The sequence below is a fragment of the Symphodus melops genome, assembly GCF_947650265.1.
Source record: "Symphodus melops genome assembly, chromosome: 19".
In the NCBI taxonomy this organism is placed as follows: domain Eukaryota; kingdom Metazoa; phylum Chordata; class Actinopteri; order Labriformes; family Labridae; genus Symphodus; species Symphodus melops.
Window position 1 is genome coordinate 16,868,577 of NC_136709.1, and position 142,589 is coordinate 17,011,165.

The following is a 142,589-nucleotide window of genomic DNA, read 5'->3' on the forward strand; positions in this document are numbered from 1 at the left end:
GCACCAGAAGCAGTCCATTCTCTCCGCCGGTGCACGAGCAGACTGCAACAGTGTCATTTGTTTCTCAGCGCCGATGAAGTTTGGGGGCAGCAGAGGTGAAGCTTTTTGCTGCTGTTTCCTACATACCCACCCCAAACCACTGCAGTACATTACACATGGTATTACACAAGATCTGTGGTCCTCGCCTACCACCCCCCCCCCCCCCCCCCCAAATGGTAGTTGTTGTGAGTTGAACCATATAAGTGAGTATGATGGACAGACATGTAAATTGCACTGCATAGGACGTGCAACTGGCACATTCTATAGCTAACTAACAGCATGGTTCTGCTTAAATGGGTTCTCAAAGCACCCATGTGTGACTTTGAGTCTAAATGGGTCATGCCATACAGGTACAATTCAATCACATATGAAATGAGTTTGCTGCAAGTAAACTTTGAAAATGATTTTCTTTGTCAAGTCAAATGTATGGTTCAGTGTGTGTGTGTGTGTGTGTGTGTGTGTGTGTGTGGGTCTTTGAAAATTGCATAGGCAGTGTGAGAGGGGCGCTAATTTAAGAGGCTTAATAATGACCTCCTACTATTCTTTGCAGGAGCTGCCTTCAGACGCCCATCACATCTCATGCGTGGCATGACATGGAAACAGGAGATGCATGTCATTTTTGACACGGCGTGGCACTTAGTGGCTGCAGGGGAAACTTCTACATGAACGTCTGGCTGCAGTACCTGCCGCTTTCTTGGGGCGAGCGAAGAATGAGTGAGAAGTGATTCCTTTTTTCATCTTTCAAAGCTCGAGTGGAAACAACACGCTCTTACTTTTTGTCTTTCATTAACCGAAGACAGACTACTGAACATTCACAGCAGCAAAGATGTACGACGCAACTTGTTTATTGGTGATGTGAAAAAAAGAAGAAAAAAAAACAATTGGCTGAAATGCCTGATTAAATTTGTAAGATTAAGGCACATCACTGTTTCGCTGACATGTAAAACATTTATCGAGGCATTGCTTTGTAGCAAAGAGTTTGAGATTTATAGTAAATGGTACACATCTCTTAAAAAACGACAGGGGGATTATTTTTTTTTTTTTAATTGACAGGCTTTTGTCTATAGCACTCACAGCACCAACTGATGAGGACTATAAATAGACAAAATGGGCTCGCTGGCCACATGGGTGTGTGCATGGACAATTTAAATCTTCCATGCTGTTCAGACTCAATAGATTAATTGATCCTATCTATGGTTGACAAATCAGCTTCAGAGCAGTTATAGGGGATGAAAGGTGAGCTGAGAGGGCAAGGCACACACCATGTTTGAGGTAAATATCCTGGGATTTCAAGAGCTCGGAAATCCAATTTGGTGACCTTTTTGGGGGATTTTTTTTTCTGGCTAACAAGAAGGCATCGTTACCATAAAAAGGCGTCTTTGAGCTTCCAGGGAGCACAGAGTGTGTGTTTCAACATAGTGAAAGAGTCAGTCATGCCAGACAGCATGAATGAACTGCCCATGGAGATATAATGACATTGACAGGCAGTAAAATGGTGAAGTGCATGACATAAACATCAGCTTCTGCTGATAATCATGTTTTTCGTATAGCACAGAACTCCAAGACTAACGCTTTATATATGATAAGATTTCAAAAAATGTTTCTGTTACAAATACTTTTTTTTTTTTTTTTTTTTTTAAATGGCCCAGATTGAGCTTGTACCAATATGCAAAAACTAGAGCAACATTTATGCATGGCAATTTGATATTTGATTCCATAACATGAGGTAGCAGCTCTCTATTGAATCTGGTTGGTTTCTTCTTTTAAAGAAGACTAAAAACCCCAGGGAGCTTTGCAAGAAAAGGGGCCCCTATGCGTTACCCCTTGATGCAACAGTCACCATAATGCAAGTGGCACCGTGTGTCCGCTGTTCGACTATTCCCCTGAGAATCTCTCCCTCTTTCTTCCCTCCGCTTATCTCTCCTCTATAGTCTTCCTGTCTTCAACCCATGTAGAATCTGGCTTCCCATTTGGGCCTCCATGCGTCCAGCCATTTACATTTTAGCACATTCAAACCCTCCCAAATAGGATCTGAAAGCGTGTCATCACAGTGACTGTCAGGAGAAGCAGGTCCCGTAATTTCATTTAAATGTTCGTGTTTTTTTCGGGGGCGTTTCACTTCAGTGGGGGGCTTTTCTCAGTGCTGACTGTTGTGAATGATTGTGGGATCCAAGTGTAAATGTGAATCATAGCCGTCTGATAACAGCTTACAGTTTGAATAAAACCCAAAGGAATATTCTGCACAGTTTTAGTAAGGGGCTCTAAAAATCACTTCCTTTATGGAACAGAAATGTATAACTGCTGAGTTGTAACCAATAGCCTTCATAGTTGGCAAAGCAAAAAGGACCCACAGCGGCTATTCCAGGTGGATTTTTCACTTTTTATCATGAAACAAGCCGACTGTCTCATTTATAGCTCAGAAGGTTCACTCAGGCAAAATCACTGCGAGCACTAACACCGTTCCAAAAAAAACAGTCAGACCTGCAGAATCTGCCTGGACTCATCTGGTTATTGTCTGATTCTCTTCATTCTCATCCATGTGTATTTTACATTCACACACGATGGGGAACTGGAAACTTTTGACAGTTCGAAAACATTATGTAACATTTGTCTGGCTCTCAGGTAAAAATAATCAATCAGGGAAAAGTAGACAATGTCATGTGTTTTCCAACGGGAGTGTTTACATATCCATGCATGTCATTCAAAGGTCGCATTACGTATTCCCAGCTCCTCTTCACTCTTTTGTTGATATTGTTGTTCCGTCACACGACGACCCTGATATAAAGGCAATTATTCGACTAATAGCACCATATACTCTGTTGCTTTGCCAAACACTTCCACTTCCCTCTTCTTACGTCACGCATATAGTCTACTGCTGTGGTATGCATATATGAACATCCAGCTCAGATGATACATTTTTTCGGTAGTCTACATACTGGGAACTTTTTGTCCGGTCTTTTCACATCCCAAATTTCAAGGAATGCATTTCTTTTAGCTAAAAAAAAAACAGTCACAGTCAAAAGGTCCCTCGCCAAAACACCCACATGCCACACACACACACACACAGGCCAAGCTCATTTCCCCTTTGATGATATTCTGAAATTAGCCTACTTTAATCAAATGCACCAGTGTTCATGTGTTGAAAAGTGCTTTTTCTTCTCCAATCTTCCTGAGCTTGTTGTTGTTGGAAAATAATTCTGTGGATTACACTTTCAAGCAGACCCTGAACCTTTCTAACTCTGTAATCCAAAAAGGAAGCATGGCTCTATTATTTATTTATTTTTTTAATCAGGAAGCTCAATAGATAAACAACAATAATACAATTCAGCTAATAAAAACAGACCACAGTGTATGCAGAGCTCGCTGGTGCCTGATGCCTCAGCCTCGCCGCCATTTGTTTGGAGCGGTTTGTTTTTTAACTGCCTGCTATTGTTACTGTTTTTAATCCGAGAAATACATTTATTTGAATTCTCTATGGATTAAAGAAACTGTGATTTACCACTTCAAACACATGCAGAGAGTTAGGTGATAAAACGACTGCAGCTAAGAACCACAGCTACATTGTCCTTTTCCCTCCTGCGCCAGACGCTGTTTATTTAAAGTGCAGCCTCTCTTTTCTTTTGGTTTCAAACTGTCTCTGTGTTTCGGTATGAATGTCTTTTTTTTTTTTTCTATTTGGAGGTATTGTTTACCTCCTGAGTCAAAAGCTGGTTTGAGTAATCCCAGAGCCCACCTGCACAACAAACCTCACCAGAAACAAAAACAAAAAAAAGGCATGATCGGTATTCGCAAGTGTGTGCAAGAATGTGTGCTTTTGTGAACTACTAAACACAGCTCTAATTGCAGAGCAGGAGGACAATAGGCCCATGTGCAGCAGCTGGACGCAGTCTTTATTTGCATCTGATTGATCACTTATCTCTACGATGCCGGTCTTCCCTAATTCCAATTAGACTCTCGCCTATGCTTGTGGTTTCAGAAGTGTGATCAGAAGGCAATGTTTAAGGCCAACTTTGTCCCACAGGAGAACGCAAGGTGTGAAATGGAAAGGAGGAAGTGTGTGTGTTTGAATGAGGGAGAGAGGGCGCATAAAGAAAGGAAGAAGGAGAGACCGATGTAGAGAAACGGCGATTGGAAGCGTGAGAAAGTTAAAGAGAGTTTCAGGGAGTTTGGTGGGACGGATAAAAAAAGAAAGCTGATTTCCAAAGCTATAATACTTTAACAGAATAAATCAGAAGAAGAAAAAAACTGCAGGTGAATATTTACGAGGCAGCTATGTGAAGAGACACTCACACAAGAAGTTTTGTTGGAGAGGAATTACAGCCACTATTACAACTTTGGACATTTGTATAACTTACTAAAATCTAGTCAGCTGATTATATTGATGCTTCTTTGTGAGCTGCCAAAGCAAAGACAGCGCAACAGCGACAACACTGATCCTTTCTTTACCGTTATTGGTAGTGCCTTTAACTACTGCCGCCAGGTAGGTGTCAGGTGAAGGACTACAGCATGCAGATTCAGAATGAGATTGGAAACGATTCTAAATGTGCAACTTATATTAGGCAGTGAAGTTTTGGTTCAAATTTAAAGAAGTTAGACGTATCTGTTATTCAAAGTAATTGCTGTTTTGCAAAGTTAGTCTGAAAACATTAAAGGGATACTTCACCCATTCGCATGAAGCTGTGTATCATTGAAAGTTTTCTTCATGCGATGCAAAAAGCGTCATATTGCATCACATGAAGAAAACTTCCAGGCAAAGAAAAACTCAGGGACTTGTCTCAGAGCAAAATGAGGGCTGGATTCACGACCATTCAACACTACTACCGTGTTTCTAATGATACACAGCTTCATGCAAATGGGTGAAGTATCCCTTTAAACTGGACTAAAATCATAAAAGGCATATATATACATATATATATATATATATATATATATATATATATACACACACACACACACACATATGCCAATGATAAAGCTATTTTGTTTCTAATCCTGCTGGGCAGTGCAGGCCAGTGAGATCTGTTTGAATAAGTATTCCTGTGCATGTTCATTATTTTGTGAGTTCGCTAATTAATGTTTCTAAAAAAACTGCGGGATTCTAACAGTGAAGTCCATCTCTCCCTTCCCACCGACACCACTGCCCCCCTCCTTGGCTGGGGGGCATTTTAATTGGCCTACTTCCGAACTGTAATTTTTTTTAATTGCTTGGAGACACTCTGCTCTCTTTAAAAAAAATCAATGCAGATGTAATAATATCTGTAATTGTCTGCCACGCTCCAGTGACACCACAAAAGCCTCGGATCAATGGAGGAAAGCGGGGAAGCTGGTAGGGGTTAATTTTTCCTTTTCTGTAGGTAATGACAGGGAGGCAACGCTTGGCTCCTGGCATCAAGGCACAACTTGTGCTGTTCCTATTGTCTCTACAGCGCCTAATTGGGCCAAATGCAGTTAGTTCCCCCTGGCAGAGGCTGTCGAGGTGGTGATTAATGAAGCCTCCAGTCACGTAACCTGATAAAAAAAGAAAAGAAAAGCCTAGGAGAGGGGAAAAACATCTACCTGCTTTGTGTTCTTCATCCTTTTTTCCTTTCTTGTGCTTTCTCTCTGCCTTTGTCAATTCTCTACAAGTAAACAGGTGAAGTAGTTTTCAGTTTGCCAAGGTTTATTTTTCTTCAGGGGAAGGAAAGAGGGAAGGCCCATTACTGCATCGTGGGACTAATTAGATACAAAAAAAAGAGAGAGAGGGGAAATTAGGAGTTGCTCAGCTTGAATCCAAAGTCTAATTTCTAGATGTGTGATATCACACGTTCTTGGTTGAATAAAATATCGGCTGGAGTGTCTAGCTTCGGATTTCGCAGCGGCCTTCCCTGTACAGTCTCCAGAGAAAGTGCCAAGAATCCAGGATCAAGAGGTCACAGGTATTAGCCTCCTAGGATGGTCATGTCCTTTGACTAATTACCTCATTAAGCTGCAAGTCCAATACTTTCCATGTTCACTGAGGCTCAGCCTTGTTGCTGGGTGTGAGGAGGACAGCGTGGACGCAGGACTCATCCTCAGCGACCCGGGTGAACTGACCGCAGCTTGTTGCTGCCTGGTGGGTGGGGACGTAGGAGGGAAATCAATCCTCTGTAAATATATTAGATGCAATTACATCCTGCTGGACTTTGCCTAACACGTTTATAGAAGCATTAGGCAAAGTCTTCCTTTATCAAGCCTCCCCCTCAGGCCATTAGGCCAATGACATGTAATTTTCACATGTAGGTGATGTTGGGAAGGTATTGGAAAAAGGGCACAGGGGAGGAGTAGTATGTCTACATTTTTATTGCATTCAGAACTTAGTGCTTTTATTGGTTTTATTAGGTTGGTGTCAAGTCGGGATTTGTTTTTGCCCTAATAAGAAAGCTTAGTGCAACTTTGCCACCATGCTCATGAAGAACTTTAAAGTGTTATCTTATAGAATCACTCAATGTTAGAGATGTAATTAACCCGTCTAATTCCAGTTTTTGGAAACAGAAAGGTAGCCATTCCTTTGAAAACACACACACACACACATTTATCAACAGTTTCATTGAATGACTTACTCATTTCACTGCATCATTGTTTATCATTCTTCTGAAGACAAGAGTGACATCCTCATTTGAAACGTTTCATGTCGTTACATTGTTGCGTGATCACGTGTCGTAGCCTTCTTTCAGGGACTTGATTAATGTTTGTATTTGCGCGTGCTCATTTTGTCTGGAATTACACGGACACCTTAATTCCTCAAAAAAAAAAAAAAAAAAAAAAAGCCCAATTAACATAAAATGTATGAATGATAATTGTGGAACAATGTAATGTCAACAGCCTTGTGATTAATCCCTCTGAACACTGGCAAACGGCTGGCACAGTGACTCCAGCAGTGATAAGAAATTTCATTTGTTCTTAATTACTAAGAGGCCCATTTTGCCACCGTCATGATGAGATTTTCTAAACCTCCTTAACCAGCCGAGGCTTACACATGTGTAAAAGCAGTTTTTACTCTCTCCACTTTTGGAAGGTTTTCAAGTCTAATTATTCACAAGAGGACGTGTGTGCTTAACTGTAACACACGCAGTGCTTGACAACAAAGTTGATAACCAACAGCCGGGACTCTTGAGTGGGTTCAGATACTTTTTTTTTTTTTTTTAGATAGAAGTATTTGCCCTCATGGTGTGTGTTCCATTCAAGTATGACTACACACACAACCGCCATAAATCGTGTGTGTTTTGTGTATATTAAAAAGATTTCTTCCATTCAGTGCCCATAAAGCTGGGCTGTTTGCGCCTTTCCACAAAATAGCCTTGATCCTAAATGCCATAGGTTCTTCAAACTGTTCCCACCTTTTCCTTTCTTTAACTTTTCCGACTGGGGAGGAGGTCTCAAAACGCAGCGTCACACATTTTTACCTCAGGGCTTCCTCGCTGTCACCCAACAGCACCCTCAACACCACTGTTCCCCTTCTTATCCCAGACCTGAATTCTTCATTTGGTCACACTGCTTGCTCCTGAATAGTCACCTCTGAGGAGATTAACCCTTTCATTAAAAATGCCTGACCGGGGTCAATCTACTGCCTGGCTCTGCAGTCCCTGCTCCATGCTTTGATCTATCAGCTATGGAGAAATGATCGGCAAACTCTAAGCCGTGCCATGTGATTTGTTTTTGTAAATTTGTAGAAATGATTCATAATCCTATTATGTGACCAAGAGGCAAACCTGCATAAAAAATATCAGGCCTTTGTTATCAAGGGAAAGAAAGAAGGAAGAAGTTTAAACGTGGGTGCAGTGGAGTTATGGGAAAGCAGAAGGGTGAAGGATCTGTCCTAATCTTTTCGATAAGGCCCTTTGATAAATAAGTGCCTCTGTTACCAATGATTCGACTGATCTAAAAGGGGAAAAAAAGTAATGCCCGTATTCCCACCTCTATTAGATCCGCCCCTTTTGTTGCAGACGAGAAATAATTGTGACGTTACAAACCTCGGTCCCATCAGCCTTCATTATCAGGAGGGTAATGTATTGCGCATAACCAAGGGGAAGAGGAGAAATCACAATTTTTACACCTCCCATCTCCCTTTCAGAGGCCAATACTTTGCAGAACAAAAGTCAATGTCTCAGCCCAAATCTCGTCTGACAACGCGTAGCAGCCCTTGCTATTTTGGGCTCTTTGTGGTGCCAATCTCCTATCTCTCCCGTGACATTTTTTTCCAAAGAAAGAGTAGATTTCCTAGAGACTCTGCCCTTTGCAACTACCACAGTGTATTCTTGCACATAGAGCAAGGACCCTCCTCCTCACTCTAATGCCGTCGCTCTCCGCAGCGACCGGAGAAAGGGGAAAATTAAGACAGCGTATCAGGCTAAGAGCGCTGGCTTTAGTTGGTGGAGTGAAAGGACGTTATACAGATGCTTAATTCCCAGTTACACTTTAGGAATAAAAAGTGCAGAACCTGGGAAAATTCTGTCCGGGACTTGGGCTGTAAACAAAAGCTAAAAACATACCAATCATCACAAAGCATTTCTAAGGAATATTTAGCTAATTTACCCCCAAAAAAAAAAAATCTAACGTCACCATTTCCAACTTGGTTTGATTTGTAATAGTATCTGCAGTAATTCTCAAACCTCCATGCTTTAAGCACCCTGTTGTCTGTTGAGCAATAAGTTACAGCTTATGCAAAAACTCCCACTCATGCTTTTAATGTCCCCAGTTTTAGATGGACTGGCCTTCTGGCAGAGCACCGACTTCACATTAATTTGCTGCAGTGTACAGGTCTTATCTGGGTTCTGCTTTTATTCGGGGTGAAGAGCTGAGTCGTTCTAAATAACGCGGGTCTAATTGGCTGTGTTTCGCAGTTAATTTCCATAAAAAGCCTCGGAGACTGTCACCTCGGTTTGGGAGGACGAGGTGCTGGAGCTGGAGCCATGTTCCTCAGCCAGCCGTTAATCAGGAAACACACTTTCGCCTGCTTCGCAAAAGGCCAGAGGTCAAGGAGGAGGGGCCGACACCATATCTGCACCCAAAGGCTTTAATTGTAGGAGTGTAAATTGCTGTAGAAAAATGCCCCGTCTCTAAAATTCAGCAAAAAACGCATGCTGAGGCTCTATCTTAAGGATATGATGAAGGACCAAGAGTCTCTTTGTGTAAGCAGAAGAGTAAATCTTATTTCACATGGTTTAATGTAAACGAAGCAGATTGAAATCATGCAAATATTGAATACGTTCCTGTCTTATTAATTCTACAAAGAAATATCAGATGACTGCTCCAAGTGTCTCCAGGCCCACTGTTAGCCTGCTAAAGCTGTGTCAGAGAGAGCAGCATGCATACCTAGCAGCATATAGATGATCACCTGGTCTTGGTGTTATAATAGTGCTGTACTGTACTCTTCTTTTGAGGCCAGACTTCGCTTCACTAATGTGGCATGCTTTATCCCACAGCTGTGATTTTCCGGCTGCCACTTAGCATCCCACAGGCTCCAGGGTCTGTGAATAGAGGTGGTCTCAACCGAGTCAGGAGGACCCCTCGGTGTACGGTACTGCAGACCTCTGCGTCAACACAGTACCAGAAAAGGAGAGAACTCCAGTTGGACAACTTGACAGAAACAATCAGGGAGATATGCTCATGTTATGAGTAATATACTGAAAGTAGAGTGTAAATCAAAGAACCTAATCTGCTTTAAATCCTTGATTGTTAGGAGGTCCGAACCGTTCCTGGAGGAAACGATCGTACTTTTATAATTAAAGGAGATGGATGAAGACAAGAATAAAACATTTATAACCATTGCTTGGATTCACATCTCGAGAGCTGTTTCCTCAACATGGCTTCAGTCTAACATAACTGGCTTTATTTATTCAGATTAAAGCGACCATATTGGGTCCATGTTACATACTAACCCCCAGCGGTACACTTAAGAGGCTCACAAAGCGATTCAGAGGGTGGTGCTGCCAAGTGCAGCTTTATGAGGACAATTTAACATAATGGTCAAATAAATACTGTTGTAAAAAAATAAATAAAATAAACACCTGTGAACAGTGGCGGCAGGCCCATTACTATATTTTTTGTGTGACAGTTCAATGGCGTACGACAGATTTCGTTCGGTTCTTGCAAAAGTAGCAGGTTGTAACGCTGCTGGGAGAAATACAGTGCGACCTACAGCTCAGTGAAGGTACGAAATGTGGCAATAATCGGGGAAATCATTAGACAGTCTCGTCGTCGTTCCTCATTATACTCTCTAATTATTCTCAAAGTCATTACTCTCTGGAGGAGTATCTATTAACACTTGATGATATCCAAGCTAAGTTCCAATTTAAGAACCAACTAAGAAAGAACAACACAGTGCTGGGACTGCTTTATAATAGAAGAAATCATACTGTAGATTTTATTTGATCTCTTATATTTAAACCCATTTTGACGTTGTTTTCTCCATGCTGTATAAAATGTATCGTCAGTCTGTCATTAAAAAATGCTTCTTGGCATGTCTTTGTAGGGTGAATAATTGTGTTTTTCCAGTTCCTCTGTTGACATCAGCAAAGAGATGTAAGTTGATGAGAAAAAGTAGCAACACATTGACGGATAGGTCCATTCTGTTTAGCGCACGTAAACAACGGTCAGTGGCACATGCTCTGATTACTCGCCCTCTGTCAGCTTTTTGGCACTCAGTTTAGTCTCAGGAGGGTCAGAGTGATGACTGGTATCTACAGGCTGTCAAATCAGGAGAGAAGTATCAACTGAAAGCTCCGGTCAATACCACAAAATCAAAAGAGCAATAATGACTGTCATTAGAAGAAACCAGTTCTCAATTTTGTGTTCTACTTCTATCAATCAAAACCATATACCATCTATAAAGAGTTTTTATAGAAGAGCAATGAGCCATAATTAAATGAATCAATGTGTTTTTACTCAAATGTGTATATTTCAGAGAATGAAGACCATAGACTCTTGAACATGGACATCACCCATTGGTTTCTGAAGTGGAATTTGACGCTCTAGATTAAAAGCGCTGTCTCAAAAGAACTCTTGGTCGACCTAAATGGCAGTCAGTCCAGTCCAACGAGTTGGAGAAAGATTTAAATAGTTTACATTGTTTGCAAGCTTTTGAATGAATATATGCTTCAACATTACAGAACGTAATGGCTTTCTGGGAAAATCAGTTCACATGCTATGCTATGTTCATTCATGCTACTGAATGCCTTGAATTTCCCTCGGGATCAATAAAGTATCCATCCATCTATCTATCTATCTATCTGCTGCTACAAAACATGCCTGAATGTTTCCATTACACCTATAATACTATCTTACATAAACCCGACCTTTCACCTTTGAGCCTATTTCAGTATAATCAAGATGCCACGGAAACTTAGCCTGATATTATTTCCTTCTCGTCTCTCTCTCTTTCACCCCTACAGCTCGTCATACTTCTCTTCACTATGCATCAGCGAGGTGACCCGTGCCTCACCCCCCCCCCCCCCCCTCCCCCGCCGGGTGTGAGCCGGGTGTCCCAGTCGGACCTGTCCTGCTGAATGCCTTATGACAGGTTGTTTGTGAAACTCTTGTGTTCTGTTTGTTCCCTCTCCCCTCCCTTGTCCTTGCTGACAGTGTCCCCATTGTGAATGTCAAGGGCCCGTCTTTGTTTGGCCCGCCTCATTGGAGCCAGTGTTGGTGCAGAGAGGGAGCGCATACACACCTTTGCTCGCTCTGTGGGAGCTTCTGTTGACTTACCTGCCTGTGATTGAACTTTTTTCTGGCTGTTAATTCAGTTTTCTGGAAGTTTCTGTGCTCTTTAAGGGGAGATTTTTATTATTTAGATTCTATTTTAGTGCTAATATTGATATCTCATTTATTAAAGCAAGTTGTTTCATTTTAAATTAATATTAATAATCCAGCAAAATATAATGGACGTAACCAATAGACACAAGCTACGACTACAGACCTGTAGCTAGAGTTAGCATGCCTCGAGAGCCGTGGCATGCTAACGCGAAGATGCTACGTCTAACAGTTTGTCAGCAAAGCGGCGCACAGAAAGAGGGAAACATGACAATCGTTTCGCTGACATCGCCGACAGTCAGGGTGACCCCACAGACGCCTTGTGTGTAAACTCAGGGGGCGAACTTGAAGCATCTTGCCAACAAACCTGCCTATTTGTTTCAAAGAAATTCAAAGAGCAACAGGTTTTTTGAGCGAATGTGAAAAACAGAATGACATGCCCCGATACGTACATGCAGTGCACCACTATAGTGTGCAGGTTACTAATCCTGGGATTCAGCTTTTATAATCACAAAGAGCCAGACTTTAAGTTACAGTGTAGGCTATCAAACCAAATTATTAATCTACTGAAACTAAAATTGGCTTAATTTATATACATATATATATATATATACCTTCCACCCGACAAGGAACGCAAGCAGATGACATCGTCATCTGCAACCAACCAATTGAGGTAGAGCTGTGACCGAAAGCAACACAAAGTATGAGAGAGACCCAAAAGATGCAAAAAAGACTAAACAGGGCGGTAGATGTTCTTACTTTGAACAATAATAATGTTAAGACACTGACAGTTCCTCAACGATCGGTTACAGACTCATACAAATAATTTATCTTATTTTGCAGATTTAATATCGAAAATTTAAAAAAAGAAAACAGTGACTCATTCGACTTCACTTTATTAAATTGCAACATTTTGTTCAGGGCTCTGTTTTATACGATGTAAAAGCAGTGATCTGGGAGGGCAGGGGACAAAAAAAAATTCATCAAATCCAGCCTCATGTCTCCATCCAGTCATCTACCTAAATCCAACCCCCCCCCCCCCCAACTCCCAGTCTCCTGCTCCTAACATCAGCAGGGAGCGTGGCTAATTTACGAGCGTGGGCAATGCCAACATACTCTCAGAGGAGGGCCCGTTTTAACACCTCCAAATGCTGTAATGCTTCCCAGCTGACCTTAATTATAAAAGCATGTGCCTCCCCTGTGCCCCCCCCCCACCCCCCTCCCTCCCTCTATATACAATTCACAAGGCCGGGGGTGTGAGCCAGCAGTCTTACCTGCAGAGAACGACACAGCATCAGCCACCACTGCAGCTCAATGTTAATAGTTGCATCCTGAGAGGAAATCAATAAAGCTATAAAGGGTGATATCACAGTGTGTCTGGGCCACCGCGCACACATTCTCCCCCTTTACCTCCCCTCCCTCCCTCCCTCCATTGAGTGGGACCTGTTTATGAGAGGTTTGGTGCTTGGTGTGAGCAACTGAAAGGTCAGTGCGACGAGGTTTTTGATCCAGGGATGAGACGCCCTCCTTGGGAGTGCGTGCTTAAACAGTGCAGTGGGACCCCTGACTCATTTGAAGAAGAAGAAGGGAATCTTTTAAGGGGCTTACAGCTGCTATGTGTTGTCAAGGCAGCAAAGCGTTAGTGCCTGCAAAGGCCCAATCGACGCCGCCTGGTTACGATCAGAGGAGAATCCCAGGAGGTGAGACGGGGCCTTTTGCGAAAACTGCTGATGAACCAGGGCGGGGGGGAAATATTAAAAGACAGACACTCCCTCTTCTTCTGTCTGTATTGCAGATTTCTGCCCATAATATTGATATACGCACAGCACGGGGCTCCAGCATCATTGGGCTGATAAACTGCTCACACAATAGATAATCTTTTATGTACCTCCCGTGCACAGCACAAATATTATGACTATTAGTACATTAATTAACTCGCTGGCCTGGGGGTCTTCTGCCCAGCCAAGGTTAAGAGCTTCTTTAATTAAAGATCAATACAGTTTGCAGTATATTTCTACAGCACCAGAGGAGACATGGAGCTCTTTACTGTCTACGAGTCACAATGATATACAAGTTCACAAGATATGTACAGACAGAGATCCAAGGAGTAAAATGAGTCCATTTACAAGTATAAAGCAGAGAGCTGATATATGTCAAACTGCTGAAGTGATGGGGAAAGACATGCTGATACTTTATTTATGGATAGTTGTATGGGGGTTTTGGGGGTTTTTTTAACAGTAAAGCAAGTTAACCTTCCTGCAGGTGCAAGCACAACCAACACAAACCCCTAAAGAAGAGAGCTCGTCAGTGCTCAGTAGCAACGTCCGACCAATCGTACAGCCCGTGTTGACATGTGACTGTCTAACATCCCGTACTGACACACCTGTGCAGTGTGCAAAGGAGGTCAGCGGCGATGCTGATGGACGTGATCAAAGGAAAAAGCCTTCTCTCTACAGCCACCTCAGGATTGAGTCCTTGTTTGCCAAAGTAAAGATGGCAGGGCCCTTAGAGCACACCTTAGTGCTCAAGGCTCCAAAGTTCCCCCCCTCAGATCATCATAATCCGTATGGATTGTGTTTGACAGGACAGGGATCTTCATACGTCCCTGGCTGTTCAGGAGTACAGCCCTCAAAGGGTGGCTACTGCAAAAACCCAAAACAAGCGACAAGGTGCCGCTTTGAGTACAGCACGACCAACACACATACATCTGTGTTCTGAACCCTCATATTACACACTTCATGTGTTCATTAAACCAACACTTTTAGGGGGAGGGGTCAACTGTATTTGGGTTTTTTGGCCTTTTTTTTTTTTTTTTGCAGTGGTGGTTGAGCATACCTGTTTAATTGAGGGTGAAGGAGAAAAGTGCCCATTCATTTCAATACTTTAAAATAAAGTGTGATATCATTTTTTTTTATTCAACCTTTAAAGCCAACATTTAAAGATCCTTCAAACAATGTGTACAATGTGAGCAAACTAACACCCAGTATAAATCAGCAATCAGAATAAACAAGAACATGTGTACAGGTATTTTACTTTTTTTATCTTATTTTCTTTAATCCTTGTTTTTTTTTTTATTATTCATTGATTCTCAGGTGTTGTTGATGATATACAAGGCGTTAGGACTGTAACCAAAAGAGGACCTTATAAGATGTATTAGTCTGAGGAACCTGGAGGAAGCCATTCACGAAAACATACAACCTCTGAAGCATTTTCAGTCTCTCCCTCACACACTGGTACTCTAACAGCTCCACTGGAGACGTGGGGGAGAAAGAAGCCTCTCTTACCAATGCTGGCCTGGCTCGGGCTTAACCCATCCGGTCTCTGTGGGCCTGTTGACCAGTCTCTCCTCCTAAACCCTGCTTCCTCTCCTTCCAACTATACTGCCCTCACTCCTTTGCCACACGGGTCTTAGGCAGGTTAAATAGTTAAACACCAGCAAATCCAGCACTGCCCTGTGGGAAATTTGCTTCTAATCCCTAACTTATAGGCACAGAATCAAAGCCAAAAAAGCCTGAGCAACAAATCTGATCCTCCCTCTAACAATCTCGGGCCTCTTGGGAGGGCAGAGAGAAGCTCCACAGACAAGGCTGAGATGGATAAATACCTAAATGATGAGACAGTCTGGGGACAAGGGAGTAGTGTGTGGCTATGGCTGTTCACCTCCAATTTGGCATCCGCACAATGAAAGGCAATTGGGCGGCAGCCCCCACACAGCAGCCAGTCCTTATTATTATATGTTGAAGTGTGGCTTGGGCAATGATTAATGACAGTGTCAGGGCGAAAACAAAGCACAGCGCAAGTTATCTCCAATCCACCTGCTCCTGTGGCCCGATTGGAAGAGAATGGAAAAAGAGAACGGGCAGCACATGGCTTGATAATGGAAAAGAGAATAGGAAGGAGAAAAGAAGAGGTTGGGAGGGGAAAGGGTGGGATGGAGGGCATTGTGAAGGGGATTTACTGACCACTGCTAGGTGACAACGACGTCAGGAGACACGCTGCAGAGATACACGTAAAGAAAATTATAAGGAATGATGCCGAAGTTTGTGCGCTGCATGCTACAAACGCCACCTTGAATTTTAAAAATCTAAATCATTCCAACGAGCCCCCGGAGGGATTTCTTTCGTTGTGCCTTTAAACTGACCAATGCCGACTTGCAGGTAGTTTCCCAGTTTGCATGTGTTTGAGGTGTGAACATGCAGCTTGTGGCTTGCCTCTGTGATTGATTTGACAGACAGAGTGGACTTTCATGGCGTCTGTGTTTGTTACATCCAGGCCCACTGTCCCCTGCTGTATTGGTGTTGACATTTATGAGACGTGTCGGAGGGGGCCCTGCAAGACCTCACTAATGAGAGGGCTGAGGCTGACGGCAGGTAGCACAGCCTGACACTGCCATCCAGAGGCTGCCTCGGGAAATGCACCTTTGGATTTAGAAGGACCATCTCTTGTCTTTTATTCTGAAGGCCAGTGACGCGCACACACACACGCGTAGCATTGTGCGTGTGAGCGCTCAAACGCGTTTTATGCCTTAATTGTAACTGTGAGCTTAAGCCAGAGTGCGAACCTCACTGTTACACGCAGTCCGCAAATTCAGGTCACAGTCTGACAGCGAGGCAGAGGCACTGAAAGAGGACACTGACTGTCGAGTAGTGCTGCCCTAGATAATGTCACGGTATGGTACAGGATTTTATTTATGCACACGGCTCAGCTCTGAGTTCCAGAAGACAACCTGGGCAAGTAGAAGAGAAAACCTGTGTCCAAGATTTAGAGACTGGGCATCAGAAAGATGTCAAAACCAGCCAACAAAGGAGGAGATGTAGCAAGACCTCCATGAACAACAACAAGTTCTTAAATGAATTACACTTGCATCAGATTGGTTCATTTTCTGAATTTCAAGAGTAAATTCACGACTGAAGTTTTCCAAATCAGATCTAATGTTCCTGGCCAAGTGGCTCAGTTATAATTTAAGCTTCAAACCCTATTTCAACAAAGTAAAACGTAAGACCCAGTGAGCCTTTCAACATGTTTTAAGCCCCAAATACAGGACTGCAAATTTTTTACCTCTCATGACAGCAAAGTGAACCTTGAAAGTAAATCCTCAGCCTAAATATGAAGCAATTTTAGTGCATCTTCTGTTTGCGCTGTCCTCGAAAGCTCACAAAAACATGAAATAAAGTCTCACTTGAGCCTGTGTGCTGACCAAGACACTCTATCTCTTTAAAAAAAAAACAGGAAATGAAAGTGCACCACCCCAGGCTTCACTAATAAATGTCTCTGCACTTTCCAAAGCCTTCCCTGGCTCCAGGTGAAATATACACTGTATAGACCTCTTTCATCTGATGTTCCCCTCTCAAAGTGATACACCACTTTCGGTGTAGAAAGCTTATGTGCAAACGTTGTAGACCAAGCATGCAACTGTGTGGCTGTGGCTTCAAAACCGGGCGTGTTTAAAATCGAAGTTACAAGAAAGTGTGTTCGTCCCAACGGAGCGAGATCATCGTAAGGTCAGAAGCTCCATGCTTGACCTAGAAACACGAGAAGCAATCACATCCAGGCATGAATTAGAAAATCATCAACCAGGCTTCAAAAAAGTATGAATCAAAAGTGGGTTCCCTGAGAATACAGTACATTTCATATTGGTATGCAGCCTTTGTGTATATGTAGTAACTACTGGATACATAACTTTGGACTTTTCTGGCCTTTTAACCAGTAGGACACATTCACCGGTCAACCTACAAGCAAGCAGGCAAACCCCTCACTAAAGCCCAGACATCTTTGAACATCAAGAAGAGATGAGATTTCTCTGTAAACAGCTTGTCAATCACTTCCATTAAAAATGTTTTGTCTTTTTTTGTGTGTGAACACTTGTTTTGAGACTTCTCCAACTGTATGCTTTATTTGACAGTTCCAATCATGTAACACTGCATCTTTCAGCCGCAGACGTGGCAAAAAAACGTGTGTATGGGGGGGGGGGGTCTTCCCTGTGTAGTGTAATCTGTGGAGGAAAGCGTAGTGTTTTTAATGAGAAGCCGTGGTCTCCTCTTCTTCATAACAGCTCCTGTCTGTCTGCAGCAGAGTGCAGCTTCAGCACAGCATGCTCTGCTGAAATGTGGTCTGTCTATGTGGAATTGCCAGGGCCCCTTTGAAGTAGTGAGATATGGCTGTTTCCTTTGTGTGTAACGACGCAAAAAAAAAAATCAAACCTAAAACCCAAAACACCCATAAGAATACCTGAAAGGGGTACAATATAAAGTGCCATATGTATATGATGCTTTACACATCTCTCCTTTGTTTCATCCCCTCCCCTCCGCCGTGATTATGCATGTCTTCTGTGAAGAGCTGCACCGCGTCTGGAGAGCCCCGTGAATGGAAACTGTGAGGGTACAGAGAGGCACATTAAAATCCTCTAAAGCTTTCAAACGAACAACCTAGGGACAAAACATGAATTCCATGCGGTTTCTCCCCTTGTAGTGCCGCATCTCAGACAAGCTCACGTTTAGCATTGGCTGCCGTTTCAGACAGTGGGTCCAGTGGGATGTGTAGCTATGTGTTTATCAGAGGGTGAACTTCCTCTGATAAATCTGGCGCGTTTTCCCTGTTCTATCCTCGCTCCTTTTCCAACATCCTTCCCCCCCCCCCCCCCCCCCCCCCCCAGACTGTAGTCGAAGCTGAAACAGCCGAGTTCAGAGAGCAAGAGGCGCAGCCACCGCCTCAGTCGCAACAAGAGCTCTGCTCTTCGGGAGCACAGGGTTTTTTGTCCCCGTGTAGACGTCGTGGCACACTTAAGAGTCGTGAGATTAAACAATGCTTGAATGTATGGTTTATAAGATAGTGGCCTACTTTGCATCTGTATTGCAACTAAACTACAGAAAATCTTATCGTAGCCTCAAAATCACCCATTTTTGGTGATTATTTTCCCAGTGAAGGGAGACCTGCCTCCAACTTCACCATCACATTTCCATCGTGTGCAGATGTACACCAACACATCCCAATCATTGACTCATTTTTAACCTTTTCCATAGACACAAGGAAAAGTAGGATTTTATCATCTGTAAAATAGTATAAAAGTGCAAGCATGTTTTACACTTCATCCACAACTCACTCAAAGTTATTCTGCAAAGTTATTGCTTCTCGACTGTCCTTACTCAATGAACCGGAAGGGAAAAAGTTTATCATCGGATCGCATGAATTATCACTGAACAGAAGATTGTCAAGAGTGACAAGTTCCTACAGCTGTCATCTTGAGAAGGTGAAACTGAACAATAAGTCTTACTCTTCCATTTTAATCCATTGCGCCCTCTAGTGGACGTTTTCTATCACTGTCAAACACCAAAGTCAAATAAAGATGTAAAAAGCCATTCATTAGCTCTGCGCTTACTGTCGAGGTATTAAGAATAAAATAAACTAAAGCAATTTGAGTCATTAAGAAGCTGATACCAGGTCTGATACTTGAATGTTGACTGGTGTGACACATCTAAAAAGTGGAATTCTGTCAGTGTTTCTCACTCTATGCTGTTTTTTGTTTTGTTTCGTTTTTGTTTGTTTTTTTTAATTAAATGTGTATAGCAAGCTTTGTAATATATATAATTCGGGGTTCTCAAGAAGCTAAGGAGAGAGAAAACAAAAGGACGTAAAGTAAAGAAAACGTTTTCTGCTCGACGTGTGAGAACACACTAATTGTAAAAGAGTGATGGTCGAGTCGGCTGATGCCGTGTGTTGACTTACAGTACAAGGTACGAGTCTGACAAACGATGACGCAGGAACGACAGATATGGAACCATCAGTCACCATTTCATTCAGCACAGAAGGATGTTGTTTATTCAGTATCCTAATCAAAAACCTGCTGCCAAACAAAGCACGTTTTTTTCTTTTCAAGGTTTTTGTACTAATTCTCTTCAGTCATGACACAGGCTGTTGGCAACTTTGTTTTTAGTTTCAAATGGTCTTTATTGCTGAAAAAACCACAGAGCCTGTTTGTGTATTTTGTTGGCCATCATATGAAAGCTGGAAATGCAGAGTAGTTGGAGAGCAGTGTGAAAGCCTCTGCCTGCTGTTCAAGGACACCTGCCCTTTTCTCCTTATGCAGCCTATACATGCCCAGATCTCTGTGACGGGTGGAGGTCAGCCAGCAGGGATATTTCAGTTTTCAAACAACTTTAGAAACAAATTCTTCACACTTCCTTTTTAAAGTTGTGTCAGAAACTCCCACTCTGAATCTCTAAAATTGTGGTGAAGCGAGATAAACTGGTGTGCCACACTTGATTACAGTAGTCTCTGGGTCAAAGGTGCGAAACATATATTTAGAAGAACACGCATTTCAAGGACAGCCTTTTTTTTTCAGACATCATCATCTCTGTAAACACCTAATTCTGTCTTAACTTGAACTTTTTGAGGGTTTTTTTTTTTTTTGTTCAGTAATTTTCGGAGAGGAAGAGACAGACGGACACAAAAAGAGAGAGAGAGACAAAGACTAAGAGTGTGAGCATGGAGAGAGGACGGCACTGACAAACTTGCCTCTCTAAGAGGACCGACTCCGCCACCCAACAGGAGGTGAAAACAGGACCTGGTGTCCACTTTAACAGGACATCAGTGCATGGCCTTACTTCTTACTCATCTCAAAGACAGATATGGTTGGACGTAACGAAATGTGATCGAAATCTTGTGTACCTGCTGGGTGAGGTACATCGTTGTGCAAACACTGAAGCACTTTATGTGAACAGGACTGTGTATCCCCGTGCCGTCTGCACAAGGAGACAAAGACAGACAGACAGACAGACAGACAGACAGACAGACAGACATTTGGCTACAGCACAGTAACAAAGAAAAACGATGTATTTCCATGTAATCCCTGGGAGCATTTTCTAATCTGTGCTTCATCCTTCTCATCACTTTAAAGGACTTTGTATTTCCTATAAATACAACATTTGTTTATATTTGTGTATTTTTCACTCGAGTCAGCAGCGCTGAGAGCCCTTCATATCTTTGTCCAGGATGACACAACTATACACTTTTCCTTGAGTTTCGTTCAGTAAGTACTATAAAACTGTCATCATCTCTGATGTTACTGATGAGTCACTTTTTTATTTCCAAACAATAATAAATCACCGATAGATGAATGACGAGCATGTTACTAAAGCTGGACTCAGTAGGTGTGTATTTTGTCATTTAGTTCTCCATAGCCGTCAGTAAAGGCATCTGCTATGTATCCACAAACCACTGTGATAGATATATTACTGAACATAAACGGAGACAGATTGGGTAACGTGGTTTCAGTCAATAAAGTTTTAAACAAAGAGGCGAAAATCGCACAACAACTTTCCCAGCACCATTAAGCAGTTTTAAAATGTGAATACTAATTATTGCTCAGATGGACCAAATCATAAATCTGTGATGGTTTTGACTGCTTTTGAGTCTTAATGCCCCAGGGGTAAACAAAACAAGATTTTGGCCTCTTAAAGATGTAAGTCCCCCTTTGAGTAAACAAATACTGGCCCATAGAGAGAAGCTGTCATAACAATGAAGCTGCACGGCCATGCCATGTGTGTATTTGCATTTTGGCAAACCAAATAATCCGCCATAATGCAACTGAAATCACAAGCGCTCCAACTACAGGAGTTGGAAGACGTTGCTTTAATCCCCCCTACTCACAATGACGTTTTTTTTATTGTTGTGTATAAACTGACATCTTGTTTGCTTTGTGTCAGTCACAAATGGTTTTGCATGGTCAGCGGCGAGCTTTGCTGAATGCCGCTCAACCCGTCCACTGCAGCCTAATGTACTTCAGCCCGCTGGTGATTCCACCCACACCTCACGTTGACCACTTTCACTTTGTTTTTAAAAAGGCCCTCCTTCGCTGCTGTCTCTCAATGATGGGGATGTACTTGTTTCTCCGTAGACTGGTATAGTGATGACGCATTTTTGTAGGCCAACCCCGAAAGAAATGGCGCCGGTGGTTCCTACGAAAAATTCGGCTACAAACCTGCTTGTAGTCTTCGTCGCTACCATGGTAACGCCTGCTTGTTACAACCTACCACCTCTGCTCTACAGCTGCTGACGCTCACCGTATTACCGACAGGGTCCCAAATTAACTTTTTGATTCACCGGCCGAGGTGGCAGGTAGATAAAAAATACCGAACAAACAGAACACAAAATAGTGCTTTTTTTCTTGCCTACACGTCTGTTGCTGTGTATTTAATTGAGGAAGCATTATGTTCTGTCTATCACAGATTTATGATTCAATAATTTTATTGAATCTGTCTTTGTCTCCTTGTGTTTTCCTTTGTAAACACTAACTCACTTTTTACTGATGCTGCTATAAACTTGATGACCTTCATTTGATGTAAGGATGAGGCTATCATAGAAGGAGACTGTAGCTGCTGTTGCAGTACAAAAAAAAACGAGTTACTGATCCAAATGATCTTTAAAAATGTATTTTGTACTTTCAAAACAACTTCATAAAATACTCATTCTATAATCATCAAGGCTTCGAATATATTCCTCCTGAAATCAAACCCAGCAGCGTTCTGCGGTCGCTGTTACCTCGACTTCAAGCAAAGACCAAAAGGAAACTTGAGAATTCAAAAAAAAGGAATGATGCATGACTCGAGCGTCAACGATTCACAGGATTTTAAAATCCTCTCTGCACCTCGTTCTTTAAAGAGCTCACCTGGTTACACGTTTCTCTCCCTCAAGTCTGAACGGCAGTGATAAGTTCCTCTGCACCTGGCACGTCCTTCCTGGAACAAAGTTTACAACTTCAACACAATTTCACTCATCAAGCTGATCAAGTCAACGTGTGATGACACTATGAGGGAAGTTTGGATGTTGAAGGGATGAATACATGTTCTGCCAAGATAACACAAACCTACAGAGTTGATTGCTGGATTCATAGATCGTGTGTGTGTGTGTGTGTGTGTGTGTGTGCACTGTGCAAACACAAGTGTGAATGTATCCTGTGGGATACCAGAGACGCACACTGCAGCGTTTCTTTGCAAGCTGCTGTGTTAAATGGCAGTGACACTCATCCCTTCGTGGTGACAGCGTGAACACATCACGGTGATCAAAGCGCTGGTGACACGCCTTGAGGAGACAGTCGTCGTGTGCTTTACTTGTTTAGGGTGGGGGGTGGGGGTGGGGGGGGGTTGGTACTCGTGAAACAATTCACACAAAGTTTCTCTTAACACAGATGTGTGTTTTTCTCTGATAAGGTCATCTTTCTCCACTCTCTAATTTGTGTTTGTACGCGGAGCGCTTACTCACACAATGTTGTACAACTAAACTGTACTGATTGAGCTGTACAATAGAAGAAGGCGTACAGCTCAGCCATGATCAAATATTAAAGCAGTCCAATTTATCACAGTCTAAGCAATCTAGATAAATAAGCAGTGGAGAAAAAAAACAGCCAAATCATTTCTTTAAAAGTTCTGTGCACTTCGTCTTGAACGATCACCACAAGATAAAGCATGTTTAATATGAGCAATATGACATGTATAACTGACTCCTGGCTGGCTAAATGGTAGTGACTAAATATGACAATTAATGTAGTTATATTTATGTGGGCCTGTTGTAGTGTGTCCATCTATGTGACCGTATTTGTATGGTTTAAAGACTATAGACACACAGGAGTTTTTCTAGTCACTCTGGTTGATATGAATAGAACAGGTTGAAATAGTAAGAGCTATGTATGACAACTTCTGATGTAGGTCAGGGGTTCTCAAACTGTCAGAGTGTGTCTATTTGCCCAAAACTAAAGTGTAGTAGTGTAGGAGTATTGGACATCAGCTGATTTCATTGGAGCAAGAGGTCCCAGTTTGTAGATGTGCTTTTTCAATGACAAAGCACACTTCTACATTTTTTTGTAAATTATTCCGCTGGCGGACCCCCAAGTTATGGTTCACGGACCCCTGGGGGTCCTGGGACCTCACTTTGAGAATCATTTAGCAAAAACCAGAAAACATAAAGGATAGCCGGGAAAGCTCAGCTCACGGGGAAAAGTCTGACTTCACTTTGCCTCAAACATGAACCGACCTTAAAACGATTCATGGAGTTGAATTAGTCAGACAGGACTCTTAAATTAGTTAGACAACTATTTAATACGGAAAAAACAGCAGGTGCAGCGCAATGAACCAATAAACCACTTACTGCTGGCTGGGGTGACTCCTCTGGTTAGCATCTTTGTAAATTCAATTCTCCGAAATGTGTCTTTTTTTATACTGTTTTGAATCTGCCTGGAATGCTATCATTATTGTTATTATTATTATTATTTTTTTTTTCTTTCGCAGTTTCCCTCATTGAACTTTGATGCGCCGTGACCCGTGACCCTGTGGGCGCGCTTGTTTTTGGCTACTTTACGCGGTCGCCGGGCGGTGCATTGAATAACTTATTGACAAAGGTCACGTGGACGCCGCAATCAATTTAAGTTCCCCTCTGCATAAACACGTAACATAGAAACGTAGACAATACATTGTACAATGGTGTTTTATTTGACACATTTGAGCTGCATAGCCTACATAAATCATATAAAAGTGCACCCATGTGACGCGGAAGTCAGTTAGCTATTTTCTGATAATTCAGCTCATTCACGTTTAGTATCGCCTACATATTTAATCACGTTGTTATATACGTTAAAGTGAGATGAACTATGTGGTTAAAAACGGTTTCTTGCCACAGCCAGAAAAATGGGAAGCAATATGCCTATAGAAAAAAAATGTTCTTGTAATTAGTGTGCATATTGTTGTTACTGGTCAACAATAAACGTGCAGTATTAGTGAAGTCAAAGATCCATTGTCTGATGGCAGATATGGCAGCATGTGATACATTTGCATTGAAAATGACTGGAACATTGTTAAATCATGCTGCATGTTTTTTTTCTTCATGATTCTTTTCCATTGTGTGTAAGGTTTAGCAACACTTTTGAGATATCTTGGCTCCTGTTAAACTCGCTTAAGAGAAAGCATACATCCATGCTGAAATCAAGTGTTTAAACAACCTTCTAGCGGCCATGCATGCGCTAGAGTGGCGGTCCCCAATTTATTTTTCGTGTGTGTGGAGTTTGAAGCTCATTCACACATTAACAGGGTTGCATTTTGGCACGTTCATTTTATATTGAATATTTTCATCAATCCTGCTCAGTTAAAATATTATTACCATTTTTTTTTCTTCTGAGTCAGGGCAGAATGTAAAAAAATGACACCACTCTGTTAAGAATAGAATAGAATAGATCCTGTCCTTGAAGTATACATCAGCAGCCACTGGGAGTGCTAAACAACTGTTCACTAAACTGTGACCTGTGTGTTTTGAATTCAACACACCTTTATCTAAACCGCTTGGTCACTGTCTTCTGCTTAGGCCATGTTTTTGTCTTTATTATGGGACTGCATTAATAATATTTTTTGTATTTTTTTTTTCATTTGAACACAGTAAAAACAATTATCTGATGAGCGAATATTCTAGTGACAAGTGACATTAACTCCCTACAATAAATTGCAAGACTTCGGCCTACATCTTAGCTGTTTCTCTCTTTGTAATTTTTTTTTCTTGAACTCCATCTGGAAAAGGCCTTGACGTCATAGTCTAAATCACAGACATGGCTGAAGCATTGTTGCACGTTGTTGCGCGATGAACAGTATTTGCAGTACTATCTACAACCACTTGATGGCAGTGTAGACCAAAAGAAAGCACAGACAACAACACGTCAAGTTTCACCTAGCAACAGTGCTGCAGCTTGTTCATTCACACACCTACATGGTTACACGTGATGCCCTAGTTCACATGTACAAACAATCCATCACAAGTACATACAAGCACGCCAGCTAAGGTAACATTTCATATAGACTGACCATAACTACATATAACCATAATCTTGTAAAACATACTAACATATAAACAGAAAAAAACAATGCCCCTCTGCATTCATAAACAATAAACAATGGAATTCGAATGAGTGAGAACTGTTATTGACAAATAGAGCAGGCTGCCATGCCAAAGAAAAAACGTGTTATGGGACACCAGGGCTCTGTCATACAGTGAAGTGCCACTGTCAGCCCACATAAAGCCACTGTCCGTGTGAATGGAACTAGTTTAACTTGGCTTCCAGGCCCCAGTCAAAGTCTAGCAGCAAGCTCTAATAGTCGAATTACTCCCACCTACTTGGCGCCTTTGTCTCCCGGTTTCCTCCATTCCCGTTCACCTACATTTTGTCCTGTTTCCCCAAAGTCTTCTTCCCCCTTCTTGTTCCAACTAAACACACGTATCCTGTTTATTTATCTCATTTTGGAAAAACAATCTAGAGAGGCTGGTACTATGAAAGAGATCAAAAAGGAAATGCAAAAATCAATTGGCTCTGCAAGTCTCAAGACCGCCATGCAGGAAATTGGCTCTGAATGACGGCACTATGTGGACCGTCTTTTTTTCTGAGTTCCTCTTTTTTTTTTTTATGAAAACAAACTTTGGTGAATTTGGAGTGCACCACTGTTGGCTGCTTTTCTCCAAAATCAAGCCAAGGGACTTTTCACCAGGAGCATGTGATTGGTTATGTGGTGGTGTCATTCCGTGAAGACAAACTTACAGAAACCAAGTTTTGTGGTTTTGTATAATGCTAGAATTGCAAGATTAGGTAAGAAAAAATAATATTTGTGTTTAATTCACAAGATTGTCATCACTATCCAAACATCTTTTTATAGAAGTGGTAGCTTGGACTTCATCAAATAGCCACATTTGGCAGGACCCTAGCAAGCTAAACTCACTCTAGGAAACAGACTAATTACTCCCAATCAATTAAGAGACCTAGTTTTCCGGCTTGCGTGTGTGCCGGCGGGTGACAGACATATAAACCATAGAGGCCAACTTCCCCCATACTTCCCAGGCTCTTTAATTAACTCTTTGATCTGAGTGCTACATGATGTGCTGAAGCCACAGCACACTACAGCTAGAAGAGAGGAAAATGCTGACATACTCCGATTTGGATCGAAATTAAATCTAACTTTAATTCTGTTTTTGTATATTGTAAATACAAACCCATTTTAAGGGGTGATAATTGTGTGCGACCATGCTAGAACAGTTCTTTGCATGAAAATATTGTTTTGGCTTGTAAAGGAAAATCAGCATTGTGTTTGCATCTAAATACTAAAATAGACATTGACTGGTTTCCTCAGACTGTTTTTTTAAAGATGTGTGTGCTGTTGAGGCCCTCACTGTCAGTGAGGTGTGTTGGGACGTTAAGGAGTGAAGGGGGCAGTTGATCTGGCAAGTTTTAAAAGGCGCAGTAAGCTCACTTTGTTGGTTGGAATTTGCAGCACCATGGAACGACTTAATAACAATGCGTGAAGCAATGAAAATTACACAGTGCCTGCTAGAAAGGAAAAATTAATTGCTCTCAGGTTGCACTCTAGAATGTTTGGTCATTCAAGCACAGACGTGCACACACACACACAGCTAGACGTACACGTTCATGATTGAGCAGGAAACACTTTTACACCCCCAACCCTCACATATTGCACACAGACACAGGTGCACGTGGAACTTTGGCTGCAAGAACTGCCAGGGCCTTAGGACTGGATGTGCAACCGTGCGTGTGTGTGTGGGCGTGTGTGCATGTGTGTGTTTGTGTGTGAACCTGCAGATCCCCAGTACTGTGCAGTGAAGAGAAGAATAGGGCCTCGGCCACATTCCAGCCCTGCCTCCCTGGGCGAGAGACAGTGTTCAGCATTCCTGCCTATCAGGCCAGGTGCATTCCAGTACACACACACACACACACACACACACTTTTTTTTTAAAAACGTACAGTTCTGCAATACATGCTCATGTAACAGGGACATATTTGCATCTGAATCTCTCACTGTCTTGTTGTTATGATTGCACATAACTCACTTTCTGTGTGACCAGAACATCAAAAAGACCATAATTTACTTTTCTACGTTACACTCTTCTCTTCTTCTTCCATGGTTGTTTATAGGCCAATACATTTTGTCCCTTCCTCTCTCCCAATTAGTGAGAATTTATTTTGGTAGAGGGGCTCGATAATTCATTATCGTCCCTGTGTCCTTTTGTGTATTTTTTAGCTTGTTTGTTTTGTTTTGCTTTCTGTAGGTGCATTGATTCACTTAGATATTAGGTATTGCAACTAAATGAACGTTTATTGCCAGATAAGGCAATTTACTGCTGTAAATATATATATATATATTTACAATCTTACAATTTCACGAAGCAAACACTTCCGTACAAAAAGAGGAGTTTTGCGAGTTTGTATCACACAGGCAAGGAGTTTGACAGGAAGGAACAATGTGAGTAAGTCCACCCTCTCATTCTTTGGTTTCTGAAAGCGAGAAGAAGTCCAAATATGGTAGTCGCGATATTTGAATCATTGACTCAAACTAAATTCCTGCGAATGGAGAAGCAGTCAAAAATTTGAGGTTGAGGTGGGTTGAATAAGTATCTAGGTTGCTGATACACACTCATCTAGCTTATCATCTACTGTATACTTAGCATACAATTAAAACAATACGAGACAACATGTTTAAGGTCTGGACATTGCTAGAGTAAAGCCCATTCTCCTGGATAATGTACAAACCGGCCCACCTGTCAGTCAAACAAGCCATACTCCTTTTTTATGCCTAGTGTTAAACTCAAAACGGATGTGTTTGAGGAAATGAGCCTAAGACACCAAACTGATTTTTTTTTTTTTTTTTACAAGGGTGAAACATGTTTATTTTTAATTTAAAAATGGGCATTTTAACATGGGCTCTGATGGGGATTTCTCTTCCATTCAGCCAGCCTCGAGTGGACAATCAAGGAAAATCTGTTCTTTGCACCTCTGTATTGACTTCATTGGTGTAGGCATGTAAGTTTGTAGCCATATGTGCAGGGTGATCTTAGAGAACAAACATGTACATGATAATGTTTGCCAAACATGCAGCATAATAATCACATTGCATTCAAAACATTACCTCATAAACATTTTAATCGCACAGCCACCAACAGTAATCTGCAGTAATAATCATGTACAGTATAAACTGTACATGTTTTCTGTTCCTACACATGTATACCTGGCTTTATTTAATACACAGGTTTGAACTGAGACATTCTTACATTGTCTGAGCAGTTCTGCACTCATAGATGTTCTCTGCCTCTTTAATTCTTGTATGATTCAGTCATTTCTAATGCATGGACTTTTTTTCTGTTTGCAAGAGGCTGAGCTATTTAAAGACCAGGGGTTGAATACACTGTGAATGTACAGCCAGCCTCTTTTTGAAGTTCATACAGTGCTGCTGCGATGCACTGTGAGTCACACATGACAGTGCAGACGTGGGTGGAGAGTGTGTGTGTGTGTGTGTGTGTCCATCCGGGTCTTTTTCTTTCATTTATCTGTAGATTTACTGAGGTTCTTTTCTCTTTCCTGGACAAGAATACAATTTAGAGCATCCTAGGTGGTTGATATACTGTATAAACAAACCAGCATAGATAGAAATCATTGAATCTTGTTAATGGTAAGATTAGTTCTCAAAAGAGGCAACTTAAAGTCGAAGTGCTGAGAAAAATCGGATGTAGAGATGGATTGAATGGTGAGAGAGAAAGTACAACCTCACATTGATTCTTGCATGCAAAGTCAGTTTCATCTGCAAGCTTGGGCAAATGTGAGGGCAAAACAACCCCAGAACAAAAGCTCCATTCAGAGTTAACGCGCTGCTTCCCTTCCACACTCTTCCAGCATCAGACAGAGAAAAGGGTTGTTGGTTACATGCTATTTGACAGGCACGGGACTCCATGCTTGACAAGCCGTGAATCAGACCATTACTCTTTGGCATTCCTCCCTTACCGTTCCGCTTACTTCCCCTATTCTTGCATTTCCCTTCACTATCCTCATCCCTTTTTTTCTCCTTCCTTTCCTCATCTCTCATCCTTTAACCTCTCTCCCTTTCTTCCCCTTCACATCCCCCGTTCATGTCTGTTGGCAGTGCAAGCCAATTCCCGCCCTTCTCCCACTCAACCCTTCCACCCCCTCCTCAGCCCACTTCTCATCCATTTCCATGTGGCGACTTTTCATCAGTGAAGTGCCTTCCTGGCCCGACTACCCCCAACCCACCTACTCCCTCCTCCTCCTCCGCCACATGCTGAATGGATGCAGCATTAAAGAGAGACAGAGAGAGAGAGAGAGGGCTGAAACCATCCTTCCTTCCTCCTACAAACGCCACCCCTTCGGCTGTAGCAGAAGTGGTATGTTCCACAGCTAGGACTGCAGAAGTTGAGAGAGCACATTGTTTATAATCTGGCATTGCAGGGGTCACTTCCTGACTCGCGTGTCCGCTCCCTGAGCCCCGCATCGATCCCGCCTTGCTCCCCACCTCTCCTCCTCCCTGTCTGTCCATCTCTTTGGACATGTAGCCCAGGGCTTCTGGACAAACCCTGTTCTTCCCTTTTTGTGTAGGAAAGCTTCAACATCTGAAAACAATCAAATAATCTGGGCACAATGTGTCTGTTCATGGAGGGGTGCTGGTGGTTCCCAGATGAGCGGGAGGATTAAGTGGAGGAGGCCTTTGGGGAGAGAAAAACAGGGATGGGAGCTACACAGCTGAGGGGGTTACAGCTATTGTTACTACATTTACATAGCAAAATGTGTGTATGTGTGTGGGTACAGTAGGATGTTTATGGAGCTGGGATGACATCCGAACACCCTTCCAAAGAGTAATAAGAGGAGTCATGTCTGACTCAGAGGTTTAAGAGTCATTGATTCCTTCTCATCTGATGCAGATGGATCCATTGCAGTGAAAACCGCCCAGTGAAAAAATGAATAGTTTTCTTTCCGATCCTTTTGTAAAAGAAAAATATGAAGGCCTCCATGTTACATTCATATTTGCAGTATTGAAAAATGAGTGCATGTAGACTAAATTATTACAAGAAATTATTTACAACATGCTAAAATGGATTATAACAACGTTATAGCCTCAACTAATTTTAGACGCAAGGAATACTTTCTGAGTTTTTTCTCTGTTGCAGTGGGTGATTTGAGAGGATTGTTGTTACTTTAATGCCTAGACGCAGCAGATGGTAAACTTAGCTTAGCATGGCTTGGCAAGACTGTAAACAGGGGAAAGAATTGCCCTGTGTAAAGTTAACAAAATGTACTTTGTACCACCTCTAAATCAACATAAACACATTACAATATATTTTTTTCTACAAAGACTAAACTTTAGTAGAACCAATTTTAGCAAGCTGTCTCCAACTGATTCCAATCTTTGTGTTAAGCAAAGTCTAGTCCAGTAGTCCTGGTATTATCTGCAACAATATGTTCATCGCTTTTCTGTGATAGGGTACCAAGTGAACAACTTCAATACATACAACAAACAAACAGGTGAAACGTACACATTTATTTGATAACATCCCTTTGCTGCGCTTACTTTATCAATAAAGACAAAAAAATATATACATTTATAGCAGTAATTCCACACGGTGTGACCGCTGACTGACATAAACAGTCCAGCAACTGGCACATTCAAATTCCAAAAACTTTATTCTGTCCTTATGGTTGGGAAATTCAAAGGTACATAGAGCATGCCACCAAACTAAGGGCACATGTCTCTGAAGTAGTCCTATATGCCGCTGACTTATTTTGTTTTTAAGAATCAACCGTCTAAACTGTCTAAGTTGGTTTCTTAGCATTTCTACTGTCTATACGGTTACAGTTGAATCACCTGAGACAAATGCTTTATTCTTCTTATGTCATTTTTTTTATTATTTCAAAATCATGACCCATCCATAGTGTGGAGTTCCTTGATGTATGTATTAACATGGATGCACTGATGAGTAAGAATGCATCGATTGCATTACAGTAATCCAGCCTGGAGGAGACAAATACAAGGACAAGCTTCTTTGCATCTTGTAGAGAGAGTGATGGGCAGAGTTTGGTTTCTGAGGTGGTAGAGGGAGTTCTTGCACACGCCTCAAAGGTCAATGGAGGGTCCATTTTTACACCATGTTGGTGATCATTGATGAAAGACGAATTCTCTGGCCAGAAGGGTATACTGGTTTTGTGGGGTGACTGGACTCAGTGGGTGGAGTCCAGACTAAAACGGCTTCAGCTTTTGAGCTGCTAAGATGTTTGAAGTTGTGATTCATCCACACTTTTATCTCCTCCAGGCAAGTGGTGAGTATGAGAAAATGAACGTCTGCAGAGGCTATACATTCCATTTTGAGGCAGAGTTGTGTTTCATCACACAAATACATTGTGATGTGTTTATTTGACAAAAACTGAACTGTACATTGAATAAGTTTGGCAAGACATTTCAAATCTTTGTCCTTAGTTTGCTTAAAAATCGTATTTTCACTCGAACACATTATGATGTGGTTTTTGTGGCAAAGACTAAACTATTAAACCGACAGCTTTAACTAGCTGTTTCCCCCAATTTCAAGTATTTCTGCTAAGCTAACATGGAAAAGGCATCAATCTTTTCAATACATTTCTGGCATGAAAGGAAAGTTAACAAAACTGTCAATGAATCCATCCATTTCCTTTCCCGCTTTTCCCGTTTTAGGGGGCTGGAGCCAATCCCAGCTGTCATGGGCCAGAGGCAGGTTACATCCTGAACTGTACGCCAGACAATTACAGAGCCAAAATACAGAGACATACAACTAGTCACACTCGTGCAAATTTTTAGAGTCACCAGTTAACCTAATGAGCAAGTCTTTGGACAGTGGGAGGAAGTTGGAGCGCCTGAAGAGAATCCACACACTCACAGGGAGAACATGCAAACTCTGTACAGAAAGGCCCTTTCTGAAATGGGATTCAAACTAGGAACCTTTACACTGTGATGCAACAGTGCTAACCACTGCACCAATGTACAATGATGTGACTGTCTAACAAAATTAAACCTTAAACAACACATTAAACTAGCCGTTTCCACCCTTTTTCATTCTTGATGCTAAGCGAGCTAACATGGTGGGACATGTATGGGTATAGTAACACATGTAATCAATCCCCTTGTCCAAATCTGTGAATGAAATCAATTAGTATTTTACAAAATGCCACCACCAATATAGAAAAACCAATACAAGCTCATTATAATACAGCATTTATGTCTTTCCGGCGGTCTTTGCCCGAGTCAAAAAACACACACACACACACACACACACCGGACACACGCAAACTTTTTCTTCTTTGCCTGCGTCTCGCCTGCTGTTCCCTCTCATCCCCATGAGAATAGTAAATAGTCATCTGTAACTTCCCCTCCAACATATTCATTAATCCCCTCTATCCTGTGGGGCTGGATGATGATTACAGGGAAGCCAACTGAAGCCGCCCAAATAAACACCCCTCAGGCAGCAACAAAGGCCTGTCCACCTCACCCTAAACACAGCTTCCCCAGCGAGATCAGGTTTCAATCAAGCCCACGCACAACATGCAAACAATAGGAAGTAACAGAGTCTTGAGCAGTGCAAAACCTAACTGCGGCTGAAACTAATTTAGTTCTCCATTTTTGCAGTTAAGACATTAGTGACTAGTACAAATGTACTTTAAAGAGGTCTTAAGTGTAATCAATCCTAGTTTCAAACAGGAAATGTAACTGACCACCTTACCCTTGTGTTACATTAAAAGCAGGATTTATATAAGCTGTAAAACAAAGGATAAAACAAACAGTTCTCCACCATTCATTCTGTTGTTTCTAAATATTAGCACAGCAGACTCGCTCCTCCCCCTCCAAAACTCTACTGTCAGTTTCAGATGCTCACATACTTCCAATTCTAACCATTTGCAGAACTTAGACAATTTCAGGGATGTGTTTCTGTCAAGAGCTCAGCAGCCTTAATGACCTTCCATCTGAACCATCATCTTTGTGCATGGTCACAAGACTGACTCTTTCAGCTTGACACACATTACTCATCTAGTTATCCACATCCATCTCTCTTCTAAGACATTCTTGGAACAAAATCTTGGAAAAGAAAATCCCCTCATACTGCTCAATCAACAACAAAGATGTCTAGTATCTGAGTATGATTAAGCAATAAAATAAATGTTCCTCAGTTCTACATGGCGAATGTGCATACACACACAGAGTCAGAAAGAGAGACGGGGTGAGAAGGAGAGTACACAGCACATAGTCAAACATGCCTCAAGGCCCTCACACTTCCTTCCCCTCTAGCCGCTACACCTTTTTTGCTCACCACCCTGCAATTAGCGTGCCTAAAAGTTGCAGGCTTCCGAGGCCAGGCCCACACTAATCATAGGTATGCATTGTTTTGTTCAGCTGCCAGGTCTTTAAAAATCAGCACCTCTTGTTTAAGCCACACCTCTTGGCTAGAGTTTCCATGAACACAAAGTAGTTCTGCTAGATGTCCCGCAGACAAACTGAAACTTTACAGGTGCACATTTTTTTAGGAATAGAAAGCAAACATTGACAAAAAAAAACCCTTTTTGCAAGAAAATGTTGTAGAAAAACGAGGCATGCACAACAAAACTAAGGCAGAGGATCCATGGGGTTAGAACTGTTATTAACCATCTCCGGTCTTTCTCACTAACTGCCCTAAGGTCTCAACAGACTGTACGGCGGCAACTACACAGACACTGAATTTCCTCTCGGTAGATGATGTACAAAGAGAGGCCTTCACTTCTCCTCTCTTGTGACCAGAGGTTGCTGGGAGCTGGTGATCACATCACCTGTGTTCTATGGACGTCATCTGATTCAAGTTTTTATGGTGCATTTTTGAGAACAAATCTCCCATGCTACCTTTGACTTAAAAGTGTCAAAATGGAGGGAATGTTTTATTTGTATGTTTTTTTTTTTAATTTACCTATCCTTTACGACAATTCAATTTCAATAGCCCCCCCAAGGATGTCTGAGAATTGTATTTTTATTGTCCCATTTGTTAATAGCCCTTGAAAACATGCTACACAATGTCAGAAAGAGGGACTTTCTAGAAATAAAAATGCTATTTGATAATTGCAAAAAAAAAAAAGTTAAATAGAAAACGTTTCATTTTCTTTGTAGAATGAAAAACACAATATAGCCCAAATCACTCAACAATTTGAATTCTATAGAATTTGAGGCATATTCCTGAAAGTCAAGTCAGGTTCTGTTTTGTTGTGTTGGACTCTGCTGAATGACGAGTGTGTTGATCTACAAACATCCTTTATCCTGTGGTTTCTTGTTGGCAATAGGAATGTCAGCTTGTTTACCATCTTGAAGAGAATTGAAATGACCCTGAATGCACTTAGCAAGGGGAGCCAAAGGATGCCTGTGTTAGTTAAACATCCTGTTGCCTTGTTTAAGTACACTACAGTGTGTGAAAAACACAGGAAATGCACTCGGGCTATCGACATTTGTGAGATGAGAAAGAAGGCTGACTTCCTGAACTCTGAATACTCTAAAGAATACAGGCATGCTAGTGGGAAAATTCATGGTCACTGTTTTTTTCTTCTGCTCTGTCTGAAACAAGGGACACTTTATTTGGGCTTGATTGTAACAATGGTTACCCAGTTCAAAAAGGGAAGACAAGTCGTCACATTTAGTAAAATGCAGACAGAGAACCTTCTGTAACTTCATTACCCAACGTTAAACTCATTAGATGCAGACTGTTTTGTGTGAATAAGCTAGCATAACAATTATGGCATGCTTACATCAGATTTTTTTGGTGAGAGAAAATCTGTAACCTTTTGCTCCGAGGATAGAAGTACACCTCAGACAGAAAATCTGGGTAATAACTGTCAGGGCTACATGTGCGATTGTCCTGTGGTTCACGGGCTGTCTATATACAGTGACACAGAGGGATGTGTTTTATGGCTTCAACATAGGGCTGTGGCACAAGCTGTATAAAAGCCAGAGCAATACAAAGAAACTTCTCACACAACATGCTGTCACTATGACAACCAGGCAGAATCATTTAGCCTGATCTCTTGCCATTCCACACAGCACAGAAATCCAATAGCATTTAAGTCTTACGCAACCAGGCCACTGATTCACTCTGCAAGGCTTTACATTTTTTTAAATTCTTCTCAAATAAGATTCATAGGTGCATACATAACTCTGTGCCTGGACTTTTGACCCCCCCCCCCCCTTTAGTAAAATAGAAGAGCAATGTCTCAGAAAACAACATCTTTTATAGCTTTTCTTAGCCCTACATGTGGCTTTTGATTAAACCTATACGTAATAATTGTAGGACTCAACATGAAATAAAAATAATATTGGAATAGAAAAAAACAATAGATGGTTAATACACATTACTCTAGAAGGAGATGTAATTTACTTCCACGTGCAGGAGCACACGTAGCTGTGTATGTTTTAAAGTAGTTTCCTACAATCTTACATTGAGGTTTGAGATAGTGGTTCGTGGGAGGTGGATTACAGTGAAGCTGCTTAATGAAAGAAAACAACAGAAATTGTTAATGGCCGAGCCTGTGAGTGTCAGCACAAGTCCTTCCTCCAGATTATTTTCTACTTTGCGTGCTATCACACAGACGCTTCCCTCTTGTATCAATGCGTGATTGAAGGGAAACTTCTTTTGGGAAGTGCGGGGACTACTTTAGGTCAACTTTGGAAGGAAACACTGCGAATAGATTGCCTACGGCTACAACATAGTGATATTTAGTAGACTACACGCTACTCATTAATAATAGGCGTGTAATAGTGGGCTGGTTGAGGATTTTTAGCTCGCAAGGGTGTTGTGTTTTTACTACGTCGCGGAAGGATCTAATTTTCTCAAGCGAGGGTCGACACATCCGCCCAGTTTTCCGATGTTTCATTCCCCCCGAGTTGAAAATGGAGTTCGATTAAAGCAGATGTCCACCAACTTCTGAGGGGGGATTTCATCGCTGAATGCTTTTTACTTCACACGACTGTACTGCTCACATTGAAAATCGTTCACGGACCCCCTTTTTTACCCACGTTTTTTTCTTTTTTTGGATGCCTTTACTGCAAGATTACTCGGACACGTTGACGGAGCGACGCTCCACGGCGCTTTTTCAAGTGTTGTTCAGGACCTGAAGTTGGCGAATGGATGCTCGACAGCCAGACATAAATAATCAGCCAGACGTTACAGTTTACAACATCTTCTACGTTTTTTGAGGATCTATTTTTTTATTTTTTGCACACAAGGGGGGGAATTCGTGTTTTGATGAGGAGGAGGATGATGCTGATGGCCCATTTGTTGTGGTCGGAATTTACTTCCAGGGAGGACAAAATGAATCAACGGTTGTCATTCCTCCTCGCGATTTAACGTCCAGGCGGAGAAAGCTAACGTTGAGCTAGCTTCACTTGGCCGTCACAAGGGACGCTTAGTTAGTTAGGCATGCCCCATTGTAACACCGTTTACTTGCTTATCCGAAATAGTGGGGGGTAATTCCTATATGTGAGGGGGGGAAAAATGGTGATTTTTGTGGTATTTTATCCCGCCGTCACTGCGTCGTCGATGCTATTGCTAGGATTTGGATCCCCGTGAGGAAAAAAATGAGTGAAGATTCAACAAATCCAAACAACGAGTAAGTAAAAAAAACATTTCCATATTAATCACACATATAACACACAACTGTAGGAATCACATATGTTAAGATGTGAGCACATGCTTTTAAGTTATGAACTTCCAATTTACGATGACAATATAACCGAGCCATGCTAGTTCTTTCATCATCTGACTTTTCTCACATCAACGATTGGAGAATTATCTTTCTTTGTTTCCACTGTTTTGCAAGCCATTCCGGTAATATATATTCATATGGATTATATTATAAATTTATGATTTAAATAGTCTGACAAGTAAATAGCTTAACGTAAGGCCCTCAGTTTTTTAAAAAGGCATCTTGTGAATATTATCTGATTCAAATAGCGAACATAAAGGCCACAGTATATTTATACGAAACAATACAGGGACGTTTTATTTATGGTGTCCGGTATTTCATTGGTTTTACAAGACAGGATATATTCTGTAAAGGCATTATTGCTTTACAGATTGACAGCTGTAAGGCAGTCTGTCGGTGATCAGTCGTCATTGTCATGTACACAGTATTAATTCTGTGTACAATATGACGGGGAATACATCTCCTATCTGTTTTAAGTGCATCACGATCAGAAAAGCCTTGCTTTGACTCGTCTATATCCGTATGTTACTGTTGTCCGCCATTATTATTTTCGATCATAATCAACGATTGTAATGGAGAACATCGTTTGTGTTGAAGTAAAACCTTTTCTTTCATGAAAACTGGTGGAGTTGATTGCGGCAATGTCAACGATGAGGAGCTGTAGATGCCATTTTTTTTTTCTCAATCGCACTCATTTACATACCACAATCTCCATTCATAAAAAAAAAAACGCTTTAAAAAAAAGGCGTCACGCGCACGCCCCATATCCCGCAACCCACAGTCTATATTTGTAATGTGAAGTGTGAGGTGTTTTTTTTGTAAGCGTCGCGCCCATTTCCAGTCGCATTTTGCTATTGTTTTAATGGGCTGATCCCCTGTGTGCGCTTGTTGACAGTCAGTGAGAAATATCTGCTTCGGGAGGTGCTGCGGTCACATGATCTCCTCCATTCATAAAGTACCTGCCTGCCCATTCACAGCACTGTACACTGTTTCGCATTGCACCGACGATCACACAATGATCACATTTCCTGCCTTTTTCTTTTTTTGACTACACAATGCATCGCACTTAAACGCAACATGTCGTCTATAAATAGTCGCTTATTTAACAAAAGCGCCGCGTATGTTGGCTATAAAGGCGACCTTTTCTCCCCCCACTATCTCAGAGGATTTTCCTTGATATCGATTTGTCACAGAGAAAGTCATATGCCCCTTACATTTACAGTGTCATGGTTTAATGCTAGAAACACACCCATGGTTTTCCCCATTCCATCTGGCCTCTAAGAGGTTGTTTGATATAATGCATAGAGGCCTTGTCCTTGAACTACACTTCTGTTTTTTTTACGTCACACAGTGTCATTTCTTTGTTTATATATATATAGCCTCAACAAAATGTATAATAATGAAACGACTCGTCCACAATGAATCACATATTATTTTAAAGGAAATCTATAAACAGTTTTTTTTTTGTGCTATCAGTCACAATGCACCATAACTAAAATGTAACATATCTTAGCATGTTTTGTTGCCCGTGTTATAAGCTGCTATTTCAATGAAGTTTAAACCCCTGTGTCAGAAACTACAGTGAAGCATTCTGGAAATTTCGCTGGGACTTCCTGCACTGACCTAATGGACTTCTCAAGGCCCTCAGGTCCCACTTTGGGAACTGCTGCCATAGGCTATGGCTCATCAGAGCTGTAGCTGTGCAGCCTACACTATATGCTGTCTTTTTCTCGCAGCATGATGGCAGCAGTTAAGATGGCCAAGTGATCTTAACATTGTTGCTATGATTCCACCATCAATCTGACTCTTGTGTGATTCATAGTAATTGTGTGGACAGAATACAGAGCTTATCTGGAGCTATTTTCCTTTAAGAAATGGTCTTTCTGATAATGACAGGAATCAACAATAAGACACTTTTTGATTTGATCCTTTTTTTTGTGACAAAATATAACTGAAAATCATACAATACAGTACTTTGTTTTCCCCTCCTTGGGGAAGCGCACACATGGTTCACAGGTATACATGTTTAATAACGTAGCATGAGATGAAACATGTTGAACAGGAAGAATACATTGACAATGAAATCATTCATGTTTTTCTTAACATTTAATAATGTGCTATATTCCATTGATAAAATGATCGTTCATGACTCTCTGGCAAAAACAATATAAGAAACCTGCCTTGTCTTTTTTTATGTTTACAAGATCGAAACCATTACCGATCTTCTTGTGAGACCTTTTTTTACCCGATCTAATGAAGTGTCTGCTCTTGTGTAACTTGCAGTGTAATCACTATCTAAAATCCCCCCCCCCCCCCCCCCTCCCCCCACCCAAAAAAAAAAAATGTGTGAAAGGAGTGTCCTGAAGTGGTTTAGTCTGATTGATGGGTGGTAAGCCAAGCTGTTGTACACACACAGCACACCCTTTGCTGAGAACATGCTACTTAGCCTTGGTGCAACTATTTTCACAAGGCTGAAATGAAAAGAAGGCAAAGCAGCCTTGTCATATTTTGGTCTGCGTCTGCTCTCGGTGTGCCGTCACGAAAGGCTTGTGGGAATTTAAGACAAAGATAATGGTCATGATTGGAGGAGAAGCTTGTATTGAAAGTTGCATATATCTAAAATATATATCAGAACCACTGCTGTAGTCTGTTGAGGTCCATTGTACAGGTACCTCCTTATTTGTGTATTGTACATTAGAAGATGAAGTGCGGGAGAACGTTGATTTAAAGTTGTGTTAGCCTACAGAAAATCAATCCCTCACCTCTGTGTTCACTGAAGTTCAGTTGCCCCTGTGTTCCCTTTAACTCAGAGGGTACATCCTTATTGTTTTACAGTCCGTCACGTCTGTGGTTATTGTCTTTTTGTCCGGTCAGGTGACTCCTCGCTCCCCCTTCCTATCTGCGTGATTGATTTGACAGCTCAGCGTTTTATCTGCCTATGCGGGTGTCATGATCTTATCACCTGAGGGCTGTTTTGCACTCTTAATCCTGTTGCAGAGCTTTTTATTTTCCAAACGCATTCCTCCCAAACAACCCCCATCGTGTTCTGAAACGACAAAAAGGAGACAGCTTCTTCAGCTGTTGGGCAGAGTGCTTTACGGCCTCTGTAATTGGCTGTATCCTGTGGCCCTTATGTTAAGCTAAATCATTTCCTGGACCTTTATATATACATATACAGACTGTATTATTTGGGGCTTATTGCCAGTTGTTGGACAAATGGACAGGCACACTTAGCTGTGCGGGATGAACTAGTCCAAACCATAACATGTTACCTTTTGGCTGGCCTGCTCAGCTGAATGCAAGTTTAGTTTTGCTTCTGTATTCTTATAGGGAAGTGTTGCTTGTGACTACAGCGGTTCACAGACTAAATGTGTTTTTGTTTTTTGTTTTTTTAAGATATCTTTAAAGAGAGAACTGTTACATCGTCTTACTAATGGTTGCTTGGAGTTGTCACCCAATATATATAAGATCAGAAGTGGTCTTACTTTGTTTTGGATTTCTGACAATAATTCTCTGTGCTCCCAGAGGCCATGACTGTCTGTTACCACCACAGGCCAACACACTGAGCAAGCCTTGTGTATTAGTGGTGCACTGTTCCATTCCCATGGTCAGATTTATGCCTGGATTTGGGGGTATTTTAAACCCGAGCCACTTCCCTCTTATAATTTTCATTTCCTCTCCAAGTATTTCAGGAGTGGGCATAAACTGGCATAAATGTCAGCAGTGTTTACGCCGAGTATTTCAAATAAGTCATCGATCATTTTTTAAGAGAAATGTGGACATAAACAAAGCCTGTTTACACTTACAAACTTTGGGGTCTCCATCCCACCATCCAGATCGCGGGGCACGTCTTAATTTCTTTGTCAAGAACTGGCCTCTGACGTTCAAGGGCCACATGCTACCAAGTGCGTTTTAACACTGAAGCGCCTGAGTTGTGGATATTGTTTTGCAGCGGTGCAGCATGCGGGGAGCATAAAGGCCGGGCCTTGTTGTCGGCTCTTTGCTGCAGCTGGGCCGAGAGATGGCTCTTTCCTGCGAGGACCGCAGACATAAAAGGACACAGATGTAAATCCTGAACCTTGTGTCTTTGATTGAGTTTCCAAACACTTTGAAAACAGGAAGGGGTTTCTGGGTGTGTGCGTCCGTGCACGTACACACACTCTCTGGGAACATTTGGCATGTGTATGTGTTCCTTGTTGAGATAGGCCTAGTTCCTAAATGAGGGTATTAAAGCAAAAATAGCTTTATGTAATCAAATAAACGGGTTAATGACACGTTTTGAAATAAGATAAAATGGTAGTAGAGTGAGATATATTTGGTCATGATTAGTCCTGTCCAGTGGCTATATTTAGGATTTTGAACGGACTTTTTTGGTGATTAGATTTTCTTGATTCTAACATATGTTCCGGAGGCTTCACCTAATGTGAGTGTCATTGATTCTGAACGATGAACAGGTTAGCTTGCGACGATGACGACGTTCTGTCCAACGACTTCCCTTCACAACCGTCGGCTCACACGTTGGTTTGGTCGCTCGTCTCTCGCGACGTATGTGACTGTTTCTCCCACAGCCAGAGGGGGGTTGCGTTCCCCCCCGCCGTCACTTTCAGAGGGACTGACGTCAAGTCTCTGGGGACGGCTTTTACATCAAAGACGACCAGAGACGCCGCAGCAGGCGAAATTTGTGGTCCGACTCCCCCCCCTCTCCCTTCTTCTGGTAATGGCAAGCGCAAGGTTTTAATTTTCCAAATACTTGCGGTTCAAATTAAGATCATCTCAATATGTGGCTGTGATTGATGTTTGGGAAACCTTTTTTGGCATTTGATACACATGTGGGACTCTTTTGATTTATCGCGCCACAGCGCAGCGGCACCTAAAACATTGTTGTTGGGGTTGCAGGCCCATTCCAGTAATAGAAGGTTTGGTTAGAAAAACGAGTGTTTGAAAGGCTGTCAGGCTGAGAAGTTTTGACATTCATTAGCTCGGTTTTGGGTCTATCTCTGATTCGGGCTTCACTCACCGCCACTCTGTGGCGAGGTGGCTCTGATCGGGGGAATTTGTCGTCATATTCGATGGCGTTGCTGTGAAAGGATGGTGGTTCATTTGAAATGTGGTGCAGCAACAGAAGGGTTGTTCTCTTTTTTTTTTTTTTTTTTTTTTTTTTTTTTTTTTTTTTTTCTCCTGACTCAGTTGGTAGCTAAGCTGAATGTTCTTGTGAGGGAGATGACTCACCAGCAGCCTGAGGTGTTGAGAGGAGATAGGGCAAATATCTCTTTCACTTCTCTTTCTATAGCCAACGTATTAGTTTTCACTGTAGCTAAATAAGCAGGCTTGTGATGCCGGCCGCCTGTTTGTGTCCCTGTCGCCATTGTCCCATTATTAGTTCCGTTTTATTAATGGCTAACAGACGGTCCCTTTTATAAGTGTCTTGTTCGGGTCTTATGTCATAATTTGCTCGGCATCCATGTTGGGTCATGTTGCTGTTTGTTGTGGGTACGTCTGTGCCCTTGAGTTTGCCACTGGTTATTTAAGGGATTTGAACCGTGGCTAATTGGCCAGCTAGTTTGCACCATTCAGATTAGATGCACTGCAGGAATCGACGCTCGAGTCCCAGATTGCATGTAATTCATTTCTTCAATGAGGCGTGCTCACATTGAAAGAAACGGCAGCACCTTTTACCCCCTTACAGCTTCAGCTCCAATTCTAGCCCCCTCTAAATGTTTGTTCCGGAGGGCAAATCTCCTGACTTGAACTTTCTATCAATTCTTAACTGCATTCAGATATTTCTGTAACACGGACAAGGCTGGACTTTAGTTGATCTACGTTGGATGTAAGGGAGAGTGCGTTCAAGGTAACTTGAAAGGCGATAAGGAAATGTGTGATTAGTGTAATTTTTCTCTGATAAAAGCTGTTGGAGACGGCCACACGTTTTAGTAAGCAAAGCGATGAGTCACACGCAGACCAGCTTTTTCAAGACGTCTCTCCCATTCCCCCCTCTGCGTTCCTCGTTATTGCTTTCCTTTCCGCGGATAATCTACGGAATCGGATTGGGATAAGTAGCTTGTGTTTATTCCCCCAATGATATTTTAATGATTTGTCTTCCCCCCCCCCCCCTTTCAAAAATCCTACGAACCAAAGTGGTCCAGTGGAGCTTGACCGAGCTTGACAGCCTTCCTCCGGTTTTGATACAGGGGAGAGATGGGGAGGAAAAGGGGTAAATGGAAAAAAGGGGGGGGGGGGGCAAGGAGGGGGGAGCTTTTCTCCCCTTTTCTGATGCTAATGAAAGGAGGAATGGTTTTCCAGCTTTTAGCTTGCAGAGTGTGTCTCCTCTGCAGCATGCTCCGCTGCCTGGACATTGTGGGAGGACAAAACTCCAGGCCCTGGATCCAATAACGTGAAATTTCAGCAGAGAAGCGGCCATTGTGTAGAGAGAGGCAGCCGGGGAGGGGTTGGGTGGAAGGGGGGAGAAGGAACGGAGGGAAGGGAGGGTGACTTGGCGAGCACCCAGGGCTCAGGCCACATCCTTTCTCTCTCGTCTCTCCTCTCCTCCTGCACTCCTCTTCTTCCTTATCCTCCTTCTCCCCCCCCCCCCCCTTCTGTCTTGCTTTCAATACCCCCCCTCATCCCCTTACTCTCCATCTGGGGTGGGAAGCCCAAGGCTGAGACAGGAGCAAAGCATGATGGTATGCTGGAGCCCAGAGAGCCATGGGCCGGTGCAGCAGACAAACGGCCACTTTGTCAACTTCGGAAATGGTTGTCCCAGGATCCCCCTTCTCCACCGTACACTGCAGCAGCCTGCCTCCAGGCCCAGGCCTGTTCTGCACGTGCTCCCCCATCACGCCTTCTCCTCTCTTCTCCTTTTCATTTATTTTTTTACACTTCATTTCAACTCTTATCTTTCATTCAAATCTGAGTGATCGATTTTCTCTCCCTGTAAATGAAGTTTAAAGAGCTCTAGGAAACGGTAGACTTTGTTTAGATGCTATTATTCTGTGAATGAAAAAAGCCTTATTACAATATAGGCAGGAACTTATGTCTGCCACCCCCGACTCCCCCTGACCCCTACACACACACACACACACACACACACACACACACACACACACACACACACACTGAATCCTCCGTGACACTCTCCCCCCCCCCCCCCCCCTGTGTGTCTCTCCTGCTTTCGGTCGGAAATGAAGTCAGTCATCCAGCAGAATAACTTGGAATAATTTGGAATGGGGGGGGGGTGTCCTTTCTCCCCCTCCCTCGCCCACAGTCCCAGGCCAGCTGATCTGCTTCCGCTCTCAATTGTGTGTCCAGCCGACTGTGCTCTCAGAAAGGGGCGTGGAGGGGAGGCCTTTGTCTCCGCTATCCCACTCTGAACTGTGTGTGTGTGTGTGTGTGTGTGTGTTCATGTTGAAGCAAGTTGCAGTCAAATACCTTTTTGGATCATAGTCTTTGTCCTTTTCCAATAAGCATAGAAACAAATGTATGTATCTATGTATGTGTGTATATATATATATATAATTAATTAAAGTAGGAAGTTTGTTTGTTGTAGATTTTGGTTGACTTGTTTGTTTTCAAGTTTCAGATTACATTATTACCAGTTTGGTAACAACTACAGTAACTATCTTTTCTGAATTGGATGTTTCGAACTTAAATCACACGTACACAACCCACTTCACTTCCTCTCTGCCCCCCCATGGTTGCTGGCATGTGTGTGATGGTAGGTCTGAAGGGTCAGGTCCTGGTCATTGTGCCCTGGTCATGGCTGAGCGACACCACCGCCTGCCTTCTGTTCACCCCGGGGACCCCTGTCTGATTGACAGCCCCTCCTGCACCCATCACCCGCATCCTTTTATTGGGGGCCATCGAGGGTTGTAACAGCAGCAGTATTTCCTTCTTTTACTGCCTGTTATTCGGCTTAAAAAAAAAAAAAAAAAAGCACTTTCCTGCCATGGCGACGGTTCTCATGATCGGTTAAGCACTACGTCTGTGGCGCTGTAAAGAAGTGCAAACCAGGAAAGGACGCAAGAGGGAAGTTCGCTGAGGTTGTGTTTTTGTGCAAGCCTCTCACGAGCAGTCTGTCTCAGTTTGGGGCCGGCAGCGTGTGAGAAAGAGAACTGTGAGCTCACTTTGTTAGATTCTGAATGTTGGTAGCTTCATAAACTCTGTATCGGTGATGCTCCAGCCCTGCCATCCATTATTATTATTTTAGCATATTTTTTGATTGGCAGAGTGGTTGCTTATTTTTGGATCAGTTTGCTAATTTGGTGGCAGAATAATCAAAGCGACTGTTTAAAGACGTCCCTGGATTGCAGGACTATAATAACGAGCGACAGACTTTCAGTGTTGTCCAATTTTGTTTTCACTGTGACTTAAAAAGCTTGCTGGAAATATAGACACATTGGCAAACCATCAACCCCGAACAGGCAGTGTGACACACAGTATAGCAAATGTCACATTTTGGAAGCTTTTTATAGCTATTCAGTCTGAACCAATGAGAGTTTGCAAGTCTTGCTTCAAAAGCAGAACGGCATGTATAGATGTTTTAACTGGATCATTTAACAATGTCACTGATGGCTCGACCGTCACCTCATCCTATACTATTTAAGTTTCCATTTAACAGCTGTCAGGATGTGTTTATATCTCCAACAAGGGGCTCGCTACTAGGCCCTCAATAAGTAGTTCGCCAAGCAAATCTAAAATATTCACACAAAAAAAAGAGGATGAAAATAAGAAAGATCTACCCTGTGCATGAACAAAACCTCACTCATAGCAAACTGTATCTACTTACTACAACTCTAGATCTTTCTAAACAGATTATAATAACCTGGTCGGCAGCATGCAGTGTCAGAAATCTCATTCAAGGTAAGCACATAGTAATATTAATATACAAAAAAAAACTAAGGGGAGTAGAAGTAGCTCGCGGCTTGTTTTATTTTTTGAAAGTAGCTCTCATCCTAAAAAAGGTTGGAGAGCCCTGGTCTATAGATCGTCCATACTTTTAAGTCTCCTTGAAAAATAAAGAATAGTAATATTTATCAGACATGACTTTCATACTCCTGATATTTGCCGGAGGAGCTGCATGTGTGAACGCAGACAGCCACATTTCTTCACTCTGAGTTTCTTCCTGCCAGCCCCCCCTCCGAGCACACTAATGTGAGAACGCAGCAGGATATTACCCAGAGAATTCACTGTGAGCCAATGGTGAGGCGAGGAGGGATGTTTATATTATATCATGTGACTGCTACACGGGTAGCATCGAGTATGTGCATGCGAGCGCTCCTGTCACTGTGCGCGTCATTAAAAGGCTGCGTTACAGTTTCGGTTTGTCACTGTTGTTGTTCTCCACTCGGTTTGGATCGGTGTTGAGCAGATATCCTGCGATAGGATTTCAAAGCCTCGTGCCTCAGCTGCAGACAGCACAGCAAGAGTAAACAAAAACAGTAAAGCTGTGTCTAAGAAAGCTGTAAGAGGCATGTGTGGGGGATAGTTATTTTTTTAGTTTATAGTCATTGTCATCTGGGAGATAATTATTACTAAAAGAGTTTAGTTTTCCGAAAAGCAGTGTTTTGTTGTTGTTGTTCTTTAAGATTTGTTTGTATTGCTCATCAGTGGTTTCTTGGAACTGGTCAACTGATTCCAGGTTCCAGGATGTTAAAGCATTTACAAGATTAAAAAAAAAAAAAAAAAACTGTCTCCAGATTTAATGCTCTCTGGCTGTTGGATTAATTACTAACCAATAACCTGGACACTGAGGTTTGCCCAGGGTGTGGAAGACAGGAGGCCAAAGGTTAGTTTTATAGGGAAGGACAAGACAAAGAGAGGAGAGGCAGTGAGTGGGAAGAACGAGCAGGAAGCCGTGGTTAACTTTTTCATTCATTTAATGTGACAAGTAGGGGAAATGTTTCTCCCTTAATCCCAATTGCATTGAAGGAAAATTCTTTTTTAGATGTTTCAGAACATGTGACGTCGTCTGGCTTGGCCTGAGAGCAAAGTGTCACACAGGCAACATCCGGCAGCCAAACTCTTCAACTCCTTTGCCCATTTCTGTCAGCGCTCTGATTTTCTCTACTATTTAATGTTTTACCCAGAGACTCGGCAAAATGCTGCCCTCAGCACACCCTGACCTTTGTCATTTCCGGTGGCCTGCTGCAGTCTGTGTTATCTAATGAGCTGAAAATCTTACTTCCAAGTGAAGTCAGTTAATAGAGTTATGAAGTTAAGTTAAAAAAAACAAAAACAAAAAACAAGTTGAAGGAAATCATGGTGTGATAAAGCACAGTAATAACTGGGAAAATGTGGGCATTCATTCAGTTCATGGGACTCCATGCGGACCTTTTATTTATTTACTTTTGCTTTCATTCTTTGAGACTTTTAAATGTAGAATATCAATCTATCGATCTACTTTTTTAACACCTTTTTACCGTACTTAATATGGTTATTGTTGGTGTGAGGTTACACAAAGCTGTGGTGAACTCGGCACTTTATATCCCAAGAGCAAAAAGACGACAAAACAACATTTCGTAAAAACTACAACGATTCCAAGGAAATGTATTTGAACGTTGTGCTGACTTCTCATATGAACGGTTAGCAGCAACAGTTAAGAGGTTGTTGAATTTAATATTTCAAACTGAAGAATCGGACTTGAGCTGTTCCATGTCGTCTGAACGGCTTGATGGAGACGATTTGTGGGCACGAGAAGTTCAATCTGTACTTCTTCGAAGTGTGAGACAGTGTGAGCTGAGAATGTTTAAAGTGTCCAACGATGTTACTTGATACATGGCGGGGATCATCAGTCCGATATCTGATGCGTAAATAACCTCAAGTTCTGACCAGATACTGACCTCAGATCAGATCGTTCCCATCTGTAAAAAAAAACCTAACATTTTCAAAGTTGTTAGCTCTTTGACATTTCAGTCATCACGCTTTAGTTTGTTTCCTTTGACATATTTTTATTTTATTTTACAGGGACAATGCATATTAAATGTTTCTGTTTTCATTTTCATTTTGATTTCATCTGTGGTCCCTGGACAGATTTCACAAAAAGCTCCCTGGAAAAGCAGAATCTCAAAACTCAATTTCTGTACATCTTTCTGCCTTTCTGTTCACACACGCACATCAGCTGTAAGTGAATCACTGAAACCTAAAGCCTTATTCAATTATGCCCCTTCATGATCTCTTCCTGCTTTGTAGAAAAAAAAACAACACTTTGTCTGTTTGCACATTTCCCTTAAATTGAGTTTATAATTGAATTTATTTCATCACATTACACACTATTCAAAGTCCCAGACGACATGAACAGACAGTTAGGCAGAGTTGTGGAATCGTTAGGACATTTCAGACACTTCGACTAAGATCAGCTTCTTTCTGTCTGCTTTGAAACCAGGCGCTTTAGGGGAAAAGGTTGAAATCCGTCTGAGTCCAGAGGCTGAACATGTCCACATGGTCAGTCACCCTCTGTCCGTGGTTAAACACACACTGACAAGCTTCAGACCTCAACAGTCTGTTTTATCATGTGCCAAATACACATTTTAACGGCCGCAGTTTAAGCCTTGACTTTGCTCCCTCATATTGATGCAGATTTCAGTTGTTACCAATAGTTTATTGAAGCAGCCAGACGTCCTTCAAGGCTTCGTCTGTTTTATGTTATTTAGCATCCGCTCAAACTGTTTGGCAATTCTGTGCTTCTACGTAGAGACACTTCCATCCTTGACGGGTTTTTATCACATCTGTCCGGCTGTAGATTTGTTTCTTACTACACATTCACTGACCATTCTGTGTAGGCTACGCTACATGTACTGTACTACAACTCAGCTGTATGTGGGCTGATATTTCATGTAGGCTGTTTGCTTTTGGATGTTTTGTAATCCAAGTTAAAAGAGCCTTCAGGAAAATATCAAGGTAGACATTTTTAGACGCTGATCACTACGTATTGTGTCTACGAAAAGCCTTCTTCGTATTTTCTTTGCATCCTCCTCACCTTGCTCTCTCCTCTCTCCCCTCCTCCACAGTGACAGTTATGCGCGCGTGAGAGCAGTGGTCATGACTCGGGATGACTCCAGCGGTGGGTGGCTTCCCCTGGGGGGCGGAGGCCTCAGCTGTGTCACCGTCTATAAGGTCAGCCGGGGAGAGGACAGCGGCAGCACCCACAGCGGAGGCAGCGGAGGAAGCAGCACTAACCTCAGCCCCTGTAGCTCGAGTCCTAGTCCAAGCCCTAGTCCCAGTCCAAGCCCCACCTCTGTGGAGTTCCACATCAAGGGCGAGAGGCTCAAAGACAAACTGGTAAGAGAACCATTTAGCTCATAACAGCAGATTTGAGCTTTTTAAAAAAATAAATGTTTCAGGTTATGCTATGCTGTGTCAAATCTTTCATGCAAAAACAAGAGATGCTGCATTCTCTCCTGTGAGGTCACCCTGACCCCCACCTCGTTCCACGACTCCCCCCTCTTTCTGTCTTACTCACTGACACACTCACTCACACAGGAAGTGGTTGTTTGGCTATCCTCCATGGTGCAGGTATCTGAAAATAGGAGCAAACTGCGTGATGTTGTGATGCATGATGATATCATTAAAGAGAAGGACGGATTACTCAGGAGCCAAGAATGTGGGATGAGGGATGTGGGAAACACACTGAGAGCTTAGAAGGGACCTAAACGCTGTAATAAGGGCCGGAAGTTAACACTGACTGAGTGCCCAAGTATTTGTCCTTTTTTTTTTTTTTTTTTTTTAGCATTTCTGCTTTTGTGAAAAAAGCCAGGAAAATATTCCTCTTGTAATTATGTAACAAAAAAATCCCTAATAACCCCATGGAGCAGAGACTGTATGAACGTGGACATAGTCCCAGTGACGCCCCACATTGGTTTCTTGGTTTTAAACACTTCACAGTTCGTATAATTTGATATGATGCATCAAGGTCTGTAGCTACACAGCATGATAGTGGATAGCTATCAATAACGGGTTGAATATAGGGTCAATTGATTTTTATTTGGACAGTTTCCATGCAAGTCTTCCGCTGCACTGCACACTTCACAGTGTAAAGTTCAGGATTGTGAATGCAACATGAAGTCCAGGTTGTGGAAGAGTGAAATCCTCCACAATTTAAAGTTCTGCTCGTTACTGACAGATAATGTTTCTTGATATTTTGAGTTTTGACACATTTTGTTTGCATCATGTACAGCATGAAAACACACAAGCACAACACTGTACACTGTCAGTCTGTTTCTGTCGTCCTAATCCTCACGGATCGTTGCTGTCAGGTTTATGACCTTCATGTCACAGACTCGTTCTGTGTTGGAGATGTAGAACAGATCCAGTAGATGCACTGGGATAATCCTGCTCTGGTGATAATGAGAGTGTAAATCTGTGTTTGAGAGAGAGACAACTGTTTGTTGGATATCAGGAGAGCAAGGAGGCCACCATGATCCCAACATTAGAGGCTTGTTCCAGCACGGCTTTTTTTTTTTCTTTTTCTTTTTTTTATGAAGTCCTCTTTGGCTGATCACATTTTATGTGTGTTTAGTGTTTACAGCGTGTTTGTGTTTTCTGCGTTGCTATCCAAGCATGTGTGTGGCACAGGAAAAGGGCGTAACGAGAAGGCTGTTTGTTCAGACTGAGTGAAGACATGGCTCAGAGACCCCGGCATCTCTTCTGGGATGTGGTAAAACACCCGTATCACCGCCAGAGTCTACCCCTCAGCCACCACAACAAACACCCCGCCATATGTAGGTCTGTCGGGATGCCACCCAGTGCCATGGTGTTGGCGTCGACCACAGTGCTACCAACAGTCTGAGGGCATTGGAAGGAGCAGAGGATGAATCCATGAACACAACAAAAACAGACAAAAACCACATAAGAATATGTTAGCAAGAGGCGGAAGAAAGTGCTGGGCAATATCTGCTTGTTACCACAGTGTTGTCTAAAACGGTAACGATGGTGTTTTGATTTCAGGGGGTGAATGAAGAACCAATAATTATGTTGTACGAGTGAAAAAAAGAGGCCTTGCTTCTGAACGTTTGAACGATTGTTCAGTATGATTTGTTCTGTATAAAACGCATAAAAAGGTAAGGTGTCTAAAAGAATTCAGACAGAATTAAAAAAGAAAACAAACAAAAAAAAGATAGCCATCCCATCTATCTCCGGATCCCTGACAAAAACCTGAGCAAGGAAACGAGGAAATATAAGAAAGAGACATTTGAATGGCCTCACTTTCACGGTTGGTAGAAATGAGATGTTTTGGGCGCAGAGGATGTGATGAATCGGGAAAGAGATGAGATGCGTGTAGTCAAAGAGCAGGAAACAGAGGTGGAGCCAGAGAGACGGAAGAGGTGGAGAGGATCTGTCTATAAGCGCAGTGATGCGGCACAGAGTGTGCTGGTGATGACTCAGCTGGCTCTCCATATAGCTACCAATCACTCTCCTCCTCGCCCGCCCTCCTCTCCTCTCCTCTCTCTCTCTCTCTCTCTCTCTCTCTCTCTCTCTCTCTCTCTCTCTCTCTCTCTTTTTCCTTCTTCAATCTGATTCACTTACTCTCTAAAAAAACTACAGATCTAATTGGTTGATGATTTCTAACCCACACTGGCTCTCTGATTATGACTCTATCTGGAATAGCTCTCGACAGTTGCTGTCATTTTTAATCTGTGACTTCCTCTGGCAGTCCATTTGATTGAGTGATTGTTTGCTGTATTATATATGGCTTTATTTGCTGTAAGTGTGGTGTAAGGGCAACATTTGCTATCCTTTGCAATCAATGCCTCCTACTAAGCCTTGAGAAGCTTCAGTTATTGCGTAACACCTTCATGCCTCTGTTTTCTCTTTTTCTCTATTTGTGTCTGACTTTTAAATGCTTAAACATCAATACTTCAATCCAAGACGGATAAGATTATAAAATATTCTTTTGGCGTTGAAATCGGTCCCAAAACATTATTCAAACGTCGTGTCTGATAGCGTGTGCTGCGTTGCTCGATTTTCAATTTCTACACTTGTAAATTCAAGTGATTTTCCCGTTTCAGCTCCCGCACTTTCTCCTACTCTTTGTAGCATCTCACCTCTGCCCCGTCTATCTCCTCCCCCCCCCCCCCCCATGTCTCAGTTACATTTCTCTATCTCTTTTTTTCTGTCGGGCTAGCTCCTCCTTCTGTCTTTTCTCTGAGCGCAGTGTGGAATGTGGTGTTAAATGTCGTCCTTTCCATGCAACCGTGATACTTCCTTCCCTGTCGGCCCTGTTGTGCGCTCACCTTACCTGCTCCGGCTCCGTTCAGTCTCGCCTCCACAATCAGCAGAACAACCCCCCCCTCCTTTTCCCCTTGCCCACCCCATCCTTCTCACATCCAGTCCTCTCCCCTCTGTCTCGACCCCCCCCTTGTAGGCTAAACGTCTTACTCTCATTCTTAGTGGAAGAGGGGGGCATAAGGACAGTTACTGGTAGACATACCTTCATGCAGAAAAATTGTGTGCACTTGTTCCTTCTTGCCAACGAGGGCGAAAGCAGCTTTCCCTCCGATGCTTTAGAGGAAATGTATACCTGTGCGCACCCTCTCTGACACACGTCTCACATTTCATCCAGCTCATATACAGCTGCCACGTATCAGCCCCTTAAAGCGAGCGTGACTCCTGACTCCTGTCCAGATCGACGGGGAAGGGTGCCATCTGCTTTCCCACATGCAGTATTGGTTTGCGATCGTAAAGATGCACAAGTGTCGCAGCGCTTGGGTCATTGAGCTTTTCATCACACCAGCTCCAGCGCTCCGGAGTCCCCCCCCCCCCCCCCCACGCACGCTCACACATTCACACCCCATTAAGCCACCTCTCGTGCACGTCGGTTAAAAAACCTCAAAGACTGTAATGGCCGTCTCTCATTTCATTTAATCTGCCTAGAGGAAAGCCGGGAGGCGGCCCAGTAGCCCTGATTAATAATAGGCTTTGGAAACACTGCCTTTCTCTCTCTGACACACACTTGGGCTGCTTGGCTCCAAAACATACACAACCCCCCCCCCCATCTTCTGCTGCCACCACCACTCCTGTCCAATTTTATCATCATCTGTTATAAAAAAAAAAAAAACAGGATTTGGAATGTGTTTTACAAATTATCCAAAGAGGTAATTCGAGTTGCTGGGCTCTGGAGGATTTTTAAAAATAGTTTTCTATTTTTGAATCCCCAGGTTTTAAATGTAGTCCGGTTTTAGATGCCGGTCTCTCCTCGTGACCTTTCCTTCACTGTTTCAGTTGTGGGATGTTACAATTAAAACACCTCCAACTGTCTTACTCTTAAACTCTGTGTGTTGCCAGGTGGTGCTGGAGTGCGTCCTGCAGAAAAACCTCATATACAACAAGGTCAACCCCATCTTCCACCACTGGCGGATCAACGACAAGAAGTTTGGACTGACGTTCCAGAGCCCGGCTGACGCCCGAGCATTCGACCGGGGGATTCGTCGAGCCATCGAGGACATCAACCAGAGTATGTGTGCATCAGAATGACTTCCTGGTGGCTGTATGTGTGTGGTTTGGGAATTCCTCCAAAGAGATTGTGCTTCACTGTGTGTCATCAGCTATCCAGTACATAAATACAGGCTTGCGTTCTGTAAGCTCGCATCCACCACCTGTGTTGATGCTTTTTTTTGTTTTTTTGTTCTTGACATATAACGGCTGACCTAGCATGTGTTCTAGGACAGATGCATAGCGTTGATTAGCGTCAATGACTTCCCCCGAACTGCTACCTGCTCACTCACCCAAACATGACCCCTCCTGTGTTATCTTATCAGCACCCAGCTGCCCAGATAAACTCTTCACTTCCTGAGGGGCACTATCAGGGTAATGCTATGCCCACGCAGTGGGTGATACAGGACGGGGGAGGGAGGGTTGTAAAAATGACGGGGGTTGGAGTTGGGACATGAGATAAAACTCGACCAGGTTAGGCTTTTTGTTACCAAGTTCCAAGTTTAAACACTGTTTAGTCTAACAGTTCGGTTTGGTCTGTCCCTTTTTTTTTTTTTTTTTTTGGATGGTTGGACTTCAGTCTGACAGTTTAGTTGGCAGCTTCGGGTCCTGATAAGCATTATTTTTCAGTACAGTGCCAGAGGTTGCAAAGTCATCCAATTAGCAGGAGAATCGCCAGCTCAGCAATCTGCCACCCAGCAGCGTGTTACACAAGAGGATGGCTGGCTGGCTCGGGAGCTATAATCTTTTTTCTTTTCTTTTTTTACGCTCTGGACCTGGGAACCCAGGGGAGCACAAAGGAGGCACGGCAGAACATATCATAAAAGCTTTATCACGGCTGGCCATCAGTCACTTCTTCCCCACAAGCGTTTATCTGAGATTTGAACTTCCTGGGCGCAAGTCCACATGGAGTCCAGATAAAAGCTGAACACATCTGGTGTTACAAATAGTTCTGCATGAACATTTCAATTAAAGAGGAGAGCAAAGAATAATGGGCAATTGTAAACACAACAATGTAAGAACTGAAGGATAACAGTTGTACATCACATCACAGGTCAGGGCTGAATGGTTGCTGCAAAGTTAGTTGGCTAATTTACCGCTATGATTAAATATCCTTTCTCATGTCAGTATTTTTAGATTTTTGTCATACTCTATTACACTGGTTCTAAACCTATCTGGGTTATGACCCCCAATAGTTAAAGCCCCCCCTGCACGTAGGTGCTCAAGTGGAGTGTAGGTTGATTGACAGACTGACAAAACAGTTTACTATGGCGCATTCACACTCTGCAAAGTTGTTGTGTAATGCCTCTCTTCAGCTCAGGCTGGCAGGTTCTTCTGTATTCCTGTTGCATCCTTCTGCTGCGTGTGTAGAGGTTTGGGGATGGGGGGGGCAGAGAGAGAGAGAGAGAGAGAGAACGCACGTGTGTGTATCAGTCTTGCAGTCCTCTGTTGCTATGGCAACGCCAGGCACATGGCTCGGGCAGCTTTGCAGCCCAACACTGCCAAAGTCGTGCTGCAGGAAGCATCTTCCTCTCTGTAGTGGAGAAATGCAAGCACAAACACACACACACACACCTTTCTGCATTGGGCATAAACACACTGACAGGCTCAAGGACTGAATTAGTTTAGCACAATGTTGAGATGGAATTGGGTTTTTTTAATTTTATTTTTAGGCTCTGATACTTCTGATGCTTTCTTTGTTGTTAAAAACGTTGAAGTTGAACTGTAACTTTCTCTGATTTAGTTTAGTAATAAAAAAAAGAAGAAGAAAAAAAGACCTCTAATATATCCCTTCTCTGTTCTTCCCTCTGTCTTCCAGGTTGTCGGTCATTTGGAGAAGGGGACACACCCGAGGATGGACTACCGGTGAGTGAGAAACGAGTGTCGTCAGTGTGCAAACAAACACGCTTTTCTTCTTCAGACACTGAGGAGTCTCATTTCCTTAGTTTGACAGCTCAAGACTAAAACTGATTGTAAGAGAAATAATTTGTTCATGCACAAATCATCTTTGTGTTGCCGAGTAGGAAATTGAACGCTGTCGTTTCAAAGTGCAACCAGGAGATTTTAAAAGGAGAGATTTATCACCTGGCTGTCCCGCCCTATTAAATAGGAGGCAGGTCATAACTGGAACCTGAGCCATATGTCTGATGTGTCCCACCCAGGCGCTGACACCTGCCTTTGTTTTCCGACAGTTGTTCTTGGAGATTTACAGGTGTTTAAACCAGTGCCAGCCAGACCCTGAGGTAATGCTGGGTGCGGGCCAGCGAAATAATGCTCGAGCAGGCTTGGCTGTCTCTATCTATCTAACTTGGTAGCTGTCACTCTTCTTTCAATCAGTGCTGGCGTTAGAACTACGGCCTCGGGAGTTGCTCGTTCAAAACTGACGTTCTCCAAGCTGAACGCGTCTCGTTATGAGCTGGGCCTCTCTCAGTGTGACAGTTTAAAACGGTTATAGATCATCTGCTGTATATTTACCCTGCATCTATTGACTATGACTGTGTGGTTAGGAGGGCCTGCTTCTCGTTAGCAGAGACAGCAGCAGGCATATAGTTCAAGTCTACACACCCATGTTTATTTGTGTAAGATATCAGGCCTGTTACAGGGACGTCCCTCACCTGTTCTAAGTAGGTGAAAAGACACCTGCATGGAGGACACTTGCACTGAGGGGGGGGGGGGAAGTAACCTCTGCACCTCACAGTGTACTACAGTGCATACAACAAGCCTGCATGAGGTGCTGCCATTGTGAAACACGAGGTGACTGTCAGGGAGGTGTTTATTCACCCTTAGTCATGTTTTACACTGTGCTTTGGAGGAGTGGGACGAAACATCTCATCGACAATATATCGGAGCACGACTCCTCGTGTCGTTGTTGAATCACTGGTGCCAAGGAAGTTTTTGTTTGCTTGAACTCATTGCATACTTGCGTCACACGCTTGTGTCATGAATGAGGGTAACGTGAATGGTCATTAACTGGCCAAAGAAGAAGTTGACAGCGGTATGAATGATGCAGATGACTGGCTGAGTCATGATGTCCCATTGTATGGTCGTCTTACAATAAGTCAGTTGTCAGTTTTAGTTGGTCATGTGTACCGTGAGTTACCGTGTGATTCTCACCCATGCAAGTTTTTTGGTGTACATACACACACACACACACACAGCGGGGACTCGAGATTATACAAGTCTGATGCAATCTGCAAAAAGTTTGTCATCACTCTTCTGACCTTGCATCTTAAATCCTGCGTGTTGATGGAGTGGAAGAAGAGCGAAGGAGGGAGAGGCGTCTTCCTCTTCCTGTAGTGAAGTTCCTCTTTAAGGAATCAGGCTGAACATACAGGAAATCCAATAGCACCACTGTTGCTAGGCAGCGGGGGGGTTGCAACTGAGGGGGGGGGGGGGGGGGTGTAGAAAGGGGTGTTCACAAGGTTTAGTGAGTGAGCCACCGAGGGTGTCACCATGGTGATTTGGCATCTGAATGTTGCGGTCGGAGACCTGGGCTACATAGAAAGAGAAGTGAAGCTGCAGCCTCAGAACTAGCAAATACCACGGCACAACAAGGTGTGATATGAGCCGACTGCCTTTACACTCCATCAAGTCTTCACTGCAGCTCCCTTTTAGACGACCGTGACCTCGTTGGGATTGTTGAGTCTCATCACGAAGTGAGGTCACCATCGAACCTCGTAAGGATTCAGATACCTACAGAACTATCGACAACCTCGCATTGCTGCGAACATAGGGGTGTGTGCGCGTGTGTTTGATCAGGCATGCCCTTGTGTTTGTGTGTGTGTAAATGTGCATGTGTTAAAGATGGACTTGTGCACCCACATCCTGCCCACTGAGGCTCGACACCCGCTTTCAATGTCCTTCGAAAGCTTACCACATTCCACCTCTCAATGCAGCTCTCAGGAACACACGCTCACACACAGCGCAAACATTAAATGCACATGCGACTCATTTCACCCATTTTTTTTATTTTTTCAAAAAAAAGAGACGCAGACTTCACTCTCAGCTGTGATGAAACCACTGACTGGAATTATGCCGTACCGCCACAGTCTTACCGAACATAGTTTTTGGGGGTTTTTTTTGCACAATGCCGGAGGAAAACACCTGCATCTGATTCAACACAGCAGGACGTTTTCTCTTATCAGTTTAGTGCGGTGAGGTTTGATTGGCCGGTTCACTCTCGGATTGGTTTGTTGTGTCTCACTAAGTCAAAGACATTTTCAAAACACAACGTTTGGATGTTGATGGAGTGTGTTTATCATTCGCACATATATCTCCATCAGTGTGAGAACTGCAGCCTGCTACTGGTTAGCATAACGTCTGGAAACAAGGCTAAACTGTCCAGAGCTAGCAAATTCTACAAACCAGCACTTTTAAAGCGTACTTTTAAAGTTATATTACTGTAATACTACAACCTTAAGAAGGTGCTGTTGGGTTGGTTAGCTAGCCAGCTGTTAGCTGTAGCTTCATACTTAGCCGTGAGACATGAGAGTGGCGTAGCACTCCTTGCAGCAGATAATAAATAATGTATTTTTCAAAACCTTAACATGGCTTACAGGGACATATGAGGACGAGCCTCAAACTTGGCTACCTTTCTTTCCATTTGATGTTAATGAGACAAAGATGAGGATGAACACGATTCAGGATTCGCCTCATTTAAGTGGAGCCTGATTCCTAAATTGTGAGAAGCAGATGTAAACCATCAAATGCCTGCATATCATCTCTTCCCTTCTCCTCTGCGGGATGCACAGATCCTGCACGCTCTGTATGTGTTCAGTATTAGGTCAACCCCCCCCCCCCCCCCCCCCGCCTTTGAGGGTGGAAGTGCATGGATCCCTGATGTTGGTGTGGTTCCAGGTTGTCCCTGGCTCCCAACACCTCCATCCTCTGTTCTCCCCTCCTCTCCTCTCCTCTCCCCTCCCCTCCTCTCCTCTCCCCTCTTCTCCTCTCCTCTCTCACCCAGCCACATCTCCAGGGTCAGCTCAGCTCCACATTGGCCCCCACGCATGCCTTTGAATGGTGGGGCTTAGGAGAGCGCTTTAAAAGGAAGCCGGAGTCTGTTTCCCATTTCAAACCCCCCCCCACTCCTTTTCTTTCTTTCTCTCACATACACACACAGCTGTCATCTGGCTTTTTAAGTTCTGTGCTTCATTTCTCCAGCTGGAGCTGGTTTATGACATTCCCTCGGCAGACTCTTTGGCCTCTCGCTCTCTCTCTCTCTCTTTCTCTATCACACACACACACACACACGACTACAAGTCATTTTTTCTTGTTCTGTTCTTTCTGTTCTCTCCCTCCACTGTCTCCTGTTCTTCACATCCCCCCCCCCCCCCTCCCTGCACATGCTTTCGATGTGTTACACCACTTGGTATGTTTGGAGGAAGAGATGGAGAAAACTGACACACACACACACACACACCATGTGTTCGCAGTCTCAGGTTGGCTGGGGGGGGGGGGGGGGTCGAGCAAAGGAGAGGGGGGGGGATGAAGAGGAAAAAAAGGGGGGAAAAGAGAAGTCAAAGGAAGCATCTCTTAGCAACCACAGGACAGTAATTACTGTAGCAGCAGCTGGGAGCAAACCAGATTTCCGCTGTGCGTTAAAGGACTAGCGTGGGCTACTTTACACACGGCACTGACTAACCAGAGCCAGCAGCCTCCTCCACACGCAGGCAGCGAGAGGGAGGAAGGGAGAGAGAGAGAGAGAGAAGGAGGAAGAAGGAGAAGAGAGGAGGACTAACCCTGCCTTGATGAGGTCGGGGCGTGTGTGGGAAAAGTGTGACCGCTAGCCAGTGTGTACAATCTTTACATACGTTTGGATTCAACTTGTACAAGAAAGCTCGAGTGTGTCCACGGGTGTTTCTGAGTGGAACTTTATGGAAGGCTTTTCAGTGAAATGATTTCCTGACTGTAGTTGTCTGTCCAGTTGTCTGTAACCTGTAAGGAAGGTACAACTTGTGATTTCATGACATCGAACTTTATCAACATTTATTCAGCTTTCCATGTAATTCACACGTGATGTGCTGCTGGTGCTCAGATAAAAAAAAAAACTCTTGATGTAACAACCAAGTATCCTCCCCCATCACTCATCACCTCTGCATGCATGAATCATGAATATCACTTTTGATTTTAGATTTTAGCTTCCAGCAGTATCAAAGTGTTTCTTCTTTTTCGATTGGATATAAGTTGTTTTCTCAGAAGATGACTTTTTTTTTTTTTGTTCATATTTTTAAAGCTGTTTGATGTAGACTGCTGCATTCACAGGAAGTTATTTATAGACATTGGATTCTGATTGCTGCCAACAGTAAGCTTCCCCTTTGAAATGACGAGGTGAGAAAATTGTCATGCTGCCATTTTTGCACATTTGAATGTTCCTCTTTTTTTTTTTTGTTGTTCTTCTTCATTTTTGCATTAGCGTACTTTTTTTGTGGGAACAGTAACAAGGCTAATAGGTACTCTGAGCTCTCAACAGAAGGGGCCTTGAGTCAGGAGTTTGGGTGCAGGTTGCCCCCTGGTGGATAAAAGACGAACACACACACGCAGCCTACACAGCATGACTCACAACATCTGTGGTCAGAAAACTGAATTGAACACAACTGTCAGTGCTTTTAGTAAATGTAGTGGTGGCATAAAACATTAGAATGATCAATGTGTTGGGCTCCATTTCTTCTCACATGTTCAGCCTCTTTTTCATGTAGTAACTGGCTGTCACAGAGATTAGAAAAGAAATGAAGGTTTCACTTCAGATGTGTGTCCTTAATTTACCTGACGTGTTTTCTGTGTTTCTCCAGGTGTGTGATGACCCCCCCTCCATCTGTACGCCGGTGAAAGAGCCCTTCTCTCCCCTGAACAACGTCGTCTCCACCGAGCCATTCAGGGGCTGCTATGTCCGTGCGCAACCCTTCGACGAGTTCCCCTCGAGCAACCGCCGCTACCTGCCCCCTCAGGTCTGCCTTCCGCTACATAACAGCCAGTCACGTTGAATCAGAAGTTTGAGAAATAGAGAGTCTTAAATTCCGCGATGAAAGCTCGAGAAGTGAAAAGCTGTGAATGAATTGTTTTCTTTCTCAGACTAACTCTGGCTCTCTGCTTTTTCGCAGGTCTCCTTCAAACCGTCTCGTCATGTCAGCTTTCACATGGACGAAGAGGAGATCGTTCGCATCAACCCACGCAAGGACGTGCTCATCCGAGGCTACGAGGACTACCGTCACCCTGTCATGTGGAAACAGGAGGCTGACCGCGAGGACCTGGACTTTCCCTCCACCTTCCACAAACTGGACAGTAAGAAGTGCGAGTACCTCTTCCCCGATGGACCCGGTGGGGACTCGCACTCCGGCCCCGGAATGGGCATCGGAACGGGAATGGGGCTCGGCCTGGGCAAGGACACAGCCATCAAGACTCAGCCGTCGCCTGTGCTCAAGACGAAGAAAGGCAGGCGGAGGCGGGAGGACGGCGAGCGCTCGCGCTGCATCTACTGTCGGGAGATGTTTAACCACGAAGACAACTGGCGGGGGCAGTGCCAAGACGCCCCTGACCCCATCAAGCAGTGCATCTACAAAGTCAGCTGCATGCTGTGCGCCGAGAGCATGCTGTACCACTGCATGTCCGACTCAGAGGGCGACTTTTCGGACCCGTGCTCATGTGACACATCTGACGAGCAGTTCTGCCTGCGATGGCTGGCTTTGGTGGCGCTCTCCTTCATCGCCCCCTGTATGTGCTGCTACCTGCCCCTGCGCGCCTGCCACCATTGTGGCGAGGCCTGCCGCTGCTGCGGGGGCAAGCACAAGGCCGCGGGGTGACCCGACGCCGGGCTCTGGGACACCCTCAAAGCTAGCTAACACGGAAAGTGGATACAAGCGGAAAATTAAAAAAGCCGGCATCCTTTTTTCATTCCCTCTCAGACGGGGTGATATGTTGTTGATCCCCAGCTCGGAGGGATTTTGGAGATTTCAGTTTGCGTTTGTCGCCGACAAGCAGCGGTGGAGGACAAACCATATGCTTTGTGGGGGCTCTGAGCAACAAGCTAAAAGTTTAGGAGCTTAATCTGAGGGGAAGAAGAGAAGTCAAGATTAATAGACTCGGAGATGTTACTAAACACACCTATTCACGCATACATACACACATACACACACACGCACACACCTCTTTCACATTCACACTCATGCATTGACAAAGCCAGGCCACAAAATGTCCGAACTCTACTCCAAGTCACGTGTAACTTTATGAAGGAAAATTGTCTTTTGTACAGAGAGCGACAACTTAATGACAAGAAAAAAAGAACACAAAACTATTCTGCGTTCAGAGAAATACTTGCTGTTTGAGTATGCTAAAAGGGATTTGTTCTTGCTTTTTTGTGAATTTGCAGTTGGGTAACAGTGGCCTTTCCTTCATGGCTTTAGCGTTTGCTGACTATGTAATTACTAGACAGAGAAAAGTGCACTAGAAGTGGTATTCCTCCCCCTCTCTCCCTCCCCCCCCAAATGGAGTAAGGTCACCATCTGAAATACGTGTGGTTCAATAACCGCCATATTTGGAGTTCTTCTAACATTCGAGAGATGTTGCTACAGTGGATGTATGGCCAATTCTTTGTTTTCTTTTCAATCAAATGTTGAAAGAAGTCACACATTAACAGCTTGGTTTGGAAGGTACATCTTGGTATCACTATAGATTTTTTTTTTTTTTTTTAACATTTAAAAATGATTACCTGGCTTTCCTGAGGTGATTTTTGTCCATTTGGTTGCATTCCAAAGCAAAGGGATCAATTCAATGATTAGAAGGGAAAAAGTTCAAAAACTTTTGACAGCGTCCCCCCCCCCCCCCAAAAATAGTTTTTTCCAAAATCAAGAAGAAAAAATGCATAAGAACCAATACGATTACATTGACCCCGGTGAATTTGAGTTCAAGTTGAGTTCTTCACTGCTGTAGTGAAATGGGTGTTTTTGTTTGATCATTTTTATTTTCCTGCTCACTTCTGTTCTAATGATTTTCGAAACAGCGGCTGAAATGTTGCTCAACCAGCAAGTTTTGTCGTGGCGAGTGAAGGGGACACTTTGCTCCTTGGTTATATGATGAGGCACTTAAATTAGGCTTTACGTTGATCGAGAATCCCTCTGATTCAAAGTCGGTCTGTACATACACTTGACTTAATTTAACATCCAATTAGGCATGGAGGGGGAAAACGCCCTCTTTTAAAGCACTGCTCTCCAAGCTTTGGTTGCAGCACCCTCTCCAGATTTCTTTGTTTGTCCCATGAATCAATTCTTTATTTTATTTTGTTTACGTTTTTATCTTCTCGTCATATTGTGTGTTTTTGTTACTTTTAAAGTCCACTCCTTCCTCGTGTCTCGGCCCTGAATGAATGAACGAATGCATTGTTGCAAGAAAGCTGAGTATCTTAGCTTTTTATAAACAAACTGATGTTATACATGCGCGTGCGTGCGTGTGTGTGTGCATATAAGTCTTACTATGCACTGTTGGTATGATGTCGTGTAACGTCACTGACGATGTGATCAAGGCTTCGACTCAGAGCGCCGCCTCTTTCCTAAAACGTGCGTTCTCGCCCTCCGTAGTAAACCAGGAGATGATCTGTGAAGCCGGAGTTTGACAATGTGGGAAATTGACTCGTTGGTTAAAGTCGTGTGAGGCGATGGATCCATCTCCCACATCTGTCCAATCAGCAGCTGCTTGTCTCAGCATAGCATTAAATAAAACGGTAACAAAGAAACTGCTAAGCTAGCTCTGTCCAAATGTAACAGAGTCTGCCTTCTCTGTCAGAGCACACTCAGTAACATATTATAACTTGTGTATTTTATTTATAGAAACATCGAAGTTTAAATAATGACACTTTTAACTTTAACAGGTGGTTATGTGTGGAACTACTTCCTGCTGCGGAGTCACAATGTAAAAACGTCTCCATCATTAAACCGCAGTTAAAACAAACAACCACATAACACCATGTAATGTTTGATTTGATAAGCACTAGGCTAGCTGTTTCCCACGCGTTACCTGTGCTAACACTCAGCGAAGCTAACAGCAGGCCTCAATATTTTCCCCAACATGTCAAACTTCTCCTTTAAGATCTTTTTTTTAGGAAACAAGGTAGTGTGTATGTCCGAGTCTTAGCTGCGTTTGAATCCCCTGTCCAGCTCAAAGTAGTTTAAAAAAACCACCAAAAAAAATAAAAAATTCAAATTAACTGAGAAGTCTGAACCAAACGAAAAGCGAGGAAAACAGTTCAGTTTGGAAGCCTGCGTGCAGAACTACAAAACAGCCCTTGCCTAGGTGTTAGCATGTTGAGAATCGAGGGCTAACTGTGACTCACCTCAGTTTGTAAACAGCCGATTTGGTTCCATCTGCTTACAGATATGAATCTCTTCGAATCGCCTCGGAAAACAAAAAACAAAAACAATACAGTGACACGACTTTAAGACATACTTCTTTCCCTAACCCTGCTCTGACCAACGCTCCCTTTACTTTCTATGCAAACTTTCTACCATGGGAAACACATCGACCTCTGTGCAGACTGAGTCAGTGACGGGACGGGACACGTAGACGACAGAACCCCTGGTACCAAACTCCAAAACACCTGTAAATACTTAACACTATATTTAAGTTCTGGTAATAATCCCAGCCTTTTCTTTTTTTTTGTCTTTGAAATGTTAAAGATAGAGCTGTATTTATCGTTGCTGTCAGCATATACTGTAGCTTCAATTGACAGCATTATGTACATAGGTCACCTTTTAGTATTATTTCACATTGAAAAGTAGAGGACGTTTGCGACGGAGATGACTATTGAGCTTCTAATAGAGTTTCTCTCTAGTTTTGTACGGTAGACAGAAGGATAGTGCTAACACGGTACGTCAGTGGCAGTCCACTCGTTTCAAAAGTTTGATATATATAAATATATATATATATATATATAAATACATACATATAAAGCTGCTAGATACAATCACTAATTTTATTGTGTTGACAGAGAAAATCAGCTATGAACGACTGTTAAACCCGAAATCTCCAACAGCATCGAAACATGACGGCGTGTTTTTCAAAGTTTGATTGCTCTGTGTGATGACGAGCGTGTGTGTGTGTGTGTGCGAGAGCGTTACTGTATGTGTGTGTTTTTGTTGTGCGTGCGGGGTTGGTGTGTAACCAAATGTTTGGTTGCTTCTCATATTCTCCCACTGTAATTGGATAATTCTGCATTATTGCAAGCTTGAACCGAGGTTTGATGAACCTGATTTGAAAAAAAAAAAAAAAAAAAACTAAAAAAAAACTTGCTGGCTGAGAAGCAAAAAAATGTAGGACGTGCATTTATACAAAGTGTAGAGAATGCTGAAATAACACTTCTCATTCTGCATTAACCAGCACAGTGCAACTTCCTGTCATGTACTGTATTATATATGCAACATGTGTCTGTCTGCTTTAATATATATATTTTTTGACCTGCATTATATAAGACTTCAGTTTTAACCACTTTGCTGCTAGTCTTTTATCCTCTTTCAATCTTGGAAACATCGTGCATATCTTTGGGAATGCATACCAGTGTACATTCTTGACATTGTGTAGATTTAAAAAAAAGAAAGAAAAAAAGCTATATAAACCTGTTTCTCTTCAGTGTATTGTTTTAAAAAAGGTTACTTTTCACAGCAGTTGAGTGGTTATGTTTCAATTCTCCAATGCTTTGGTGCACTGATGATACTCTATGTAAGCTTTTTTTCATCTTACAGCGCTTGATGTAACATTTATGTGATTAGTTCTTATAGTGGAAGACATTTGTGTTTTGAAACTTGCAGTATAAATGGTACTACTCTTAACTATTCTGTAAACACTGCCTGTTTTCTTTTATTTTCTTTCTTTCACTTTCTCTTTTGTGCATTTTCCTTTCCTGTGCATCTTCTTCTTCTTCTTTTTTTCTCTTCCTTAGTGCCATCGGCTTTCACATCCTGACAACCTCAAAAAAGTGCCTCACGTCCATCCTTGTTTCCGTTTTATAATTTAACGTTTCTCGTTCTGGTTCTATTGGTTTCTACACGTCTAGGTATTTCCTCTCATGGTGTGAGAATACCAAGTATATGATGTAAAATTTATAGTCCCAATAACTCATGTCATAGTTGTATTTTCTTTATACAGATGTAGCTCGTTACTTTTCATAAATATATAATGTAAATATGCATACATATGTTTGTAACTGTTTTTATGTTACATCATACACTTGTAATTTGACATATCAAATAACATTATCATAATAAAATGGTGAGTTTTAATCTCTTGCTGTGCGGCTTTCAATGGGCTTCTATCCTTCCATCCAGGTGACGACACGGCTGCAGACCGGAGCTCTCGAGTATTCAGACACAAAACATCAGACTGTGTCCATGCATGATTAAAACAAACTCAGTCTACTGTGATAAATAAAACTCAAACAACCCGTTTCTTTCTTCACTTCCTGCCAGTACGTGGCGCTATACTTGATAGAAGACCTGAAAAGATTGACCAAACAAAAGCAAACCTTTTATTTGGTTCACCTTGAGTTATAAGAAAGCTCTGCTGGACATGTTTTCTGTATCAAAGCTTCATTAGAAAATTAATGAAATGAATCTATATTTGGAGCTTTACTCCAAAGGCTTCAAGTAGATGTCGCAGCATTGTATTATGGGTCATTGAGTCAAAGTTGATTACTTTAGATTAGCCTGAATTACATTAAAGAAATAGAAAAAGTCCCTTTTCCCTGAAACAACAGAAAATTGTTTACTTTTTTGACCCAAACAAATGTATTTTATGAGGATTCGTCTCCAACCACACAAAAAGTGACTTCAGACACTGAATAAAGAAGAATCTTCTACTCAAATTCTGATGATTTAATTAATTCCCCAACTTCATGCTTACACCCTGATTTAAGTCCCCAAATAAAGATGGATACAGTAAATACCAGATACTACTGTAGATACATAAACATAGATCCAGATACTAGATATATAGACTTATAGATCCATAGATATAAAATACATAGACATATAGATACTAGCTTCATAGACATAGATCCATGAATACTAGATACATAGACTTATAGATACTAAATACATAGACAAGTATCCATAGATACTAGATATATAGAAATATAGATCCATAGATATAGACAGTAGGTACAAAGATGGATAGATGGGATACTTCGTTTGGCAGCAGTTCTGTCGCACATCATTACAAAAATCCGAATAAAAACGTTTATTTATGTAAAAAATGTTTTTGAAGCTTTGTGCGCATGAAAAGTTCAGCTCGATTTGAACAGAAAGACGAGATATAATGAGAAAGGTTGTGTTGAAATTATTGGTAAAGTCTAAAGCAGCATAAGTGAATGAACAAGTGAATATATCATTCAAGAATGATCTCAGTAAAGAGTGAATAAATAAGAAAGATGATATAAATGAATAAACAGTGAATTGAACCGTGAATTTTCATATTCATGGGTAGTTATATAAGTGAACAGTAGGTTGCTAATTTAAGTATATATAAAGCTGGTTAATATTGTATATTCAGAATAAGATTAAAATGTAAATAATAATCCGTGTCAGGAGGAAAACAGTTCACTGCCAAACACGCATAATTTATTTCTTCATATATCTAGTTCGAATTATTATTTTTTTTTAAATTTAAAAAAACCTCACACAGACATTTTAATGATTATCACATTTTGCAGGAGTATGTGAGGAGGTTAAAATCGACTTTTAAGAGCGGAAACAAAAATAAGGCGGAACCATTAAATGAACCCCGTTTGTTTCGCTCCAGCTCACGTAAGAACCGGACCGACGTGAAGGCGTGCTACGTTTTTTGAGCCGCAAAAGTAATGATTGGAAGTCGATGAAGCAGTGTTGTTTATTAATTATGCGCCGGTTTGTGTGCTCGTGTTTTAAGTAGTATCTCACTAATGTGCAGAACTTCCGGCGTGAACGATGGAGGGAGACATCCTGGACTCGTTAGAGCAGCTCGGGTAAGAAGATTCACTGTTGTCATGGAGATTTGTATTTTTGGCTTTGTGAGGGTTTCTCTGTGTTTGTCAGAAGATAAGAGCGATGTGACCGCTCAGCGAGTAGATGTGTTGTTGCTAATAAAACAGTCTTTTCTCCTCAGCTATGAAGGCCCTCTGCTGGAGGAGGAGGCTCTGCTCACAGCCGCAGAGGGAGGTCTGTCCTCGGCTCAGTATGTGGACCTGTGCAGGTGGCTCGGGTCCAGGTTAAAGCCCCTATGTGGTCTGGAGGAGAGCATCACTTCCGACCCAGGTGAGCCACGTTCATCCATACATACCTGAGATGTCTTAAAAAAAAACATCCAGCTGTGTCTTGTAACCTCACGTCCATAAATCCCTGCAGGCGACATGGACAGTCTTCAGCTGGAGATGAGTGGTCTGCTGAAGGAGCTGCACTGTCCTTATGAAGATGTAGTCTCAGGGATTCTCAAAGGCAGTGTGCGAATCGCAAAAGATCACCTCAAGTGTGTCTGTACGTCATCCGTCATTCTCCTAACTCTGATCGTAACATTTTTCTCAGGCTAAGTTGATCAGAAGGTAACTTAAAGAGTGTGATGTCATTTCTCCCTTGTGTAGTGTTTCTGAGCTCTGAACTCCAGGCGGCTCAGATTGTGAGCAGCAGAGGAGTCTCTGATAAACATCGAGAAGAGAGTCCGGTGTGTCGCGAGCTCCTGTCAATCTGTGAAAACCTGAACCTACCTGAGCCCAGAGGACAAGACGTAGCAGGAGTTTTAGCTCAAGTCCAAGATAAGGTGGGACTATTGTTCATGTTAAACTCTGTTTACTGTTGTTTAGTGGGAGGCGGCTGGCTTTCAGTTGGAAGGTTGGTAAAGCCTATTTCTGTAAGTGAATGAAGTCCTGTGTGTTTATTTAGGTTGACAAACTAGTCACGAATCTTCCTGATGGGACCGCTGGAAACCCAGTACTGAGGAAACCTTTGTCCAGTGAACAATGGGTAAACTTAATCTTAAATAAGATTCCATATCAGATAGCTTGTCGTGTTAAACTTCAACGCGTACTTGAATTTGACGGACTACATACCTTTTTTTTTTGTGTCTGTGCAGGAGAAGTTGCAGAGCATCAACTCTGCTCTGTGTTCAGAGTACGAGTGTCGGCGCAGGATGTTGATCAAACGTCTGGATGTCACGGTTCAGTCTTTCGGGTGGTCAGACAGGGCAAAGGTAGGTCTTCATAAAAAAAACTGCGCCACTAACCCCGAAGCGTCTTCAAAGGGATGTCAGTGATGATGCAAAACAAAGATCTTCTAGATGTGTGCGGTAGAGCCTGTTCTTATAACTGTGTGTGTGTGGTTCGTCAGGTAAAGGTGGACAGCATGGCGAGGGCCTACCAGCCGAAGAGACACTCTCTGAGGCCACAGCCCAGCGTGGACATGGCCGAGCTGCTGGCGGCCAGAGAGGACATCTGCAACGTGGTGAAGACCAGCAGCGGCTCCAGCAGGGAGAACACCACCTGTGCTGTCAACAAAGTAAAAGATTTTCACCTTTCACATAAAAAAAAAAAGAAAGATTCAATTTTTTTTTTTTTAGGTTTTTCTCACACAACCATCCTGTTTGTCTCTACTTTATTATCCATAGATCCTGATGGGGAGAGTCCCGGACAGAGGAGGGCGTCCGTCAGAGATTCAGGCCCCACCTCCAGAGATGCCTCCCTGGCAGAAAAGACAAGATGGAGGAGGCGGCTGGGGAGGCCGAGGAAGAGGAGGAGGAGGAGGAGGAAGAGGAGGAGGTGGTTGGAGAGGAGGTGGACGGAACCAAGGAGGACGCAGTGGACAAGGAAGTTATGGAGGACATGGAGGAAAGAGAGGACGGTACCAGTATTAACCTCTGCTGATTATGCTCTCATATCTCGTGACTTTTTTTTTTTTTAAAGAGATCACAGCAGACTTTTTCACATGAACTGGATTCTGTTTCTGTTTCTCTCTGCGAAAGAAGAAAACACAGTTTGATGTAATGACGCAGAACAAATCGTTCTCTTGATTTTTGGAGTTTTATTAGCTTTTCCATTTTGCATTATTGATATTCTCATTGTTAGTGATTTTTAAAAAGAGTGTGTTTTTGTACTGGATCATTTAACATGTGCCCTGAGAAAGTTCCAAATCCAAACGCTATCATTTTCTGAAGAGTCAACACTAGGATAGTCATGATACCAGAATTATAAAGTTTGATATGTGATACTAATAAAAAAATCAGTTGTCATTGATATCACAAGAAACAAAATTACAAGTCCATGGCACCCAACATTGGGTCATTTCTGGTTTTTAATGATCAAATATTGCAGGATGACTCCTGCACACATCGTGGCAACATTTCAGTACAGTACAATCGCTGCTCTTTCTGTTTGTAAGAATCATCAGTGTTTATTTTAGCATCGTCCTGAGGCGCAGACACTATTTGAAAAATGTCTCTGAGTATTTGCCTGCCTGCTTTTCTTCGCAGCACTTTTGAGGTAAAGAAATGACTGAGGATCTGAAGGTTTTTTTTGAAGTTATTAAACATGCAGTATTGAAAATGTTGAGGACCTTCGTTCATGCTGTAAAAGATTCAGTGTAGGAACGTTAAATCAAGTAGGTACATGTATTAAATTACATTTCCTACCTTCCACATTGCGATGCAGATTAGGGGTTAAAAATATCGGGAATGTGTGATTCGAACCAACAGGTTTCTTATATCTTAAAAACATTTGTTGTCCAGATGTCTCTTTACATCACTGTTTTGACATGGAAATGTTCAAAGGTTGCAGCCTCCGTTTAAACATGATCAATGTTTTGATTTAATCGTGCAGTCGAACACAGATTCCTGTACACGGACGAGAAGGAGCAGAGACTCTTCACTGTTTGAGTTTATGAAGGCGCGACAAAGAAAAGCCAGGTGAGCTTACCTGATGCAAACTGTTGACTGAAAGCACTTCTGCGGGTTATAGAACAAGCTGTGGAAACGTTACGCGTCTCAAGTTCAACTTTGAGGTCCATCTGTTCCTCCCATGTTTTAAGACTTTAGCACGTTTAGTTTTTTTCACTTTACATTTGAAAATTCCAGCTCAGCTTCATCTCCTGAAAGCTTCTGTACCAGCTGCTGTAACTCTGAATTTATTAAATAAACTTTTCCTCCAATAATGTCCACCTTCTTTTTTCAACACTGATGCCACATCGTAGAAACAAAAGCACAATCAAAGATGGAGAGCCAACTAGGTGGCGCATTGTACTGAAAGAACAATAAATGTAAGTTTTGAGGAACTGGATAGAAAAAAAGGAACCATTTATTTCCAATGATTTATTCTTGTCTCAGATTTTCTACATTTTTTTTTTCAAAAGGCATACCTGTTTTTTGTTCAATAGATAGTTTATACATCGTTTGTACAATAACCAATATTCATACAAGCAGAATTTTACATTGTGTACATTATGAACAACATATCTGTACATGGACAACACATGGCTACAAAACTGTCTCTTCATACTCCGAAATAAGACTCATTCAGTATCTTTAAACCAAAAACAGAAAACGCTGAAGCAAATTCATACGAGCTGATAAAATGATCCAGTAAAAGATAATCTCAACTTCAGTCAAGACATTTTCTTTCTTTCCAGTTAATTAAGATCACTGCCCGTGTGTCTGACACAAACGACAAAAACACGACAAAACAAGGGACTCGTGCTGACTTCACTTTGGCTGCATTATAAATTAAGTTGGCAATTTGATGGAAAACAAAAACAAGATATTACTTCATGTAAACTCTGCAACGCCTGTAAGCATTATTTCTGCAAAGGGAAACGTCACAAGCCTCGAGCTGCAGCAGGAAACAGGCGCACACCGGCGTGACACACTCAGGTCAAATGTTTACGGCGTTCAGTTTTAGTCAGCAGGCTGCAGCGGGTCACATCAGAAAGTGAAAACAAGCAAGGCAGGCAGAAAGCTCTAACAGGAGACGCTCCGTCCTGTATAAATACTGTCAACCTCCGTCCTTCATGTACAAAATGAAAACTGTCACGACTTCATCGATCGTGATCAAAGTCGTTTGCGAGCGTTAAACTTGATGCAGGATTGGACTCGAAGAATTTGATTGGCTTATAAAAAAAACAAACAAATCAATGCAATGAATTGAGTCCTGACTGAATGAATGAGAAGCATGTCCTTCACATAACTCAAACACACAACCTTTTTGCAGATACTCAGGCACTTTGTCTTGATACATTTTTTAAATTAAATCGACTTCATAAACCACCCTCAGTTTTAGTTCTATAAAAAAAAATTTAAAAAAAAGTTGGGAAAGGTGTAGGTGTAAAATGTTTCCAGTTTGAATCCTGACTCGTTATCCTTCATTCCTTTTCTTCTCTCGTCAGCTGTAAATCTCTGCAGCCTGTGCTTCCCCATCAATCAATCCAGTGTTCAACATGACGTATGAAGTCAGATCTCAAAAAATACACCCAGACTTTTCTATCTCAAGATTGTGGAGCTCTGCTGTTTGTAGCACAGCTGAATCAAAGGGAATATAAATAGCATCATCTGTTTCATATAAATATTCCTAAACCTAAATGCAGGATCCAACACATCTTTAACACTCCTCTGAACTCTGCCCTCAAACCTTCAGGAGACAAACGGACATTTTCAGAACCTGACCCACTCCGTCGTCATATCTTTAAAAAAAAAAACACTCCTTCATTCTGAGAACAAATCTTTACCCAACAGCATTCCCAAAATATTTATTTAAAGTGACCTTTTGTCAATTGAAAAATAAACTAGTTTTGATACAAATCTTTGATAAAGACTTCTTGTTTTGCAGCTTAACATTGGTTCAGTATGTACAGCAACGTATTGTAAAAGTGCGGGGTTTCATCAAGCGATAATGTGTGTAAAAAATAATATATATAATACTGTTTAGAGACAAGTCTGCAGCAAACTCCATTCTATAATCACGTGTACTAACTGCACTGCCATGTTGAATGATGCTGGCTGTGACAAACACTCGGACTCATATGAGCCTGGAGTTGCGGAGGTATTCTATGATGACCTTGTAGATGAAGGTGTACTGAGACAAAGTCTGGACCATCATCATCCTCTGAGCGCGCAGCCTCGACAAGAACTTTGGGACATCCAGCGCCTGGAAAAAAGAGAGAGAAAAAAAAAAAAGATTTTCCAGGATGAGGGGTGAAAACTGAAAGCGCTTCTCTACTACGACCGGGTTTGATTTTAGTTAGGAAGGACGTTTTTACCTCATTGTGCTCTAAGCAGGCGATCATGATCTCAGACAGAATGACCACCCCGGTCCGTCCCACTCCAGCACTGCAGTGGACCAGCACAGGCAGGTTTGTGTTCTTTGGGTCACTGATGCTGTTTGTGTGTCTCCTCACAGACTGGATCTCCTCCAGGTAGGCTGGAGAAAAAAAATGAATGAGGTAGAAACAATAATTCAGCTGTTTTGAAAGAAGGACAGAAGTAACGTCTTTTTGCAGTGGAGGGTGGAATCCCGCCTTTTAAAGAGTCTATTTCAACACGTTGTATTCTTCAATCTTAAATCATATTTTCCTGTGTGATATAAAGAAGAAGGTTCAGAGGCATTGCACGGAGAGCCGTTTCAAATATTGTCCACAGAAGAAGAAATACGATTGCAGTGTCATGTAGTCAGTAAAAAAAAAAATAATGTTTTAACCAGATTTGAACGTCGTCTCTGCAGAAAAATGCTCCCTGGGTTCTGATCGTTTCAGTATGATAACCATGAAAGGACAAACGGATCGTGGTCCCACTCACTGAGGAAGCCTTTGAAGTCCTCGGGACAGCCGTGGTCAGGCCAGTCTGTGTACTGCAGGTGCCACAAGGTCCTCTCTTGGCCCGTCAGGAGGTGTTTGATCTTCAGCCCCGAGGTGGCGTAGCAGCCCGACTCTGTGCGGAACCGCGTGGTGATCTTGAAGCGGCCGTACGTCACCGTGTTGTGTCGTGAGCCGAGTCGCGGCCAGTACCTGAAGCTCTTCTCTCGGCCACTCTCCTGGAGGACATTCAAACGTGTCAGGCACTGAGAGCGACGACTGATCAAAACAACGAACCGTCAGAGACGTAAAGCAAAATAACTACGCACCTCCTCAGCAGTTACCATGGCGATGATAGAGACACCCTGTTCCCACACCATCTGCCAGAAGTCCTGACAGGTGTTGGACATGGGACCCTGTGTAGCAATGTAGCTCCACTCCTGTCCACTTACTGTTATCTGAAAGGACAAGGCACGGCATTTAGAAAAACACCACTTCCCATAATGCACAGCTTCAACTGCGGAATGCTCATAAATTCTTTCCATAAATGTAACCAAACAGTCCAACCAAAGCAGACATGCATCAATGTAAACTACTCCTTAATCCAGACTTATTTAATTGAAAAAGAACAGAACAGAAATGAGCTGAACTGAAGCTCATCGGTGTCACATGGATCAAACAGTCTGGCCAATCAGAGAGAGCAGCCATGTGTTTAGTTTTATACATGGTCAGAAAAGGATCTGCCACTGAGATAATGTCATAAATTAATCATTTTCTAATGGGGAAAACCAGGGTTAGAACTCGTGTATGACTGTATGTTTGCTGTTCAAATGAAGTGCAGCTCAAATCTTTGTAATGATAGGTCTGCTGTACACGGGAATTGATTATCTAAAGGGGTCAAAAATGACCAGACGTAAACACCTGTTCTATCCACACTGAGTAAAAGAACAAAAAAAAGAAAAAAAAAAGAGCTGAGATCCAAAAACTACAAGCATAAAATGAAAGTTACCAGGATCAGGAAAAAAGATAAATCAGCACACAGAAACACCTCTTCCAAGGTTCTACCAATGAGTGCGACAGATACAATATAATACCATGTGTCTTCATAGGAGCCCATTCAGTTGGCTGTAACGTGCTTTAAATCTGTATTTCTGTCAATCTGGGATGTTGTCATTTGGTCAAAGATCTCCTACTCTAACGTCCTGTGTGTAATGGCCTGATGAACATTTTCGGGGGACAAATGGATTTGTAAACCTGCAGGACTTGAGGTAAGTGTTCTAATAAGCGTCTTCTTCTCTTACTCTGACGTGTGACGCGTTGATGTATCCCGTGTTGTTCTCTTTCGTGGGCACCAGCTCCACCCGGGTGTCGTCGTAAGGCATGACGTCCTGGAAGCGGTTTTTGTCTCCGCTCTCTGGCTGCAGGGCGATGTTGCATTCCCCTGATGGGCGTCGCTTTGGGATGCTCTCGTACTCTTTCAGCAGCTCTCCCCTCTCCATGTGCTGCTCCAACGCTTTACACTGAACACACAGTCACAGGGGGACAGTGAGGACACGAGCGTCACTGACTTAAAGCTCTATTTCTTACAACTTTAAATGATGTGGAGCAACGTTGTGGAATCACTCCATGACCTTAAATGACAACTAAATGACTGAATTACCCTGGTAGCTTACATATCCCTTTGACAAATGCATCACAAATTCATCTGTTTGTCACTGAACTTCATGAGGGATTGATGCACAAGCTCATTTGTGTCTGCCTTTCTGTTTCTGTTTCTGTGGTGTTTCAACACCAGAGCACGGTTTACTGTAAACTGTGGTGAACGGAGGCTGCTGCATCACGATACACCACTTTCTAAAAGACGTACAAAAATATCCTACTAGAAAAAAAAAAAAAAAAAACTACAAATATGGAGCCCAGATCCTGTGTAGTTTTACAAATTGTCATACATTACTATCCAAACTTTGAAATATATTTGATGCATCTACACATTTGCATGTGTCTGTATTTTCTGTTTACAAGTGAACACTAACAGGTTTTTTTTTTTTTGAATGTTCAAGAACATGCGGTACATCTTTGTTGACAATCTGATGAGCTATAGCGCTAATACAGTCAACGCTGTGAGCCTCCACATGAACAAGGCAGACAGGTTCATCTCAGAGTAAACGTCCTGACTCAGACTTTCTCTTTAAATATGATTCTGAACTTAAACAAACACAAGCAGCAGCTGCTGGCGAGACGCTTTTCTTCGAGCTTTTTAAAAGAAAAAAATCAATTTAAAAACTCAACAAACACACTGCCATGGTTACATTTTACATTCCTTGAAGCGCTACAAACCCATTCTCAGGGAACAAACTGCTGACAGAATGAAAAGCTGTGCAGGGCCCTACCCTCTCGTCATTAGAGGCTCGCTCAGGCTCGTCCTTGATCTCGTCGTGCATCGGCTGCCTGGACACTGACAGGCCGTTCAGGTGGGCCACCTTCAGAGGGCCCATCTTCTTCACCTCTGACCTCGCTCCTTTCCTCATGCCCTGGTGTTAGGGAAAGAGCAAGAAAAAGTGAGGGCGACGGTGTGCGAGACGCACAGAGAGAGGGAGAGCAGGTGGAGCGGAGCGGCAGGGGCGGGGAGGTGCAGCCTCGCTCTGTGCTTCCTGAAAAAAAAAAAAATGTCGCCCATCCGGTTTTTTTTTCTCTCTGGGACGTCCAACTACATGCTTTCAATGTTTTAAAGTGAGACTGTCTGTGTCTCTCGCCCTGCTCATGTGATCTCGATTTGAAGCCAAAACAGGTGGTGTCATGTCAACAGACAACTGAGCCGACGTTTTTTTTGTTTGTTTTTTAAACCAGGCGAGACACTTCAAGTTATTTAACCGAGTGAAGGAAGCAAAATATAACAGAATGTTATATAACTAGAGTGTTATAGAAATATTTCCATTTGTGAAACAATAAACCACAGTAACACAAATCACCTCGCCCAAAACAACCACATGGCAGATGAATACTTAAACTTGTACGTTTGATGCATATTATTAAAGACGTTGGGATAGCTTCAGAGAGGTCAAACTCACCGGAGGGGGCAAACCTTCCACGGTTTTCTTCCCAGCAGGAACGTCAGACACGGGCCTCTTCTTGAAGTCCTTCTTGGTCTTCTGCTTGGAATGCCCGCTCAGGTCTCCCTCGGAGACGGAGGGCATGATCCTGTGCTGCCTTAAATCTGACAGCAGGTACAGGGGCTCGTTCTCCTGGATCAAGGGGTGAACCTTGTAGGCCAGGGAGCTGGTTATGGCGGGGTCGAGGGAGGAGCCGATGGGATACGCAGGAGGCGGCTCGATGGGAGTCGGTTGCTGATTTGTCAGTGAGGAGAGAGACGTTAAGCTGTGATGCGGTTGCGGCGGCGGCGGCTGCTCAGGAAGAGTCACGGCTGCGTCCTGGGACAGCGGCGTGTGACGCCCGCTGTCCTCCTCAAACTCCTCTTCTTCACCGCTACTGTGGACCAGCATGGTGGCATCCGATAGGGACTTTTTGTGTCCGTACTGCACGTTCTCCTTAATACCCCCCCTGTCCTCCTTCTTGGTGCGTTCAAGAAACACGTCAAGCTGAGAGCCCTGACGCTGACGACTGTGCAGGACGGGAGGAGGCGTCGCAGGTTCCGCTGCAGACGAGCTCAAAGTCCGCTCTTTGACCCTCATCCCCTCCAGACTTTGAGCTAACCCGGCAATCTCGATGGAGTTGCGCTTCTGAGCGTGGTACGTGGGCCTCTGTGGGGGTCCGCTGAAGAGGGGCTCTGACACTTCTTGTAACGAGTGAGCAACAGGAAGGCTGTCCTCCTGGAAAGTCTGGACTGAGTGATGCACACGCCTCGTGATGATCAGGTCGGGGTTGCTGCTGCTGACGTACAGGTGACGCGACAGGTCAGGGGTGCTGTTAGCAGGCCGAGGGTGGGCGTACGGGTAAGGTGGCGGTGGGCGGTACACTTGTGTTCTCATTATGTTGGCCGCCGGATACTCCTGCGCCTGCTGTAACTGGACGTTAGTGAGTTCTGGGACGCTCACCGCCCCCACCACGGGCCTCCTCTCTGTGGGGTAGGGGTACGGAGACGGGCCGTGGAAGCTGGAGCCGAGGTGGAAGGGATAGTGGAGGTGCTGGGCCGCGCCGCCGTGCTCCCCTCGGATCTCCGGCTGGCTGTACACCAGAGGATCTGGCCTGCTGTAGGCGTAGGAGTTACCGATGTTCAGGTTCCTCATCGAGTGGCTCTGCCGGTGCTCCTGGGACAACAGCATCCCCCCGCCCGGTCCTCTGGTCTTCTGACGCATCACGGTCTCATAATCAGGCGTGGCGCGGTAGGATGGCGGGATCAGAGCGCTGTGGCGGTGCGAGGGGATGTAGTCAGGCCTGGTGATGTCACTGGTGATGGAGGGGTTGGAGGACATGGGGGAGGGCTGGAGGTAGTGCTGTGGATTGGTGAGAGAGCTGGTGCTGTGGGCGCTGTACACGCTGCCGTTGCGTAAACGCCCTCCGCTGGTGTATTCCAGAGGAGAGCAGTCCAGGCTGGTCTGGGAGTGGTAGTAAAAGCCGTTCTGATTGTTCATGTACAGGTTGTCTGCAAAAGAGCAAATCAATGTTTCACTTTCTTAAGGCGTGGAAGGTTGTTAGGAATGTTGTTGTTCTTATTACATTACGAGAATGAGCAGCGTCATTCAACGCCTTCGATTCATTGAAGGCTCATTACAGCTTTTTTTCCCCTGTGGGTCGTTTGCTTCAAAAAAGGTTTTAGAAAGGAGTAGATTGTATAAAGATTCAATTGAGAACTACTTCTTTACAGAGTTCGTACCTTGTGATGATGTGTACGGCTCTGTGAAATGGCCGTTGTAGTGCATTTGTGGAGGGGGCATCATGTAGCCCTGAGGCTTCGGCTGTAAACCAACAAAAGGGAGATTTAGTTACAGCCCATGTGATCTAAATGATTCCACCCCAAAGCAAAGAATGACAAAAAAAAATAAAATAACCGAGGCTACATGTCAACATACATCATCATGAACAGAAATGGCTTTCAAGTGAGGACAGATATTACCAGAGATAATCGAGTAGAGGACCGCCGTCTGACTGGGTTGACAACTGTGGCCTGGCTTTGGCTGTGGGGAAAACAAATCGTGGTTAACAAGAAGAACCGACGTGAAACACAGCCACTTGAAATCCTTTTCTTTACACATACTTTGAGAAAACACACACACACACATACATTTGATTAAACAAACATAATAATAAACTTAAATTGAATAAACTAAACTAATAAAATAAAATAAGCCGATACCTGCAGTCACGTGATGTGCTAATGTTGACTGGCCAATTAACCAGTCGGGTTTTAAAATAATTGCAGGGTTGTCATCACAGATATAGAATCAAAGTTCATAATTAAAATGTTTAAAAATGCCTAAAATCAAGAACTGTAAAAAGATTGCCGTAGCTTTACAACGCTTACATTCTGTTTTTTTACTGGTAAGTTTCACCATAAGAGCCAACTTCCATCAGATGCGTGTTCGCTCCGTCTCTGCTCTGTTACGGCAGCGGAGCTGAGGTTTTAGGTTTTCATTTTATTCAATGTGTGCTTCTACTGGCTCTGCTCCGTCAGCCCTCTGTAGCAGATACACAAGCTTCTGTTTATTGGCAGGTGCCGGAGCACAACATTAAAAACATCCGGTGTATTTTCAGAATAAAACACTCTGTTTAGACAGTTCAGAAAAATGACCGTATGTGTGTTTATATAAAGTCTTATACCACGTATATACATGCGTATTATATCGCGCTGTCGCAACTGAATCTATAAAATTACACCGGGAGTCTTTTGTCTCAGCACTCCGGCTGTGCTGCGTACTGAGAGCGCTAACGGTGGCTGCTGATGGACGAGAGTGCACGGAGCCGTAACGGACCAGATCAGACACACATCTGGTGGAAGTTTGGGGTTAGCTTGAACCACATTAAGGTAATTCTTTCTCTGGTTCATTAACACCTCATAAATTCAACAACAAACACAGAACCCTTTGGAGGGAAATTTCCCCACACATTACCCCCCCCCCCCCCCCCCCCCAAAGACCCATCTCAGAACAGAGGGCCTGTTTTTGTTGTGCTAGGAAGGGCCTTGTGTCTGCATCTGCTTGATGTAAGGTGGTGGCTCACCCCTTATTAGGCAGAGAAGGACGAGAGAGCATTGGAAAGCGAGGAAAGGATAGAGTGAGAAGGGACTTCTGGGAGCCCTCAGAAGGCAGGGGGTCACACTCCTCTCTGAAGAGAGAGGAGGATGGAAGTGAGGCTACTCCCCAAGAGGAGACACGTGCATGAGACCACAAAGAACAAAGAGACAGGAACCAGGCGAGACTTGTTAAAATACAAAAAACAACTTACAGACTGCTCTTGTTTATCTTATAAAACTTGAGTCTGGCCAGACACATCCGGCACACATATTTGGAGGTTTCCATGTCTTCCTACACAAGAGGAGGAAGAAAACAAAATCATTACGTGCCAGGACATTTAATACAGAGGGGCTTTCAGCTAATGGTATGCAACTTTATGAGCCACTCCCACACAAAAATAGGTGCATTGTAAAGATAGCTGATGGTACAAAACACAAGGAAGGCAAGTTCCAATTTTCCCAAATCCAATAAGAGCGTGAAATGTCCCAGGGGACAGACGACAGAAAAGAAGGTGCAGAGGCAGCAGAGACTTACGGTCTGGAACTGAACACTCTCCTCTCTGTTGGTGAGCTCCAGGGCAAAGAAGGACCTGTTGTGACTCATGTTGTTAATTTCATTCCACCTACACAGCCAATTTGAACGCAGTGGCATAAAGAGAGAGAGGGAGAGAGAAAGAGAGAAGGGGGAAAAAAATACATGATGTCATGGCGGTCACAAATCCCTTTTAAGAGACTGCGTTAATAGTGTTTAATAAAAGCCACACTGTTGTGGGGACTCATTATGGGATGAAGGCAGAGTTCAGCTGTGATCGACAATGTTAGAGCAGAAGATAATGCTCCCGCAGCTCTTTTTAGCTATCACGGTCTGCCTGACTCATTTCTTCCTGTGCAGCATTCATGATTCAAGACGAGAGAGCATTGAGGAGCATTACGGGAGGGAAAACCTCTCTCCAGAACAGCTGTGCCACAAAACTCAATCAGAGTCATCGGATTCAATTTAATGAGTGCTCAGAGTCACAAGTGAGCAGACAGAGCTTTTCAGGAAGTCGATCATGATTCAGCACTTTAAGCCTTTTGTTTCAAAAGTCAAACATCTCCTTTTTTTTTTTTTTTTTTTTTATTCCTTTCCAGACTTACCTGAATAGAAGAAGTGGCCGGCCATTTTTATGCTTGACAAAGATGCCATCGAGGCAAGACCCCAGTGTAACATCTGTGCCTGTGCTGTCCTGTTGAGATGGAAGAGAGGAGGGGGGGGACAAGAGACATTAGGGTCACAGAGGTTTTCATATCTTATCAAAACCTATTTAAAACCAAACAGTAGATGGATGAAACTATGCAGTTCTAGTAATGATGTATTTGTCATTCGCTCACATTCAAATCAACACTGTCAACATTTGTGCAGTTCAAGGTTCAAGTGTCGGATCAGCTGAACTCACCTTGGCTTGATAGCTTTCCTGACCATAACCTTCCATTTTCTCCACCTCTTGCATGTACAACATCTCTGCCTCCGGGGCTGATAAACCCCTGAATAAGAAAAAAAAAAAACACAAAGAGGGATGTCAAAATCTCCTGAAAAACAAAGACAACAACAAAAAGCAACATTTAAAGTGGCAAAAACCGTTGAAATGTGATGAAATAAGTCAAATTAATTCTGCTGAGTTTACTTTAATGAAGTGGGAAATGGTGAATGCTGTGATAAAAGACAACATTTTGATCAGCGTGGGAAAAAAAACGGCTCTGGTAATCTGGTAAGTCCAGCTCGATTAGCCCATTCAAGTATAAATAACAAAGGTGGCTTAAATTTGGCCTCCCCCAGATCTGAAGTAAATCCAGATTACACTGATTTTTAAAAAAAAAAGGTGGTTTAAGGGAAATAGATGTAAAAGGACTGCACTTGCAATGCTGTTTGTTGACCAACACAAAGAACAGGCAGGCTGAATATAAACAAGGACTCACCTGAAGGACTGATAAAGAAGAGCCACCTTCTGAGTGGCCTCCTCCAGAACTCGCTCATCCTGGATCCAGTCCTTCAAAAAATGAAAAAATAAAAAAATTGTCAAATTTAAAAAAGAATTAGTAAAATGCTGCCTAATCACAGACATGAACAAACTCCATGCGATTATAATTTACTTACAATCGGGAACAAGACAAACTTCTGAAGGAACTCCTGAGAATCATATCGATTGAAGTCTCCAAAGTCAGCTGGAGAAAAAAAGAGACAATAAATGGCACACTGCTCTCTAAATAACCCTCATTACATGCCCATGTATAAATTTGAATGTGTCCAGTACAAGGCCAAACAGACATCCAAGAATTGCAGGATGGTGTAATGGCTTTTTGAGAGATGGGGCTCGTTTGTTATGGAAGGGAATTGCTTCAGCGTCTGGCAACGTAGACATCCAAAACTGGTACCAGCTCCGGCCTTCCTGCTGGCAGCGCTCGCAACAATGTCGGGTATCTCAAGCATCAGCACTGTTCAGTAGCTGCAACCGCCCGCCGTTCCAAAATATCGCTCCCAGGGACAAAAAATAGGAATCAAGCAGCTTTATTTGCAGCACAGACGTCAAGTCTGCATGACAACTTCTACACTTAGAGGAAGACTTTTCTTAAGAATGTCGAACGCTGCATGCTGGTCAGTCATTCGAACATGGCTGCAGCAGTAAGTGATCTCAGCAGCTTTGCAATGCTAACACCCAGGCCAGAGAGTTGCACTGCCTGATATAGCTTTGCCAGCAGCGTTTGAGATTTCTCCAGCTGGGCAACAGTTGGAGGACATGCTCATACAGGGGGGGGTTCACATTTACGACAAACACCCCAGACCACATTCATATTCAGTTTGGGGTTGAATGGGGCAAAGTGCAGTGATCACCAACACTTCAAACAAGGGAGATAAACACCTGAACTAAAATGTCAGTTCCTCAATGTCCTGATATTATCTAAAAAAAAATTGAAAGGTGCATTTGTGAAAAGGGCATCTGTTTGCCCTGCAGGTTTTATATGTTCACATTACCTTGCACTGCCAGACTAGCTAAACGAACAGCTTGTTCAAGTGAGCACGAGATCCTTCCCTCCAGAACATCCTTCTTAAGCTGCAGGTAATACTGATATCTGTGGAGGAAAAAAAACCAAAACAAGATTAGTTAAGAGTGGAGAATAGACGAGCAATCAACAACTAAATTCAACAACTTTGTTCAAGTGTGCAGAAACAGCTGACTTCTCTTTTCAGGCTCAAGCTTGTTGTATTTAAATGATTTGTCACATGTTTTAAAGCTCTCTGTCTGGGTCAGAGATGGATGGGGAAACATACAACGACATGACTAGAATCCATCAGCTGTTTGAAGTGGCATTACTTTGAGTCTAAGCATAACCATTTGGCACCTTTATTTCGCCTGAAGATTTTTCCCAAACAAAACAAAACAAAACAAAAAACACTTCAAGTGGATGAACTCCACTTTGATGAGCATTCGTTTCACGTCAGTGCAGTTGTTGAAGGTGAAAAAGGTTGGGGGCTCAGGCGCGACACTTCATGATGCTGTTGAAACGTCACCTTGTGATCTCCTGTTGCAGTTGGTTGACACCGGGTATGTAAAACACGACTCCAAAGTAAACGGTGGGCTCCAGCCCGTACTTGTCCAGCTGCTTTTTCAGCGGCTTCTCCAAGTCGATCCATCGCTGCTGATTCTGCTTGTTGAAGTACCACAGGCTGAAATATGTTATCTAAAAAAGAAAGTAGTGGATATTTAGTACATTATAGGATACCTAAACATCAGGCACACGAATTTATGAATTTGGAAATCATTCGCAAGAAGACAAAGAAAGCTGCGAGCCTTCTCTGAATTATCTACATGAAATTCAAAACACGTATAGACCTGACATTTCGACAAGTGCTATCTTCTCTAGTGCCGTGGGAACTTACTGTTCAGTCTTGTGACTGTCTGAACATCTCACAACACGGCTTAGCTGAAAGAGCCCTATTGTGATTCTCTCAAATCACAAGTTGAAAGTTACACGTCAACATCACTCTTTTACATGAGATAGAAGTTAGTATGTGATTTGTTTTGTCTTTCAAATGTTTTCTTTCGTAATAATGTAAAAATAAAAATGACCTGTAGCACGGGAAATATGCAACGACACAGGAAACTGGTTTGTTTAAGGGTAAATGGGTAAAATAGCACTATTCCATTTATTCAATGTCACTAACATTCGTCTGAAGCTGAATTCATTTAGATTTTCCAAACACGGGACCTGATGTGTAAACAAGACTGGTGACATAAAAACAAACTGTATTACACTCTGCAGAGTATGAAAACTTGAATTCAAGGTAGAGGTCTTTCACTACCTTTTTGGACTGCTCGTCAGACCGATCTAAAGCTTTTAGTGCGTCATGCAGCTGAATAACAAATGCTGTCATAAAAGGACAAGTTCCTCTGCCAGATTGCCAGCACATTCAGCAGTCTATACTGTTGTTATGAGGTGCATTTGGGTGACAGCATGCCAGCCTACATCTCTGTCAGTTGATGATTAACAGTTACTGTCTGCATGTGACTGACTGTAGTGACCAAATGCAGACACGACAGTGCTTAATTCACGTCTGGCCCACAGAGCTGATATGACGTTTGAAGGGGGAATAGCATAATTGCACATAATATGTGTATGAGTCTACTGTGCTTGATGCACATGTGCAATTACGTTAATGTGGTATTGCAATGTTTTGGTGGATAAGACTGAGTAGAGAAGTGGTGAGTGCATTAGAGATCTACAGGAGAGAACAATCAGCGCTTGTATTGAATGAAAACATATACCGGTACATACATACCTCTCTCAACTCAAGTCTCTGAGCAACTGCCTCCAAACACTCCTGTCCTGTGCTCTCCACTGAAAGCGTAAACTCCACAAACTCTCCATTGAGCAGCTGTATCCGAGTGACAAGACAGCTTTTGCTTGAAACAGTATACCTTCGAGTTCTTTTGAGTTTAAAGCCAAATGGCAGGGGCATGTTTCACACCTCTTCAGGAGGGGGAGGGAAGGGGGGGGGGTCTTCCCTCAATCAAGAGAAATTATCCTCCGGGCTGCCCCTTCAAAAACAGCGTGAATGTTCATCATCAAAAGGCCTGAAAAAGAGACAAGATATGTTTTTAGAAAAGCACAACAAAACACAACCAAGGCTGGAAGTGGATGTTAAACTAAGTGAATCGCAAACACTATGAGCAACTTAAGTGTTAGTAAAGAATGTTATTAAATAGATTCTAATATGCTTTGTTTAATATATTGTAAATTACACATTAAAATAATGCCACTCCAGATTAACTAAAATGTGTCATAAAGTAAGCGTTTGAAATGCTTGGATTTAAGTTAGCATTTCACCCAAAAAAGTGTTGATGTTTTGTAACCTCTTGAAAAAAAAGACTAACGTTGTGAAATTTAGGTTTTGCCAGTAGCTATTTTTGCAAGCTTGTGGTTAAGTTAATCCTGTATCGGTTTATAGTCTGATCCAAAGACTGACAAGTGCAACCCAAAGCTTCCAACGTCGGACACAACACAACTAAATCCCCGCAGCTATCCACCGTCAACCGTACATTCATTTTATTAAACAGTTTAAACTTCACTATAATGGGTTAAAATAGAGCCAACGTGTCTAACAAACATTTAACCAACTACTAATAACTACTTAGAGTTACTTTTGATATCCATGCTGTAATTTTTCGCTTAAAAAAATAGCTTAACTGCTAGCGTGCTAACTTGCGCTCCAGCTAATAGACGGCACCCTTTGGAGAAGCTGACGTCGCCGGTAAATATTTTGGGTCAAACATTTGTAAACGTTACCGTTAGCCGTCAGATGCATTATACGTGGGTCCAGCTACGTGTCGCTCCTGATTGAATCCGCCATGAAGATTCGACGGATTTCCACTTTTTTCAGTTATCTATCAGTAGTGAAGACGGCCAGCTTGTTTGTGGTTTATTTTATTTTTGAACCAAACTAACCCCCATGCCTCTTGGTCCGATAGTTCACTCAAGTACCGAGCGTGTTTCGCTTCCTGGGATTGGAGGAGCAACAAGTGTCTACATCCGCGACTCTTTAACTTTGCTTCGGCAAAATAAATAAAAGTAATAATCACTTAAGTGTATGAAATTGCATCTTTTCGGTTCAATATACTTAATACGTTGAAAATAATTAGCTATACTCTCTTGTGTACGCTCTTTGAATTGCATTGTAGTGCCTCTGTGGCGGAGGAATACATGGAGGGTTTCGGGGTCTATGACATCAGACAGCTGGAATGCCGAGCGGTGAAAATGCCAGAAACGGAACAGCTGCCCAGACAGAGCTGCAGGCCGCTGACCAGCCTGTTTACCTTTTTTATCTACTGACAGCTGTAATCGTGAACTCAATGTTGTGCAATCGAGAACGATTTTCTCTCTGTTATTGAGTGCACGATCCTTACATGTGGGAAATAATCCCAGCACTAGTTTTGAAGCTGTTTGCAGGGTTATGACTTGTTAGTTTGTAGACTTCTTACAGTCTTAATAAGCAGTGTGGTGAATACATACAGCTGAAGAATAGAACATTTATTGCAATTGTAAAGACACTTTCTGGTGGCAGTAAACAACGTGTAGCTACATGCCAGGCATATCTCAAGTCAAACAAATCTGAGAAATTGGTCAAAAATCTGAAAAATGCAAACTGCAGCTTTATTATACTGGACACACTCCCTGCAAATTAATCACACAAAAATAATACCACTAGTTCATCTAATCTGGCAGAAGTGCAGTACTATAAGTTCCTTTTCAATTTGCTAAACATACTAGTTACCATTGGGAATATTTTTGTTTTACGGCATTTCTGATAAGTCAATGAACCTTTTGCTTGTGTGAAATTAAATAATAAATGGAAAACTTTATTAGAGCTACAACTACAGCACACAGGGTAAATTGTAAAAACACCAGTGGCGTAAGTATTTTTTCTCTGCACACAAAAAAAAACACTCTTTGTAAACAATATATGAATACAGCAGAATTTAGAACTCATCATCACTGAAAGAAGCAACTGTATTTGAATGTTGCTCAGTAGCCTCCACATAGTTATGTTGTGTAATGCTGGACACATGAAGTGACTCTGACAAACTTCTCCCCAGATCCTCCATCTCTTCTGATTCTCTGCCGTAACTGACCTCAGCTACGTCCTCACGAAATGCTTCGTCACTGCTCACAGTGGTGCATCCTTGGCCGTCATTGCTGGTTTCTTTGTTTGCCGCAGTTGTGTCTATTTGATTTTGATGGACATCCTCATCACTGAGTCCTGTATTATTGGTAACATGCTCCCTGAGCCAAAGAGAGCTAAAGTTCTCTTCAGAATACTCCTTCTCATCATCCATTTCATTTGTTTTAGTATTTGAAGCAGTCCTTTGTGGGGAGCATAAGGGGGTGGACACCAGTAAAGGATCTGCTTGATGTAGAGAATCACAGTCTCTGATAAATGATGTGAAAGAAAAGAGGTTCTTGTTATCTTTGGTCTTCCCCTCCTCTGTCCTTGATTCCGGATGTGACAGAAGAGCATCAAGCAAACCATTTTCTTTTTTTTCTATCTCTGTACTATTGGTTGGCTCTTCAAATTCTTTACGAAGCACTTCCAGAAGGTGGCGCATTTTACCCTAAAAAAACAATACAATTGAAACACAAAGCTATAACCCAACAATAAAAAGAACCTATTTGGAATTCTGCTGTCATATACTTACTTCATCAAGATAATGTCGATTCGTGTCAATATGCCGCTTGATCACCCGATCTAGGATCCTTGCAGAGCATAAAGACACACAGTTACAGGCGTGAGCCACTGATTAACAATTTATTTAAAAAATATATATAGACACTTTATAGCTACTGTAGAAGAGTCAGGCTGCACATGTGCAAACAAAAAATAATAATAAAATACAGTCATTTCAACAGCTTTAAGAGGCAAACCTGTCAGAAATGTGCGCCCTGGACAAGATATCCTCTGTTACAGCAGAGATGAACTCTAGGTACATTAGTTCTTCTTCCCTGTTGAAAAATATATATATCAGAACTAAATTGTCAAATCAACACATACTGTACCTGTATGACTTTCCACTATATGAAAAACTGCAGAAGTCTTACAAATGATCAAAGACAACTTACTCTGTAGATATACTCTTCACAGCTGGAGATTTCCTGCCCACTTGTGAGACCCTAAAAGATGAAATGTAAACTATTTAAGGTCAATACAAAGGAAATATTTACAGCATTACATTAAACATAAAACACAATAAAGTATTCCAACTTAGTGATTTTACCTGGATGAGTAATGGAATGATTCATGGTCCCTGCTCTTGTGTGCTCGACTCTGCTCTTTTGATGCTGAGAAATATGTGCTATTGACGTCATCCTCAGACCACTCGTGCTCTGTATGGAATCCCTGTAAAAAAAAAAAAAGGGCTGTACAATGACATGGAGTATTCGGTTGCGTCACTGCAGTCTAATACTTGTAGGTTTAAAATAGCTGTTAACATGGTTTCAAAGTGTTTCATGGTTTACTTGAACAATGAGGCTGGTTAATGGGTTAGGGGAAATGGGGAATGACATGCAGGAACAGGGCAGAAGGTCTGAATTGAAACCCAGACTGTCCGTAATGTAAAAGGCTAAATGAAATGTATAAGCTGGTTGCAGTTTCACGATATAAACTGTCGTTACTACATCACACGTCAAAATGTTCATTTGAAATCTTTTGGACATATTTCATAACTTAAAATAGAATTTTTTTTATTAGAAAATGTTTAATGACATTCAAATGGAATCCTGAAAATTACCTGAGATGACCCATAGAGCTCCTGTGTGTATTCCTTGTTTTTTGTGCTAAAAAAAAAAAAAAAAAGAAGTCATATTCAACACTTTAAAACACAGGCTGTATCTGATGCTGGAACAATTCAAAGACACACATCTACTGCTCCCTTAAATGGGATTTTTTTTGCAGGTACCTTCCATGGTATGTTTCCTGTCGCATAAACCTCGACTTATTGCAGTCTTCAGCAGGTTTCCTTCGTGGTGCTCTGTAGTAGCGATATTCTGACAAGTACGAGCTCTTATCTGATTTTAGCGTCTTCGGGGTGAAAGGTTTGTCTTGGGTAAAGTGCTGGGCATGTTTCTGGAGCAAGTCCCCGCTGTACGTCTTCTGAACAGGATCCTGAAAGGTCTTGTAGAAGTTCTGATCTCCTGAAGGTTCAAGTGAACACGCAGACTGTCTTCTGTGTAAAGTGGCCTCTGGGCTGCGGTATTTCATCTCTGAAACTGGACGACGGTGGTGATGCCGCTGCTGCGGACCGAGTTTATTTGATGGATAAACTACGTCCTTGGCATGAAAGGAAGCGTTGAACCTTGGGCTGGAGACCATAGAACTTCTTGAGCAGAGGTAGTGACTGTCATCGTAGTGTGCAGATAATCTACTCTAAAAGACACAAACAAATTGAGAGTAGACATTTGAAAAACTGAAAAAAAGGACAATCAAGTAAGCTTTTACTTATTTTTTTTTTACTGTCTAACACTATGGCTGCTGATTAAAACATGTGACACACTGACAAACACATTGTCGATTTCTTACCTGGGCTGAAGAACAGGAGGCTCTGCTATTCCCCTGTAAGGAGTGGGCTGATTGAGGACGACTCCCTTTCCTCAACCGTTCCTGTTTGATCTGGTCATTGTCTGTAAACAGGCAATGAAAACATGATGAGATAGAAGGCAATAGTTTTTTCTATGAAAAATGTGTCCTCCGGTGACTTTGGGCAGCACAAGAGAAAAGCCAAAGCCTCATTAAAGTTGATGATGAGGTACAGTTAAGTGCGACACCTTCTACCAGTAAAGATGAGGAACACGAGGTGTTGAATCCTGTTCTCAAATGCAATAAGTAACAGCAAGGTACTATTGATTATCGAGTCTAATGTCAGTGCAGCATTTGGCCTCTGCCTGTACTATGATTCATGTCTTTCAGAAATACTCAACGCTGGTACAAAGTACACAGAAAAAATGTTGTGGGTGTGCTACAATAAGAATTGTGTTTCCAACAAACGAAAGAAGACCAAAAATACTTCTCTATTCCAACAAAAATGTGTTGAAAGTTGAAATCAATACTTTCCCATTTGAAACGTAGCTACTTACACTTCACACTGTGTATCAAGCTTTTGGGTACTGACGCATCAATGGCAGCTGTGGAACAAAGCCAGGTCCAAAATTATTGAACATATGTTGCTACAGAGATTTTGTGTAAGCAGGAGTTGATGTAACCTTCGCATAAAGCTCACCTTTTGCCGAGTAGACCTTTTTGTAATGAGATAGCATGTGGTCATTAATGATGGACTGTGTCGACTTGCTGGAAGAGTGCGGGCAGAAAGCTAAAAACACAAAACACATATTACAGTGCAGTACAATGTAAATATGTGCCCTTATTTAAATGTACAATATGTGAGTGTATGATCATACTTACGGCTACTTTTCTGTCTCGTGTGTCCTGACCCGGGTCGAGAGGACGCACTCCCTGAAAAGAACACAAAAGACTTGCACATTTTAACTTCATTAAAATTCATTGTGTAAGCTACTGAAAAACATCTTATATGAAGCTTCTTAAAAGGGAAGATTAACTATATTTGACTTTGAATATTTTTGTAAACTTCAAACATTTGGTGTTTTTGCGTGTTGATCAGATACATCAGTAATTGTACGACATCCCTTTAAGCTTTAAGAACTTTTGAAAAATGATGTGGAAATTGGAAATTAGTCTTATTTCTCACATTTACTGATTAAGCTATCGCAGCATTGGTATTTAAAAACGTATGCACCCAGGCATATATATATACGACTCAATAATACAATAAAAACTTTAAACTATCTGTATCTTCTCTGGAGAGCTGTGAAGAGCTGTCTGAAGTAAAGTCAGAGAATTGTACTACTGGTACTTTTTTCTGTATTTAAATAAATAAATATCATGGATTTAATTTAATTTTTAATTAGTTTATATGCTTCTATTTTCTCTATAACGATCCACAGTAATGGAGGCAATACGGTCATTTGAATTTTTACCATTTTGAAAGTCGTTATCATTTTCTCCGACAAAGCAATAAAGATAAAATAAAGTATTTCATATTAGCAAGCGTTATCCTCTTACAAGTTTAACTTGGACTCAATGACTTGCCAATATCTAGCTAGATGATTTTCAAGTCATATATTTGTAAGACCAGACACAGTCACACAATCAGCATGAGTTTATACTTAAGTTGTTTTGCCTTCCTCTGCCGATTAAGTAGCCGGATAGCTAGCGAATGCTAATAGTGGGTGCATACGTGCGTACCTGTTCTCGTTTCCATGATAGAATTACAATTAGCGTATCCCATTTTCTTGACAAATATGCCGAGGCAGCAACGACAGAGTTCCAACACTACATGATAATACAGTGCGTCTAAAGTTGAACATTTCCAAGCTTTGAGATAATCCAGCAACGTAAAGGTAACGACCTAATACTGGCTAGCTTATTAGCAGCTGAGAGGCTAAGTAAAGCTTCTCCGTCACCATGCTGGTTGCTATGACTGGTTTCGTCATCACGTACATGCGTAAAAAAGGAAAACGTAACAAGCTACCTCACTCGCTCGAATGCAAACACCCACGCACCTATCTCAACAAGTTAAACTGATATAAAACGTGCAAAAACAAAACACGACAGACGTATTATTATTATTACTACCTTGATGTATATGATAAGCAGATAAGCAAGATCCACATGAATATTTCAATGTTCAGGGATGTTTGGATCTGGGTGTGATATTTTTGCAGCCTCATTAGAATCAAAAGGACACATAGAGCAAGTGTGAAGCCCAAACTGCCTGAAAAGCCAGGCTGTATTGTCATTGGTCATAAAACAGAGTTGCATGGAGCCCCTGAGACTCCCAAATGACTTGCAAGATTACACAGATTGTCCTTGCACATGCACTTAGATATATACTACTGCATTTCTAATGGTGTTATTTAAAAGGTAATAAAACAGCAGCTATAATTTCAGGGTCCTTGGAAAATATTGTACATCTCATCGGCCCAAAACAGTAAAATCTATCTCCATGATTCAAGGTACACTCTCCAGTTCCACACCTATCCACTAACTCAGAGTATTCGCATTAAAAGTGAGAGAGGCAGAAATATATGATGTTGTTAGATGTTACATATCACATCCCGTTGCATTACTGGTGTTATTCTCGCATAGGCAAACCCAGAGTGCAACAAATATAAAATCTGATTCAACTAAACCCACTGGCCACGAGAACACTCTGTCAGCATTTGTTTTTCTCCCATTATCCTTCTATTGTTTGACAGACCTTTTAACCCTTCACATCATTTCACAACAAAAGATTGAAAACTATTAATTAGTAGTGAGGCAGATAACTTTTAGAGCAGACTTTTTGATGAACATGGTAAGCCTTAACAAAAACCGAGTAAAGCCATTTTGCTTTTTTCGCCTAAGGTTAACAAGTTTTTTTTTTTTTAAGTGGAATAAAGGGCGAAGACTTTCACAAAAAAAACAATGTATTTGGATAACCCATTGGGTAACTGTAAACAATTGATTATCAGAGTTCCTAAATGACTATACTTTGTCAAATCAGTGCAGACACATAATTACTCATCCAAGTTTAAACCACCACCAGTCCAATTTCATCTCCACTGTGTTTGCTGTCTAAATAAATTGTACATTCTTGAATCTTTATCTTGTATTTGCACTCAAAACACATAATAATATAAACATTTATAAACGTTTGGTAAAGTCATTTTAATCCTCAATGTAATTTATGCCACTCTACATGACTATTATTGTCTCTCACCAATTTTGCTTTCATGTTGAGTCTTAAGAGAAGGACTACAGCTTTGAAGTTGATGAATACAATAACCAGACATAATCATTTAACCAGAGCCTGGAAATTACCGTCTGAGACTCATAATCGCTATGGTCCCCCATGATCAACAAGCCCCTCACTTATTGACTTGTGTCTGGCGTGCCTGATATCGAAGGTTGCAATAGCTTGCTATTTTCCTGACATAAATTCCATATGCCCCAAATGATACAACTAGTGGCCAGCATTTCTTTGTAAACTTGCTTTTTTTTTTTTACAGTGTAACATTTCCTTAAATAATTCATTTTAGCATTTTTTTGTTAAAACATGCACCTGAATTTTAGACTGTTTAGTGGATCTAAACAGAAGTCCATAAATAATGCATTGTTTCCCATATGCGAATGATGTAATGGTTAAAGTCTACTGCTGATTTGGCGTACATCTCTGACTTGCCGCCCAGCTCCATGTGCTCAGTCGCCGGTTGCCAAACGATGAGAGGATAATCCTGATTTCGGGGGTAACTACCGAAAACAAAAGAGTGAGTATTAAGAGAACCCTGATATACATTTGCCGATGCATGTAAGAAAATTTCCTCCAGCTAATTGGAGTCAAATGCAGGTGTAGTTGTGCGCTTTTTTGGAACGGAGAGGACGCAGAGCATCCCTCATCCGTTGTTCTTTCTGCCGGTGCAGCGCGTGAGTAAAGTTGCTCTCGTGGACACACTCAGGCTGTGTAATCTGGACCGAACCACCCCTATGTGTGTGTGTTTACGTTTTGAGCTTGAGATGGGATGTAGTTGGGTGCGACAACCCCGTGAAATGTCTCACAAGTGTCTCAGTCCGTCAGGCGAGCAGCACGCGTCCAAACGAGGTGGAGAAAAAGAGGAGGGGGGGCAGCTGAGGCAGACAATGCGGTTTTGCGATGCGTTTACTCCTCACTTCCACTCTCATCCACGAAAAGATGATGTACCGAAGATGCCGGAGAAGAATTACACGTAATTTGGCAATTTTCTCTTTGTGAATATTATCACAGAGATAAATTCTGTCAGGTTTTGATTGAAAACCACAAAAAAAAATAGAGATGAAATTTCCAATAGAAAACCCAAGGAAACAAGTTAACTGGGACCCTGAGCAAGGTTGGTAAATACTGCTTTCTTGTTGTCTGATAACTTAAGCTCGGTTATGTAATAATGGGGTTACTATGAATTCCAGCAGCATTTATTGGAGATACCTGAGACACAACAAATGACACCACACCAGCTTCTATTATGCAATGCCTATAACCTCTATACTTTGGAAATCGCATTCATTGTTTTGTTTATTTCTCTTGTATTTTTGTTCTTCTCATAGTTGTATGATTTTAACGTCAATAGAGGACCAAAAACACAAGACAAAGCAGCTGGGGGGATTTCTTTATTCTCCATTCATCCTCCCTCTGCTCAGCTGTGGGCAGCGTTGCTCCAGAATCAACGTCAAGCTGGCGGAAATAATATAGATGAAACCGGAAAAGCAAATAAAAGAAAAACATATTGTTTATTTGAAGTGTCTCGCGAAATATTTGGCATGAGGCTAAATCATTTCGTTTAGTTTGGTTTAGTTTATTTCGAACATGTTAAAATAAAAAATAATAAAAAAAGACCAGTGTAACTTAAAAATACGTTAGATTGAGGGTTAGCCTATAACCTCTAATGGAGATATTATTTTCAATATCATTTTAACATTATTAGTTTTGCTTAGTCTTTTAGCTTGATAAAAAATGTAATTTATATTTTTAAAGAAACACGAGGGTTCACAATTTTCCCATTTGCGAATTCCTCCGTAAATGTTTTATTTTTTTCAATTAATTTACCAGAAGTTCTCAATGTGGTGACTCATGGTGATCTCAAGCTTCATTTTTTTAGGCTCAGCTGGTGAGATTCACGCCTACAACCTGTCTAGCTCTATAGGGACCAAATGTGCCAAGAGCCTATCTGAGCCAACCCAAAATCATTTCTCTCAAGCTTACATGTACTAAGGATAATTTAGCATGTTATCCAGAGATTGTCAAATTATGCTTATTTTCATTCAAACTAAATGCTTCATCACACCCATCATAGCTGTGCTTCACTGAATATAGCAATAAAAACAAAATTAGCATCAATATCCACCCATAATTGGGATATTTCTTTAGGCTTATTGATGTACACCTCTTACATAAGCTGAATATTTTCTTGCCCAGACATGCCAGAGACAAGAGTGAAGACTATAGGAGAGAGATAGTATCAGATAAAAGGCACTGCTTTCCACTCAGGCCTTATTTAATTTGCAAAATCAATATGAAGTAGAGTCAGTGGTATGGAAACGTGATTTTGGATGAATGCCTCACTGCCCCAGAAATTTGAACCGCAAACCACATTATGATCATCGCAGTTGTGTTTTTTTCCATTTATGGTGCAAAATTTGTACCGACTCATGACTTCTTTTCTTGTAATGTATATTGCCTGTATTTTTTCAGTTACAGCTGTAGTAAAATCAGTCAGATACAGATTTCTTAACTGCCCTACTGCCTCTGCCTTGCTGCATAGAGCTAATTTATTCAATCTCACTCTCTTATGGGATGACATGAAAAGCAATTAATGTCTCAGTTACACTAGTTATACTGACTTGTCCCAATTTGCAATTCATTTACCGGAAGATGTTCTTTTGCGTCCATCAAAATGACATCACCAGATACTGATGGAGGGTCATCGTCTTTTTTTCTGTTTCACTTCTCAGTCTTAATTTTCTATTCGTTATTGTCAGGCAGTCACGGCCCTTAAAAGCCTGTACTGTGAATTAAAAGTGACAGTTTTGCACTTTCCCAAGCTTGTGACAGCACTTTGCTGTTATTGATTTGCTCATGATATAGGGATGAACTAACAAGATTCAAAGCTTCTGGATCAGTGAGAGTGAGAGACAGAGACACTTCCTGGATGCCCTTGACTCACCAGGGTGGTGTGTGTGTGTGTGTGTGTGTGTGTGTGTGTGTGGGTGTATGTGTGTGTGTGTGTGTGTGTGTGTGTGTGTGGAAATTTTACTTAGCACATCCAATAAGTGATGCTATCCCATTACACAAAAGAGCACCTCCTGTCAAACAAATCCATTTTATATTCCTACCTTCCAGAGTTGCATCATTGTTGTCATCAGGCTCCGCCCATGGCTCAGAGGCACGCCAAGCTCTTGATCTAAGCGAGTTGGGGGCGTCAGGGGTGAAGGCTGAAGCTCTGAATAGCTTATTCAGCGCTTTATACTTTTTAAAAGGGATCTAAATTTGGCTGCATCTTTGGTGCTTGCCCACTTTGTTGACCTGCACAAGCACGCACACATTTAGTATGAAACTCATCCCCAAGCCAATGACTGAAAGTGGCACTTATCCTTCTCTTCCATAGCCTTCTTATTGAAAAATTGAAGCCTAATTCTCAGAAAAAGGTAGCTCAATTTCACCTCAACCCTCGCAACACTGTCAGGGTATTGTTATACTTGCCATTATTCTAAAAGCTTGTAAGGTTTTTTTCATACATTACTTTAAATCACTTGCCAGGATTTCTGCATTAGAGGTAGAGCTGTTTGCCGCAGTGTTTTGAGGCTCCATTTAACAGCACTAATGGCTTTAATGCGTATGGCCCGAAAGACATTTTCACCATATCAATATACTGGCGTGACATAGTCTCTCTGCAGCTTTGACTCAGCTGTTGGCCTTATAGCAGGCATCTTTGCAGATAGCTTACAGTGACGGCTTTGTGAAATCTCTTTATTAGCTGAGGGTAATAAAGGGAATCATTTTCTAATGCTTCATGCAGGAGGCTATAGGTTTTTAATGGTTGTAATAAGCTTGTGTTTACATCGTTCAGTGTGTTGTGTAAGCCTGTGGAGCAATTACTGCTTTGAAGGAACTCCCAACATTGTACAGTATTCTGTATATTCATTTTGATTGGATGATTTTCTTTCTAAATGTATGAAAACAGGCATATAGAAGAAGATACAACAGTACATTTACCATTCAATTTCATGTGGGAAATGAAGAGACATAATGTGCATTCATTTTTATTGTCTTTTATTGTACCAGAGTTGTTGTAAAAAACAATCTCAGAAGGTTATTTATCATCTGTATATAGGCCTATGTATTGGAAACGGATCAGAACGAAAAAACACGTGGATCAGTGCATCTGTAATTATCAGACGTGTTTCAGCACTGTGTTGTTTTGCTGCTCTTACCCAGATAAAGGCAGATGCAGATTGTTCTTTTTAGTCTGTTGCAGTCGTGCATCTGAAGCTGTGTCTACTTTTGCTGTTTTTGTACATCCAGAAGACACTCAACAGCTGTTCTGCTTTTTTGCCCTACAAGGCTAACAATACACAAATTAGTCATCTCCATCCTCTCATTTTTTTCAGTGGCGGTCCAGACCAACCTGGCCCCCCCGAAAAAGGCCCAGCCTGGCATGGTGAAGTCCAGTCTGGTCCAGGCCAGTGTGGCCACCATGCAGAACCCGATGGGCATCGACCCAAAGGCCAACGGTCACTGTCCACTGCCACGCCTGTCCATCTCCTCCCGTTCTGCCAGCATTGTGGCCAGCATGGACGCCAGCTGTGACGGCATGGCAGCGGCTCTCCACTCAGTGATGAAGTGGAAGACAGTGCTGGCGGTGTTCATCGTGGTCGTTCTCTACCTGGTCTGTGGTGGTCTGGCGTTCAGGGCCCTGGAGCAGCCGTTTGAGAGCAACCAGAAGACTAGTATCACTCTGGAGAAGGCAAGGTTCCTGCAGAAACATCCCTGTGTTACACCTGATGAACTGGAAGCTCTCATCAAGGTGAGTGAGGAAAAATGTAGCTCAACTCTTGGAATCGGTATTGTTGTGTTTTATCCTTCAGGCTACTCAGACTGCCAAAAACAGTTAATTGCATTTGTAAAATCTATTTATAGCTACCAGATTAGCTTGTAAGAGGATAAGAAGATAATAAACTAAATGAAAATGATCTGTTAAATAATACTGATTTCATGGGTAGATAAAAGGATGAATGTCAGAGGACTGACCTTTGTAGCTGCAGTTTTATAGATGGTGATTGCTATCAGGGGTAATTAGGGGTTCTTGGGTTAATGAATTCTGTTTTCATTAGGTTGTCACATGTCTTGAAAAGCTTGGGTGCTACTACAATACTTTGTGTCCTGCATGTCCTTCTGAGAATGAAGCCTTTTAATCAAAGTGTCCTTCAACAAAGAACAAATGCATAAACCTGTTATGTAACAAAGTGTTCTTGTAATTGAACTCATAATGTCTTTTACAGAAATACTTTTAAGTCAGCTAGTTGTCAACAGTTGTGATAGCAAGAACAGATTAGCTTAAAACAAAGCAACAATAATTATTGATTTTGGTATCAAAATTCGTTGACATTATGAAATAACATTGATATATGAAACATGAAAGGGGTGGCTTGTTGAAACGCAAAGAGATCTTTAATGTGATGCTGCAGCTTCCCTTGGAGCCTCTTTTTATTAGCAAGTTACAGCTCATGTATCTGTATTGTTTCACTCTCGCTCATGGATTCATTTTTGTGTTCAAGCAAGCAGCTGTTTTAAGCTGCGACAAAAAAAAAATCACAAACACACTACACAGCTGCTTAGCGATAAACAACAGATGGACACAGTAAGCAATTAGCAAGGGAACAAAGTCGACCATTAAGCAGCTAAAGAGCCAGACTTAAATTCACTTTGAAGAACTTCAAATGTGTCAAAAAGTTTTCCCTAAATATTTGCTCACTAAGGGTTGGTAGCTTCCGTTAGCCTTTTACCCTCAGCAGCAAAAGAAGTAGCTCTTAGTTGCTCACGTAACTGAGGTATAAAGCGTCCAGCGTGTAAGGATGAGTGGTCATAGGTGGGTACTTTTATGATGAGGACGCCTCTGCTAGTTCCTTCTACTGATGAAGAAAATGGCATGCAGTTGAAAGCTATTTATGGCATCAGAGCAGTTTAGTTGATGTTGCAGTAGCGACACTTGACAATGATTTTCTCCAGCTCAGTCCTGCCATTACTCACTCTGTAAAACGCTCCAGTTCTAACTTCATACTTCATACTATATTACGATATTACGATTGCCATTTATGTAATATATAAATATAGAACTTAACGTAGGCGTACATAGAAATGTACATAGAAATGTACAATGAAAAAGGTTGGGCTGGATTTTAACGTTCCCTAATTCAAAGTCATTGAGATTTTATTATTTTTATGACACTGTCATCGCTCGCTCTGCGCTGACTTCTTGGCATATTAAATGGCATTTCGTTTGGTGCCCACTGTTTTCATTAGACAACGAATCAATAAAACAGTGACTAAAGCACCATCAGTAGAAACACCTGCTTCTCTCTCCCCCCTTGGTTGCTGATATTGATGGGTAATTGTCATAAATGTCATTAGCAGACTTAGAGGCAGGTGCATGTGTAGCAGGAAGCCCCGTAATACCTTCAGGGTCACCGCTGAGACACCTATAACTCACTGACACTGAGATCTGTTGGCAAACACATTGAACCGAGCACACTACCACATGCAGGTCCGTGTTACATAACGATACATAACGTTAATCTCGGAGAAAAGAGCAATTCACTGTCTTTATCTTATTCATGAGGTCAGTTGAGCTGTTTCTAGTTTCTTGGAGAGCATAAGTGTTCTCCCTTTATTCTGTTTTCCGTTCATAGTTAGAGAAATTACTAGATAAGCTTTACCTACATTTTTATTCTATATGCATTTTGGGTAGTTTTGAGGACTACATTTCATAACCATTTTGCATTAGAAGAACCTTTTCTCTCCATGATAAATGCATTAGTACAGTATGAAATTCTAGAGTAAAGCTTTACAACACCCACACATTTTAAAAAAGGAAAGTAGCACACAGCCAGAGGGGCAATGTTATTTTTTTCCTTAAGAGTAGTTTCCATTACAGTTTCCAAATGTTTTCTATCTATTATGTTTTACCTAGGAGCAATAGAATCTTCGAAGATTTCATGAAGAGGGTGACCCTTTAATGCTTAAAGCTCTTATGAGAAGGTTTTAGCTGATTATGAAACAGACTAACATTAATACTGACGCCTGTGTATGACTAACAAAAGCAAACGAGCCCATAACGGATATGACTGATTATATGTATATGGGTATTTTTAAAGCCTGAATCCGCTGCCGCAGGGTAGGTGTCCGATTGTGACTGACTACATGCTGCAAACATTTTTTGTTAAAAAAAAGACACGATTTACACAAGTACAGGACAAAATCAGCAGAGAGGTAAGCGGTACTGCTTTGTCCGCAAGATGCGACAACAACGACACAAACCAAAATTGCTTCGCAGGAGCTTTAATAATCAACATAATACTAATGTGCTAAATGTCAGCAGCCTCGTCTTAACAACATGACTGACAACACATAGACTTTAAATGTACGTTGAAGCTGCCCTGAACCATGCTGTTCCTGTCACTGTCCACATTTTACCAATATGGTTTCCGAAGTTTTTATCCTCCAACCACTACCTGTGTGAAGTGAACAAGATAACAAGCTAGCAAATCGTTCATCATGTCACACTTCACTTCCTTTTACAAGATCTTTGTACAGTGTCAGCTGCTTTATATCACATCCCTCTCTTATATCACACCCAGAATTATAGGTCCAGATTTAAGGTCACTCCATCAAGCTGACACCTACAGCTAGAGCAGGATTGGAAAATGATTTGCAGTGCAGTTGGCTGAATAGGAAGTTTGATTTGTGAGGGAGTGTGTTGATTGAAAAAAGCAGGACTGAAATCAGTCACGTCCGTTGCAGATGTTTACACAGAAAAGGGAGCCACATGTAACAATGTTTGTTGTTTTGTTTTAGGGAGAAGGGACTAAATATAAGAGCTTCTGTGCATGATTAGAAAAGCCCCTTGTATCTTTATTAGCCAACAAAGGGGGATTTTTGACATCCTTGGAATGAGAATCAGCTGGTTTTAATGTTTAAAGCTAAATCATAGCATGTGATTTGTATGTGAGGGAACAGAAATAACCTGTTTGCAGTGTAGGAATAGTTGGTATGAGGTTTATCATAGAACCACATGGTTTTTCTGATTTTCTTAAGCATGAAAAAATCCCCAGTGAACCAACCACATGGTATTTGATATGCTCCACTTTACACTCGAATGGCTCCATTTGAGGTTTGTTTTTCTACAAAGCTCTGGTAGTCTGGACGTCTTATTGTCTCTTCCACACCTATTTTGTCCTTTTATTCCTTCTCAGAGGAGCATCCTTTCACCCTCTTATCTTGCGGAGCTCAACCTTTGAGCCACAGAAGAGCTATCATGAGTTTGTAAAAAATCAATGACATTTTTTTCTGAGGAGAAGTATGTGGTAAATAAAAACCTTGAGCATGGTGTGTCTGGGGTCCACAGGGAATCAATTATTTATCTCACAGGGCGGCAGTCACAGACTCCCTGCTGCAGGACAGCTGAATCACAGACAGGACTATCATCTGGACAGATTGTATCACCAGAAACTGAAGGGTTAAAAGTAATTTGCCTGTATCAACTAATGAATTTAATTTCACTATTACATCTTTTGAAGTAATGTATTAAAAGATTAGTTGCTTTTCTTCAGGGAGTAACATAAGGACAATACCAATCACTGAGCAGTTAGTTATAAAATGACCACCAGCAGTCAGTCAGGGTAATTGAACACAGAGACCAAAATACATGGAACAACAGTGAAACTAACTCCCTCCAAAGATGATAAATTCCACCCACTGACACCTCTAGAATTAACAAATTGGCATACATTTTTCCTTTTTATTTAATGAGGACAAACGTTATTTAGCAGGTGGTGGTAAATGTTTAATGCTTCTTTGAATTATTTACATCTTGTTTGGACCTCTGTTTTTCCTGTTCTTCTGTTTTAACCATAGAAACAGCATCCTCGAAAAAGTCGGTGCAAGAAATGCTTTCATTCCTGTATGCTATCTAAATCAGATTTAGAAGTACTTTATTAATCCCAGGGGGAAATTATAGGGAGATGTTATAGTCTCAGTTGCCATCAAGCGGCAACCTCCGCTGTTTAACTGGTTTGTCAAGATGCTTAAAACTCATCTCAGCTCTAGCTTTCAGCCTGTCTGAAAGTTAGGCTGAGACAGGATTTCCAGTATGAGAGCTGCTGCCGATGGTTGCCACTTAGGTGTTTTAACCAAAGTTAGTTATGTATATTTGAGCAATTCAGTACAAATAAAAGAAACTAATTTAACAATTTTCTCCTTTAATTATGAGCTGAACCATCCCAGGGAGACAGATTTTGTTAGCCTGGAGCTAAGCAACACTAATAACTATACTGTTTTATTAGCCATGCAAATGCAAGAGTGGTATCAATATGTAATTTCACTGAATGTAAAATTAAAACTTTAATTAATCATTCTTTTTAGTTATGTTGATAGTCCAACATTTTATTTGCTGGAAATTTTTTATCCTGTCGTGTGTGAAGCTTACGCTTAAGAACAACACTTTTCCCCCTGCTGTCTTAAGAAATAGCCTGCAGGATGAGCTTCTCCACCACTCAGTCTGGTCTTTTAACAGGTTACTTCATCAGTCTGTTCATGCTGTGTCAAACCCGTCACTCAGACAAAGCTCTTCTGTGGCAACACAGCAGTGGTGACTCACTGTTATCAAACTGTTTGGTGGAGGAGTTGACAGAAAAATGACAACCACAGAAAGCCTGTGTGCATATATGCACATCCTGTGTGTGTGAGGGAGACAGAAAAAGCGAATGTAGTGGCGATTAAGAATTTGAAGTGGTTCGCTCCACAGCATGTGCTGACATAATGTGTGTGAATGTGAGTCCGTGTACGTCTGTTGACCCCCTCGTGTCAGCTTAAGTGTCTGTGCAGTCCACCTACCCACTGTGTGCCCTCAGAGAAAGCAGACTTGATTGGCTTTCTTCCTGTGCCGCTGGGATGACTCATACTGTGGCACGATGTGAAGCCGCGCCGTTATTGACACTAGTACAGGCCTGGCTTATTGATGAGTCACTTATCTGGAAATAAACTTTTATAAACATTGAGCTACCTGCAGTTTAACTACGTCAGGACATTCAAACAACACCGTCATCATAATTTAAAACATGAGTAATGTGATGTTTGTATAAATTAATGTATAATTATTTGTGAAAACTAGGGCTAGTTTAGTGAAGATGTTGATAAAGTACTAACCCATCAATACTTCAAATACTGACAAGAATGTACCGTTATTACAGACCTTTGTCCTCAGACGTCTGAACACGAGCTACTGTAGAATCAGTATTCCAAAATGCAGCATTTTAAGTTCATATAGCACAGATTTAAAATATGCCCATGAAAATATAATTAGAGTGAAGTCAAACTCCCTCTGGGTTTGTTGTTCTCAGTACTGTGTTTACAGCCCTCAGATTTGTTCCTAATATGCAGCTTGTATATGTCACTCATAGGCTTAAACATTTTCATACATGTTTTTTTCTTCACATGTACACCTCCCTCTCCTCCCTGCCAAACACAGCCAGTGCTCTCAAAAACTTCCCTGTGATGGACCTGTGTTTTTCCCATTTGCAGTCAGCTGTGCAGCTTTGATGCTTCAGGCTGGTCAGATTAGAGCGCTTGATGTAAGTGATGGCCGCAGAGATTGCAGCAGAGGATACTGCTTGGCAGTAAGGGGGGTTGAAGGTGAGACTGAAGCATCACGCTGGCTGGCACTCTGCTGTCACCTGCTGTGGGGCAGGAAGACACGCTGAGAGGATCAGATTCTGCAGGGAGTTCGCCTGCTTGCTAATGAAGCTGCAGCTTAAAAAAATAAAACAAACATTAGCAAGGAGGCGTGTGCTGATTCTTCCGCGCTCTCAGAATGAAGAAGAAACAAAAAGCACGTTGTTTTTTTTTAATTTGGCCTAATTTGCAACACAAATCTAAGTCACCAGCCTCGTGCCTCAAAAGTCCATGTGTAGAGGGAGGATTTTTCCAAATCTATAATGCAGCGTGAACATGGCTGGGAAAAAGGCGAGACAAAAATAGAACTTCTCATAAAGTATTCAGATTCAATATGAGGCTATTTATACTCCTCCCTTGACTCCAGAATTAGATTATTTGGGGTTTATTCTTTGAATTTTGTGCCTTGAAAATAGCCTTGTCTGTGAAAGCCTATGAAGTAACACGCTAATTTTATACTGGGGGAGTTGCACTGACGGAGTTGAGGTAATCACATGCAGGATTAAGAGCAGGCATGTGCAGCGATGCGAAAGTGGTCCTCCACTCTGTCTGCCTTAAAATGTATGTCACGAGAGCTGATTCATATTTTATAATATGGACTTGCATCTCGCTTGCAAGGATAGTCTGGGGGTTGCTCCGAATGAAAAGCAGCACGTTTTATCCAACCAGGAATGTCGGTAACATCACTGAGGCTATTTCTGACCAAAAAGCCTCTCTCGTGTTGACTTTAATGCCCACAGAACCAATATTTATTTGAGCCTGGAGGCAAAGTTAAAGCTTTTCACAAAAAAATGCCAATAAACAGAGAGTTGAGAATAAAACACTTATAGATTAACTTCTAATAGCTACATAATGGGGCATAGAAGGAGATCAATGATGCAGTAAATGTGGAGCATTGTGACTTCTTAATGTTTCCCCTGACACAACAAAATAACGAGAGAAAAGATTCTCCGTAGATATAGTCAGTGTGGACTGTAAACACCTGCAAATTAGGTATAAAGCTTAATGGTATGGAAGCACTCAGCTGATATTCATCCAAAAATTTTAATCGTATTATATATTCGTTTTCCTCAGTTGCCAATCTTATTTATTTTGTATCTCCAGAGTCGCAACAGCACAAAACAAACATAGAAATAAGCTTGACATCCCTCATTAGTCGGGGCAATGGCAGCGTGGCATGTCATGGTTTTGTACTTGAATATGATCCATTTATCCAAGAACCAGCAACATTATCCCGAAATAATGGGAAAGAATGATCTCGAAAAACCACCTAAATGTCCTTGTTATCATGGAAACACTGAAGAACAACTGAAAAATATAGATAACTGTGGGGAGCTGGTGGCGCAGTGGTTAATGCGTGTGTGGAGGCTGTAGTCCTCAAAGCGGGCAGCTTGAATGTATAAACATCATTTTGAAAGAAAATATTATGATGTAACCAACATTATAAAATAAAAATGAACTGATTGAATAAATGTCACCCACCTTACCTCTACCTCCCATCTTACTCGAGCTGTAAGAGTTCAAGGTTAATTGAAGTCTCTCTCCACCTCCCCCATTTCCTCCTCTCCTCCTCTCCTCTCCTCTCCTCTCCTCTCCTCTCCTCTCCTCTCCTCTCCTCCCCTCAGTGCGACCCACCAGATCTCGAGATAAAAGCGCATTCTGTATCCTTAGTTACTTCAGGAGTGTTACACAATCCATGGCAGGGGTCACCCACGAACACACATTGGACACACATTCATCACACAAGCATTGCATGAGGGGGGATAATGTGTTCACTCTTTTCAAACCATGTGGGCTTATGTAGTAAAATCACAGCAGACAAGTTTATTTGCACGCAAGCTTGCCTTTCCTCTTTGAAGGAGAACTCAATGGGAGAGATGTAAAATACATTTGACTGTCCAAGAACATTTATGTTTTTTTGTTGAAGCATTATCATAGTAACTGATATATTTCCCTCTTTCCAGCATTCTGTAGATGCAGTGAGTGCAGGGGTGAGTCCTATTGGAGACACGTCCTATAATTCCAGTCACTGGGACCTGAGCAGTGCCTTCTTCTTCGCTGGAACGGTCATCACAACAATCGGTATATAAACATCCACCCTTATAATACCGTTCTTTGACAACCATGCACGACTCGGGGGTAGGAGTCCGCGAGAAGAGTTACAGAATACCTCAGAAACAAAACCTTTGAAGATAAACACTACTGACCTTGCAGACTTAGACCACTTGGTTGATCTCTTTGATAAGAACTTTCTTCTTGCTTTCCTGCTCTCAAAAATAAGATTCTAATTACAATTCATTCAAAAGAAATTAGACTTAACAGCCTTTGGATGCCAGGAATCTTTGATCAAATTTCAATCACAACAGACATATATTACATTTTAAGAGGTACAACTCCAACATGAAAGCTCATACTGTGCACTTGAGTTTGTGTGCTATCTCTATTATTATCATCTTTTAGTAAAGCGAAAAGAAGAGCACAATGTCCCTGACCTGCTGTTGTGGTGCTCTTCAGCCAGCTACTCAATTTGCCATGACATTTGCTGATACGCATCTGAGCTTTAAGTGGCTTCATTAAGTTTAACGAAGCCACTGATCAAAACACAGAGCATAAAAAATATGGAAGACCTGGTGACGGTTGGTTCGAGTCTGGTCCGGGTACCTCTCCCCTGTCATTCCCCTCTCACAACACATTTATTCTCCAGACACGCTCAAATAAGTATTGATAGGATCCTGTGTAATATCTGTATAATTGAACTGACCTCAATGTGTTTCAACAATATAACAAAAAACAATAGTGCTTAAAAAAGAAAGGGGAAGTAAATTCAAACGTCAATTGTAGACACAATTGTTATTTCAAAGAACTGGGTTAATAGGTTTTGTCCTTGGTTTCCCTGGACTCTTCATTGTATCTCTGTTACTTTAGGACCATAATAATGCAATTTTCTCGAAGCCGAACTTAATTGTTGGCTCTCTAGGATCTTCCTTACGAGAGACGCCTATGGTTCTTAACCACAAGGACTGTATTGACTATGTTGCATAAGACCATCCTAATTGTTTTCCTTCTCAGCTTACTCTTAATACTCTGTTGCCTCTTCCTCAGCATGTCTGTTTTTCTTTGCATTTCTTGTTCCCCCTAATGGATCGAATCTTGACCTTTTTACCCCACCCTCCCCACTCCCGTGTTGTCCTTGTTTTGACAGGTTATGGAAACATAGCTCCGAGCACGGAAGGCGGAAAAATCTTTTGCATCCTTTATGCCATATTTGGCATCCCCCTCTTTGGCTTCTTGTTGGCTGGGATTGGAGACCAGCTGGGGACCATCTTTGTGAAAAGCATCTTGAGAGTTGAGAAGATATTCAGGGTGAGCTGCAAAAGTTTGAGAGTGTTGTTGCGCTTGTCCGGTTTCAGATTTTTTGTTCTTTTTGATTAGCATTTGCTTCTCAGCTATCAGCGCCTCATCATAGTGTTACATGGTCTTTTTTAATTGCTTGTCTTGTCTGTCTCTAAAAGCATCTCTTTTTTTTGATTTCTTCAGCAAAAACACAGACAGATCAGCCGGACTAAGATCAGAGTAACATCCACCATCCTGTTCATCCTGGCAGGCTGCATTGTATTTGTAACCATCCCTGCTGTGATCTTCCAACACATTGAGGATTGGACCACACTGGAGTCCATCTACTTTGTTGTGATCACTCTCACCACAGTGGGAATAGGAGACTATGTGGCAGGTAGAGCTATGGTTGTTCTATCAGGATGTACATGCCTGTTTTGTATGACTTATATTACTTATTTTCAAGCCATATCTGCCTTTTTCTTTCCCCCCTCCAGGTGGAAACCGTAGGATAGACTATATGAAGTGGTACAAGCCTCTGGTGTGGTTCTGGATCTTGGTGGGTTTGGCCTACTTTGCTGCAGTCCTGAGCATGATTGGAGACTGGCTTCGACTACTGTCTAAAAAGACCAAAGAGGAGGTGGGAATCATTCAATTAGCACAGCTTAGTATTAAGTTAGAGAGGTAGAAATTTAAAGGACATTCAGTTGCTGGCGGGACAAGAAATTACTGATTAGACCTTGTTAAAGTCCAGACAGAGAAGACACATTTATTTATTATCTTTAAAACATGTATAAAAATGTAAAGGTGCCAAATACAAGACTTAGGCACCGACGGATTGATATTTTGTAACAACATTTTTTTTTTAAATTTAGAAGTCCTTTAACACCTCGGTGGTTCATACCATTCAATACTCATGACTAAAAATAATGAAATAAATGTTGTTCCTTCTGCAAGACTCTTTTTGATCAACCAGCTAGCTGCAAACATAAGGACAGAGGCTTACATTTTCATTCAAACATTGCTTAGTCCTGATTGGTTTTCAACAATCACATGAGACCAGCAGCTTAAAACCAGTGGAGGGAACACAAATGGTTTTTTTTGTGTGAAATGAGCAAAATTGTTGCAGACATGGCAAAAGATTACGTTATCTTTTAAGAGTGCACCAACACCAACACACAATCCAAATAAAAAGTTGGTTTCTGGACATTTAAAAAACACAATCTTTAACTGATAGTGCAGCTTGGAAACAATATTCTTTCTTAATTTGCTCTTTATCCTTCTGTCACAGGTTGGGGAGATTAAAGCTCATGCAGCTGAATGGAAGGCAAATGTGCGAGCAGAGTTTCGTGAAACACGGCGTCGCCTGAGTGTCGAGATTCATGACAAGCTCCAGCGAGCCGCCACCATCCGCAGCATGGAGCGGCGTCAGCTTGGCCTGGAACAGCGAGCTCACTCCCTTGACATGCTGTCTCCTGAGAAGCGGGCCTTGTTCGCCAGCCTTGATGCGGGCCGCTTCAAGACTTCATCCCAGGAGAGCATCGATACTAAGCTCAACAACCTGAGACTGAAGGGGGCCTGTGAGCAGTACGACCATCAGGGGAGTGAGCAAACGCCACAGACGGCGTCTTCCTCTGAGGAAAATCTCTTCCACCTGCGCTTCGGATCCCTGACCAAGCTGGCAAGACGTAACAAGAACCGTGAGCTGCGGAGAAACATCCCAGACGACGTGCGAAGAGCGAGTGTGTGCATAAACAACGGCAGTGCCATGCTGGGTGAGGAGAGGACAGAAGAAGAAGAAGACAACGTGGAGCCAGATGAGGAAAGTGGAGAAAGAAAAGAGGGAAACACCAGTTTGACGAACCTGTCACAGTATGCAAATGAGCGCTCTAAACTGAATGGGTTTATTTCAATACAGGCCAAAGACGGAGAGAGTGACTAGGTACTGAATCAAAGAGCACTCAGGGAGAGAAAGAAATACAGACTGAAACATACAGTGGCAGAGACGCAATACCAGAGTGCATGGTCTTTTGAGATGTTAAGAAAATGTGCCTTTCTGTTTCCTATGCGTAGATTGGAACTGCTCCCAGGAAATTCAGTCAACGTGCCATAGCCATGGGAAGAAAATGTGCTGCCAAAAATGAATGAGCTAAAGAGACAGAAGAGGCTGTAGTGAAAATACCTCATATCAGCTGCTACTTTTTAATTGATCGAATTAATACAGCAGCCATTTTCCTCTAAGATCATGCTCTGTGTGGGAAGCTAAAATGCTGTTATGATGTCTGCTGTGTTGCATGATGTACAACATGTGATCAGGCTGAAATTCAGCCTGACTTCAAAAGGAGTCGTACGACGCAAAAATCATTTCTAAATCAGCCTGAAATTGCATTTTACTCGCCACCTGCTTAAGCTTGTCATCACTAAATTTATCAGCATTTAGAAAGACAAAAAAACAATAAAAAATGGGAAATGAGGCCAACATTTTATAAATACGCTGTACTTACAAGACTACTAAAGTTAACATTCAGCAACCTCCTAGCTTACAATACCGTTAGCTAATTGGTTGAAATGTATTGTAGAGTTTGGCTTTTAAATTAGAACAGATAAAGCCTATGTGCATTCCTAGCTTACACAATATAATTCTGGTCTTTGTTCATTTTCAGAAAAAAATTCATCCAAAAACTATATGACCACCTATTCTTTCTGCCTGTTGACCGCCATGTTTACAATACATGACAAAACTGTTAAATCGATTATTTGTCGTCATAGATTTTGTTGCCATGGATTCTCACTATCAAATCTTTTGTTCTGTTCATTTGTTTGCAATTGTCAGTTATTCTTTATGTATATGACCTTCAACTTTGAGCAAGCAGCATGACATTATGACAGCATCCAAGCTTCCCACACTCAGCCAGATGTCAAAAAGACGACGGGCGCTGTTCGACTGTTGTGAATGGGCTCCTTAGGAACTTTGATTTCTACTGAAGCTATCTTTCCAGCTTCTTTGTCTCTTAGCCCCGAGGACGCCTCCGAGACACGGCTGCTTGTTAACGTTAAAGCTGGATTTTTATCAATGTGGGCAGGACATCCAGAAAGCTAAGTCCATGTCATCCATCTTCAGAAATATTATCGATCTCCGCTTTGTCATCTCATGCTGTGGGGGCTATTTTTAGCTCAGTGGCCTGGTTCAAAAGGACTTTCTAATGAATCAGGGATGGAAGGTTGAGTTTATGCTGGATCAATAGCATTACAAGCATTTACTAAGAAGACATGTACAATTAAACCTACATGGTGTATATGACTTGGAAAATATAGCCTTAGGGTATATATAATACAAACTACAGTTAGAGCTTGTAAAAAAAACTTTTCACCTGGATTGTGCATGGTAATAAAACACAACCAAAGCATTTAATTGACATACAACATACTTTAAAGCTTGATTTTAAGCTTTTTCTGTTATTTTGGGGATAAAAAAAAGATATATATATTTCTGAAATGAGCGCCACCTTTCTCTTATTTTTTTGAAGAATCACCTAACAGACACACATTTAATCACCTTTGGCCATGCGATTGTCAGCAAAATTATAACACTTTTATACAAAACTTTATCACAAATGTAATGACACATCTTAAATATTTTTTGGAATTAATGAATGTGATGCTGTTGATTTTGTACCCACCGAGCATGTTTGCTTCTGTTTACCCCTTTTTTTATAAAAGCCAAGCACTTGAGTTGAACTTCCAACTGAACTGTAATATACGAAACATATTAAGTGACATTATGTCATGTTTACTTTTGTATAACTTCTTTTCTGAAATGAATCATCTTTCACACTGAAATTAACTTTTGTTCTTACAGTTGTTCTCACCGACATTTCTGTTTTCAATCCTGTGACAATTTACAGTCGTTGAATGTTTTTACATATGTACTGTACTCCTGAAACTTTCCAGAAAATACCAGGCAGACTACGCCTGAAATCTTCCTGAGTTAGTTATAAATTCAAAAACTAAATGTAACGTGAAAAGAACTACCTTAAAGTGGCGAACAAAGTAACAGTCTGACAGTACAGCGACAATTTCCCCTTATTATGTATGTGCACTTTGACACACTTACAATGTCAACAAAAGAGCGAAGAAGAACAAAGTGGCAAACAGAAAACATAATGAAGCACTTTCATTGTATGTGTAGAGATCACAATTGATAGGCATAAGCAGGATGCAGGATATAAACGTCATCAACCACCTCTTGCTCGCTCGCAAGGAATTTTTCTGAATACTTTCTGCTTCCGGGAAATCTTCAGGAAGTGTTCAGGAGTTTTGTGCAAGTGTGAAAGCATCGATGGCATTATACTACCTACTGTAACACTGACTTTTACAGAATTCTTCACTGTTTCCCGAGCGTGCTTTGCATGCATTTCGAAAGCAGTTTTACACACAAACATTGGTTGCACCTGACATAAAAACTATGAACCATTACCATGACCTTGACCATGACCTGTGACTATGTGTTATTGTACAGTTTATTTTATGAACCGATCACATTAAATGTAGTGAGTGCCTTTTTCCAGATAATAAACATGACTTGAGAAATGTAAAAGGTCGTAATTGTCATATGAATGACTGCATTAGCATACTCTTATTTTTGTGCATAGAATTGTGGCGTACAATAGAAGGACAATGCATTTCAAAGTCATTGCGATAAATGAACTGAGAAAATTAAAGCCGTCATATACATGTGTCACTGCAGACATCATGACCTGTCATAATGGAAGTAATAACATTCAAGCTGAAGAGTCATGAAAACATGACACTAAATCTGCAGAAGCTTAATGAGATTCTGTCATCATTTAAGAGAAAGGATGTGCTTATACAATGTGAGACAAGTCAAGATTGACTACCTTGGAAAAAGGATATTTTCTTTATTTGTTGAGAGCATTTATAAGGACCAGTAGCAAGACGTACAGTACTTTCACAAGTTTCTGTTGAGCAGATACTTGTTTTTAATTTAATTATTTTTTCTTTATAGTAACCAAATTGAGACGAAACCTATAGCAATTAATCATACAAACTAACATTTTGCAATTGGAAAATAATGTTTTTGTTTGTTTAGATATTCAATATATTTGAGAAAATGCATTCATTTTAACTTTGTTTGGGATCTTTTGTGCCACTATTTACAGCACAGTTGATCCAGTCAGAAACAGGGCTGAGAGAGCGGGGATGACAAGATGCAGGTCCGAGTTAAACTCTGGCCGGCCTCCCTGAGGGCAGCTGCCCTCATGGCATGATACCAGGCCTTCCAGCACCCTGGAAATGAACTTTTAACTCATGTTTAACTGTGTTTTTCAGAATCAGAATAAGAATGACTTTATTAATCCCAGGGGCAAATTCGGTAAACAACTTGGTCAACACAATGTGTAGGAAAAACATGATCAGCAAGTCAATAAGTTCAATAAGAAACCTGTTTAGGGTTTCCATTTTTTAAATCCAAGATAAATCCATTAAATTTTAAATCCATTAGTTCAACATCAAAAACAAACTTGTATTTTTTTTGTAATTTAAATTTTTCATTGCATATGAGAACAGTTAATGATACACTGATAACATTGAGCTCCAGACTTTTAAGTTGTTACAAAGCACCTCTTATGGGAAAAAAAAGGTCATTTAATATTCATGTTTTGTGTGTGTGTGTGTGTGTGTGTGTGTGTGTGTGTGTGTGTGTTTGGAAAATAATTTGCTGCAGGACTTTTTATTTCATGTACAGAGAAAGCTGAAAAGGCTCGATACAATTGCCTTCCTTTTGTATCCAGACTTTAAAGTTAAATCTCTTGTAGATGTTGTTCATTATGGTAGCTGCGGGATTAACAACTGCTAATGCAACCTTAATGATATACAGATTGTTAAATTTACTAAACTATATGCAATATCTTGATTTCCGGTTGTGTGTCCATTGAGTATTATGAGGACAAACAAGTCAAACAAGGACAGCGCAAAATGTTTTCAACCATAATGTCATCAAAAGCACTCTGTGCACACCAAGATCCACCTTTCACTCATCAAACCTTTAGCCAAATCATTTTTAAATGGACAGTACCCCTGTGGAGCCGCTTCTATGCAGCTTTGAGGTAATTAAGTGACACGATTTATTTATTATGTAAGTGACTCCCAGGATGCCGTAGTCCGAGATGTCCGTGGAGGCATGTGTAGCTCGGAGCCACAGTCACGTGCGACAAAGTGTGCATGACACCCATGAAAAAAATATACAGCTGACGGCATCACAAGAGTAATTAATCAAGGGGGCAGGTCAGTAAAGGCACGGCTATAAATTGTGTGTGCTGTAATAGAAAAGGCACGTGTGTGTGTGTTTGTGTGTGTAAGTGAGTGTGTGTAAGTGAGTGTGTGTGTGTGCGTGTTGTTTTCCTTCAAGGTGGAAGTGTCCTCCACCCATCTCCTCTATCTGTCTTTTGTCCATCTTGCTATCTCTCTGTCCTCCACATCACAGAGGGGCCGAGCCTTTCATTATCTCTTGGTTTTATTCATTATTTGTCATTACTATGTTGTTCATTATTCTTCTTACTGATGACACGACAAAATTCAAGAGGTAGACATTTTTTACTGAAGAGGCTTTTATGCAGATCAGTAAAAACAACGTAAAAATGTCAATCATGCAGCATCAGTATATATGTAAAGTTTTTATAGGAAATAAATACTTAAACTTACGTAACTCGTAATGTGCATACTGTACGTAATTATATATACATAAATTAGATTTGTATACAGACATCTAAAGCATTTCTGTGCCTTAGAAATAATTTATTTGATGTCTCTATCATAAGCAGAAGTCTTAATAACCAAAAAAAAGTCCAATCAAAACTTACTTCAAAACATCCATCTTCTTTTACCACACAACATAAATAAAGCCTCAGTTCTAATCAACACCTCACTGAAACATTGTGAAGAACAAACTGAGAAAGAGGAAGTTGATCTGCATATAACAGGTGTTCTTCCACTTTGGTTTCAAAGTAGACAATCACATGCATTGTGAAAGTGTAATGTAGTTTGTGACATCTATAGCTCTGGTATATTCTTTTCAGCAGAATGATTTTTAAGTGAGACCAATGGGATCATGCTCAGAGTTTATTAGTTCAGAGTTTTACAGAATTGTGTGCATAGTTCCTTTTTGTGTGTGTACAATAAACAAACTGTAACGTAATATTCTTGAGTTTAATGGTGGACTTCAATGTTTCCTGATCTAGATAACAAGACAGACAACTCATGAGAGAGAATGAAAACGGTTGTAAAACCTACTTAGACATTATAAAAAAAAAACAAGGAATAATAATGGTAAAAGCACTTATCTTAGTAAATCAATAGGATAAAACAAGCATTGATTGGCTTGTTTTACGTCCTCCCTTTGTGTGTTTTCCCTCCGCTTTGATTGCCCATTAGTTTCACCTGTCTTGTCTGTCACACCTGGTATTGATTTCCCCTTATTTTGTGTTCTGTCCCCTAAGTGTCAGGTTGTCACATGTTAATGCCCCTGTGTTCTCCTTGTGTTTTCTCCTCTGGTTTTTCTGTTGGAGTTTCGTTGAATACTCCTGAACTAGTGAGCTTTGTTCATCATTGTGTTTAATTAAATCAAGTTTTGTTCTGCATATTCTTTAAGTATTCAGAACTGTGAAAATTCTGTGGCATTGCAAAAGGCCTCCTGGAACCATGTTTTATTGTTCAATTCTGAGTACTGTAGTACATTTGAATTTAAAATAAACAACCCTGTGTAAGCATGTCAAGAGATGATTCCCTTCACAGTGTTACCCGCACTGTAGAGTCGAGAGGTTTCCAGAACAAGGGAGTTGCTGTGAGGAAGAGAGGAAGTGTGAAAGTGCTAAGAGCGACAAGCAGACTAATGAAAAGGAAAAGGTGGAGGGAGTGTCAGACAGTCAGCCCGAGGAGCGCAGCATGTTTGGCATCAAATCTGGCAGCTGTGATACTGCAGTGAAAATAGGTGTAATGCGATGTCATCCTCACCAGTCAAGAGAAGCTGAAAGTAAAGTGCATCACGCTCTGCAGGAGTTCAGATGTTATCAAGTCTATTTGTCTCATTCTATTGCAATACAGTTAATTTAAATCACATCCACCTGACAAGTCCAGATAGACACCCTATTTCAAGACATCACAAGCAAATAATAAGCCTTGTATTGCAATTAGTGTGTAAAAGTTTAAATTGCAGCCAGACTAGTTTTTGTTTGTCAAGTGTTCTTAGCGTGCTTATTTTCTACACAAGACAAACAATTCAGGCCTCATACGTTTCTTGTACTATCTAAAAAAAAGACTTTATTTCTGGATGTGCATCGCATGTGACTTATATTAAGTGTTAGTTGATATTTTAGAAGTTAAACAAATAAAAATGCCCATGTTTGAGGAGTGCTGGTGGCATGATGGAGATTTTGGCCTGTGCACTTTTTATTGTGAGATTATCCCTCTTCTCTAGCCCTTTATTTGTATGTCTTCTTCTACATTACAATTACCATCAAAGGTAATGTACTTCAAATGAGAAGAATTGTAGCAGAGGCATTTTCTTTCTCATATCAAGCTACTAGATGGATGGATCTCAGAAAGTCATGTTCAGCCAATGGGTGGATGTTTCATACGAGACGGGATTAGGAAACAGATACTCCACACTACTTCACTGATAGACCTAAGAATGATACAGTCAAGTCTTTGTTAAGCCTCCACACTTGTGTTTTTTAAGTGTTTTCGTTCAGTCATTGATGATTGCTACATCATACCACTAGCTGGCACTGTCGTTAAGCAGACACTAGTGGTGATCTGCTTTAGAAAGTGTGATGAGATAACATTTATTATGAATTGTCACTTTACAAACCAAAATGAGATTGAAGGGTGATTAAAAAAATCCAAGATGGCAACTAGGCAACCTCACTCTCATTACTTGACTTATTTCTCTCTCTCTGTCCATCACATCTTGGTTACAACAGGACAACTATAAACTAAAGGACCATCATGTGTACAAACATGTTAAACAAATACGTATTGAATGTTAACAATTATGAAACAAGATAAAAAAACTAACCCAGTACATAAACACATAATGGGTTCAGTCAGAGAGACAAGTGAGCAGTGTGTTGGCCACTTTTGATCCGTTGAGCTTCCCTTACAAAGCCCGAAAAGGGAGACATTTTGTCTCCAGCTATGTAATTAACTTTTTAAGTCTGTGTTCTTTTTTCACCGCAGTGCTTTTTACTTTTTTGTGGTAGTATGATCTTTTTTTTTACAGATTCTGAATTGACTCATAGACACGTTTAATTAATTGATGAGCTCCAGCCTAGAAGCTCAGCTACTCCTTATCCCCTCTTCTGCCCAGACATCCCATTAAGTGATCCAGACACAAGCCAATTTAAGTCCACCTTTATTCATAATTTACATACCTTCTGGATATTAATCATCAAGGCAAGTTGTTTGTTCCATGATGAACAACAACTCATTCACCTCTTCAATCACTAAGATAAGAAATGATGCTTGTTGCTGGTGGGTTTTACTGCATCATGAGTCAGATAAGGAACTTTGAATAAAAAGTGTGTAATGTTCCTCTAACACGCTGATAATGAGGTAAAAACCAATCCAAGCTAGTACTCTTTAGCAGGACAAAACTAATGATCAGTCCAAAACACTCCATGAATAAGGTTTCTAAGGTTGGCTTGGGGTTTTTTAGGGTTCATTTTGGTATTTATATGAATGTGAGTCCAGAATTCCACTGAGAATTTAATTGTTCCATATAAAAGTGTGGGAAAAAAATATTTCTTCTGTTGTTAGTTACACATAAAAAAATGATTTACATACTTTTTTTTTAGAGCCATTAAAAATACAGGACATCACCAATACATAATATACAAAAATAATGCAAAGTCGTCCTCCAGTTTAGCACATTTAGACATTGTCATACATTAATTGTATTGTTCTTGCACCAACACATATACAGTAAAGCTTGAAATGCAATAGAATGATGATGGCTAACACAACATTTGGAAGACACCATAGTGACAGAAATGTTGCTTCAGGTTTTCAGGTGGGCTTTTGCATGCTTTGTATAAGTGACTGCATCACTTAAGTTTATGGAGTCTGAGTCAGGTCAATGATGGTGTTTTTTGGTGCCTTGTACAAACCCAAAGCTGCTACCAGAAAGCTTTTCTGGACTAGGGAATCCAACATGACAAAGAAATAGGAAAATAATCCAACTCCTTTAACTGTGGAAGACATATTTTTAAGTCAGTGTCAAAAAATAAAGACACAGGTATGGCTTTTTCCGGCACACAAACTGCACTGCCCCAATACTAGGCTGTAGTACAGCACAGTATTTGCACAGTGTAATTATTTCATGCATGTTTAAAAACCACAGGAACCTGTCTGAGTGCATGTGTGTTCATGACAACCACAACATAACATAACCTATCTACTAAAGGTGACAGTCTCTGCACACACACTCCTCACAATCTTCTTTTAACCAAGATGTCTGATATTCAAATTATCAAATTACGTCAGCAGGTGTTTAAAGGCTGCAGGAACTTTTTCATAGGTTTTGGGAACTGTTGTGTTTTGCAACTCAAGAATTGTGAAGTATTTCGAGGAACCTGTTTGGCTCCTGCTTCAGAGTTGCTACTCCAGCATCATTGTGTAGCTCTCAGGGAACTCCCCTGGTGGATAGTTCCTCTTTAAAACGTCCCCGGATCTGTTCGATCTGAAAACACCTAATACTTATATTATATTAAAAAACACGCTTAGAATCTGTTTTTAAGCCAGGGTTGCAATACTAGTAGTTTTTTCAACATTTTATTACTTTGAAAACCATTTAATGCAACACAGGAAGAAACATTGCAAGCTGATTTTTCTGCCATCCTTGAAACACCCAGTAAGATTGATGCAGTGAGATAAATAACCTGAAACCTGTCTATCTGAATCACATAATATCTAAAATAGCCTTAACATAAACTTCCTATTTACCTTACAATGTCAGAGTTTCAATCTAATTTAATTGGTCCCTTGCTCTCCTGAATGTTGATTCATATTTTACTTCTCTGATAGTCAGTATGTTCATTTAAACCCTTCTCTACAGCTTTTGTGAACATGCGTCAAACGACTCTGAGATTAAAATCATTGTAAATGTAATGAAAAAGGATTTGAAACTTTGCAACGGTGATCCTGTGTACGTGACACACATTCTGCAGTAACCACTTCCAGTGTGCTAAGGCTGCAGCAAATAGAAAACACAGACTTGTCGTGTGCAGGTTGAGAAAAAAGGCACAAAGGTGAAAAATAAGGAGAGTAGAAAGAGTTTGTGGCTTTTGAAAGATCCCATCCCCAGCAGGTTGCTGATGGTCTTCTCACATAGAACCAGTAGAAGATGCTTGCTGGTTTGGCGGATCTGGCTGTAATTGGCTTCAGCTCTTATAGTCCTGTGAGAGTGAGCTTTAGCGGTTGCTCCTCATGGCCTCCTTGGCTGCCAGGATGAGCGGGGTGAGGCTGGAAAGAGGCTTCGCTAGCTTCAGGAATGGGTGCTGCAGACAGAAAGAAAGACAAGATGTGCATATGTGACATAAAAATATAAAAAGTAGGTTTGACTGTTGCAAGGATAAATTCTTACCAATATCTAAACCCGCCTGAATTTCCCTCGGGATCAATAAAGTATCTATCTATCTATCTATCTATCTATCTATCTATCTATCTAAACATCAGTTATCAGCTCTTTTCAGACTGCTTTTTCCCCCGCAAAAAGGGCCATAAATAAGCTCAGCCGTCATCACCTCCTTGTACGTTCATATTGATTCTGTGATGGTGTAATATTTGTGTCCCAGTCTGTGCATTCACATTGTCTTTCAGCATTGTGCTAGGACGGCACAGAGGGAGCTCCTCATACACACACAGTCAGACATGCATGCCCACCCAGCACTGAGCTCCCCCTGCTGGCTCCGCTGAAACTGTCTGACCTCTCTAACGCCTCTCTTACTACCGTCGAAGGTGAAGCGTCACATTGGTGTAAATATCGCAGCTTGACACAGCAGTCTGAATAGCGCTATTTGCCATCTGGTTTAACAACAAAAATAGGTTGCATCCCTGATGCCTTTAAAACCTTTAGTTTTTTTTCTATAGGCAGAGTGAAAGCCTGGTCTACCTGCAGCAGTTCTCTGCCTGATCCTCGTTTCTCCACGTCCATCTCCAGGCAGCGTGACAGGAAGGACCTGAAGACCGGAGACAGCTTCTCTGGACTCTGCAGCTCAGGAGTCCCATTGGTGGCGATTAAATATAAAGCCTAGAGATCAACGCACAAAGACGGTGTCAGTGAAATATGGACGCCATTGATCCCAGTTTGTTTAACTCATAATGCTTTCATTTACAAAGATGACCTAAACGCTGGTTTTCAAATTAATTCCCAAGGAAGTAAAAAAAAAAAATAGCTACACTTGGGACATACATTTATTAGCTTTAGGCCAAGAGTTTTAGTGATAAATTAAAGACTAATCTGAAATGTGTCCATTAAAAAAAGGGATGTGTCTGGTCATCTGTTTTTGCATAAAAGTCTGTGGTTCTTCCAGCAGACACTCACTCTGAGGGGATTCTCATTGAGATACGGAGGCTCCCCCTCCACCATCTCTATGGCCATGATCCCCAGAGACCAAATGTCTACTTTGGGTCCATAAGCTTTCCTGGTCACGACCTCTGGAGCCATCCAGTACGGCGTCCCCACCATTGTGCTGCGTTTGCTCTGCTCCGGAGTGATCTGGGCACAGAAGCCGAAGTCGGCTGCAAAGAGAGAAAGGGAAAGTGTTTTTAGACTGATTTTGAAACAGTTCGGATTCTATGTGAATATACACACTGAAAAACGCGTTTAACTCGGTCACAAATGTACAACACATGTCCCTTACTGAGCTTGACTGATCCATCCATCCCAAGTAACACGTTGTCACTCTTGATGTCTCTGTGGATGACCTGGTTAGCATGAAGAAACTCCAGAGCCTGCAGCACCTGGACGCAGAGAGAGGGGGTACAGATGAGAATCCCAAACACATAAGCATGAGACATACTCGTGCCCACTCTTTCACACACCAATAGGTGGCAGTGTTGTGCAAAAATAACAGAATTGCAGTGTATGTCCTCAAACACAGTGACCATGTAAATAAACGGTGATAATGGTGCAAGCTCAGAAACTATTTGGACACCTCATCAATCAAATTTTCTAAGTCCTCGATGATGTACAAAATAAGTTTCAGGAGGGTAATCTGAATTAAAAAGTTGTTTCTTTTAGTTTTAGTTCCTTCATCGATAAAGGATGAATCTATTAAGCCCTTAAATGTACACATGCGGATGCTTCGATAAAGTTACAAACCTCTTTTCGAATCCAAGTCGTCTAAAAAGACTCCTACCTCTCTGCAGACTGCAGCGATCTGAGCCTCATCCATGCACGTCTCCGTCACAACATCGGTCAGAGAGCCACCAGCCAGATACTCCATCACCACGAAAAGCTCGTCTCCTACGAGGAAACTTAAAGTAGACACAAAAACACGTCCATGACGCTCCCCGCTCACAGCTGGCACCATCGGATGCGTATTGTTTCGCGTGAGGTGTGATTTACCTGTCTACGAAGTTGACAATATTTGGGTTCTTCATCTCCTTCATGACCAGGATCTCATTGATTATAAGCTCTTTCTTTGGCTGCTTCTGCAAGTTGATCTGTTTGATGGCCACCTGGAATGCAGAACACAAAACCTTTTAACTGTGGGACAGCAAACACCATAAAGTTACTAGAGTAATGCAGAAAAAAAAAAGAAGAAAAAAAACTCAAGCTGCTTATTTTAAAACGTCAAATGAATCACCCATAGAGAATCGTTGTCATGGCAACGTGCTTGTTTGACAGCTACCCCACAGCAGACGTTACAGGCATTAAAAAAATAACTGTATAGAAAATCGCCTATGATGCTGACGGTCATGTTTGCTTTGGTCATAAAGAAGCTTCAGCATTAATATCAGTCTGTTTCATAACCAGCAAAAAAAAATAAATAAAAAAAATCCTCACAGGAGCTTTAAACTTGTGATGTGAAGAGAGTGAAATGATTTGGATCCTGGCTGGATTTATTTAGATTATTCAATGGTAGACTTTTATCAGGAATTCTAGATCAAGAACATGAACTAAGGAATTTAAAAGACAAATCACCAGAATAATGATCATTTTATGACAAATTACAAACATTACATGTATGCTAGGAAATCCTATGTTTGTTGATGTTCAGTCAAACTTCATCATCATGTTAAGCAGAAGCTTGATAGTGTTTTTATAGTGGCTTAAAGAGTCTTAAAAGAAGTATCCTCACCTCTTGTCCTGTGGCAACATCAATGGCTGTGTAGACTGTACCAGATGCCCTGAAGGTGAAAAACAGACCTTTTCATATTTCTTTTTCAACTGTAACTCTGAATATATTGTCAATCCTACACAACAAATAATGGACTTCTGGTCAACGTGACACACACACACACGCTATTGGAAATCCTGCTGTTTAAAAAAAATAAAAAAAATAAAAAAAATCTTTCCTTCCTCCTGAATTCTGACTCACCCCTGGCCGATCTTGTCATAGCGAGTGTATTTCTTCTTAGGATCTCCAATACTGACAATAGTTCCTAGGAGTCACAAAGGAAACCAGTGAAGTCAGTGCTACTGCAGCCAGCGATGTTATCATTTCCAGTGTGTGTATAACATACTTAGTTTCTCCATAATCTCCTCGTCCGTCATCTTGCCTCCCTTTTTCTTCTTGTCAGCTGCCTTAGAGGCTGCGTCTCCTTCTGGAGCTGGAATTGGGTCGATCACCGACCTCGTGTACACCTGACACGACACAGGAAAGACAAAAAAATGAGGAATACTGAATGAAGACAAAGTCAAACTGTTTCAGACTTATTCATTCATATTTTCAAAAATCAACAACAATATATCATAATCTTTTGATGTTGACCCACTGATTTTGTGTGTTCAGGCCGGGGTGCCACAACAGGAGGTGGCGCGTCGTCATCATCATCGTCGTCGCCATCCTTGCGACCCGACGGGGAAGTCCCTGTGCCCTGCTTGCCTTGCTGCAACAAGCGGGAATATGTACACACATGAAACATTATGGCAGCCAGAATTAAGCTCATTGTAGTCACATTACTGTTATGAAAGCAGAATGAAAGGATGAGAGGAACAACTCACCGACTGCGAGTCTTTATCTGAAAAGAATATAATGACAGAGGTGTGAGTCTGTGCACTTTAAAAGACTTTCAGAATCAGAAAGATTTATCCAGCTGCTCTTACAGATAACATATCCTAAGAAATGTAGTTATACAAATTCACAGTGGAATAAATAGAGACATTAATTTCAATGGAAACAATCATTATCCAGTTTGGTATCAGGACTGCAAAGCTGAATCATTAAACAAGTTGATGATCTGTTTAGATTTAGATTGAACAGTTGAAAATAAGTACTAAATAACGGAAGATTTATCAGCTGAAATCTGTTGAAACCGACCTGAAGCGGAAAAGCTGAGGTATTTCTGTTTTCCACTGGTGGAGTCGTAAAACTTGAGAATGTCGAGAACGGCCTGGGGATTCTGCTTCTGTTCTGATTTGCTGATATTAGAGGTCTGAAGGAGGCGGGCCCACTGCTCGGGCATACCCTGGACATACGGAAAAAAAAAAATCAACACACACACGTCAGTGAAAAACTTTCAAAGCAACATCTCTCCATAAAACAATGTGATGTTCCATCAATGACGAGTGCAGATACAGAATGGCCTAAATCTTACCGTCAGAAGTAAGTGGTACTTGTAAGTCTTTATACATTTAGTGCTTTTAAAACAATTTGGTACAAGGTGCTTCACAAATGAAAAAAGTAAAAACATACACTAAAAAAAACGTGCAAAAAAAGTAGGCATAGGGAAGGGTGTTAGACTACATGAAGGCTTGTCTGTACAGGTGAGCTTTTAGGTGCTTCTTGAAAATATCTGAAGATTCTGCAGATCTGAAAGTTGGAGGGAGTGTTCTGAGAAAAGCTGCTTCTACGAAAGGGTCTTCTGAAATCACACACATGGGTTCAAGTTGCCCTAGTTGATCCAATAATACAACATCTGCAATAATCTTGTGGCACAACAAGAGCTGAAACTCCCAATCTCAAATCATTTTTTGACTGAAATCTGCATCTCCATATAAGGAAATGTTACCTCATGCCGTTCAACAGTTAAATGGTGGGCAAGTTAAAGCACAAGAATTCACTAAATAGAGATTTATATAGCGTGTAATGCAAGACCATTGCCCACATATTTTTAGTAGAGAAGGCATCGTGTAAAAGAGGCGTCCAAGTGCTGCGCTCGCTTAACAAGAACATGATGAGTAAATTGATGTGATTCTCTTCTCATGCATTGATAGATGTTGATGAGGCTTTTTAAAGAGGACCCGCTAACTTGTTGTCTTCTATTTCCAGTCTTTATGCAAAGCTAAGCGAACCAGCTGCACTTCTGCATTGGCTTCTTTTTCCAACGCTAGAGGTTGTCTCTTGGGTGCAACAATAGGAACTTAGTAAAGAGCTCACACACAATGTTGGAGATTAAAATGAGTGCTTACAGTGAACTCTCCGGTGACAGCATCAAAACCAACATGGATGGTGTGTTCAAAGTCTGACGGGGACGAGATCTCAGGTCTGTCCTTGTCCCGGTCCTTCTTCCTGCCCCCTGCAGATAAAGGTCAAGGGTCTGTTTTGTTGGTCATCTACTGCAGCGAATGTGCTGCTTTTTCTCCTGATGTGCGTCGATAAAACACGAGTGTAGTTCTTTCAGTCGCTCACCTTTCTCGGACGCAAACATGGATATGATCTTGTTTCTGGACTTCCTCTCTTCTGGTACCGACGGCAGCGGTCGAGAGCTGTGATTTGCTGACTGGGAGTCTTTGGTTCCTCCTCCTTGGCTGCTCATCCTGACAGGGGGGGCGGGGGGCTTGTCCTCACACACTCCGCTGTCACACATCTACTCACGCTGACACCTGAACACACAAAAAAATTTTAAAAGTCAGATGAGTTTTACTGCCATACTTGTTCACGGCTTCTTCCTGTTTTTGTGAATTTCACAATGCGTGTGCAAGCCTCGAGCTAGCCTGAGGAGCTAGAGTGAAGCCATTGTAAACACAGTATCGCTCAGCGTACACCACACAGAGTACGATAGCAGGGAATGCCAAATACAAAAAAAAAAAAAAAAAGAACTCACAAACCTTAGAATCAATCCATGCCACAACCTGTGGAGAAGCACGGCGTGTTGCAGAGAAGGGAACAGAGAGTGTGAACAGGAAGCAACGCTGAACGGGCAAAAGTGACGTGTTGAGTCTCGTTTAGTGTTACCAATGAATGAGGAAGGAAAGGATGCAGAGAGAGAGAGAGAGGAGGGAGGAGTAACAGATGACTTAGTACAGCCTTATTCACACATGCACCCTAAACATTTCAGAAAAGTTTGATCTTTAAATCTTCCTGCTGTTGTTTCATCCACATACATTCCCTCACAGTTGGAGGTTTTCAATGTAGGACATTTTGATGGATGGGTGTCTTCGGAGGCGAGACATGACTTTAAAAAAAAGGACTTCCCAGAAGTGTTCATTAAAGATGACAGAACAACTGATAGTTTTTGCCATTGTATCAATGCCACATGTTATTGAACGCTGCTGAGTGAATGAGTGTCCGTGTCCCCTCGCTGGCTGTGAATGATCATTTCTGCTACGTTCACTCATTGGCTCTCCACGGACTGTTCTGGTTTACACGTTGTATCCGGGGGGGCTGGTCGGAAAAAAAGTTTGGATGAAGTTGAACCTAAATGAAATTCTTAAGTATGGTTCTTATGCCTGACTTCAGCATCTCCAGTTCCTACTTCGTCATTCTCCTCCTCAATGTTTATCTGAAGCCTTCAAAGAAAGCTGAATGAGTCGGAATCCACTCGAAGTCTCTGTTTCTTGCCTACTGCTCTGAAGATTGCTAATAGCCTTTTTACACATGCACAAAACCTGAACTGTGTCAACATTTTCAGATGAGCTGAATTTGTGAACTCAGCACGTAATATTCAGATATGACACGTTGTTTGTTTGATTAGTGATACAAAATGTCTCAGTTACAAATTAATAATATCCAACGCCCAAATATCTAAAAAAAAAAAAAAAAAAAAAAAAAGTCAAATATTTCAGTGAAAAAAGAGAAATTAGAAATAACAAAAACATGAATAAATAATGGTTTAAAGCAGACTATCCCTTAAATTGGGAACCATGCGCTGAATTACAAATCAATTTAAGAGGAAACGCTGCTGTTCGACTTGGTAATGGAATCATCAGTATTTACTACCGAATAGTGACATGTCTTCTGATAAGAGCCTGACTGATATGGGATTTTTGTGTCCGATATCAATATCAGGGAGAGAAATCTGATACCTTGACACAAATGGAGTTATCAAACACTTGTGGAAAAGATTCATAACGAAGACAAAACAGTCACTCAACTGGAAAGTTGCGTGTCAAGTCACCGCTTGACACTATGTGTGCTGCATAATCCATTTAGTAAACTCAGGCGGTGAAAGAGAACGGCTCGTGTAATACAGTGATACTTAAACTGGTGAACTCATCTGGACAGATCAGCGCTTATCAGTGAAGAAAGTATCTGATGCGATCAGTCACTGGATACGTTTGCGTATCCAGTGACTGATCGCATCAGATACTCAGATACTGGATCGGCCGATATGTTCGGGTTACGATAAAACAACAAACGGTGAAGAAAGAATTTGACTTTGAAGAAAGAATAAAGTGTTGTTGTTTTTTTTTTTGCTGTTTGTTGATTTGATTAATTTCTCTGCTTTTCACTTCATTTGATTTTTAAATGTAGAGATTCTGCTCAAAAGAAGGAGTCAAAGATTTCTGCTCTGTTCTTGATTTAAATAATGGCTTCACGACTACCTCACATGCAAATGTCATCCAGTCACCTAATATGGTAAAAACTGAGATTGTAGACATGAGCATACACTATTATATACACACACACACACACACACACACACACACACACACACACACACACGCGCACACACACAAAACCAGGCACAAGCGCAAAAAAAAAAAAAAACCCTCAACCACAACACCACTTACAGTCTTGCAGAGAGAGCAGTGTGACTGACTCTAAACTGCAGACTTATTTTTGTGCGTGACATCACAGACAGGAAAAGGGAAGCAAACAAAGGTTTCCTCACTTCCTGTGTCTGACTGTGATGACACAGCGTGTGTATAAAACCCGGATAACAGTCGTGGCGGCTCAGGTAAGGCATGCCTGTGACCTCTAATTCACACATGAAACCTGCTCTCTTGCAGGTTTTATTTAGCTCAGCCCGACACAAAAAATCAATGAACAACCCTCAGAATATTAGAACATCCTGAAATAGACTCAGGTCATTAAAGTGTTTACCAGTGAGGTTACAACGCAAAAGTCATTGCATACGACTCGTCCCGTGTCGTGGCAGCAGCCCCCAGGTCACATGTTGAAAACACATTTTTTAACATTTTAGCGTTATAGCATGAGTCGGACTTTACAAAAAAAAAAAAAAAACACAACCTAACCAGCTCATCCGACTCCGGAAAAAGAGTTTGCTCAAGCTCTCTTCATCTCCTACAATGTCAACTCCATGCTGTCATACAAGCTGCAAATGGCCTACCCGTTTGTTTCTTCTTCTGCGTCTCACAGAAGACCAGAGAATCAATAGACACTTCCGAATCCAAGCGGGTAAATCCAGCTCTAGTTTCTCGAGTGCTCATCAAACTTAGCTCTCGCTGATTCTTTACGTCTCTTCGTCTTTCTGTTCTGCCTTCTCGGGGCAGGTCTTAGCAGGCTGCCTCATTCCTCCGCGAAGTTGGATGGGACAAGTGTATTCTTGCCTTGGCAGGATAAAATTAGACCCAGTCCAGTGTTAATGTGCATTTTCAAAGCCAGTGTGTGTGTGTGTGTGTGTGTGTGTGTGTATATGTGTGTTGGACTAAGTGTTGGGTGCATGCAGGCCAGGCTGAGACAAGTTGTCTCTTAGTCGGAATTCCATAGCTGCAGGCGTGTCCTCCTGTTCATCTCTCACACACACACACACACACACACACACACACACACACACACACACACACACACACACACACACACACACACACACACACACACACACACACACACACACACACACACACACACACACACACACACACACACACACACACACACACACACACACACACACACACACACACACACACACACACACACACACACACACACACACACACACAAAGCTCCTCCTCATGCAGTCTCCGTCTCATACACACACATTCCCTGCCCTAAAACACCCCCCCCCCCCCCCCCCCCCCCCCCACCACCACCACCACCACCACCTTCGCCAACAGGGGCTCCATTGTGAGCACTTGTTGAACATCTTTAGCGTAGCTTGGAGCGCAGATGTCTGAGGGCAGCAGCAGAGAAACAGAAAGGGAGGCAGGCAGGTGCACACGTCAGCACCGCGGGCTACAGGCGTGTGTGTTTGTGCAACTGAGCAACTCCCTAATGCAGCAGACCTCAGCAGAACATGTCGATCACGAAAGTCAGTCATTAACTCCAAAGAATTACTCGTCATGTCATTCTTAAACCGCACTTAGCAGAGAGCGGCAGTGGTTCCATTCATGGGAGACGGGGGGCTTAAAATTCACTTCACACAAGACAGAGAGAGAGGATCATTAACATCCTTTTACACAATATTATCTTGACTCCATTATCGTATCGTATCATCGTAGAAATCACTTCATGAAGCTATTATTAAAGGTTGTTGTCAGCAGATTGACTGATTAACTGATACAGCTCCACTGATGACGATGACAGGCCGCTCATTTCCTTCACGTTCCTGGATCCTATATTGGTAACCACGCAGACTATTTTGCATCCAGATGGCGTCCAACTGCATCTGTCGTCTGTTCTCAGTTGACAGAGCCTCCCTTTTACCATCCATCTGTCCTTCCTAATTTCTATTCCTCATTCTTTGCTCTCTTGCTGCATCAGAGTACTTTCTATTCCCTGTGGCTGGCAGCCACCAAGGGAAGCCCACTTCCTCATCCTGGAACTCCCCGAGCTCCAGAAGGGGGTCACAGGACCGAGCTGGCCAATCAGAGCGCAGCAAACACAGCCACAAAGCTGTTGACAGGAAGTGGACAGCAAGCCTTTTGTATTCAGCTTCTATAAAAGGAAATATAGTGGAGGACTTCCTGGAAGGAGTGATGAAGCCATAACACACGCAAACATGCACGCACACATGCACGCACACACTCTCTGCACACCTCCACCTTCATTCATTCACTAAAACCAACACATAATTACACACACACTCACAGAGTAAAAACACACGTCTATGTACACTGTCTGAGCTCTCAACCTTCTTCAGTCACCTCACTGATTATAGGTCCGGCAGTGATTGAAGAGTAAACACACTGCCCAGCTGCACGCCTACACTGAACACCTTATCCTGTTATTCAAACAGCTGCCTCCACCTCTATATATCACCGTTTTCATGAATCAAATCACCAACCTCGCTGTCAAAACTTCCCTGTACCTGTAGAAAAATACAAACCCTGGAGTCACAGTCTGCTAAGCTGGAGCCTGAATGACTGCTTCGGTTATACCTGCAGGACGACCAGTTCAACATTTCTAAATGCTGCAGCTTTTATGGGGGTTGTATGTTCAGACCAACACCAACTCCTCAATCATTTAAGAGCATGTGGTTATTTTACATGATATTCAAATTGCTAATTAAGATCAAGTGCATACTTAAAGCACTATGCATTCAACAAATGTCTGCTTTTTTTAAAAACTTTTTCTTATGTGTTGTTCAAACTGTAAGAAGCCTAAATAAGAATATTTGGTTCAATTCAGACTGTGAGGATGAACTGACTGTATCTTCTACCTTCCCAACATGAGGGTCTTTTCAGTGTCTCAAACTGCCAAGATTATAAACAGTGTTCTTGGTGGAAGCCAAGGTTCTGTTTTCAGGGATTCTAACATAACAAAGGGAATGATAATCAAACTATGTTTACATTTTTAAGGTTCGATGTGAGCTAATGTGTAAGTTAGAGAAATGTACAGATTCTGTGGTATACATTCAGAACTTTCTACACAAACTGTCCTCAGAGGAAAATCTTGTCCCTGTAACACTGTTTGAAGATAAAATGCGAACTGAGAAGTGAGGGTGATGGAGGGCCCACAACAGTGGAACAGTGAAACCCTCCTGGTCACCTTTGTGTTCCAGGGACCCTTTTTTGTGTGTTTGTGTTTAGTTCAGAAAAATGCAGAATAAAATTGTTTCACTTCTCCATCTTCTAAATTTCACTACCAAATCTACATAATGCAGATTTAAGGAGACATTTCTAAACACTTCTAAATGCTAAGTCGTGAGGATATCAAGACGGTTTTTTTGTTTTTTTAACATATTTGACATTAGAAATAATAGATTCTTTCTCAAACATATGCTGCTAAACATCAATTTCACCAATGATAAAACCATTAGATAGGCTGTCAGAAAAAAGACATTTCTGTTCACTACTAGTGGAACAGAAAGTCCCTGTACGCAAGCATTGGTTGCTGTTAAGGAAAAGAAAGAAAGCCACTCTGAATCTTCCTGTCTGTTGTGATTTAATTTTATTCTCTAAAGAGATAATAACGGTGTCTCCTTAACTATTACAGAGATCTACTGGACCAAAAGCAAAGATTTGAAGAAGGCGTTAACTAATTAAAAATAACTGACTCGTATTAAAGTCTAATTGACTGACTAATGAATGAGCAAATTAAACTCACCGGTTGCTGTCAACCCCAAAAAGTAAGTAGCCGTACTGCAGACAAACTTCCGACACTCCGCCCCGTCTCTTCTGATTTTTCTCACCGGGTCGAGTTAACATTCAACGCTGAGATTTCTCAAACTTCCACATCGAGGACGCACAGGAATAATACGATGTTGTGTATTAAACACTTACACTTTATTCCTGCCTCCTTTCACAACACAAGTTGTCTCTGTCCGCTCTTTTAGCTGAGGCTGCGGGGAGGAGCCTTGTTGAATATCATGGGAGGAAGCGGAACGTCGTAGAAGCAAACGCTGGAATGGAATCCGAACCTCTCGGCTTCCGTAGAGCTCATATGGCTAAAGTCATAGCTAAAGTGTGCAGGACTGGTGAAGTGTACTGACATGGGAGCGGAAACGAGCTGAATGTGATTTCAAAATAAAATGCATGGATAATGTCTAGGGCTGAGTGAGTACGGTGGCCCTTAAGGTGAACTGTCTAAATAGTTCACCTGCTGCAAACATATATTTCACTGGTTACTTGTTGTGCAGCCAGAATTGTGCAGTACTCCAGTCCAGGAATTGGAGCACCTTGAGCATTTAGGACCCTACTGGTTAGTTGTTCGAGTAAAAGGCAACGCAGGCAACTACATTCAAATATTTCATCACTCAAACCTATTAAACACATTTGTACACAGCCTGATAATAAACTAGTCTTAAAAACAAACCTTTTATTTTGAAGGTGAGTAGCAGGAGTTGCAGAGTAACTACTGCTGACTTGACTCATTCACTGAAGCTGGCTACAACATCAGGAGCAGAAACAAGAAGCAAGAAGCTCATCTGATAAACATCGTCCGCCTTTCAGAGGAGAAATCAGTACGAAACTGTACTAAAAAATGTTTTTATGTCCAACTTTCTGTGTGATGTGATTGTGCACGGAGCGCTAACACAAAGCTTCTTAGGATGTGTGCTAGTTATCTATGAAATGTGTTAGAGCCGTAAATCAAAGTGACGAGTGATCAGTTACTCTAAAAATGATCAACTAAAGTATCGGGTTCATTAAGAGACACAAAATGATGTTTGTGCTCCAACACTGCCTGTTGCATGTTGCTTTGGTGAAGTGTCTGTTACACACCTGAACTTCTGCAGATGTGTTGTCGTCTGTATCCGGATGGGACGATACACTCAACTCTCAAGAGATGAACTGAACAAACATCGAAATTGGCAATCGACTAAAATAATATTCAAAAGACGGTGTCATTTTATCCAATTGGTGCATCTCTAGTTACAATCATCGGCTCAATCAATGTTCACCTTCGAGACAGGTTTTTATGGGTTGTGTGATCTGTGTAAAGTTGCTTTCTTGGGTCTTTTTAAAAAATGTTTACTTACTGTGTGTGTGTGTGTGTGTGTGTGTGTGTGTGTGTGTGTGTGTGTGTGTGTGTGTGTTTCTTTGTTTTCTGTCATTTGTCTGCCCTTGTGTGCTCCAGGTGTCATGTTTTCCAGCAGGTGGGGGTCCGGCTGGGACAGGTACAGTGATGTGGACCTCTTCTCAGACCGGAATGAGTCCAACGCAGAGACCCTGTCGCAGGCCATCAGAGCCGCAGCATCTGAGGAGCCAGACGCAGACGGCAGCGTGCTGTTTGGCAGTCTGAAGGGCACTGTGGTCGGCCTTAGATATTACACTGGAGTGGTGAGGATCGACCAGGGTCACCTCTTCAAACGCAGTGACATACTAGAAGGCCTCAAAGTGATCTTACATGACACATTTGATACTCTTGAAATGATCTATGTTTGGCTCTTTGCACAGGTGAACCGAGGGGAAATGGTTGGTTTGGTGCGTGAGCCTCAGAATCAATACGACCGCAATGCAGTGATGGTCGCCAACATTTATGGCAACCAGGTGGGTCACATCAAGCGAGAGCTGGCAGCCGCTATGGCCCACGTCATGGACAACAATTTGGCAAAAGTAGAGGGGTAAGTAGTAGAGTGATAATAATATCCTCTGAGTTTCATTTCCTGCTGTCTTGTTGAAAGAGAGACAGACAAATGTTTCCTTTTCTGGTTTTATTCTTCGGGACGAGATCGAGTTATTATACACAGTTTTATTTTTCCCCCACAGCTGTTATTTCACATTGTGTAATTGCACTGTTTTTGCTCAGGTTATTATCACACATTGTCATCACACTGAGAGGCAGTCAGCTGTCCATTGAGTAGCTGATTTAGAATAAGACCAAGTGATTACATTGTGATAAAAGCATTGCACGTGTTATTTGTTGCCGCACCAGGGTGGTGCATTCAGGGACCAAAAACTCGTTCAACATGCCAGTGATGCTCTCCTTCTGGGGGAAAGAAGGGAGCGAAAAGGCTGTGGTTGAAAGCTTGGCACGTCGCGGATATAAACTCGACACAAGCGGGAACAAATCAACAGGTAAAACAGATAAAACATGCTAAACCTTCTGATGTTGACTCTTTACCATGTAGCCCACATTAATTACATTATCTGTCATTGTCCCCTTGTGTTTTTGTTTTCAGGTGCAAATTCGAAATCATATAATAGTCAAGCTGCTTTTGCAATGGCATCGAAAAAAGGTTTGACCATCGCGCTAACAGCAGAGGAGGTAATTCACAGTTCATCCGTCAACCCTGCTGTTGATATGACTTCGAATTGGCATTAATTAAAGACTATCTCAGTTTCTTTTGGTCTTCTGTGGGAACTCCTTTCAAGTCACTGAGTGACTGTACAGTCTGACTTACAAAGCCAGCGTGCTGTCAAAAATGAACGTAAACCACATGGTCAGACCTCAGTGCTCCGAAGCTTACAGTCTCCTATACTTCATCTTTTAGTACATTAAAGACAGATCGTAACATTAAAAAAAGGTTTTTACCTTTTTCGGTTGAATTGGTTGTTCATCAGATGTGTGTGATTATAATGACTCAATCAAGTTATATGGGTAAACATAGGAGTCAGACTGGAAACAGTTAAAAAAAAAAAAAAAGTAATCAGATGAAATCAAGCAGCAGGTGTAATGTCGTTTTCTTCTCTTACACACTTTTTTTTTCTTTTAGCTGAAGAATGCATTCGACAACCTGTTCGAAGACTTGATGGAGAGTAAAGATGGAGAAAAAGAAGCAGCCAAGGTGACTATGAGATGAGTTTGTTTTTATCGTTTTGTCTAATTTTGTTTAATTGTTTCTACTCTCGCAATCATTTTGTCCATAAGTCACGATTTGATTGTTCCCGTTTATATGGGAATGATTGTAGATGTAACAAATCTGTTTTACAAGATCCTCATTCAACACCTTTAATGAAGAGTCTTCTGGCTGTTTTTTTCAGCATCAGCTGAATCGCTTTTTTACTTGGTGTTTGTTACTGTAGTTTTTGAACAATCTGCTTCCCACCTTAAAGCTTTCACCTTATTGTGTCCTACAACAGTTGTCTTAAATGGTCACATATTATGCAAAATAAACTCTATCATGTTTAGGAACACTCATTTCTCCCAAGCCTGTTTACAAACCCCCCAATTATGAGAAAAGTCCATCCTGTCCATCTTGTGACATCACAAAAGGCAGTGACTCCTTCGTCAGGTGGGGGACACTCCCACAGTTAGGTGCTTGTTCTGCCCTCTGAGTCGGCCTTTTCAACATTAAACAATAGGATATGAAAGCCCCTCCAGAGAGGGGCGTGGTCAGACACAGCTCATTTGCATTTAAAGCTACAGGCACAGAAACAGCCTGTTCTAAACAGGGCTGAAATATAGGGATTTATAGGCATGATCAAATGCAGGATCAGAGTGGATTTACAACAACAACATGTTTCAGGGACCTCTGAGACTTATTTAAACTTGTCGAAAAGGAGGATAATGTGTGACCCTTAACAACGTTTGTTGTGTATTTTTGTCCATGTCTCGGTGTTGTGATCATCCTGCTCTGTTCCTCTGCAGTCTGTGGGCACTCCTCTCCTGCTTCACCAGAAGCAGGCGCTGTCCTGGATGTGCGCGCGGGAAAACAAGTCTGTGCTTCCGCCCTTCTGGGAGAAGAGAGGGGATCTGTACTACAACAGCCTGACGTGTTTCTCTGCCAAAGAAATACCAGAGAGAGTTCGTGGGGGGATCCTGGCAGATGACATGGGACTTGTGAGTCACACACATTTAACATTCTCATATTGTAACTCTTAGAATTAAATATATTCTAATATCCTAAGTTTTTCAAAGAAATATCTTTGGGTTAATTAAAATATTTTGTTAAAGGACAAAATCAGGTCTTTAAGTCAAGTGAGCCGTGAGAAAAAACTCCATATTTAAGCACATTTGAGGGCTTTCTGAAATTACAAGAAAGAAAGAAAGAAAGAAAGAAAACAAGACAGAGATGTTCTAAGCAGACATGAATCCCGACTAAACCCCTGTTTGTGTGCTCCAGGGAAAAACTCTGACGACCATCGCTCTGATCCTCACGAACTTTCACGGTGGAAAGCCTCTGCCTGTGGAGAAATGTGTGAGTATCAGGATCATAATGCGCTTTAAAAAAAAAATAAAAAAATTGTATTGACACAAGTTCAACACATATTAAGTGTTTGCTTACATGTTTGCAGGAGAATCAACCGTCACCTTTTAAAACCAAAAGTAAACCCCAGATGGCCTCCAAAGCAGAAGGTTCTCTCGACATGTGATGAATAAGACGCAGAAGATTCGATGATTTGCTGGAAGCAGAAAAAGAGAGAGAGCACTAACAGGAGCGACTGTGTTTGTTTTCAGGGGATGGAGAAGGAGGGGACGAATCAGCAGCTAGTTCTGTATCATCAAATCTGTAAGGGGGTTTAATTTGAATTTATCAACCCTTTTTAAAATCAGTTACTCATTACAAAACATGGAAATAAAGAACGCAAAAGACTAAATCTAAACCACTCGGGCCACCGGTGGTATTATTTATTTTGTAGACTACACTTTAATTCGACTAATGATCATTTTATTTGTAATATTTTTTACCATTCAGTCAGGTTTATTACTAATTACTAATTTGATCACTTAAAATTCTTCTCCCAGATATGAAGTTTCTTCTTACATAACCTGGTGTATGTGTGTGTGTTTGTATGTTTGTGTGTGTGTGTGTATGTGTGTGTCAGTCCTCAGGTGGAGTCGGTTTGTGTTAAATCCCCAGACGTTGCAGATAAAATGGTAGAGTCAGAAAAAAGTAAGAACGAATCACCTGTGTCCCTTTTTTTTTTTTAATGATACAAGAGCACATTATTTCGTAATGCTTCTCATATATCTGCATTCATAAAAAAGACAAAATGCTGTTCTGTCAGCCCCATAAGCAGTGTGACAAAAAACACTTTTTAATATGTAACATATATACCTAAAAATCTACTGAGGGATGAAATCAGATAAAACAATTACAATAAAAATAGAATAACAGGACAGCAACATACAGTTAGAACCAGTCATTACATTTGTTGTCAATCAATCAGAAATGTCTGAGAGAGGCATATGTTTTATTCTTCTTCTTCTTTTCTTTTTTCGTTGCTTACATAATTCTTCACCAGAGTTTTTATTCACAGCTTCAAGCAAAGGGAAGATAAAAGCCACGAAGCGGAAGCCAAGTCGAGGTACAAGCCCAGTATACTGTTTCTATTGATCATATGTACTCATTAAGGGTTTATAGAAAATGAAGGAAATCTTGAGAGAAGTTCCCTGGAGCCCTAAAGAAGATATTTTCAGTATTCATGTTGTTGTTTTGTATGACTAAATAGTCGTTGAATTTGTCTTTTAATCATCGGTCTGTACTCCTAACTGCTCAGAGGCCCCTGTATTCTTGGAGGATCTGGACTTTGCTGTTGCACTCGGAGGTTCACTACCAGATACGGGCTCAAAGAAGAAGAGATCTTCCAAGGAATCCAATCCTACAATGAGTAAGTTTGAACTTTACCTGGTGTTTCATTTTCATGAATAGGGTTTAAATGTACTTGCGGAGATTCTTTCGTACCTTTTTTCTTTTTTTTTTTTTGCACATGCAGGTGTGGAATCCTCCATCCCAAAGAGTGCAGATGACTTATCAGCAAGAGCGACTCTCATCATTGCTCCGCTCTCTGTGCTCAGCAACTGGCTGGTAAGACACACACACACACATATGTAAGAACATCTTTCATGTGTTGCAATGCTTATGAGCCTTTTTATCAGTGTAGGCCGCTCAAGAAAGAAAAAAATAAAGCTCCTGTTGACTTTAATCAAGGCAATTATACATAGATTTAAACCCTTCCATCCCAGCTGTTAGCATGCATCAGATGTGTCTGTGTGTGTGTGTGTGTGTGTGTGTTTGTGCAGGACCAGTTTGAGCAGCATGTGCATGCCAACGTGAAGCTTAACGTCTATCTGTATTACGGCTCAGAGCGTAACAGGAGCAAGAAGTTTCTGTCCTCTCAGGACGTGGTGATCACCACCTACAACGTCCTCTCTGCTGACTTTGCGGTGAGTAAACTGAGGTCACATTTACAACTGATGCTGAGTCATGGCGTTCACGTGGAAATGAACACATGGTGGGGGGGGGGAGGGGTTCAATCTTTAATATGGGAACACACTGCCTTTTAAAAAAAATAGCTCAATCCTCTTATCCGTCAAAATATATCGCTGTTCTTTGGACTGTGTGTTTTGATGCTCAGATCGGTTTGCAGAGACAGGTTCTCCTCCTTTTATATGTTTTGTGCGTGTTGTCCTTTCAGAATAAGAGTCCCCTCCATGGTATCAATTGGCTGAGGGTTGTACTGGATGAAGGACACATCGTAAGGAACCCTAATGCACAGATGAGTAAAGCTGTGTTGGACCTAAAAGCTCAACGGCGCTGGATTTTGTCAGGTATATATTGTAGTTAATTTCAAGATAATGACATTTCACAAACGTTTTTTACATCTAGAATCAACCATGAATGCTCATTTTGAGTGATTGATTATCAGACCTAATGAAGTTACACAGGCAGCCGCAAAGCAGTTCTACAAAGTAGGTCAATTGTGTGTGTGTGTGTGTGTGTGTGTGTGTGTGTGTGTGTGTGTGTGTGTGTGTGTGTGTGTGTGTGTGTGTGTGTGTGTGTGTGTGTGTGTGTGTGTGTGTGTGTGTGTGTGTGTGCGCGTGCGTGCTGGGCTGCCGTCCCTCCAGGTACTCCCATCCAGAACAGTGTGAAGGACCTGTGGATGCTGCTGGCCTTCCTGCGTCTGAAGCCCTTCGATGTGAGAGAGTGGTGGAACAGAGTGATACAGAGACCTGCTACTCAAGGAGACAGAGCCGGTCTGCAGTGAGTGCACACACAGACTGTACGTGTATCACACTGCTGCAATGCACATACACCAGAGGGCGCTGTTTACTGTAAGAGAAAAAAGGTTACTGTCAGTAAAGTTACAGATGCAGCCTGACTGAGTGGCTGAGCTCACTTTTAATTTAGACCTTAGTCTTCATGCGGTTGTAATTTACTCTGTTTACGCCTTTTATAGTTTTTTTTTTCCTATAGTTTTCCTGATATTTTTTTTTTTACCTGTAAATGCTTTTTTGTTCAAACCTCTAAAGATTTAGGGTGTAATATCTTGCAGAAAAAACAGCTCCATATATGGCAGTTTTGTGCTGATCTTGGAATTGATTTCAAGGTTAACATAATCCTAATAGATGACCAAAATGATTAGCTGCAGATTTTGGCAACCACGACAGGAAAAAGTCTGTCAGTGTTTCATACTTGTATTGGTAATGCATCAAGCAGCTGGGACATTCCGACCAATTACATGTTGTTCATCATAAAACCAGTTTGAATTTCAGGGAATGTGTTTACCAGCTATTTTGCATATTCCACCATGAACAATCAGGCCTCTAACTTTGACGCATGATACCTCGTCCAGGAATCTTCAGACTCTGGTGAAGTGCATCACCCTGCGGCGGACCAAAAGCAGCAAGGTGAATGGGCGCCCCCTGGTGTTTCTGCCCGAGAAGACTGTGTGCGTGGAGCAGGTGGAGCTGAGCCAGTCCGAGAGAGAGGAGTACGAGCTGGCACGCAACGAGGGAAGGAGCACCATCAGAAAGTACGTGTGCATGTCGTTGACGGATCACTCCATTCTGGATTCGCATCAAGTCGTCTCACCTGCGTTTTGTTTGTGAAGATATGTTGCGGAGGGGACCGTCTTGAGGAACTACGCGGACGTGTTGGTCATCCTGATGAGGCTCCGACAGCACTGCTGCCACCCTGATCTGCTGGCAAAAATATCCTCAGACCTGGGTAAAATGTTGAGTTTGATGCAGGACCTTTCTGAGCACTTTAAAACACAAATCTGATCTTGAGGGTCACTTGATAAGCTAGAAGGCTTACTGGAGATGTTCATATATTTGTCTGGTGAAAAGACTTTTATTATAAATCTGATAGATTAACTGTGGCTGCATGTTAAAGAAGTGTACAAGCATAGCAATACAATTTAAAGTGTTACTATTTTTATGGTTACATGACATTACTGGTCCTGTAGAGATCTAGAAGTTGTTTTAATTAAAAGTCAAAAACATACAGTGTCCTCATTTCACAAGCAAATCTATCAAAAGTGTTTCTGTAGGTGCTTCAGCAACGCCTGCAGAGATGCGGCAGCGTCTGATCGAGAAGCTGCGGTTGGTGTTGTCCAGCGGCTCTGACGAGGAGTGCTCTGTGTGTCTGAACTCAGTCCGTCTGCCGGTCATCACGCACTGTGCCCACGTTTACTGCCGGCCCTGCATCGCCCAGGTTATCAACAACGAGAAGGCAAGTATGCTGGTCTTGTGGTGTTCAATTTAAAGATGTAGGAAATCTAGAGGTTTGCACACGCACCCCATCATTATCATCAATAAAGTAATATCCTCCTATCCTATCATGGTTCATCCAAACGGGCAGCTGAGGTGCGAATCCGTCGCTTAGCTGCTTTTTAGGATGTCATTCAAAAAAAAGGAGACAAGATTTCACTCTATTTCACCAATATTTACAGAAAAATACCCCCTATACCCCCTATTTACTCTGTTTTCCTGTGTGTGTGTGTGTGTGTGTGTGTGTGTGTGTGTGTGTGTGTGTGTGTGTGTGTGTGTGTGTGTGTGTGTGTGTGTGTGTGTGTGTGTGTGTGTGTGTGTGTGTGTGTGTGTGTGTGTGTGTGTGTGTGTGTGTGTTTGCTATAGGAAGCGGCACGCTGTCCTCTCTGTCGAAGTGAGATCAAGACCAGTGAACTGGTGGAATTTCCACAGGAGGAAATGGAGGAAGGGAAAAATGTAAACTCAGAGAAGTGGAGGACAAGCGCGAAGGTAAAGTGCAGTGAGGCTGCTGGAAGATAAAAATCAAAACAAAACGGATCACTGTTTGACTTTTGACCTTTAAAAAGGAAATAAGAGTTTGTTGGTTTTTCAAAATGTTTTGGTGCTATGAAGTATTTTTCACTTGCTTAGATCATTTTTTCATTCCCATTTATACCATTTAGACTCCTATTTTTTTATTTTTGTTATTATAATATATTTGAGTAATATAAATAAATATAATATATATTATTATATTATATGGGGCGGCAGTAGCTCAGTCTGTAGGGACTTGGGTTGGGAACCGGAGGGTCGCCGGTTCAAGTCCCGGCACGGACCAAGTCCGGAAACTGGTCTGGTAGCTGGAGAGGTGCCAGTCCATTTCCTGAGCACTGCCGAGGTGCCCCTGAGCAAGGCACCGAACCCCAAAACTGCTCTGGAGCGCTCTCTGTGGGCAGCCCCCTCACTCTGAGACCTCTCCATTAATGCATGTCACTAGAACCCTGTTTGTGCATGAGTGTGTATCTCGGCCTATGTGTGTGTTAGACAGAGTGTAAACCGAATTTCCCCTCGTGGGATTAATAAAGTGTAAATTATTATAATGATATTTTTAGCCAAACAGCATATATCATTTATTAGTTGTAGTGGAATTACTTCCTAGAGTTTTGAACTCACCTATTTGAGCTCATCTGATCCTGATGTTTGTGAGTCGACAGTTCAGAGCGACAGTGTGACCTTTATATACAAAGGGTGTTTGTTCCTCCTTGTCAAAGCCACGCTTTTCCACCTTTTGAATCCTGTTTTGGTTCCACCAGGTGCAGGCACTGATGGGAAACCTGCTCAGGCTGCGATTTGAGGACAGCAGCATAAAGAGTTTGGTTGTCTCCCAGTTTACACGCTTCCTCACCATACTGGAGACTCCTCTCAGGTAACACCAAGCAACCTTGTGTTGAAGAATTAAATATATGCTGTATTGCAACAAAATCTGTTCTTTGAATGTCCACTTGAGGCTGACTCCAAAAACAGGAATCTCCTCTGCAGTCTGCAGAAGTTTAAATCCTAATGCAAGCTCCTCATCGGAAAACAAATGGTGAAGCGAGGATAAATATTAGACAGACTTTTGAGACACCAATGCAGAGCTGGCTAAACACTGAAGCTTCTGTGCCCGTGACATGGCAACTTGCGTGCGCCTCGACTCTAAGGAGGAGGGGGCAGGGGGACACAGCTCTCTACAGTGTTTTGACTTAGACTGCAGTAGCCATTTTGTGTCTTGTGTCAGAGTTACATATTGCTCCTTTAAAAGACATTAAAATAAAAACAGGAAATATTTGTGAAAATCAGCCACAATCATAAACGAGGCCTGGGTCACCTGACTCCAAGTCTTTAAAAATCCGCTTCAAAGCATCCAACGAGACTATCTCACGAAGTTTTAGGTCTTTTTGTAATTTGTTCCAAAAATAATGGGACAACTTACAAAAAGACTGAAACACCTTTTCCCCAAGTTCATTTGGAACAGATGATAAGAAAAGACTCTGGGACTGAAGAAGTTAGGAAGGAAGCACTCCTAAAATAGCCTCTGGATAAGAATTCACCTTGTGGACAAAAATCAACCCAACATGTGCTCACAACAAGCAGCGATGAATGAATTAGTGAAGAACCTTAAAGCTCCATGACTTTTGACTTGTCTCTTGGTGTTATTGTCCTCCCTCACCTCCCTCACCAGAGAGCATGGTTTCAGTTTTGTGCGCCTGGACGGCACCCTGAGCCAAAAGAAGAGGACGCAGGTCATCCGGGAGTTTCAGAGCTCCGCTGCCAAAGGCCCCTCCATCATGCTCCTGTCACTCAAAGCCGGAGGGGTGGGGCTTAACTTAACAGCCGCCTCTCATGTTTTCGTCATGGACCCGGTAAGTCCTGAATCAGATCAGGAACGAAGCACCTTCACGTGTGCTGTCATCATGGCTTATTCTCTGCATCATGTTGTGATAGTGATTTTTGAGAGGCCTTGATTATTGTGTTTAGCCTGAATTAAATTGCTTTCTCTTCTGTAGTTATCATAAAAGGATAGGTGATGCACTTTCCAATAGGATAGTCATTCAATGTTTGAGATTCGAACAAGGAAAAGATCCGGCAGGTGAAAGCTCAAGTTCACCCACCCTTTTGACCTTGTCGTGACTAAAAGCGTTTGTGTCAGGTGCTTTGTCAGATGCATTGTTAACATAGCATATGCACTGTACATGTTGGTGACTAATCACAGATAAAGAGGGGACAGAAAAATATAGATAGAAGCTCGGGCTCCCACAGTAAATGCAATGTTTGATACAGTTGACTTTGTGTGTTTAAGGCTTGGAATCCAGCTACTGAGGAGCAGTGTATCGATCGCTGCCACCGTCTGGGTCAAGAGAGGAAGGTGGTTGTGACCAAGGTCAGTAAACATGACGTGTTTGTTTGCACTGTGTTTACTCTTGAAGGTTTTTTGTTTCAAGTTTTCTTTATCGGGCTCAATATTGTCCATTTCAGACCGGAGAGCCTGAAAAAATGTGTTCAAGTCGACTCTCGTCACAAAGAAAAATAATTTTTTCAGGAGTAAAGATAAAGTAAAGAAGAAGTTTTTTTTCTTCTTCTGGAGGGCAATGAGAATAAGTGCGGTCAGATGGGGCCCCCTAAGGAGGTTTCCTCCTGTCATTGCAAAATTTGCCCATTTTGGGCCACTTCTGCATTTTTTATTTTAATATGTCAGTTCTTGTGTGGACCCTTATTAGCCTGCCTTTCCTGTTGACAAGCAGAACCTCTGCGTATGGCTTAAAATAGTCATTCTGAAGTTTCCAGCTCGAGAGAGAGAGAGAGAAAAAAAGAGAGGACATATTTTATCTTGAATCTTTATATTTTGTTTTTGTTTGTGTTGTGGCAGTTCATCGTGAAAGATTCAGTAGAAGAGAGAATGGTGACGATCCAGAGACAGAAGCAGGACCTGGTGGAGAAGGCGTTTGGCTCCGCAAACACTGATAGAAAAACATCTCGGATTGATGACATTAAATCTCTGCTGGAGCTTTAAAGTGTTTCACAAGGAGAGCTGAACTGTTGCATTTACAGGAAGATGAAACCAAAAGGCTCTGACTGGTACCTGAGCTAACCCCTTGACTGTTTTCTTCTCAGACCATCGATCAGCTTATGTTAGAATACCTGCTGAGATTTTCTACACCTTGTTATTTTTTTTAAGTTGTGTTTTTGTACATTTAAAGCTGAATAGAGGAGTCTTAGTTTCTCTTTTACCAGACAAATGTTATGATAGTTTATTTCAGGATGCAACCACTGTGCAAACTCTCATCCTTGTTTTGTTTTTGATGTGTTAAACCTGTTTGTCTGGATTTGTTCATATACCGATCACAGGAGCTGGAAGTGGCAGCATTTGTCAAACAGCTGTGAAGATCTAATGTTCTGTTAATTTTTCCTCTGAAGTCTCTAGGTTTTTTTTGTTTTTTTTGTTTGGAGTTGGCATTAAAGGAAAAGTTTGTCACTAAACAAGTGCTTCAACTACAATTAATCCGTTTGGATGATGTGAAAAATAATCATCGACATGGTTGTTTTGAAATGTGAGGACTTCTTTCGTTCTTTTTCATATATTAATGGATGATGCCTGAGTGAAGTCAGCCATCTGTTGCTACAGGGGGCTCTGAAGGCTCATCGGCAGCAGCCACCGTTCTGGAAATCCTCTCTCAGGATAACTTTGAG

At 41.8% G+C, this 142,589-nt stretch overlaps 7 protein-coding genes across 11 annotated transcripts; 4 read left to right on the forward strand and 3 right to left on the reverse strand.

The window, feature by feature from the left end:
- Positions 1-36,458: 36,458 nt before the first annotated feature.
- spred1 (sprouty related EVH1 domain containing 1) lies at positions 36,459-66,042 on the forward strand. The gene is made up of 6 exons (XM_079370290.1): positions 36,459-37,264; positions 49,363-49,633; positions 53,636-53,804; positions 55,602-55,648; positions 60,571-60,726; positions 60,880-66,042. Exons 1-6 carry the CDS (start codon positions 37,233-37,235, stop codon positions 61,576-61,578), a joined length of 1,374 nt encoding a protein of 457 aa, XP_079226416.1. The 5' UTR covers positions 36,459-37,232; the 3' UTR covers positions 61,579-66,042.
- Positions 66,043-67,539: 1,497 nt separating this feature from the next.
- On the forward strand, positions 67,540-70,327 carry fam98b (family with sequence similarity 98 member B). Its single transcript, XM_079370298.1, has 8 exons — positions 67,540-67,760; positions 67,901-68,049; positions 68,140-68,268; positions 68,373-68,548; positions 68,671-68,751; positions 68,861-68,977; positions 69,115-69,282; positions 69,392-70,327. Exons 1-8 carry the CDS (start codon positions 67,723-67,725, stop codon positions 69,635-69,637), a joined length of 1,104 nt encoding a protein of 367 aa, XP_079226424.1. The 5' UTR covers positions 67,540-67,722; the 3' UTR covers positions 69,638-70,327.
- Positions 70,328-72,500: 2,173 nt separating this feature from the next.
- On the reverse strand, positions 72,501-85,979 carry ptpn21 (protein tyrosine phosphatase non-receptor type 21). Of its 2 annotated transcripts, none has more exons than XM_079370288.1 (19): positions 85,727-85,979; positions 84,561-84,855; positions 83,292-83,461; positions 82,755-82,852; positions 81,879-81,946; positions 81,701-81,771; positions 81,181-81,268; positions 80,882-80,970; positions 80,280-80,367; positions 79,957-80,036; positions 78,629-78,689; positions 78,389-78,470; positions 76,626-78,157; positions 75,948-76,088; positions 74,859-75,077; positions 73,887-74,015; positions 73,562-73,796; positions 73,027-73,187; positions 72,501-72,914 (listed from the first exon to the last, which is right to left on the reverse strand). In XM_079370288.1, the coding sequence occupies exons 2-19, from the start codon at positions 84,738-84,740 to the stop codon at positions 72,786-72,788; spliced, it is 3,621 nt and encodes a 1,206-aa protein (XP_079226414.1). In that variant the 5' UTR covers positions 84,741-84,855; positions 85,727-85,979; the 3' UTR covers positions 72,501-72,785. The 2 variants fall into 2 exon arrangements, with proteins under 2 accessions (XP_079226414.1, XP_079226413.1); XM_079370287.1 differs by having other exon boundaries at positions 85,568-85,979.
- A 314-nt stretch (positions 85,980-86,293) lies between these two features.
- spata7 (spermatogenesis associated 7) lies at positions 86,294-91,336 on the reverse strand. Its single transcript, XM_079370289.1, has 12 exons — positions 91,092-91,336; positions 90,231-90,281; positions 90,049-90,138; positions 89,906-89,953; positions 89,352-89,452; positions 88,732-89,198; positions 88,564-88,609; positions 88,051-88,172; positions 87,896-87,946; positions 87,701-87,778; positions 87,475-87,532; positions 86,294-87,390 (listed from the first exon to the last, which is right to left on the reverse strand). Exons 1-12 carry the CDS (start codon positions 91,132-91,134, stop codon positions 86,758-86,760), a joined length of 1,788 nt encoding a protein of 595 aa, XP_079226415.1. The 5' UTR covers positions 91,135-91,336; the 3' UTR covers positions 86,294-86,757.
- Positions 91,337-93,070: 1,734 nt separating this feature from the next.
- On the forward strand, positions 93,071-109,288 carry kcnk10b (potassium channel, subfamily K, member 10b). Of its 2 annotated transcripts, none has more exons than XM_079370571.1 (7): positions 93,071-93,154; positions 97,026-97,441; positions 105,327-105,444; positions 106,565-106,725; positions 106,900-107,092; positions 107,193-107,335; positions 107,987-109,288. In XM_079370571.1, coding segments are annotated over exons 1-7 (1,683 nt in total). In that variant the 5' UTR covers positions 93,071-93,153; the 3' UTR covers positions 108,638-109,288. The 2 variants fall into 2 exon arrangements, with proteins under 2 accessions (XP_079226697.1, XP_079226696.1); XM_079370570.1 differs by lacking the exon at positions 93,071-93,154 and adding an exon at positions 93,323-93,751.
- Positions 109,289-116,106: 6,818 nt separating this feature from the next.
- LOC306840976 (serine/threonine-protein kinase PAK 2-like) lies at positions 116,107-129,886 on the reverse strand. 3 transcript variants are annotated; one of them, XM_079370576.1, is made up of 15 exons: positions 129,612-129,886; positions 123,567-123,760; positions 123,347-123,453; positions 122,256-122,403; positions 121,940-121,956; positions 121,711-121,824; positions 121,459-121,579; positions 121,314-121,377; positions 121,074-121,122; positions 120,338-120,450; positions 120,129-120,246; positions 119,631-119,730; positions 119,312-119,508; positions 118,880-119,017; positions 116,107-118,265 (listed from the first exon to the last, which is right to left on the reverse strand). In XM_079370576.1, the coding sequence occupies exons 2-15, from the start codon at positions 123,742-123,744 to the stop codon at positions 118,179-118,181; spliced, it is 1,551 nt and encodes a 516-aa protein (XP_079226702.1). In that variant the 5' UTR covers positions 123,745-123,760; positions 129,612-129,886; the 3' UTR covers positions 116,107-118,178. The 3 variants fall into 3 exon arrangements, with proteins under 3 accessions (XP_079226702.1, XP_079226704.1, XP_079226703.1); XM_079370578.1 differs by lacking the exon at positions 129,612-129,886 and adding an exon at positions 127,523-127,871; XM_079370577.1 differs by lacking the exon at positions 129,612-129,886 and adding an exon at positions 123,986-124,094.
- A 73-nt stretch (positions 129,887-129,959) lies between these two features.
- Positions 129,960-142,382, forward strand: hltf (helicase-like transcription factor). Its single transcript, XM_079370572.1, has 26 exons — positions 129,960-130,060; positions 130,388-130,467; positions 131,082-131,284; positions 131,402-131,568; positions 131,880-132,022; positions 132,127-132,212; positions 132,661-132,732; positions 133,536-133,727; positions 134,011-134,085; positions 134,183-134,243; positions 134,346-134,397; positions 134,714-134,781; positions 135,149-135,196; positions 135,389-135,499; positions 135,605-135,696; positions 135,912-136,055; positions 136,307-136,439; positions 136,737-136,872; positions 137,465-137,644; positions 137,723-137,838; positions 138,164-138,349; positions 138,754-138,872; positions 139,676-139,788; positions 140,584-140,764; positions 141,202-141,282; positions 141,769-142,382. Exons 1-26 carry the CDS (start codon positions 130,047-130,049, stop codon positions 141,910-141,912), a joined length of 2,997 nt encoding a protein of 998 aa, XP_079226698.1. The 5' UTR covers positions 129,960-130,046; the 3' UTR covers positions 141,913-142,382.
- The last annotated feature ends 207 nt before the right edge of the window (positions 142,383-142,589 follow it).

Coding starts and splice junctions, on each gene's coding strand:
- spred1 (XM_079370290.1), top strand. CDS start 37,233: ATGAGTGAAGATTCAACAAATCCAAACAACGA. Junction 37,265..49,362: donor TCAACAAATCCAAACAACGA/GTAAGTAAAAAA, acceptor CCTCCTCCACAG/TGACAGTTATGCGCGCGTGA. Junction 53,805..55,601: donor CATCGAGGACATCAACCAGA/GTATGTGTGCAT, acceptor TCTGTCTTCCAG/GTTGTCGGTCATTTGGAGAA.
- LOC306840976 (XM_079370576.1), bottom strand. CDS start 123,744: ATGTGTGACAGCGGAGTGTGTGAGGACAAGCCCCCCGCCCCCCCTGTC. Junction 121,123..121,313: donor TATGACAAGATCGGCCAGGG/GTGAGTCAGAAT, acceptor TTTCACCTTCAG/GGCATCTGGTACAGTCTACA. Junction 119,509..119,630: donor GGATGGATCAGTCAAGCTCA/GTAAGGGACATG, acceptor CTCTCTTTGCAG/CCGACTTCGGCTTCTGTGCC.
- kcnk10b (XM_079370570.1), top strand. CDS start 93,697: ATGAAATTTCCAATAGAAAACCCAAGGAAACAAGTTAACTGGGACCCT. Junction 106,726..106,899: donor GAGTTGAGAAGATATTCAGG/GTGAGCTGCAAA, acceptor TGATTTCTTCAG/CAAAAACACAGACAGATCAG. Junction 107,336..107,986: donor CTAAAAAGACCAAAGAGGAG/GTGGGAATCATT, acceptor CTTCTGTCACAG/GTTGGGGAGATTAAAGCTCA.
- fam98b (XM_079370298.1), top strand. CDS start 67,723: ATGGAGGGAGACATCCTGGACTCGTTAGAGCAGCTCGG. Junction 67,761..67,900: donor GACTCGTTAGAGCAGCTCGG/GTAAGAAGATTC, acceptor TTTTCTCCTCAG/CTATGAAGGCCCTCTGCTGG. Junction 68,978..69,114: donor GGTGGTCAGACAGGGCAAAG/GTAGGTCTTCAT, acceptor GTGGTTCGTCAG/GTAAAGGTGGACAGCATGGC.
- spata7 (XM_079370289.1), bottom strand. CDS start 91,134: ATGGGATACGCTAATTGTAATTCTATCATGGAAACGAGAACAG. Junction 89,954..90,048: donor AAAGGTCTACTCGGCAAAAG/GTGAGCTTTATG, acceptor TTTGTTCCACAG/CTGCCATTGATGCGTCAGTA. Junction 88,173..88,563: donor AGCTCTATGGGTCATCTCAG/GTAATTTTCAGG, acceptor TTTTTTTTACAG/GGATTCCATACAGAGCACGA.
- hltf (XM_079370572.1), top strand. Junction 134,086..134,182: donor CTCTGCCTGTGGAGAAATGT/GTGAGTATCAGG, acceptor ACATGTTTGCAG/GAGAATCAACCGTCACCTTT. Junction 139,789..140,583: donor ATACTGGAGACTCCTCTCAG/GTAACACCAAGC, acceptor CTCCCTCACCAG/AGAGCATGGTTTCAGTTTTG.
- ptpn21 (XM_079370288.1), bottom strand. CDS start 84,740: ATGCCCCTGCCATTTGGCTTTAAACTCAAAAGAACTCGAAGGTATACT. Junction 80,368..80,881: donor CGGCCACTTCTTCTATTCAG/GTAAGTCTGGAA, acceptor TTGGCTGTGTAG/GTGGAATGAAATTAACAACA. Junction 73,188..73,561: donor GGACTTCAAAGGCTTCCTCA/GTGAGTGGGACC, acceptor TTTTTTCTCCAG/CCTACCTGGAGGAGATCCAG.